At 44.7% G+C, this 144,179-nt stretch overlaps 6 protein-coding genes, 1 long non-coding RNA gene and 1 pseudogene across 26 annotated transcripts in view; 1 reads left to right on the forward strand and 7 right to left on the reverse strand.

Annotated features, from left to right (window-relative positions):
- Positions 1–15,629, reverse strand: part of robo2 (roundabout, axon guidance receptor, homolog 2 (Drosophila)) — a 262,803-nt gene extending 247,174 nt beyond the window's left edge. For all 11 annotated transcript variants that reach the window (XM_035534283.2, XM_035534279.2, XM_035534284.2 and 8 more), the window contains exon 1: positions 15,010–15,629. In XM_035534283.2, the coding sequence (XP_035390176.1) occupies positions 15,010–15,133 (124 nt within the window). In that variant the 5' untranslated portion in view covers positions 15,134–15,629. The remainder of the gene's footprint in view (positions 1–15,009) is intronic.
- A 19,764-nt stretch (positions 15,630–35,393) lies between these two features.
- Positions 35,394–67,944, reverse strand: LOC113586752 (uncharacterized). The gene is made up of 4 exons (XR_014117786.1): positions 67,822–67,944; positions 62,022–62,106; positions 36,433–36,491; positions 35,394–35,608 (listed from the first exon to the last, which is right to left on the reverse strand). It is a non-coding gene; the product is annotated as an uncharacterized LOC113586752 (long non-coding RNA).
- A 7,382-nt stretch (positions 67,945–75,326) lies between these two features.
- On the reverse strand, positions 75,327–82,690 carry si:dkey-24p1.6 (protein sel-1 homolog 3). Of its 2 annotated transcripts, XM_035534249.2 has the most exons (23): positions 82,162–82,690; positions 81,580–82,072; positions 81,363–81,489; positions 81,146–81,267; positions 80,941–81,056; positions 80,778–80,842; positions 80,552–80,684; positions 80,327–80,462; positions 80,093–80,236; positions 79,813–80,012; positions 79,524–79,703; positions 79,182–79,301; positions 78,941–79,081; positions 78,691–78,753; positions 78,283–78,456; positions 77,886–78,013; positions 77,699–77,782; positions 77,397–77,487; positions 77,141–77,228; positions 76,744–76,853; positions 76,368–76,495; positions 76,086–76,188; positions 75,327–75,807 (listed from the first exon to the last, which is right to left on the reverse strand). In XM_035534249.2, exons 1-23 carry the CDS (start codon positions 82,210–82,212, stop codon positions 75,646–75,648), a joined length of 3,159 nt encoding a protein of 1,052 aa, XP_035390142.1. In that variant the 5' UTR covers positions 82,213–82,690; the 3' UTR covers positions 75,327–75,645. The 2 variants fall into 2 exon arrangements, with proteins under 2 accessions (XP_035390142.1, XP_081555719.1); XM_081699593.1 differs by lacking the exon at positions 81,580–82,072 and having other exon boundaries at positions 82,162–82,617.
- Positions 82,691–83,042: 352 nt separating this feature from the next.
- stim1a (stromal interaction molecule 1a) lies at positions 83,043–114,732 on the reverse strand. 9 transcript variants are annotated; one of them, XM_027025109.3, is made up of 13 exons: positions 114,258–114,727; positions 112,968–113,108; positions 106,453–106,583; positions 101,525–101,639; positions 99,760–99,871; positions 99,290–99,405; positions 96,768–96,945; positions 90,124–90,301; positions 88,758–88,925; positions 88,518–88,618; positions 88,071–88,303; positions 86,275–86,647; positions 83,043–85,594 (listed from the first exon to the last, which is right to left on the reverse strand). In XM_027025109.3, exons 2-13 carry the CDS (start codon positions 113,086–113,088, stop codon positions 85,078–85,080), a joined length of 2,343 nt encoding a protein of 780 aa, XP_026880910.2. In that variant the 5' UTR covers positions 113,089–113,108; positions 114,258–114,727; the 3' UTR covers positions 83,043–85,077. The 9 variants fall into 9 exon arrangements, with proteins under 9 accessions (XP_026880910.2, XP_026880911.2, XP_026880913.2 ...); XM_027025110.3 differs by having other exon boundaries at positions 112,977–113,108; positions 114,258–114,726; XM_027025112.3 differs by having other exon boundaries at positions 86,584–86,647; positions 114,258–114,725.
- Positions 114,733–117,340: 2,608 nt separating this feature from the next.
- Positions 117,341–118,867, forward strand: rhoga (ras homolog family member Ga). The gene is made up of 2 exons (XM_027025114.3): positions 117,341–117,489; positions 118,007–118,867. The coding sequence occupies exon 2, from the start codon at positions 118,047–118,049 to the stop codon at positions 118,620–118,622; it is 576 nt and encodes a 191-aa protein (XP_026880915.2). The 5' UTR covers positions 117,341–117,489; positions 118,007–118,046; the 3' UTR covers positions 118,623–118,867.
- Positions 118,868–129,206: 10,339 nt separating this feature from the next.
- mrps23 (mitochondrial ribosomal protein S23) lies at positions 129,207–133,393 on the reverse strand. Its single transcript, XM_027025105.3, has 5 exons — positions 133,192–133,393; positions 132,734–132,913; positions 132,532–132,609; positions 130,105–130,228; positions 129,207–129,616 (listed from the first exon to the last, which is right to left on the reverse strand). The coding sequence occupies exons 1-5, from the start codon at positions 133,233–133,235 to the stop codon at positions 129,473–129,475; spliced, it is 570 nt and encodes a 189-aa protein (XP_026880906.2). The 5' UTR covers positions 133,236–133,393; the 3' UTR covers positions 129,207–129,472.
- A 480-nt stretch (positions 133,394–133,873) lies between these two features.
- Positions 133,874–141,057, reverse strand: LOC113586753 (nitric oxide synthase, inducible-like; annotated as a pseudogene).
- Positions 141,058–143,604: 2,547 nt separating this feature from the next.
- The window catches only part of LOC113569130 (LYR motif-containing protein 9), a 929-nt gene continuing 354 nt past the window's right edge, over positions 143,605–144,179 (reverse strand). The window contains exons 2-3 of the mRNA XM_035534076.2: positions 143,786–143,878; positions 143,605–143,700 (exon numbers count right to left, since the gene is read on the reverse strand). Of these exons, the coding sequence (XP_035389969.2) occupies positions 143,605–143,700; positions 143,786–143,878 (189 nt within the window). The remainder of the gene's footprint in view (positions 143,701–143,785; positions 143,879–144,179) is intronic.

Genomic DNA, 144,179 nt, shown 5'->3' on the forward strand with positions numbered 1-144,179 from the left:
GTGGCCAGCAATAGAAACAGAAAACACGAGGGTCCAATGATGTGTCTGAAGCCCCCCCCAGTTCAGCTTCCCTCACCCCAGACCGGCTGCGCTCTTTGAAGAATGATACCTTCAAACCTGCACATAAAATCCCCCAGAACAGTGGTTTGTTCTTTAATAAGAAAAGCACCCAACTGAAAGCAAGCCACACTGACCCTTGGTAGAGAAGGAAAATACTTTGAGTTTTTTCCTATCTGAAGCATGAGATAAACATAACACCACTTCCTCCCTCGCTCTCCCTCCCCCTCTCTCTCTCTCTCTCTCTCTCCCTCTCTCTCTCTCTCTCTCCCTCTCTCTCTCTCTCTCTCCCTCTCTCTCTCTCCCTCCCTCCCCCCCCCCCCCCTCTCTCTCTCTCTCTCTCTCTCTCTCTCTCTCTCACTCACTCCCACTGGGGGAAAAGCAGCAGTGTTAGATAAAACCGGCAGGCTGCTCTAATCTGGAGCCGCACTGTTTCTGCAGTGTGGGGTGACGCGTAGGGGCCCACTTTCGGGGCAAGCCCGATAAATCTGTCTGGGAGATGGAGATCAAGAGGCCGCGTGACGCAGAGTGCACAATAACACAGGCGCAGCAACATCATTCCCTAAAAAAAACAAAATCATATGAAAAACAAAACAAACAAACCAAAAAAACACTCCTCCTCTCCATCCCTACCACGTTCCCTGCCACAACAGTCTGCTTTAAACGCCTGCCCTTAGGGGGACAGTGGGGTGTTGTGGCGAGCACGTGCCAGCAGGGGGGGCCGTGTAAAGGCAAACACCAGGTTCGGCAGGAGATGAATAAGAACCTTTCTTCTCGCTGGCTTCGCTCAGCTTCTTTTCCGAGCAAACGCGCACGAACTGCTTTCCTTTGTCTGCCCACACGCAGGCATGCAAGGCTTAGATCTGAATTATTAATGATCAGGTAGCCTTTCCCACAGCTCTCTGCCGCTTCCACGGCTTTGGCGATGCTCCTTCCCTCCTCCGGTTCAGGAAGAATTGGGGGAGCACCAGTCAGCTTCCAGCTAGCTTTGAACTCAGTATGGAGCTCTTCATCTTTGCCTATCTTTATACATCCTAATGTTCATACGTGTGATGCCGGCTTGGTTCTGCCGAGCAGACCTCTTATTCACTGTAATTCAGAACTCATATTGGGGGAATCTTAAGAAGTTAGTACCCACTGCGGTGAAAATTAAGATGCCAGCATCAAAAGAGCCAGGTCTGGTACAGTTTTAACATGATCTGTGGTGTAATCTCTGAGTGGAAAATAATATCTATATCACAATTGGATCAATAGCCCTGCCAATAGATCTTAGAACTATATTAGATAATTATGGGATTTATATATCCCACTGAAGACATCTATGTCCCTGGATTGTGTCTATGGGATTATGACAGCAATTGTAAAAGGTTTTAAGGCACACGCCTTCCAAACTATGCCATATAATTAAAAATTTAGGGAAAGTCACTCTGACCTATTTTTTTTTTTCTGACCTACATAGTTTACTGTGTGTTTACAGCCTGGTCTGAGTCTCCAGTGGCATTTAACGTCTGCCAGCCTCTAACGTCTGTGCCTGATCTGAAATCAGCTAACCATCTTACTGCATAGTGCTGCCAGCACAGCTCTGTCGATAGTGAGCCGGAGAGTTCGCCGGCGATCAGTCCGTATTTCAGGAGACATTACATGGGAAGCTCAGTAGATGCGTTAATTGGTTGTTGCCTCGTTATAAATTCACTTTGATAACAGAGAGATTGTGTCTCCATTAATGAAGTGTCATTCGGTGCATTATTTAGGCAATCCCGGGAAGTGCCAAGGATTTTGGCCTCCTTTCAAAACATCCGGCAGAGTAATTGCCACGCAAACAGCACCATCAGGGTGTGCTGTTTTTGCACAACGCCAGTCAGCAGCCACTCGTGCTCGGCTGAGATTGAGGACACCCGTCAAAATGCAGCCGGCCCGCTTTTTCTCTGCGGACCCCCGCTTTATGCGGAGTGATGGGCTCCTTCAGCTTTTCATGGCCCCCGAGGGACATTTATTTGCCATGCAGAGTGTGTACAGCGTGCAGGTATAGCCAGGCTGCACCATCCGAGGAGCAGTCCGGTGCCCTCTGCCCCCTGCTTATCTGCAGCTACGGAAAACGGGCTACAGTGGAGCAGACTTAATGAGGAAAAAGCCGACACGCCGGGCACTGTAAGGCTTGCAGATGTATGTATCCTAATAGATGATAAATGGTACCTTTAATTACGTATGCATTTGGGGTCTACCGTATCGCATCTTTGAAATCCTTTCACAGTTTAAGTCTGCTCGGGCCACATGTTGCGATTAGGGTAACCTCGCCCCATCCTTTTACTCAAAAGCAACGTGAAAGCAGGGCAAAACTGAGCATAGACTGGAGTCGAAGCCCTTTCTCTCTGAGTTTAACGCTTAGATAAATCTTGATCATTCGAGAACGGCGAGTCATGTCTTAAATAGGCCGCTCTGAGAACGAATGAGAAGATCACGGCACGATCCGTTTTTGACACGTGCCAGTTTGCACTAGCTGAGGTGTCTGTGCAGTCACTGAAAATCGGGCTGTTTCGCGTGTTCTGTTCTGCCCTGCCAAAAGGTGTTTGCGCCGGCGGCCCTGCACATCCGCAGAAGCCCCGGCGCTTCCAGAAGGTGCTTGCAGAGCTGCGCTTTCTTATCGGAGAAACGACGACGCTGTAGCTGATAAATAAGATTTTATCTCGAGCTCGATGGAACAGAGGAAGGAAAGGTTCAGTCGTCATGCGTTATCTCCGTCATGTCGAGAAGCCGTGTCAGGGTGGGGTTGACACAGCAGACACACGTGTGTCTGCCTTCAGCTAGGAAGAAGAAAGAAAAAACACGTCATGACATGAGAAGGCACGCTGAAGATGTGTGACAGCACTTTTCATCTGCTTTCCGCTTTCATCAGCATGTCTGAATCAGAGATCTTGTTGTTCATGCCATAAAGGTCAGATTTTGCAGACAGATCAATCCAATATGTTGTATCAGAAAACTATTACTCGATAGGCAAACAAACATCTTACACACTGCCTGTTGAAGATTAAAAGCTCCTCTCATCCTCACAGTGATCACGCATGCAAGATATCTCCTCCTGCGTTTTTATAACCGAGCCAGTCACTTGCCTTTACATTCTGACAAAGTATTTCTGAGCATGTCTGTAGCTAATTCACTGCAGGATAAAACACAGAGGTGGAAAGACCGTTGTGGTTAATGGAACGCTGTTACTGGGAGAGAAGTCGACCTTGATCATTCCATACTGTATATCGCATATGTGATGGGATGACGTGGAATAACCTGCACTTTCCGAAAACAAGAAACTAAAGCTCCTTCCCAGCATCCGTGTTATGCAGATGCCACGGAGGGGTCTGGGATGTCTTCCTTGTCGGTGCCAGACAGAGCTGGGCAGTCGCTGGACCGAGACCCAGATCCATAACCGGGGCGGGCTTCCCACCTCCCGGCACTCCTGCCGACATCGGGCACCGTCTGTTTTAAAGCCCGGTGGTAGATTCAAAGTATCCATCGAAGAGCTACCTCTTTAACATCGGAGGGATTTGAATACACGCCGTGCGCCGTCTCTTGGGGGACTTTGCTCAGTATTTCACTAGTGTCGTGTACGGAAATGACCCACGAGGCGAAAGGCAAAGGCGAGGTCCAAAAGATCCAAAAGTACAGAGAAGAGCGTAATCAGTCCTATCTGATGTCGCCAGCTTTTAACAGCAAGGCCAGGGCTGCTCAAGGCTAGCTGCAATCCATTTTACGTGTCCAGTCTCATGTTTAAAGCCTGCCTGCTTCTCCATTATTCCACAGTGCCGGCCATTGTCGAGAGCCATGCCCTTGACCCGCTGACTGGAATGCGCCGCTGGGATTCAGTTGCAACCTTCCACCCACAATAACCAAATCGGTCTCTTTTTTTTTTTTTTTTTTTTCTGTCATCCGGTTCATCCACAATACAGCAATACTCTTTATTCTACTGATTTATGTCAGCTACAATAGCTGTGCTGCGATGGTAAAAGTGAACGAGTTCAATTCCTCCTGGATTTGCACAGAGGACAATAGGTGGAGAAGGGACCAAACAACAGGACGACCTTATAGCTCACAAAAGCCTGGCACCTTCAAGAGCCCAACAACATGGTTTCAGACCGGATCCAGTTTAACAACTGTGTGCAGAACAGGGGACAAACCATCAGGAGAAATAAGTCCTAGTGTGGGAGGGGTCTGTGGCACTTAAGGTGCTGTGAAGGTGAGGTGTCACAGGAACCCAGGGAGAGTGGCAGGTGATAAATACCCTTGCCACAACATAGCGCCCACTCCCCTTCACACACACACACACACACACACACACACACACACACGTGCGTGCACCTGTGCACTGAGATCCAGTGAAAGTTATCCTGATCTCAGAGCCTGTAACCCTCTGCCCCTCAAGGCTGCGCTACGCCCGGCCCCGAGATCCCTGTCCTCCATCCTTCCAGCCTCAGGATCCCTGTCCTCCATCCTTCCAGCCTCAGGATCCCTGTCCTCCATCCTTCCAGCCTCAGGATCCCTGTCCTCCATCCTTCCAGCCTCAGGATCCCTGTCCTCCATCCTTCCAGCCTCAGGATCCCTGTCCTCCATCCTTCTGCTGTATTAGTCCTTCACCTGTAATTACCACATGCACCAGCCACTCCACCGGTATCCACACCAATTAACCACCACGGAGGAAAAAATGCCTTGTTTGCCAAAAACAAATGTCTTCTCCGAGATGTTTTGAAGTGCATTTAACTATGTCCAGGAGTCCTGTGTTTTGCCACATTATTTATTTATTTCCTGTAGCACACAGAGGAAGTGCTGGCGAGCGAGACATCCATCACCCTGACAGCCAAAACAAATTACACAGCGAACAGAACTTTAATGCGTCACCCTGTCTAATGGTGTCAAGCCCAGCTGTGTCGGTGAACCCTGCCTCTCAGGTAGTTCCTCTAATGCTTGCTCGGAACTCACAAAGCAGAGGCGCTACGCGAACCTCTGGGGTGCCCGGTGTAAACAACGCACCGGAAAAGGGCTCCACACAACATGGCTATCCACAGACGGCGCTGGAGATGATAACATGTGGTGCAGAAATGTGTTTCTCAGTACAAGCTGTGCCCTGGGTCTCAGGCAGTACATCCTTATATGTAAAGGGGATATTTTTACCAGTTTCTACTATGTAGTTTCATATTGTTCATTTTGCATAGCTTTTTTGTAAAAACGTATATGTTTGCAATGCATTATTATGTAATTACTTGACAACAGTCATGTGACCAATTAAAATGACCAAAAAAGTCTATAACGCAAAGTCTGCCTACTGGGTTATTCAGTGAAAGAGTGTTCCTTTAACCTAGGTATCCTAGGTTTGGTCTGTAAGTATGATCTATACACACTCTGCGTCATGGCTCAGAGAGGGGGCTCATCTGTGGATGAATGGTGCAGTCTTCTTAAAAGCCAATAAAAGTGTAATTACATGCCTTGGGCCTTGGTGACAATGCATGGTGCAGGTGACAGCTATCGGGCGAGGGAGGCAGGACAGATTACCGTCGCCCCGCCACAGACTCCAGCTTCTGCCTCAGCGGGGTCACCTTGAGCATGGGTGCTACAATTTTACCAGTCATTAAACTCTTAATCCGGCCTCCGCATGTCATCCCTCAAAACCGACAAGGCTGTCGTCTGAGAGCCGCGGCATACGCTGACGCCCGACAGCCGATGAGAGGACTGCGGGTGCCCGGGGAGGCCGCAATTAGCCGCACCGCACATCCGGCACGGTGGGGCGACTTGGCTGAGCGAGCGATACCCTACTCTTCAGAAAAGATAATGCAATTAACTCAATTGGCGTGGCATTCTCAAGACTCAGGCTGAGCTCCTCATGCTCTGCGCCCAAAACCCCGCTGATTTCGTTCGATAGCAGCCGCGTGCTCTTCATATCCCATTTCTGGAATTTTCCGCAGTTTGCATATGTAGCTGTCCCTTACTTAATATTCGTCATGTATAATTTCCAGAGTGCCAGACCGGCCATATTTAGCGATTGATATTTTTGGGATGATATTTTTCAGGCCAGACAAAGCAAGTGTGATAAATTGGACAATAAACAATCTGATCCAATATGGGAGACATGCGCGGGAATCTAATGCTGCGGTGAATATGAGCTCAATGAGCACATGCAGGCTGCCGAGGCAGACGGCTGGAGATGGAGGAACACAGGAACGGTATTACTACAGTCACACTCCGCACTCCAACATCCAGCAGTCCAAGATCTGTGATCAGTTCTGCGGTTTCTTCTAAGCCAAGTTTCTTCTGTTCAAACTATACGAGGATGACAAAGCCCAACAGAAGTGGCTGATCTAAGGCATAGTATATTAGAGGTCGTTGGTATATTTTTATCGATGGAGAAAACAAAATCAGAGCCACAGGGAAAAGAGAATTGTGGACAGATGTGAACTGTATCCGATGTAAACATGGACTACTGTGGAAGTTAGTTCTAATGGCTTTAGCTTTTACAGGCCCATGACTAGCTTCCATTGTATCTCTGCAGGGTGACAACTGTTGTTCATCAGGCAAATATCACACACACACACACACACACACACACACACAGAGCGAGCCGGACTAGTCATATGGCACTTAGAGCTTGAGTTACGAATCATACAGTGACATAAGTAAATGCACACATCAGTTATGCAGTGTAAATAATATGGCACGGAATGGCATTCAGTACATAATACACTGAAGGAACTCTCTGTATTCTCAGATTTATGGCTCCTAATGACTGAACTTGTATATGAAATAACACTAAATAAAGTTGGGTGACGTGACAGAATGAGAGCGCTGTTCATATGATGAGTTCAGCTTCAGTAGAGATGGTCTAGAATAAAATCTTAAACTGCTCCGCTAAACTCCACTAAATAATGCACTGGATACAGCAAATGATAATTTGATATATTAAACATAAATGGTAGTAGAAGTTATCTTCCTCTATCATTGCCACTACTGACGGCCTCAAGTTAATTCAACATTACCGACTATTAGTGGATAAATTAGGGTCTTATGGGTTAATTAAGTGGGATAAGGACATTGTTAATAATGCAACAAAATCTCCAGGGCTGATAAGAACATCTAAAGATCACAATAGATAGATATTTTAAAAATACATATTCAGTAAAGGTCTTCTCTGGAAGTACCCACACAACTTTACTTTGTATTTATAGCATTTTACAGACATTTGGCACTATGTGTGCTTCATGGGAACTGACCCTATGACCTTGAGGTTACTAGCACCATGCACTGCCAGGTGAGCTACAGGGGCTAGCGTTTAGCGCTAGCACTGGAAATGCATGTATGCGGCACAGTGTTGCACATGTACGTGTTGCTGATGCAAGTGTCCCAACAGGTCTAATGAAGTATAACCGTGACAACTGTGCCCTTACATCGCGCTGCTACTCCCCCTCCCGGCTGTCACGCACCATTTAAAGTCATCCCCCTCCTGCTCTTTAGGCACTGGTTTAATTATGCAATAGTGAGGAACGTTCCTGATCTTTTCCTTCATTCGTCAGCTCATGCAGTGAGCCCGAGTTGAGATGAGCAATCCTCTTACCGGAAAGGTTCCGTATTGTGTTCTCAGCCTTGTAGCTCAGTACCAGCGTATCACATTTTCAGCTTATAAGCTTCTTTTGGAAGTCGAAACTTTCTCTGACTAAACAAGTCTGAGCGGAGTTCACAGAAGAGGTCGGGGTCTCCTGAATCGGCATCCAGGATCATGTCCTACTCCTTCTGCTGTCTGTTCTGCTCTCTCCTCTCCTGTCCACACAATGGATCTCACACGTTATAGCTTTTGTTTCATTATGTTTATGAATTATGTTTAACCACATATCAACCAATATGGTGTCTGAAAGCCTTTAATGTGTTAATAACTTCAGGTGTTTCATACCAAAGAGTGTTTAGAAACAGCAATAGGGGCATGTAGGTGGTATGCCAGAGTTAAAGGGAGCATCGCTATGATGCAGTATCCTGATATGGATTTTTCAGACCTCGGGGAAGAATTAGCTCCAAAGAAAGGGAAGGTTTGTCAGCCATTCGGAATTAGTTTGGATTCTGAGTTTCCACCCGTGGCCAGCAAACCATGCTGTGCAGGTTACGTCGACACACTGTGTAAGCTAAATGAAAACAACAACAATCTATTTCGCCACTCGAAAGCTTCACTTGAGTAGGTGGTGAAAACAGGAGGTGCAACAAGACGTCTTTTCTGGCCGAGAAGAGCAAGAAATGGAAAGACAAAAGAGAGAAAGGTTGAAACCGCACAGCAAACTAATGTTCATTTCCCCAAGTACTTGAGTTTCTATAAAACATTTAATTAATTTCATGATTGCTCAGTTCTACTTCAAATGTAAACACACACTGACACAGTAAACCAAAGCAAGATTTCTTTTGCATTGCACTCTATTTTGGCTTTATACATTAAGATTAATTTTGATTTATTACTTTTACAGGGCGCATAAATTGTCTGGGTTGATCCTTCCTTGCGTCCTCCACGGGGCTTCCTGGTTCCGTTTCTTCGGGCCTCGTTTGGTTTTCCCCTTCTGTCATTAGCTTCACCCATGTCCTGTTAGAATGTGTGTTTATGCCCCATGTTTTCCTTCTCGTTTGGCTGGTGTTTGCTAGTCCAAGCTTCTGTCTGCACTAAGCCTGCACTGTATATGCCTCGGTTGTATACGCTGACTGAGACTGTGTTTATTGCTCTAACGGGTGTCGTGTTGGCCCGTGTTCCGCGTTGCGCATTTCTGTTTAGTCTGCCCGTTTAATTCCCTGTTTTTTGTGTTTTACTGAATCTCTCCGTGTTGGTTCATTGACCTTGGACCGTTCTGCCGACCCTAATGTTGGATTGGCCCATAATAAATCTCTCTCTTTTTCAGCGTTTGCGGCCCGTCTCATAATTAAATAATCAGGCCTGATTTATCTTACTATTACTTTTTTTGGTGTGTCGTGTCGAATCGTTATCACCTGTATAGTGGAAAATACCACGATATGAAACATAGCTCATCCCGCCCCTACCAACGTCTGGCGCCAGTCCTATTCTCTGGTTGCTCAGCCCGTAGACTACGCGGGCAACTACTCCGCTCTCCATATTAGACGAGACAGAAACATGCACCGCTTTGAGGAGGCAACGGAGCCTCGCCAGCTGTGATAATGATGTATAATTTAATCCAAGCTTGCTTCTCTAGCCTCCGCAGACCTGGAGCCACTCCTCCCAGCGCACATGCATTATTCAAGCTAATGGCGACCCTGAAATAGAAAGAGAAAACAAGGTTCTTCTCTCTTAAATGTTTCATCGCTCAGAGCACGGCATAGGAGAGAGCTCGGAGCAGGGGCCGAGCGGAGAGCATTGGTTCTGATGGAAAGTGAAGGATGAGTGGCTTTGGTCCAGAGACTGGCAGCTACCCTGACGACAGCGAGGGGTGGGGCGAATGGATCTGATTGGATGTGACATCATTTCCTCGAGGGTTCCTTTGTGTGGTTACAGTCTGCATGGGCCAACGCGGTGTGGGCGATGTCCACTTGGAATGGCATGATGACAATATCGTTTCACCATAGCTTGGCCGTTGGATGACATTAGGGTTGATGCAAAAGGGTTTGTGTATTTGATCAGCGAGGTTTAGGAAGCCACCAGTAGGAAAATGAGCCAAAGATGTGAGAAAATAACCCTGCCCTGAGCACTCCACCCTGCCTCAGTGGAGTTCATGGGACAGTAAGTAAACATTCATGAATTCAAATGCTACAAAGTCAACAAGGATGAAGATGTTACAGGGTCATGGGGTGGGTTCCGTTCATGATCACATCTGTTGTTTAAGTTTACCATTGCAAAAGTTGCAAATGACATAATTGACAGATCTGAATGACCATGGCAGTAAAGAAAGGTTGTTTAACAGTGCATAAAATATGTGTAAAAAATATTACTCATTTCAAGTAATTATTCACTCATTTCTAACGGACAGTCCATGAAAAACATTGACTTTGCAGTCGCAGTATCACTTTGCTGTACTGTAATGCTGTCTAAGCAGTACCCAGCCCTTTAAGCATATCGTGTGTGTGTGTGTGTGTGTGTGTGCGTGTGCGCGCGTGCGTGTGCGTGCGTGTGTGTGTGCGTGCGTGCGTGCGTGTGTGTGTGTGTGTGTAAGAGAGAGCCACAGAGGTGTGTGTGTGTGTGTGTGTGTGTGCGTGTGTGTGTGTGTATGTGTGTGTGTGTGTGTGTGTGTGTGTGCGCGTGTGTGTGTGTGTGTGTGTGTGTGTGTGTGTGAGTGTGTGTGTGTATGTTCAAGTTCAAGTTTGGTTTATTCGTCACATACATAGTCATACACAGTATAACGCGCAGTGAAATGGTGGAGAGTGCTCTGTCCAAACTGAGGAAGAGAAACAGGGGTGCATAGAGAAAAATGTATATATGCAAGATAAATATATATACTCTATGTATGTACAAAATATATTAACAATGTATGTACAATATATGTATATTATGATTATATACACAATGTACAATGTATATGGTTGGGTATATATATACACAATCTACAGAATGTACAGATCCATTTTGTATAATAACATATCTACAGTTGTTGTGTAACAAGGTAATTGAGTATAAATCTATATATACAGATGTACAGATATAGAGTTATGTTACAGTTATGTGTGTGTGTATGTGTGTGTGTGTGTGCGTGTGTGCGTGTGTGCGTGTGTGCGTGCGTGTGTGTGTGCGTGTATGCGTGTGTGCGTGTGTGTGCGTGTGTGCGTGTGTGTGTGCGCGCGTGTGTCTGTGTGTGTGTGTTTGTGTGTGTAAGTGTGTGTGTGTGTGTGAGTGTGTGTGTGCATGTGTGTGCGTGTGCGCGTGTGTGTGTGTGTGTGTGTGTGTGTGTGTGTGTATGTGTGTGTGTGTGTGTGTGTGTGTGTGTAAGAGAGAGCCACAGGGGTGTGTGGGTGTTAATGGAGAGACTTGGGAGGCAGGGTCTTTGGTAGTAAAACCTATCTGATGTTATCCATCACACATTGCTGTCATATCAGCAGTATAGAATCCCCCATAAAACACTGTTATCGTTGGACGTACCTTCCTCAGCAATTAGATAGCAGCTTCATTAGTGTGAGTGTGACTGAAATGTGGCCATTAAGGCCATTGGGGATGGGGGGGGGGTGTTGGGCGTAGCTGTGGAGCCCGAGATACATCCAGCCACCAGCCGACAATATATCCACCACGATACAAAACGGCATTTTCCATCCCATTTTCTATCATCAGATCTTAAATAAACATGCACTCTCTCTCCCTCTCTCGCACATTCTTTTTTTACTAAGTGGCTGACACGCCAGATTTGAAAAGCTTTTGCGAATCAAATCTTTGGGTTTTAAAATTCCCTTCCAATTACCTGGGATGAGATAAGCTGTAAGCTGAGCACCCTCCGTGCATGTGTCAACACCACTTTTTAATCTGCCTTGCTCACCGCTCCGAAGACTCCGTTGGAATGTGGATCTTGCATGAGAGCTGGCAGCCTGCTAATCCATTTGAGTGATTGCACTTCCGGCCATAAGGTGTGTACGTATAAAAGTGTGTGCATACATGTTTGCCCGGAAAGGCAGCATTAAGGTAAACATTCATGAGCACACACCGTACTGTGCTGCCCAAAGTCCACCATGCAGCAAAGTCATCAGAGAGGACCGTCGGCTGGAGTTTTCCAACACGTCATGCACACAAATTCCATGCCCACAAATTCCACGTACGTGTAACAAACTTGGGGAAATAAAGGGACTCGGATAAGAAAAGTTGTTGCCACATATGTATTTGCCACCAGGCCCATGAGGGAGGGCCGTAGTGTCGTTGGCGTGCCGACAGAGAATGGGAGCGAATAATTAAATTTACCAATGTAGCCAAGAGCTCGTCGGGCATTCTGGATAGTGCGCCGTTCAAAGCAGCAAGCAAATGATTCTTCTCCCACTTGCTTTTAGTATCTCTTGTCGGCAGGCACATGACATTGAGGCTGGAGTGCAGCGGCGTTCCCAGGATCCCAGCCCTGCGGAAGCAGCCAGACGTGGGAAGCATGGATTACTTCTTGACTCGGTCTGCTCGGTAAATCTGGCCAACTGCACCTGGACCCCTCAGTGTGGCCTGGCATGTAGCGAAGACAGAGTGTCGCTCCTCTGCCATCCCTCCTCCCGGAGTGCACCCCGGCTGCTCCCCCGTCAGCCGGCTGGGCCGAAACTGCCAACCCCCCCCCCCAACCCCAACCCCCCCTGGGGAAAATGAAGCACCCAGGTCCTGCTTTCTCCCTCATCCTGCTTCCTCCACATATCACATCGCCAAGGCGTCAAGATACTGCCGCCCACTCAACGCAGTCAGAGCATTAAATTTGACTGCACATCTATGAAGTCATAATAAACCTTAATATTACCCACGTTCCTCTCCGCTGAGGGGGTGGCCTCATGGTTGCCCCTTCCCACCGTTTCCGTAAGAGGACCCTGATTGCAAAGTGGAACCAGGAGGAGAGGGGCGCGTGTTCGGGGGGAAGGCTCACGGAGATGGACGGTAACGGGCATCGGTAAGGCTGAGTGTGAAGGGAGCGATTTAAGAGAGTGATGTGAGGTGACTCCGGTTGCATCCGGCCCCCTCAGCTGGCCCATGAGAATACACCTCTATTAGCTGGAAGGATCGGACTGCACACCTCACCAGACTGCGCGAGTGTGTGTGCGTGTGAGGCAGAGAGAGACGTCCGATTCCGCTCGCCGACTCTATTCACAATCTGCTCTCGGAAAGTGAAGCACATTGTAATGGACATTATTAGAGATTTCCATATGAATCGCTTAAATGCAGCCATTATGTATGTGTAGATTACATAAATATGAGCAGTGGTGCAGACTACGGAAGAAGCCCAAAGCCTTTCCGTCAGGATTTCTTGGCTTGGACGTGGAAAAAAAAAACCTGCAGTTTTGAAACAGGAGACCCAGACACTATTGCAGTGCCAATTAAAGAGTTGAACAGTCTGGTCAACCCGACAGCAAAAACATGCAGTGATAAAATGTCTGTAATGAAACACCCCCCCACCCCCGCCCCAAATGTACAGCCATAATTGTAGAATCCATAAAGTATGGCTAAAAAGATTTTTTGATGCGTTACGTTTGATGCCGTATTAATTTAAATATGCAGGCTAAAATGGAGCATATTGCAGCAGTAAAAGAGATAATGAAGTCTATCACCAGACTAAACACACAATTACACACACACACGTGCATACACGGTAAAATTGAGCAACATTCCATTCCAGTAACAGCAGTATATCCATAAATGTGTATCCATTCTGGGCAGGTCTTATCATATCCGTGGGTGAAATTGCGCCTTTTCAAGTGTGCGATTGAGTTGTAATTCTGTGCGTTATGCCAGCGTTCCATGGTGTGACAGACAGGCTCACAGCTGAGCCAAACATGGCCTAATTGCTCTGTGGGGGGGGTCACTGACCTCCATTTCACCAGAAACCAAAGATTATAGGGGTTTGGCATATTTTCACTACCCTCCCAAAATATAGATTACAATGTTTTAATATACTAACGCGACATGGTGCCAGAATGTGTTTCCTCTCATCGAGAGAAATGGGCTAAAACAGCGGGAAATATTCCTGCGTCTTTCGCACGGCCGTGCATGGATACAGTCCAAGGTCATCTGCTATGCTTACAGAAAAGGCTGCGTGCATTACGGCTCTTCTGTTGTCTGACAACATTGTGTCACCATTGCACAAATATATGTAAAACTTAAGTAAAGGGGACAGGAAACGCAGTATCAAAAAACACATCACACATTCAGGTCATCAAAACACGGCTGAGCAGGGAAACAAGTGGAGATACTCTCAAACTGTCAGAGAACTAGCAGAACTTTTCAGTGTTCCCTGGAAACTCTACGGAAACGCAACGGAAAGCCAAACCTGCTCCTTCCTTTGCAAACTAAATCTGGGAGTAGGAGCAACCTGAGGCCTACAAGCCTGATGTGCAGGAGGCGGACCGCGGGACGGGTGAGTGAGGCGATGGTGGTGGGTGTCTCCTGTGGGGCCCGCGCCCCCAGGCCCCAGGCGGTGTGCTGCTGTGCCCGCCCCCAATCACCCTGAAGCGGGTGTGGAGATTAGAGCTCAGCTTAATCCGACAAAGGGGATTAGACAGCGCTTGGGAGGATGCAGACCCGCTCTTCTGTGGAAAGGTGGGGGGGGGGGCATAAATTAGTAAGAACTTTGCTGCAAGTGTGGTGAGCCTGGACTTTAACCCAAAACCGCGGTGCCGAGACGGGCGAGAGGGCCACTTTCGCAACAAGCAGTGTCACCCAAGACGTGCCCTCCACGTGTGCGGTTTTGCGGAGGATGGCAGAGACTTTGGCCCCGTCCTGCCTTCTTCTGAGGCGCCCCGTAACGTCCCGTGAGAAAGAGAGAGAGAGAGACAGAGACACAGAGAGAGCGAGAGAGAAGCTGAAGAGAAACTGAAGCAGCCCTTCGGCGCTTGTTCAGCTGAGTCGTGTCTGTGCACGGGACAGGACAGCAGAGATGATGGTACAGCCAGTAAAAATAGCAGCTCGTCTCAAATGCGCAAAAGCAGCGCGAGATGTCAACTTTTGGGATCTACAGTTTCTGGAGCACGGAGAGAAATAGCACCAAGTATTAGCCCCAGTTTAGATTTAGAGTTCTGGCAACAGGAAGTTAAACTACATACCAATAAACTACATACCAAGAGACAGTGGATGAGGAGCATTAATAATAACCCACAGCTCCTAATAGGTCAGAGGTCACTGTCCAAGTAGTGTCCTCCGCGACATGGTCTGGGAGACACGCATGAAGACAACAATATGGCAACTTTTAAACGCGCACAAGTTAGAGAACGCCGCTACGCAAGCAGAGATGAATCCAATCTCACGTGGACCCAGAGGAGGGAGTTGTTAAGGCTCTGACTTACCTCCCTTGTTCCATCTGCTCTTGTTCCGGCCCTGGAGTGAGGGCTGAGGGGTAGAAAGGAGAAGGAGCAGACACAGAGCTGGTGGGAGTGGAGACAGGAGTCCGAGACTGGTCCTGAGAGACATTTCCAGGAGTCTGGCGATGGGAAGGGGGGTTGCGGGTCCTTCACCTGTCCGCGGTCGTGCCTGGTGAGCGCGGCCGGCGCCGCACGCGGTCGGTCATCGGACACGCTCTCGAAGGAGCGTGTGCGCGCGCGCGCTTGGGCGCGTGAGCCTCTGTGCCGAGCTGCCGCGAGCTTCCCGGCTCTCCGTGGCGGAGTGTGCGGGCGAGTGAACGCTGCCTCTCAAAGCTTCCCCATCGCGAGCGGCACGGGCGCCGTCATCATCCGAGAGAGGGAGAGAGCGAGTGTGTGTGAGAGAGCGAGTGTGTGTGAGAGAGTGAGCCGCAGCATAAGGTACAGCACGGAGCAGCTTTCTCTGCCTACTTCCACGCGCGCGAACGCACACGCGCCCTCCTGCGATCCGACTCCGTGCACATGCGTGGCGTGCGCCGGCTGCCTGAAGCTGTCGCCCGTGCGGCTGCGGTCGTGGAGCCGTCCGCCGGCTCGCCGCTCTCCCGCTCTCTGTGGGAATTCGCTCGGTCCTTCCCTTCGCCTTCCGTCTGCCTGCTGCCTGAGTTTACTCTGACACTGAGGCGAGCGCGCGTGTGTGTGTGTGTGTGTGCGTGTGTGTGTGTGTGTGTGTGTGTGTGTGTGTGTGTGTTTGGGGTAGGCGGGGGGGCGTGTGTGGGGAAAGTAGAGTGACATGCACTTTGGGTCATGAGGGAGACGTGAGGGGAGAGGAGAGGAGAGGAGAGAAGAGAGAGAGGGGAGGAGAGGAGAGGAGAGGGGAGCAGAGGATGGTGTAGAAGTGCATAGCAGGCAGGGGCTACCAGTGCCAGTAATAGCACTAATCTTCACACTCTGATCTCTAATAGCCGCAGCAGCGGTGGCGCTTTTTAAAGGGCACCGGCACAGCAAGAGAAAAATCCCCGCAAAGCAGCCCAGCACAGCTCCCCACTGGCCAGCACAACGGGCAGACTGCTCTGTGCAGCCCAGCCCAGCCCAGGTCGCAAGGCAGCACAACAGCAGAGGACACAACAGTCAGGCTACCGAGCATCTGCCCACACCGGGGGTGGCGTTTGGGGGGCGGGAGCCCAGCACAGACCGAAGCAGCTTCCACTACGCCAGCTGCTCTCGGATCACCCCGGCATCCCCAGGGGTTGTGGGGGAAGAGGGGGCGTGAAATAGCCCCCAGCTCTTATGGACACAAACTTTGCAGCATACACTAGAAATGGCTGAACTGATGGTCACCGTACCAAGAGTTACGCTAATGTAATCTGTAAATTAGAAGTTGTGCTAATTTATCACTAGACCATATACGCATTCCACGGCAAAGATGCAGGAAAGCATAAACCCAGACAAACACAGTGTGCCTTGTGGCTGGAGTTATTTTCAGACCTAATAAACGATTCTCATAAATGAAATCATAATGAAATTATTTATTACATAAATGCACTCTGCGGTGAGCTCTTTGTTTTGAGGCGGGTCAGCGGTGATGTCCTTTGCGGTGTAAACCCGGTATGAGCGGCGCGCGAGCTCATCTCACACTCCTTAAACATTTCATTATCTTTTGGCCTCTCGTTCTTGCGAAGAGAACCGCTAATGTTTAGACACACCAGTGCTCCTGGGACAAGGCTGTAGGGTTGTTAACGCAGAGTACATAAAACAGATGCTTCACGGAGCCAAGTTGTACACACAGACACACACACACGCACACAGACACACACACACACGTGAGCACTGTGGCTTTAGTGTCCTAATTACAGCTTCTGAGGGAAGCCATGATTAAGTCCATAATTTTTTATACACGATGCAAAATTAATATTCTAAATCCACACATAAGCTCCGCGCGCAAGTGGTAGTGCAAGTCTCCTGCTGCCGCTGTTCTGTTGCCAAGGCCAAAATCTCATCCTCTTTAACACGTTACGCACCCAGCAAGCAAATACACACACACGCATGCACACACACACACACACACACACACACACACACACACACACGCACACACACTTTCTCTCTGATCCCTGATATCTCTACCTGTCTTGATGTAGTATGCCCATATAGTAATTAAAGTTTTGCAGAAAGGGAGGAGAGGTGTTTTTAAACACTACAGCAGCATCTGTCTCTAACGTCAACCTGTGTAGAATGCATGGAGAAATGCTGTCTAAGGTGCTAAATCTGACACAAGCATGCCATTTGAGAACTGGCCTTGATCAAGACAAACCGGGTTGTTGACTGGTTTTGCATACTGTGAGTTTTAGAATCGTCTGCACGAGGCCCTTTCGTCGGCCACACCCGTGCGTGCATCTCGTCTGTTTCCATTTTCACACCAGCAACACGACCCAAGGCCACGGCAGAGTTAGTGCGGTGCTTCCGCAGCAGGGCGGAGTAACAAGCTGCCTCGTGCTGAGACTCTGAGCAAACGGAGGAAGACAAACCCACACGGTGTCACAGCGAGCCGTCTAGCTGAGCGCAAGCGTCAGGAAGGTCGGCGGCAGTGGCGGTTAGAGAATTCCATGAGCGCTCACACAAGCCGCCGCGCTCCACCACAAACAGAGGAGGCGGAACGGCAACCCAGGATGAGGAGTACGGGAAAAATGTCGTGTCGACGTTATGGAGATGAACGGAGATGATGGAGATGTTACATTGTAGCGATTAAGACGGAGGCAAAAACCTGCACGGGCATCGCGGTGGCTGATGCCCGCGTTGTCTTAGCCTGGCAGGCCCAAGAGCCCATTTGCCTTCGAGACATACAGATGGATTTAGTACCCAAGCGCTTAGCTCTTTATTACAGTACCCACAGACCAGACAGGGAGGAGGTGCGGAGGGGTGGACGCAGGCTGTGCATGGAGCGATAGGCAGGCATGGGACTGTGCTCGAAGGCGAGACCCTGCCACAGCGCTCGTCTGCTGGGGAGGAAGATGGCGAAGGAGCCCTTGGACACGGGCTGTGGGGAGCCCGTTGGCTTATCGCCCCCAGACAAGGGCCCCGCGGATAAACGCGGGTCGAAACAGAGCCCAGGCAGGAGACAAACGGCGGAGGGGTGCCGGACAGTGATAAGCACAGGAAGCTCCGTGGGACAGAAATGGGAGAGTGAGGGAGAGAGGGAGGGAGGGAGAGAGGGAGGGAGAGAGGGGGGGGCCGAGAGAAAGAGATAGGAAGGGAGAGAGGGAGAAGGAGATAGAGAGAGAGGGAGAGAGGGAGAAAATAGAGCGATTTTAACCACTCTATCTTTGTACCTCTGTAAAATCTTACACATTGTCATTCACTAGGTGTAGCAGATTGTGCTGTAGGTTTGCGTAGGCCTGCGTGTCTATTTGTGCGAATGTGTGAGCGACAAAGAAGAAAAACACGGACACACAGATACGGGCAGAGACAGGCCCAGAGAGAGGACAGAGCGTTTCAATTCAAACCAAACAACGCGCCCCACGGCAACCAGCAGGCAGCAGGGGCCAATGGCAGCGGCTGAATGAGAATTACGCAAAAGTAGTGACACGCTAACAGGGAGAGAGATGGTCCTTCTCTTCGGTCGCTCAGCTAGGGCTCTCTGAAGTAAAGCTCTGGAAGATGTGTCATGAAATTAGCTTTATGCACATAGAGTGGCAGAGGGGAAAAAAATTTAAATCCCCAGATGGAAATCTGGCTGTTGTGTCCCAGGGTCCTCCGTCTGCAACTGCTAGACAAGATACTGGATAATTTGATCTCCTCCACCCCCTGCCTCCTTCGCAATCCTAATCCCAGGATTTCTTCCAGCCCCCTACCCTCACATCCCTTTTATGAGGCTGGCGTATGGTTGGGAAATCTGGATTGGGCCACACTGGGGTGTCTGTCTTCTTTTTTTGAATGGCTATAATGCAGCTCAGAATTCTGCTCTGGCATTGCTACCATCTGCTCCGTGATTAACATTCCGATTGGAATTCACCACAGTCGGGGCTTGCCGACTTCCGTCGCAGAAAAGAACAACTGCCACTGCTGAGCTAATATTAGCCTCTCGATGGTTTGGCTTGTGAATTTTAATTCGACAAACAGCGCATGAGGAGATATTGTATTAAAGCCTCTGGACTGGTCATGGTGGAGCTTTAAAAATAGTGCTGGCGTTCCTGGTGTTCCTGGTGTTCCAGGTCTCCCCGGTGTTTCAGGCTCTCCATTTCTAAGTGGAACCTGTCATGGTCTGCTGAAAAGTGCAGATAAACGGAGCGTTCCCGTGTAAACACAACTGCATTCTAGAAAACAAGGTTTTGTGCACAAACATTTCTAAACATATGGTGAAAGTGTTTGTTGGTCATTACTTACAATAAAATACTCATGTATTACTTACATAATAATAATACTTAATAATATATTTAGTACTTAATACTTAGTAGTACTTAAGTACAATGCTTTCTTTCATTTTTTTTAAAAATGATCACTGGGAACAACTCCTCCTCATGCTACCCTGTCAAACTATGATTCTTGTGTCTTATCATGTTATTGCGACAGGACCCAAAACTTTGAGATCCCACATTTTACATACCAGTCGTACACAGGATTTCTACAAACTAATGATTTCAACACATATCTATGACATCTTCAGCAGCACCATGCTGACCTGAGTGGAAACTCTCTCTGCGTGTCCGAAGAGATATTTTTCCCTTCTAAATTCTCACTTTCTTCAGCCAGAACTATAGGTATAGGTTAGCTTTTCAGAAATACTTAACCAATCAGGATTAAAACAGCTTCACAATGTATACAAAGTACTCAAATCGCCATCCATGCATGTTTTAAGCCAAACAACAGTCCAACAAGCAAATCACACTAAAGTCACACACAAAAGTTCCCCCCCCCCGAGGACACCAGTTTACATATTTTCATGCGTTTATTGTGTGACAGGGTCTATTGAGTCTAGAAGACTCCATTACTTTGACAGCCAGTTAATTAACATCTCAACCGAGAAGGCAGAACAAGTGTATCAAAGTGTATCTCAACCTCTCTCTCCTCTCTCTGTCCGTTTAAGAGGAAAAGCCCTCATCAAGACCCATCAGTGTGTTTAGGAGAGACGGATCACCCGCAATTCAATATGTCCCTTCACAAACAAGACTGGCACACCAATGTCTGACACCGGCTGAATGCTACCATCAGAGAGGCGCGCGCGTGCGTGCGTGCGTGTGAATATGTATGTTTGCTTGCATCAGTAGAGCTAACAGCTAGTGCTAGCAGGCATGTCACTTGGGCCGTGGAACCCAGCAGAGCAAAGGAATAGGTGCTGCAAGACACCACAAAGGGAGTTTAGTGCGACCGCGGCTTCACTCCTGAAGCCACATAAATAAGACATCAGAGTGCACAGTCACATATAAAATATGGATTATTGCCCTCACTGCAGTCAACATGTCAGAGCACAGAGCCTTCAGGAGAACACCACGTTATATTTACAACACATGGCAGAGTCTCTTACGCAGAGATACTTACATATTTATCAGTGTGACAGTATGTGCATTCCCTGGGACTCACCCCATGACCTGGATGTTACTAACACCACACACTACCTGCTCTTCCAGGTGAGTTACACGGCACATGCACATGGGTGTGTCATATTGATTAATGATAATTACTACTGTACTTTGCAATAAAAAAACACAACTGAAACTGACATTAACAAAAAAAAAAAAAACAATTTACAAATTTGCAATGAGGTTGTTGGAGTTTTAAAATGATGCATATTGTTATTAAAAAACAAAAAAGAAAACAATAAAATTCCCACTACGATTTTTCCACAATCGCATATCCTAAAGCACAGACATGTCTTAGTGGAAAGTGAGTGACAAACCGAGTGCGTCCTGTCTGAAGGGTTCACCCTAAACTGTCCCTCGCCTTCAACGTCCGCTGTGACCCTACAGCGAAGACAGAACACTTTGTGGACACTTCTGCATGCGTCCCTATGTTATATAATGCAAAATAACATAATGCAATATAACAGGGTCCAAATGTATGGGCCAGTGACAAACTATCATAAACTAACATAGTATTTTATTGTTTTTTACATAGAATTGTAATATGTTTTTTAGAGAAATTATTTTAATTGAGGTTAAGATATTTTGTTAGCAGCCTGAGAAGCCATAATGTGAAATTAAAATATATGAATATATGAATTTTCACACTTGCACAATTTTTTAAACTCTTTTGACACCAAATATTTAAGTGGCATCTCACGTAAGCCGTCCTCCTAACACGGAGATCACCGTTGTAATCTGATGTTGACTTGAACAGCTCAGTATGATCCTGAGCTGTTTCTACCTCATTCTTATTTATGCTGGTACTTTTAACTATGAAAGATTTGTACTGAAGAATGTTTCCCAGCTCTTATAACAAAGTCAAAGAATCGTTGCAAACAGTCAGCAGGCCGCACTGATCTCCTGAGAGCTCAAAAAAATTCTCTCAGGAATGAATTCACAGGTTTTGATTGAATGTTAGCATATTTGCATTATGCTGGTTCTTGCAGCATATATTTTCCCAATGTGTACTGGCAAATGAACAGTGATAACAATAATAATAATAATAATAATAATAATAATAATAATAATAATAATAATAATAATAATAATAAAACAACAACAACAACAGCAGCACATTAGAGGTCCTAAAAACATTCAATGACAATGTGCAAGGATTTGGACTGCATAAAACGCGTATTGCCATAGCTGTACACAGTATACAGTATATCCCTCCCACCTCCAAACCAAGCCCGCGCAGACTGACAGCAGCTTGCAGATACTCGGCCCTGCGACGCAGCATTACAGCGGCTCCTTTCCCATTCGGCAGCCGAACGCTTCCGCGATCGTGCCTGGGAAATGGTGATGGAAGTCAATACCGTGGTGCCTGTTAAAAGCACAATTACACTGGGAATAAATCCTTCTACAGTCCGGAGCGCGGTAGGTGCCGAAGCCATACGTGTTATGCGGAGCGGAGTGGAAGCCTCTGCGTGGCACGAGCGGTGGGGGAATAAGAATCAGGACAGGTTAGTGATGGTTGTCATAAAATACGGCAGGATCTTCTATTTACAACCGGTAATAAATCTGCCACCAGCGCGATTTATGACTCCGCTCGGGCCGCAGAGAGACCCGCTTTTTTGCCAAGGGCACGAGAATTCCTTCCGCTGTATGCAAGAGCCAGCTGGCAGGTGGAGGTTTTGTCTAATAGAGCATTGCGGAAAGGAGAAGTGGGCACTAAAACATGCAAGGCTGCGGTGGGGGGTAAACTGATACCACAGAGTCAACTCCGAGGGCTCTGCTCTGTCTCCATTACTCAGAGAGAGAGAAAGAGCGTGCGCGCTTGGGTTCCGGGGGCGTCCGGTAGCCTTAATTAGCACAGTCATTGACACAGAATCATGGATCATGGCAAGACCTTTAGTTTTTGCATGTACGCACTATAATTATACACGACATACCCTCTGACAAGAAAGGACAAACAAGTGCCACCTTTTTTCAAAATGTGCTGTTTATATTAGAAAAATTAATAAGGGCAAAAGACTTCCTTGTATATGTTGATGATGAGGTAAGGATCAGTTCTAAGCAACACAGAAGTGAATGAAAATACCCCACAAATATTTAAAGACAAGCTTTGTGTGTGTGTGTGTGTGTGTGTGTGTGTGTGTGTGTGTGTGTGTGTGTGTGTGTGCGCGCCCCTCCCTGCACTTAACTGGCAGAGAAGACGACTTATTAATCGGGTTGCCCTGTTAAGTAATGACAGCTAATGTGTCTTGAGTTATGGGGTAAATATCTCTTCCAGCCTGACCCAGCCTATGTCTCAGCTCCCGCTCTGTGAGTTATGCTATTGATCCCAGAGCTGTGATCTTGAGTTATGGCTCAGATTAAGCCGCCATGACAGAGCAGGCACTAGGCGAATGCCAAGGCACGAGACTTCTTGAAAGTTTGAGCCAGTCTGTCTGGCCTCGCTCCCGACTGAATGCCACGTGACAGGCACCTTATATCCTACGTACAGACATGCCTGTCTTACGATCCAACAGGACACGCGGATCTCATACCCCAACTTGTCTCAATCTGGTCTCAGAGAGGATCAAAGCATCTGTGGTATGTCTCAGAGGGGCAGCGGCAGGACCGGCCTGGGTCTCAATCCATGGTGGCATGGGTTGTCTCACAGGACTGACAAGAAGACATACAATTCAGCACACTTAGCCAGAAATATACTGTGATGAGATACCTATATTTATCCAACAGAGCACTGCATGTAATGCAGTGTTTGGCATTTTCCGCTAGTCCCCCAGAAAAGAAGATATTTCTGGGTATGAGCGAATGGAGAGGTTTCAGATTTGGAGCACAAGAAAAAAACTTTTTCATAAGTTGTTATAACTTTGCTTGTTAAGCAATGTGCTTCTGTAGTTTACCTGGCAAAGCAGATGCAAGCAAAATGATGTGTTCAGTTCCAAGGAAACACTTAAATATATAAGCTGCTCAACTTTGACTCTCCACTACTGCTCAGAAAATACACTTATGTGTTTCCCCATGTAGTGATAAACTTGAGTTTCAATTTTGTGTTTCACAACAAACTCATTTTCTTGAGTTTCGATGACCAACACATACGTTTCAGTTAAAAATATATATTTCTTTTACAGTGCATTAGCATCTGCCTCAGATATGTGTAACCCAGAAAGTTCCATTCATATAGCTGAACATATTTACACAAAATATTGCATTATTTAGAAACAGTTTAGAAATATTCAGTTGTTACTTAATAATCCATTTGTTGTAACCGTGGATAAACACTAAACCACAGCGTGCTCCCAATCACCTGTGGAGAAGAGTTTCTGGATTCCTTCTAGATGAGGTTAGGGGCCTGAATAATACAATGTCATTACATCACAGTATTTAAATGCCAAAGTGATTAAAACTTAATTTAAAGGAGCAATAAGTCATTTTTACAATGATTCTTCTTTGCATTATGAAACAAAAGTTATATTGAGACCTGGTGGCCTAGCTGTTTCAAATTCTGCTCTAATCTTTCTTTTTTGGAACCTTCATGTGGAAGACCTGTACTATAAAGCATAAACTGGCTCACTTCAGGACTACCGAGCAATTTGATCCTTCATCTCATGTCAGCTGCATTTTATTTAAAAAATAATAAATATCTGCTTTCATAAATAGTTTGCAACTTTTTGGTGGTAAAAATGACTTTCTCCTTTATTTAAGTCCTTTGTGTTTGTACGACCAATTGTCGGTCATTGACACTACGTTGTTATTGTACTTTTGTTATCGTTAGTGCACTTTTATGTTTGGGTTTATTTTCCAGTAGAGGGAGGCCACCGTATCCTGGGCTCGCGTGGTAACGCAGTGGTTAAGGTTCAGAAGGTTTCCAGTTCAAGCTCCACCATTACCAAGTCAGGGCCCCTGAGCAAGGCAACTGCTCAGGTATTCAGCCATAATTGTAAGCCGCTTTGGATAAAAGTGTCAGCTAAATGCTGTAAATGTGTCACTGTGGCCAGGATTGGGAGGCATGGTTTTCTGCTACGCTTTGGGTTTGTCCTGCTGCAATACTCCCCTTGTGTGCCCCTGCTATTTTGTGTTTCACCAGCCACTAGGTGTGCATTTTGATGTGTGCACCGGGTGTACCCAGCCTTCGTCACGTGATGGTGTCGTCCACGTGGGTTTTGTTTATGCTTTTCCTGTGTTGCACATGCTTGTCCGTTTCCGTTTGCCATCACACCCAACGCAGTGCGTCTTGCCTCACTGTCTCCATGTATCGCTGTCTTCATGCTGTCCCTAATTTATGCCCCTTTGTGTTTGTATGACTGACTGTCAGTCGCTGATGTCACGTTGGCTTCTTTTGCTATTGTTAGTGCACTTTTATCTTCAGTTCGGTTGTCGTTGGTTTCATTAAACGCATCGGTTGGAGGCTCATGTTCGCTTCCCGCCTTTGTTCCTGCGCGTCCTTCACCCGTGACACGTACGCCTTGCTATTACCGGGAACCTGCCACCATTCTTCAGCAAGATTTTTTTGCCCATGCCAACATGAAAACATCATGCAGTTGCTGAAGCTTTGTCAGCTGCACATCCGTGTTGTGAATCCGAGATCTGGTCGTATGTGAAAATCCCAGGAGATCAAAGAGCCCATCTAGCAGCAACAACTGTGCCACGTTCAAGGTCACTTAATTCACATCTCTTCCCCATTCTGTTGCTCGCTTTGAACCTCAGCACGTCGTCTTGACCATGTCTACATGCCAAAAATGAATGGAGTTGCTGCTATGTGGCTAATTAGATATTTGTGTTAACGAGCAGCAGGTGAGACTAATAAAGTGACAGGTGAGTGTATATATATATATCATACACACACACACACACATATATACATACATACACACTGCCTGGGCAAAAAAAAGGTCATACACTCAAATATTTCGTTGGATCGCCTTTAGCTTTGATTACGGCACACATTCGCTGTGGCATCGTTTCCACGAGCTTCTTCAATGTCACAACATTTATTTCTGTCCAGAGTTGCATTAATTCTCCCCCCCCAAGATCTTGATTAGAGATTTGGACTACTGTGCAAAGTCTTCTCCAGCACATCCCAAAGATTCTCAATGGGGTTCAGGTCTGGACTCTGTGCTATCCAATCCATGTGTGAAAATTATGGCTCATGCTCCCTGAACCACTCTTTCACAATTTGATCCCGATGAATCCTGGCATTGTCATCTTGGAATATGCCTGTGCCATCAGGGAAGAAAAAATCCATTGATGGAATAACCTGGTCGTTCAGTATATTCAGGTAGTCAGCTGATCTCATTCTTTGGGCACATAACGTTGCTGAGCCCAGACCTGACCAACTGCAGCAACCCCAGATCATAGCACGGCCCCCACAGGCTTGTACGGGAGGCACTAGGCATGATGGGTGCATCACTTCAGCCGCCTCTCTTCTTACCCTGATGCACCCATCACTCTGGAACAGGGTAAATCTGGACTCATCAGACCACATGACCTTCTTCCATTGCTCCAGACTCCAATCTTTATGCTCCCTAGCAAATTGAAGCCATTTTTGCCAGTTAGCCTCACTGAGAAGTGGTTTTCTTAAGTCTACACAGCTGTTTAGTCCCAATCCCTTGAGTTCCCTTCACATCGTATGTGTGGAAATGCTCTTACTTTCACTATTAAACATATCCCTGAGTTCTACTGTTGTTTTTCTAGGATTTGATTTCATCACACATTTAAGTAATCTCTGATCATGATCATTCAAGATTTTTTCTGACCACATTCCTTCCTCTAAGATGATGTCCTTCCACTTTTTAATAATGCTTTGGACAGTTCTTAACCTGATTTGAGTAGTTTCAGTAATCTCCAATCTCACCAATGATTTGACCCTTCTGAAACAGATTAACATCTTTTCCATGACCACAGGATGTGTCTTTCGACATGGATGTTTAACAAATGAGAAGCTACTCACTGCATCAGTTAGGGTGAAATAACTTGTTGCCATCTGAAACAATCACCCATGCAGTAATTATCCAATGGGAGGCTCTTACCTATTTGCTTAGTTAAATCCAGGTGGTGACCTTTTTTTGGCCAGGCAGTGTATATATACACACAACACACATTCACACAAACACACATTCACTAAATGGCCACTTTATTAGAGACGCTTGCCCTTTCACAATTTGAGCTTTCCTGTACGGACACTTGACCCAGAGTGTAGCATGAAATCATGTGAGCAGGTTTTCCATGGTTTTAGTGTGGACCCACATTAGAATGGGAAAATGTAGCGATCCAAGCCAGTCTGAATGAGGCACGGTCACAAGTGCTGGAAGAACCAGGGCCAGCATTTCAAAACCTGCCACTCTTGTGGGGTTGAGAGTGTCGAGGGTATATAGAGAACCTTGCGATCAAGGACGAACGTAAGGGGATCCTGTGGACATAAACAACCCGTTGATGAAAGGGGTTAGAGGAGGATGTGAGGAATTGTTCCGATGAACCCGTGGTGCACAGGCAAGCAAATTACAGCTGAAAACCACACAAACGCATAACTCATCATTCCTTAGCACAGATGGGCTCTAGCAGCAGACGACCAGTTTGAGGGCCATTTCTGTCTAAGGGAAACAGAAAGGCAAGACTCTAGTGGGCAAATGAGTGCAAAAATCAGAACGAGCAGCGGAAAACCATCAGCTGGTCATAGGAATGCTGAGTTCTATTGCACCACGCTGATGGAAGGTTCAGAATTTGGTGCAAGAAGCCAGAATCGATGATCCCTTCCTGTCTGGTGTCACCAGTTCAGGCTGTTCAGAGCATGAGTACCTCCATATAATTTGCGTCAACTCTGAGAAGCTACGCTGTCCGCACGGGCCAAGATTCCTACGGGATGCTTTCAACAGCCAGCGTAACCTATGCCACGACAGATTGCTGCAGTTCTGAAGGCCAATGGTATCCAATGTACTATTAGATGGGTGTCTCTAAAGTGGCCATTCAGTGTGTGTGTGTGTGTTTCTTATTTTTATCTTCAATTGGTGAGGCAATGCGTGATTAAGATCATATCTGTCTATGACATGCTCATGGCTGACCAGAAAATCACCAAGAAACAATTCAAAGTTAACAAAGGATTTGGTCACGTGCTTGTGACCGAGGCAGCTGCCCCATGGAGAACTGGACATTATCTAAGACTCCCTATGGAATCCATTAACATTTCACATGCTTGATTCATTCCTTTGACATTTAGTAAAACTGCAACACCCCAGAACAGTCCGAACACGTTCCAAATAGTACAATCCCCAGCACTTGTATAACCTGGGGTCACTTTAAGCTACCTCAGCTTGGGGTCAAACAAACACACCGATGACAGACTGTAGAATTAATACTGACCAACCATAGTTGTTGTTTTTTTTTTACTTTCTTTGGTTTAAGCGTATTTCTATTTGTAATTTCTGTTCTGAAGTTTTCCATTTTTTAAATTACATATTTTTCAATATTATATTTGATAATGAATGCAAATTATCATGTAATGTATTCATGTTGACTGATTAGTGTTACATGTTTTTATATTGTTTATTTACTGTATTTTACTACGTAAAACATATTACTACGTACTGCGTAAAACATGCCCTGTAAGGTTTGAGGTGAAGGAAGGTGGTATGTGAACTACTCTCTTAAGAAGAATTGCTCCTTCCCCCTTGGTCACACTGGCTGAACACGGCCACCACAGTGAGGTGTGCCACTGTAGTATGTGAACTATACCCCTCTCACTGGGCTTTTTGCTGCATAGCAATGGCCCTTTTCCCAAAAAGCAAATCAATTTTTATAGATATATAAAATAGCATTCACTGTGTGACAATCATAAAAGCAGATGCAAACAGAAGGCAGAGCCTGATAAGCCACTGATCATTTGTTACAGTTTTTTTTTTTTTTTGATTGCACACTTGCCGCTTTGCAATTTCAGACAGGCTAGAACCAAAATGACTGACCCTAACTACAAGGACTGGGACTACTGCATGGTATCTGGCTCCTGAAACAGTATTCAGCCCCCTAACAGGAACTATTTTTCTTCACATCACTACCCAAGATGCCGGATCATTGTAATCAGGGTTAAAGTCCACGGGCTCATAGCGAGCAATAATCCCACATGGGCCGGATACTCGTGCCACCACTCAGACACATGATTGTAGAGCCTGCTCAGGCAAACAGATCACGGTTCCTCTGGTGCCTGCACGAAGGCAGATGGAAACTTGGGAGAATGCATCGGGACTACTGATATTCCCAGACCTCAGGGCAAGTAGGGGAGCAGAGCACGCAGGACGTAAGGGAGAAAAAAAGTACCCGGTCCGGTCCGCACTAAACTTAAGGACACACCATCGCAACAAAGGGAATTGTTTCTGTGCAGCCGTCAGCGAGTCACAGGGTAATTGAAATGCGTTCCGCCGTAGCAAGAGGGAAGAATCACTGCGGCCTGTCGCACGTCCATTAGGAGCAGAGAGTTGGGCTTCCTCCTCCTCTTCTGGCTCGGAGAGGTTCACCTGAGCGCACCGTGCTAATTAAGGCCCACGTCTGCGCGCAAGGTCGCTGGTTCGTTAGACAAGCTCGCGCCACGCTCCGTCTCGCGCGCTCAATTAACGCCCGTGCCTAACGACTTCCTGCGCCCACCCCCTCGCCACTGTGTCTCTGCGGCAAGGGCAGGGAAAAAGCTTCATTACAAAAACGATTTCCAAACGAGTGTGTTGACGGCATATATCCACGTAGCACACTGCTAATGTTGTCGCAGTGTGGAGGACTGTATGGTTCCAGTATAACGAATCTGCTGGTTAGGGCAGTGTTATATATCTCAGTGCCACACATTAAAAATGACTTGATAAACTGCTTAGGAAACAATGTTTTCCACAAACAAAACACTTTGTTGAGGTGGTTAGGGAAATGCTAGATCTTTTTTTGGATTGTGGTGTGGTGTATCACTTCTAAACACAGATAAACAACAGGATTTAATGTAGCATTAAATGTAATCAATGAAATTCAACAAATGGCACTAATACCGTGCAACCTGATTAGTTGTGTTTTCTGGACGTGGGCCGTATTTTTTTTGTGCGTATCCTGCATTACCTGTGTGTATACATTTTGTCCTTGATTACAAATCTCAGTGGGATATTTGAACCATTGAAATCAAAGAAGTGTAAATATTACATGTTACTTTGAATGAAAGATCTAACAGAGGTACAGGACGTAACCGGAACGAACAGACCATTGACCTCAATAACATCATGAGTCTGGATGTGATGGCCAGCCTTAGGCCAGACCAGTCTAGACTGCAGAGAGAGAGAGAGAGAGAGAGAGAGAGAGAGAGAGAGAGAGAGAACAACTCCCAGGAAAAACAGCTCACTGCCTCTTCATTAGCATCTGCTATGTGTTAGGGCTTACGGAGAGCGGGAGAGAGGTGTCTGGGCAACTCTACGATGGCCCATCGTCTCCCCCGGCCCCTGGCAGACCCCCACAATTCACAGGGAGCGCTGAAGCTTCTCAGTCTTCCCCATCTGCCATCCACGAAGCCACTATCAGCCCCAGCGCTCGGGGGCCTGACACTTCAATAGCACTTTTGATCACAGCAAAATCGAATGGGCATAATGAGGCGGTCAATAGGTAATTTACAGCCCCATAGGCAGCTCGGAATATGGGCTCCTGCGGAATAGCAGGCTGAGAGAGGCACTCAGGCTGGAGTCAGATGCCCCTTAATGAAATATTTCTGCTCTCTCCGTCTTCCTCGCTCTCGGAAAATAGGATCGCTTTTCATGTTAGTCAGTGAAATGCCTCTTGGAGACTCCCTACTGATGGGACTCAATAATTCCGAGCTGGAAGCTTTCTCCCGGCTCCAGTCCGGCCCAGAAGCGGACCGACCACGCCAGGAGAGGCAAGGGCATGGCCTCGTGCAGTCGGGGGTTGGCGACGGACATGGATGGCGCCGGGTGACCCATTAACATCAGTGGCCACGCTTCCATCAGCCTGATGCTGCACTGCCCAGCAACAGCCGGCATGTCTGGGGAGGCGGTTCCGTGTACCAGGGGAAGGGAGCTGGTGTCAGCCTCAAAGGCAAGAGGCCTGGAAGGCTGTAGAAAGGCAAAGTCCCCATAGACTGGGGCAAACCATGAATACTCGTTTTATTCAGGCCAGAGTGTGTTTCATGTCCTTATACAACTCGGCACGTAAATGAGAAATTAGGGTTGCAGGGGTTAAAAAAACTGAGAGAAAAAGTTGGAAGAACAGGCAAATTCCTAAAAACAACAGCAAAAAACAAACAAACAAAAACACACACACACACACAAAGAAAACAGGCCACAGACCAGACTTGCCTCTTTAAATTTGTAGATTTGGTGCCATTGGAAATGGCAAGCACCAGAGTAAAGGATGTGATTGTGTGTGCGTGTGTGTGCGCACGTGTGTGTGTGCGCACCAGGCATCCCCTTTAGTTGGGTTCCACTGTACAGTACACTTCTGTTGGTATCATCCACAGCGGTCAATAATCGGTGCTGAAGTCTTACATTCTGACACACATTACCAATGCATTAAGATCCTATGCTGGAAATACTGCAGTGGGGAAAAACTGAAGCTCACACATTTGATAAAACACACATGTAAAGCCTGGAGCCAATGCCATATCACATGGCATTGATCAGCCATGATTGATTCCCCACTGGGAATTTAACATGGATCAATTTTGCATTAAAAATGCATGTTGTCAAGTCATAGCAAGCAGCAGGGCTGGAGAAACTCATTTATTAACCCAGATAATTGAACTATAAAAGTAAGTAACATGGAGCTATATGATAACAGGATGCGGCCTTGGGACAGGAGCTGCATAGGCTGTTAGCTAAACAGGAGAGGGAGAGAGAGAGAGAGAGAGAGAGAGAGAGAGAGGAAAAGAGGGTTAGGGAATAGAGAAGAACGAGGACAGCAGTTGAGTGAGAGAGAGACAATAAATTATGGTCCAGACACCCAGAATCCAGAGGACGTCGTCCAATGATAGCATTTTGATGAATTTGCAAATTATGAAGCACAGCACTTGTTTGCTTAAAAAGGATCGTCAGCAAGAAAGGGATGTCTAATCAATAGCACGTGAACTGCAAGGAAGAGGTCCGCACATAGTATATGAGTTTTATTTATGCTATACGGCACGTTTCATATGGATAAACAGCTTAAGTGTTTTGTTTTCATATTTGCATTTCCATCTAAATTAAGAACAGAAACCAAGAAGCTCACATGAAGGAAATTGATATTAAAAACATTCACTCAATCGTCTATCAAATTCTATTTAAAATCAGGGATCATTCAGTAATAATGGACACTTTGGACTAAAACAAATCTCAAGCAGAAATAAATCACACAGGCCCTCGTATCAGTGCTCACCCTCCACCAGAGATGCGCCAGCCCTGCGGAGAGCTCGCTGTCACTAACCGGGGCGTATCCTGACCTCTGACCTTCCTCTGCTCGGTCCATGGTGAGTCCCATGCAGGCCTGCTGTTGGTGCAGGGGCAGCTCCCACCATCACAGCCCGGTCTGACACACACTCACCAGGAGATTTACTGGGGGCCATTTGGATCTTAACAATGAGCAAGTGCTCAGGATGGACAGGCAGACGTCCACAGCGGGTCGCTCGGGGACGTCCGGCCCCTCGGGGGTCGAGCAACCGTTTTGAAGACCGGCGGTGGTTTCGGAGCCACGTTAATCACGACCGCACACCTCGTCAATCAGCAAAAGTGTCAGTGGCAACGACAGGAGCCTCGCTGCCCGGACCACTGCGTTTCCATTTCGGAAATGAGAGACCCTCCAAAGCAAAGACGGAAAAAAGCTGAGCCGAAGCTCAAAAGTTGCCAGTCAAGGGTTTTTGTTTCTTCTTCTTTGATTCTTGTACTGAGTTTGCAGGCAGCGTTTAAAGAGAATGATGCATCTTCTTCTCAAAGACAAGCTGAAAAGTGGCTTATTCGGTTTCAAGTGATGTGTGCTGTGAATATTGAATAAAAGAATGTGTTTCGTAGCCCAGGTCGCCTTGGAGCTGTGGGTTGTTTTAATATTTCATGTCCTTGAATTAGCATGAATATTTGCATTGTTGAAACATCTGAGCACCAAAAACAACAACTGCTTTTGAGAGTGGGTTGGGTTTTGCTGTATCAACCATTACATTGGCTAGAAAACACACACACACACACACACACACACACACACACACAATTTCTTTGTTTTATTTCATATGAAATTCTATGTTGCAATTTACCAGGCTTCCAAACATATCCACAATCACTTCAGGAATTCTTGTGGTCCACATGTCAGGACAAATGTCACTCTTCCCCATATTCAACCTGACATCCTATTAAAACCTTCAAAGGTCACCATTCCAACGAGGACGCCAGGTGTCTTTCACGACTGAACTGCTACATGTTGCTCTGGAGTTGATTTGTTAAGACTTTACAAGGACATCTAACATCTTAAACCCAGCTGGGAGGGCTGATTGCCCGTCAGTGTGTACATGACGAGTGAACATTACTTGTATGCTGGGCAGATTTCGAGACAGAAAGTTTAAAATATCAGAGCTATGGTGTTACATGTGTGAAAGTTACATTTTAAAAAAAAGTATTCGTTTAGAAAGCAACACATCACCCGACACAGATGATCGAATATTTCTAATACTTTTAGATGTCTCAGAGGAGCACATGTCACAGTCTCTTCCAGTGTGTTCTGTAAATTTATAAAAAAATTGAAACTATGAGGAATATCAATTTCAATGTCCTCAAGAGAGGAATTAAACCACTGTGAGTTTCTGATGGATCTGAGTTCTTGGCAGCGAATCACAGGCGTGTCTCTGACAGACTGTCATCGCAGCCTGATTCCTAAAGTAATAAGCCAACAGCAGGTGTCAACAAATATAAATTTAGCTTGTGTTCTATCAATCAAACTGAATTACTTTGAAACAAATCCCACCAAACTCTGTGGAAATGGGGCAGCGAGGTGAAGGACAGGCTAGCAGGACAGGAGGTGCTGCACAAACACAGCGCTTAATTCCGCCAAGGAGCTCGCCAGCCAGTTGATTTGAATATAATACCATGAGTGACCACTGCTGCCAGAGAGAGATAATGTTCAAGTGACCAGCGCCTCTCGCCAGTCCTGCGCTCTCTTCTCCGTACTTTGGTGTGCATTTCCGAGCGGCTCTCTCCTCCGCCGTCTCCGTAGCCGCCTAATCCTCTCCACACAGCTGTCCATGTAAGATTAACGGCCCCACACAACCCGGGTTTCATTCGAGCCTGCGTCATGGCTGGAAAATGTGGAAAACGTTTTTGTTGTTATTTTTTCCCTTCTTATGGCATGCACGCTGAAGCACAGACCTTTGTCACATACTTAGATATGTTTACGCTGGCTGCGTATTGGACAGAGAAAAAGACAAGATCAAGACAAGAGATCACTGGGATAGCGCAGCCGGTTTGGGAACGGGAAGCCTTGTTTTGATTTGCTGTTTTTATTCTGGGGCATCTGGGAGAAGCCCTCGCTCTGCTGGAACGGGCAGACGCCCCTGCGCCTCCATCTAGGCCCACAGATTACTGGGCAAACGTGGGTAGCCTGAGCGTGGACCTCTGCCATGGCGCCAGGTTATTGTCGGCACTGTACAGAGGGGCTTATTTCACGCCACTCTTCGAAGTGGAAGAGGAAGGGGAATGAGACGAAGAGTACACACCAAAACGAAGCGGATTAGCCGCAAATGAACCGCAGCAGCAACTTCCTCACCTGGGAAGCAGCCTCGAGGTTGGTTGTCCTTATTCCGAATGTCCTAAAGCTCTCTCTCTCTCTCATATATATATATATATATATATATATATATATATATATATATATATATATATATATATATATATATATATAAATATATAAAATGTATGTATGTATGTATGTATGTATGTGTATGTGTGTATGTGTCCAGGCAAAGGTTTGAAAGCATATATATATATATATATATATATATATATATATATATATATATATATATATATATATATATATATACACACACACACACACACATATACATAAATAGGGTCCATATTAAAGTACAATGTATCCACAAAAAAACGCATGACAACAGAACACATAAATCAAAAATATAGAATATGCAAAAAAGGTCTTATAACTGCAACTCTGCGGCATTTTCAACAGAACACCACACTGAGTTGCGTGTGTATATAGAAAGCAGTGGGAATCGTTGTCAGAGTGTGTCACTTTCAGCAGGGCAGGAGGGCGAGGGTGTAAGAGAAAGAAGAGTGGGTGTGAGGGGATATCTCATGATGACAGTGAGGAAGACAGAGAGAGAGAGAGAGAGAGAGAGAGAGAGAGAGAGAGAGAGAGGCAGAGAGAGAGAGAGGGAGAGAGAGAGAGAGAGGGAGAGAATTACTCTTGTTTACAGTTCGAACACTCTGACTGATTAATTGTGTTTACACTGACATTACCTATGCTGTTATGTGAACCTCTGTCCCTGAAATGAACAGTCATGATAAATGACAAGGTGGTATATTGTTTGTTCACATATCACCCCTCTACTACAACAATTAATCAAAACAGGTTCAGAAGAGGCAGGCCTGGCAAATTACTGTGACTTGGGGTCTGGTGAGAAAAAGAAAAACACACAGGCAGCGTACGAGCCTACTAATACAAATGACCAAATAAGGAAAGATTTAGCATACAGAAAACTGTTACACCGGGCTTGCTTTAATAAATTACATTAGATATTTGTAATGTGTCTAAATGTCTTGTAGTATGCACGTAATTCTTTTGAAGTCAATCTAACTACACTACCGCACCATAGCTGTGCTAGACACTCTAATTGCAGATAAGATGAAAATGTATACATTTTTAAAATATTTTTTTTATACATTTTGCCTTAAAAAGATGTTTTGGGGGACAATATGCATTAGGACAGTCGGAAATGGGGTGAGGTGAGAGATGGACGTTCGGAGAGAGCCGACTGCAGCGTTCTCGTCAGGAACAGGACGAATGTCACCAGGTGTCACAGCAGCCTGAAAGGAATGTCCAAAACGAACATTGTGTAGCGTTGTAAAGACAGGTGGGACCGGAGGTGATGCCATAGTGCAAAAAAAAACTCCAAAAAAACCCAGAAAGCTCCAAAACTATGGTGACGCCTGACACACTGAGCCTCTCACTGTGCCTTTAGTCGGTTAAGAACATTGAATTCCCAAGGAAAACAGGTCTGGGGGATTCTTGCCAACCAAAAAGGAACACCACACCTACTACTGCTTTTGGGTATAATTTTGGTCATGGATGCGAATCTCGAGAAAGCTTGCAGATGTAAAAAAAAAAAAAAAAAGAAAGAAATGTTGAATTTGACAGAGGCATGTGTAGCACAAGAACAAGAAAGAGAAATGAGGAGCGGGGGTAGGACCATGGACAGCGATGCACAAAACCAAGGCACCAGGACCAAGCAAAGCCAACAAACCCCGCAGCACAACACATCTGTGGCACAGCCGGCCGAGGAGAGACACCGCAAGCAATGAGCAAACACAGAAGCTATAATATCAACCACCCAAATAATTAACCCTGTGTATTATGAAAGAGTGACAGAGTAAAAGAGAGAGAGAGAGAGAGAGACTGTGTAATGGGGGAGCAGAGGAGACAGCCAACGCCTGCCAGGGCTCTTTTAGGCAGCGTTATGAAAGCCAGACTGACAGGTAGACCCAGGAGAATTGACCGTCCTGGATCCAGCTGTCAGTGGGAGAGCTCATCCAGCACCGGCTGAGCCAAACCACATGTCAAACAAAAGAGGAAGAGGAGGAGAAGAGGAAGGGCTGCCATATATCTGCACACTAATACAGTGAGACCTCACCAGATGCTTCTCTTTCCCGTCTTTCTCTCTCTTCTTTCGATACAGGTGTGTTTCCTGTACTGAATAGATAAAGACAAATGTGTTACTCCTGCACGAAATTAACTCTATGAATTTGTCCTTACATTAATAACAGCATACAACGCCAGTACTGTTATACCGTGGTAATATACGGAATAATATGTGCACAGTAGCGAGTAAGCATTATTACGCTGTGATTAACTTTGTAGTTACGCTGTAACAGTGGTGAAGCAGTGACATGTTACCAAACATTTTCTCCTTGTGGAAGAGTGTACAAACTTCACTACATGCCATCATGCATAATTACAGAAACCACGCAACCTTGGAAACCTATAACTTACAGCATAACCAACATGCTAACAGGTCAGGAAACATGTGCTCTGCACCCATGGGCCATTGGAGGGAATCAAAAACAGGCCAGTAGTATTTCACCAAATATAATTAAGTGGTTATAAAAGAGGAGAGAGAAAATGGATTTTCTTTGTCCCCTAAGAACAAGTTGGATAGAAAAAAATAGGGTGGGGGGGGGGGGTGTTTGCCTCTCTTTCGATTGATTGCAGAGGATATTGATTTGTTGCTAAGCCTTGTGAGTTTGTTTAAGATGGATCTACAGGATGTGAGGCAGACTATCCTGTAGCAAAAAGTAAACAGACTCAATAATAGAGGGCCGTGCCCCTTTATGGACGGCCAGGCCCAGACATGCCTCCAAACCTTTCGACGGGAAGTTCAAAAAACATTGCACACCAGCACAGGGAATGAACAAATATTCCACTGACAAATGAATTAAAACAAACAAAACTCTTGCTGTTGTTGGGTACCGTAATGGGTATAAGCAGATAACCAAGGTGGAGAAACACTTTATCGGTTGCTCTGTGCTCCTCGTGCTGTTTCTGGTTTTAATGACTGTGAAACTCTGAACAGACTAGACAAAAGAAGTGAGGGTTTCCTTGACTGACAGTTTCCCAAAAATTAGGTTTCACTCCACACCTCTCCAGTCTTTATGTCCCATCAGGATGTCTGGTATACCTGGCTGGATCATCGCGGTGGTTTGAGGGACATCACCACTGACGTCACCGCTCTAAAGACCAGGACTGTGACCGGAACACTCCGTCCCAGATATTTCTTCCTCAGTATGGATCTAGTGGATCAGGTGTCGCTGTCATCCTCTGGTGTCTCTTTATAATTCTGCTCCAGTCATCTGCTGGATGGGGGAGTCGAGTATGGCTTTGCTCACCTTCCCACGTGCCAACAGGACAGACCACTGTGTATGTTACAGCACAACCAGTACACAATACCCACAAATCCCCAGTTAATCTCGTCCAATCAAATGCACTTTGGTGCCTAAAAAGCCATTTTAAGCAGATGTATTCAGGAGGTGAGTGGAGTTTTAAAACGTTTCCAGTTACAGGAGGGGCTCTGTGAGTAATGGCAGTTAATTTTATTACTTAAAAAAAAAAAAGTTAAAAAAGAAACGTGTCAATTAGCATGCTGTGTAATTATGCGTGCCGTGTCGTTATAAGTCCTTAAAAGCGAAGGGGACACACGTCTTCTCAATGACCTTGAGCAGGACTTCACTACGACCTAAACACTACCTTAAGATGAGTGACTCAGACAAGAGCCTGCAATCAGGAGGGTAAGTAATGAACGGCCATCTTCACTCAACCCAAAACTGCAAAGGTGACAGTCACAAATCCTGCTGGAAGCAGAGGCTGTTATACAACCAAGGTGTCCAAAAAGTTGGACTACGTTTATAAGACATGGGAGAATTATAAGATTCCATCTCTGCGCATCATTTAGCACAATGGCGCAATTAGTGAGACTGCTTCAGCAGTGTAATGTCACTAAAATATTTATTTGTTTACCTCATAAACAACAACAAAAAACTAGTTAAACGGTGTGTGTTGAACCGCGAGCATGAGTGCAAACAGTTTTCAGGGTTTTGTTTGTTCTCTTTCCAAATGTATGGAGCAAAGCGAAAATCCTTAAGTTACTTAACTCAAAGAACCAAAGGAAGGGAACCAGAGGAAGGGAGTGTGTTAAGTGGATTCTCGACTATGATGTTTCCTGGTGCTGAGTGTTTGCATGTAGCCTGCATAAACTTGCAGGCTTGGGGTCTAAGAGAGACACGCATTCGGGACATAATTGAGATGGCAAGTCTATGAGCTCAGTTCATTTGATAGAATGATTTACAGAGATTTCTAGCAGTTGGCAGAGCTACACGACTTGTTTGAAGTTTCTCTCTTTTTTCTTTCAAAAATGACCAGGGGTAGGAGGATTGTGGACCGACTCTTTTTCTTGCTCCATCTCGGACTCTGTGCACGTGCACATTTGCTAAACTACCGTGGGAGCTTAAAGAATTACACAATATCGTGGCATTTGTAGCAAGTTTTCGAATGCTTTTCTCGGGAGCCCTTTGGGGACAGATCCGGAGGTTTGCTTGTACAATGAGTTATGGCTACTCAAATCTTCCTGATTTAATGAGATTTCGGCAAAAGATTGATATTAGCCATCAAACAGCAGCTGGAAGACACGGCCCCTTGGTCAATAAACCATCCCCCTGAAGGAAAGGCAGTTGGAGATGTAATTAGCTAATTAATGAGCAAATGAAAATCAAGAACCCCAACTCTCCTGTCCTCCACAACGGTGGGAGAGTTCGGAAACATCTCCGTTACCTGTAGCGCCAGGCAGGCAAAAGCAAGGAATTTTGACTAGATTTTGGCGTGGCTCGAGCAAATTTAGACATGAAAAGCAAAGCAGCGACAGTGTGACCCTCTCCACGGAGAGAGCGTTGTGTTGCCTGTCCTGGTCGTGCCTTAACTCTTTCAGGCCTTTATCTGTGACTGGCAGCTCGCTGCACACAAGCGTCAGGCCTAGAGATTGGAAGACTAAATTCTGATGGCCTCTCCAAGGCAGTGTGCGTGCGTGCGTGTGTGTGTGTGTGCGTGCGTGCATGTGTGTGTAGAGACAGAAATAGACAGGCAAGAGAGAGATAGAAAGGGAGTGTAGTCAAGCACAGCTCTGTCCGAACACCCAGATCCCAGATCGCTGGTATCAGAATGTTCCACGGTGCCCAGTGCTCTAAATATAACTACCTCCCCATGAAAGATTTCAGGAACAGATACACAACTTGAAGTTGAGACCGATACACATGCACGGCAGTGTCGAACCAGCTGGCTCGCCTCGCTGGACGTGGCCTCGGGTCCTGGCGTCACCCACTGAAGCGCAGCGCAGGAAAATTTAAATGCCAGAGGACCGTCCCGTCCAGCGGGCCATCGTGGAGAAGTATCGGTGGTACAGCTCACCCAGCACACAGACGGCGAGGTCGCAGAGCCGGTTTGCACTCAAGCAAACCCAGACTTCATCTGGGAGCAGCTGACAGGCCATCCTCGTGTGGGCGGGCTAGGAAGGGCGCGTTCAAGGAGAGAGAGCTGTTGTGCACCAGTAATGAGCAAAGAGGAGCATTGACACTGGGAAGCTCAGCTGTCTACACAGGAGAAGCAAAACTTCTGCATCTTCCATAGGACAAGGAAGCAAAGGGTTTGCTCAGCGTTCTAAAATGGCTTTCTGAAATTTTCCTGGAATTATGGTCCAAAGAAGTTCTCGCGCTGAAAGATGCCAGTTACCTGCCTAACAGACAGCGACCCAGAAAACTGGCTGGGTGGGGGTGGATGTTGTGGGGGGAGTCTCCGCCTCATCGGGTAGAAACTGGGGTGTGTGTTTTCAGACACTGAGACAGAAAACGAATCACCTTCCCTCCCACACAGGCAGACACAGACAGGCCTACAACGGAGCCACACGCAGATCAGACACAGAGTTCTCCTTCAGGCCAGCTGCGTCTCTGGCGGGCTTTGCCCGCGAGTTAACACGATCAGACTCCGCAAATGTATTTACGCTGGTGGGGTCTGCAATGGTGCCATCTGGCAAAGCCAAGGGAGTCGGACGGTAACCCGCTGCTAACTTATTAACTTATGCACCCATACTTAACCACCCACACACTCTCCCTCTCTCTCACACACACACACGGAGGTAAAAAGATCTGTATGACAGCAGGCTGGCAGGTTGGGATGGGGTGATTATTTCAGTAAATTTCTGCTAGGTGTGAGATGCATTCATTGGCCCTCCGGTTCACTTAGCAGTGAGCGAGGTTGCTTTTAGGCTGGTGTAGCTAAGGACTAGAGGCAAATCACGGAGGTAAACAATGCAAGGTGAATCTTTCACTGGAGCAAGGGGTAGATATTCAGTAATGACACCTATAACAGCTAATCAATATGAAAAACAAGGAAACCATGAAATAATCCTTTTGTCAGCCGGGAAAGCCCTGACCCCACCGCCACACACTCCACATCTGGCAGGGTCTGGAGCATCCACACACTGCATCGCTGCATGCTATGCTAATAGACTCATTTGTTTATTTGCAAACAAACCTGTGTAGACCATTTGTATCTACAACAGAATAGGCACCCCCCACCCCTCGTTTCTTCATAAGCAGTGATGGTAATTAAAGAGAAACCTCGCCTCGGGTCTGGCGTTCATTAGCGGGCACCGGCGGTGGCGTTTGTTGCGCTGTGAGAGTGCACCTCTGCCACTAATGACCCGTGGGGGCACGATGCCAGCCACGAGCGAGGACCGTTGTTTTGCGCAAAAGGATCTGCAGAATTGATGGCAAGAGGAGGAATTGGGATCAACGGTTACAGCGGTTACAACGGTTAATTTTTAAATTCATAACCCTGGCCGAACTGCTTTTTTCTTTGAGGGTTTTGATTTTGAGAGATTTTAGAACCCTCTGCTAAAATAATTTGGCATGATTGTCTTATGCCTTTGTCCTCTGAGTGACTCCTATAGTTCAGGTTAGGGTGAGTGGAAGATATCTACCAAAAACCTCAGACTACATCTTCTCCCACAAGCTTCTTCATGTAAAACAGAGAATGTGCGAAAGTGATCAGAGTTAACTTGATTAAATAAAGTTAATGGCTAAGTTAATGACCGAGTTAATGAATATGTGATTGCAGTTTTATGTGAATGAAAGAATGGGCTAACTTATCGTTATAAAATCGTCTGGAAAATGGTGACAGACTAGCAAGGGTGCTAAACAAGACTAGAGATCACCCAGTGATCAGCACGAATGACTTCACTGTCCTTGCTGAGAACAGTGCTGGTGGGCTATGGGAGGGCCATGCAGACCGAGTTACTCTTCAGACACCTTCCTGTGCCCTGACAGGAATGCTGAGACCAAGAGCCTGGGAGAGTCCCTGAAGGCCCCAAAGGAAACCAGACAGGTTCCAGCCACGGTTAAACCCAGGAGGTGAATTTTCTGCACTGGCGAGTGTTTCTACAGTGAGAAGACGTGTGTCCCCTCAGAGAAGACGTTTGTACTAAAACCTCTCTCAGATTCAAGATCTGGGCGCTACCTTCTGAGAGCCCTCCTTTACCCTCCATGGGATTTTACTGTACCTGCGAGAGAGCTGTATTCTTTCTCTCTGTTTCCGGGCCGAGCCCCACTGCGCTGAGCGGTGTCGGTGACATCACACAGGGCAGCGGACCAAGCAGGGGCCCAAACAACGTGCTACGACCCACTCCTATGAATCCCAGCTTCAAATTTCTGAATCAAATTTCTAAAGCCGGCATATCACATACGATTTAAGTGCTGGGATGAGTTATCAGTGCAAGGCAAGATCAATGCTGTTTCAGCTCCTACTGCACAAGTGCGGCTCCCGAGAAAAGCATCTAAGCGTCAGTGCGCATAAATAACGGTACATTTATCAGCCTGTGTGAGGCTTCCACAGCATGCGTCGGCTCTTTTAAGGGAGCAAAACGTATCGTCAGTGTCGAGTCTCGTACAGATGAGATGAGAGGAACAGACACATATCTCTGGTGTTATACAGCCCCTCGTAAGCACCCACCCCACAGCACTCCCCCAGCGTCAGTGAGAGACAGCAGGACAGAAGGCCGCTCTGTATCATGAGGCAAACTGTTAGGACTGACACCAACGTCAACTTGACATGCTGGCCTTCACGTGACCTGTACTGGTTAACCCCGTGTTCGCCAGGCCCAGCGCAACCCTAGCCCTTAGGTGTGGGTGTAGGTGTAGGTGTGTGTGTGTGTGTGTGTGTGTGTGTGTGTGTGTGTGTGTGTGTGTGTGTGTGTGTGTGTGTGTGTGTGTGTGTGTGTGTGTGTGTGTGTGTGTGTGTGTGTGTGTAAGCTCTTGCAATGTTGCTGTTTAAAAACAGTAGACAAACATTTAATTCATGCATGTCACTTAAGCAACAGAACACAAGACAGAGTTCCTATTGCTATGAATACCATCCCGGAGGTAATTTGGTCGCAGGTACAAGCTGAAGGCAAGTGTCGTCGATCACACTCGCTGTTTTGTTGTTTTTAGACAACAGGTTTACAAAAAAAGAAAGTAAAGAACAGAAGACCAAAATGTAGCATTATACAGCAGCAGTGGGACAGAATCTGCCTAACAGCACAGCAGGCTTCCGGTTTATGTAGCACTGCTAAGTAGAGTTAGCTTTAAATAAGCAGAGATAAAAGGTGGTGGGGGGGTCGATTAAGAATTAAAAGACAAAACCGAGTTTTTTGAAGTATTGTGTTATTTTATGTTGATCTGTCCACTTCACGCCACAGCAGACCACCTCAAAGCTTTCAAGGTAATGGATTTGATGTGCATTTATGCTCACACTGTCCAGGTCCAGTGGTACATTACAATGGCAAAAAACAACTAAGGGTGTGGCGCATAAAGCTAGATAGTTTTGGTGTGAAAAACCCGTGCTGTTATTCCGAATATCATGAACGATTATGAACAACGCTTCTCAACCAATCAGACAGAGGGCAGAATTAACTGTGTTATAATGGTGTGAATGCGCTCTACTGGGTGTTGTGTTCAACTCCAATTGTCTTGACTGAACTAATTCTAATCACCAACTTATCTTATTTTTTTCTTACAGCAGTATATATCCTAATCGTGAAATATTTTTAGGAAAAATCTTTTTTGAAGAAGAAGAAGAAAACATTAAAAACAAATGGACAAGGACTAGTCACATTGAGAAGAGGAAGAAAATTCAAACAGACAGGACAAGGTACCAGCGGCCCTCTGGTTACTGCCCTCGGTCACAGTGCCACTGAACCCTGAGGCACGATTTCCATCTAGTGGGAAAAAGAGAGGGGGGGGGGGGGGGGGGGACTCTCTTGGCTGCCTGGTGTACCACTTCAGCCACACAATCAATAGCCTCCCTGGTCACTGAGTGACAGCGCTATATCCATCGGCGTGAAGCTTAGCCTGCGGGGGCGGGGTTGTGCTCAGCCCTTGTATTACTCTCTTTCATGTGCTGGGCTAGGCCAGCGTCAGGCAGGGCTATTGATTATGTGTGAAAATGTGATCATTTTGTATTAACTCGCCCGCCAGCACCCTGTTCTGTCAGTAGGGCCTTGGAAATTAATGTGCCCGTATTGCGATTAAGAAAAATATGAACCCACGCTCATTTACCACCCCCACCCCACAACAAAGAGGTGGATGCCACTCACAGTAAGGTAATGGCTTTCTGAGGGGAACATGGTCCCAGAAATGAGATTATAGTCATTATTTAACAGCCCCCCACTTCCCAGTATTTATTATTGGCACTGACACCTTTTTAATGAAGCCTGGATTTTGGCATTTCAAATATCAATTTCACTCGATTACAAATTCCATTATTTAAAAGGCAGGAGCATGAATATGGCTGTCCTGCATTAAACCCTAGACGTTTCTGGGGCCGCATGTGCTGTCCTGTCAGTCAAACAAGAGATAAGTTGGCACGCGAGTCTTTAGCAAGGCAGAGAGCCTGATTCATAAAAAGGTTCGACTTTTATATGTTCAAACCCCATAAATACTAAGAGCTGAACTATATTCACACAGATCCACAGACACCAGATCTTAGTAGGCTGCGGACGCAGTGAAGTGCGGCCCTGGCAATACGATAGGCTGATTAGGGAGTTTAGAGCCGGAGGTGGGCGGAGCCTCGGCTGCCCATCACGCGGGAGTGTCAGTGCCAGGGCCGTAATTATAGCCTAGAGTCAGACAGCCGGCTGCACAAGGCCACTCATGCACCTCTCACACATAATCCTCTCCTCCGCAGTCGCAATAACGAACGCTGGCCCCAAAGGAAAACAACCTGTGGCACATTATTATGGGAGGGGAAATTCTCATACTGTTTTTCCCCCCAGAGTCAATTCACTTTTATGTAATAATGCAGTTTTTTTTAAAGAGGCTGGGTGAAGAGACCAGGCTAACAGGTGACACCAGGGCTAGTCTGGGATATTGTGTTCATTTTGCACGGAGGCAATGCTATGTGGAACTCATAAAAGGAGGGATTGAATAAATAACTGGGATGAATAATAAATGGACAGCAGCCAATATTTCTAATAATGGTATCATAAAAGATGCATTTGTGAAGGAAAAAAAAAAAGAAAAAGAACATTTCAGACAGAGGTAGCATCACATCTGAGGAGGTTGGGCTTAAATATGAACTGTTGGATATGATCTTAAAGCATTGCAATTATGGTTGTTTAAAGAACAATTAAGGTTTTGTCCTTTAGATCAAACTTTGCAATCAATAAAAAAATCTCTTTCTAGGACATCAGCAAACACTAAGGTCCAAAATATGAAATAGATGGGCACCAACAAATGATACCGCAAAGAGGTTAGTCTCATATGAGTGGTATATACAGATGTTGTGTGTGTGTGTGTGTGTGTGTGTGTGTGTGTGCGCGCGCGTGTGCGTGTGTGTGTGGCGGGGGGGGGGTCATACGTGAAATCCTTGACAGTCACAGAGTATAACACAAGAATGCCCACACAGGTCTTCTTCAAAGGGCCGCGGAGAGACGCTACCTGTTACATCACCACCGCGTGCACAGAAGTCAGGCCACGCCATTACTTTCACACGCACCCCCGTACGCCCGACAGAGACGCTCGCACCGTCAGCAACACATCAGCAGCCGGGACTGGCTTAACGACGGCAGGGGCCTGTCTGTTATCAGGTTACAGCGTGGGAGTCATTCATTACCAAGCAGAGAACTAATTACACACCTGCAGCAGCCATGGGGGAAAAAGAGCTGAACTGTAAACAGCAATGTGTGCATGTGCAGTTTACGGTTAGAAAGAAGACCACTGAGTGTCATGAAAACGTGAATCTGTATTTTATAGCAATGCAGACTACTGTGCAGAGATTATATCCCAACATATACTGTAAAGGAGATGACATCTGTACTTGTGACCCAGTCCAAATGTCACACACTCACACACACACACACACACTCTCTCACACTCACACACTCTCTTTCACACACACACACACACACACACACACACATTCTCTCACACTCACACACTCTCTCTCACACACACACACACACTCTCTCTCTCTCAAACACACACACACACACACACACACACACACACTCACTCTCTCATACTGTGTGTGTGTGTGTGTGAGAGAGAGAGAGAGAGAATTACAGTGAGTAAACTAAACTTTATCAATACAAGCAGTAAACACAGTATGGCCTTTTTTTCTAGACAACATTTATATTTGCCTGAACTAATAAACTGAATATATTACATTTTACTGCTTTCACATATACTGCTGTCAAATTTTTAAATTGGTCTGGAAAATGTTAACAATAGTTGAATAGTTAAAATTTCCACTGTGATCTTCAAGACAAAATAATAATAATATTTAGATAAATGCAGAGCAGACTTGTGTGCTGCATGTATGAAAGAGGTTGACATTTCAATCATGTCTAATATTTGAGTTCACCAGTAGTGGTTAGTATTTATTGAACATATATGATTAATGGTTCAGGTACAATTATCTATAATTGTCGTCAAAGCCAATAACTGTGAAAGAGAAACGGATCGCCTTGGACTAGAACACGCCGCACTTAATCAACATGCGTTTACATGCATCTGCAGAGAGGGTGCGGTGCACAACCTGCATTGCATTTTATCTTTCCAAAGTCAGATGTTTATGCAAAATGTTCAGAGCCGTCACGAAGCCAGCTCGCCTCCCTCCTGGAACCGCAGAAATGACGCGTGATGTAACAGCGATGTAACAGCAAGACTCTCGCGCACTCCCCGCGCGGGGCGGCGCCATCCCCGTCCTCGCGGTATTCACGAGTGCACTTGCGTAACGTGGCCGTCTCGCTCGCTCTTGGTATGAATTATTCCGCCGGTGTGCTGCTAAGTGGCTGGTTTTCCAAAGCCCTGAAGTACAGTGGAACTTAAAAATGTTTCAGTGCTAATTAAACGGCGTAATAACTGTTCCTTGGGTAAGGTCCCGGGTGGCAAATTTATGAAGGACAAATCCGGAGCTGTTATGGATTAAGTACAAAACATGTAGGAGAGGAACACTAAGCGGAATCAAGCTGTGCGTGTAAGATTTAGCGTTTTAAATTACTTCATTTAGCTAGCATTTGGCCATTTAGCATATTATCTGTTATTGCACAAGCAATAACAAAGCGGCACGCGTGAGGGTAAACAGGAAAATCGAGTGGCGCGTGAATGAGAACGCGCGCGCGGGTATGTGTGTGTGAGATCACCAGCGTGGGTTCTGCACACCATTCGGTTGAGCGGGTGCCTCAGCCTGCAGCGTCGCAAAGCCGCTTCCCGTCACGATGACTGAGTCATGGTGATCAGCCTCAGAGAGGGGTTTTATCCGCCAGCCCAACGCCCGTTTCTCCGGAGGGCTCACGGAGGGCACGACAGGGTGCGAGGGCGGGAGGGAGGGGGGGACACACCGCCCAAATCAAAGCAGGATGCCCGGAGTGCGTGCGGCAGAGGGGCCCGGTGCACGACCGTCTATCACGCCGGACGCAGACGCAGAAAACGGGCATCCCTGGCGGACACTGCAGACAGCCACCTAAACCGCAGACGAAGACTGGCGCGGAGCTGGAATTGTACTGCAGATAAACTTTTATTAGGGGCAGTAAAGCATGACGACCCAGACAAATCACAAAAGTTCTTTCGCAGAATTCACTTCACAATACGAGCAGCTCACTTCAGGGACTGTGAGGACGTGGATTAAAACCGATCTCTGGGGGTAAATGAGGTCACAGCATCAGGGTGCTATAGTATAAATACTTGTTTGTAGTCCTTTTCTTGGGATTTCAGAGCACTCGGTGAGGACGGAGTGAAAAACATGAAGCAGTCTGGGGATAAAGTGTTGCCAGATTATCCACAGTTGAGAGTCCCCTGCTAATTCAGTGAACTGGAGATAACAAAGGCAGGATTCCTACAGCCTGTGCACTAGTAGGCTAATGTGATATTGAGGCATCTGTCTCCCAGCTAACGGTCACAGGCGCATACATGCTTGACACTCACTCTTACTGCCTTTCAAAACAACCGCTGGCATTGTTTAGCTTTAAGCAGAACCGAACCACCCACGTGACGGTGCCCTGGTGACTCGGAACAGGGTTAATGGTGGCCAGGGTATGACATAGGTGGCAACCACACCCTGGTATGAGCAGAGCAGGCATGCGGGGGCGGCAGTGCTGCCTCATCAACAGTGATGAAGATGAAGGAGAGAGAGAGAGAGAGGGTAGGGAGAGGCAAGGAAAGAGGGAGTGAGTGAGAGAGACAGAGAGCTCGAGAGTGTGTGTGTGTGTGTGTGTGTGAGAATGCGTGACTAGACAGAGGCAGCCATAGAGGCGTTTGACTCCCTGCACCACTCAGGATGGATGTCTCCCATCATGCAGCTCAATCAGCCACCCAATGATTCATTTCACAGACACGTGGGTAATTATAGGAGCCGACTCCTCACCTCTGGACACTGCTGGGGAATGAGAATGGGAGCAAGGACCATGAGGAAGGAAGAGAGAAAGAATGGAGAGAATGAGAGTATGGAGGAGAGCAATATAGCCATGCGGACAGAAAGAAATGGCAATGGCGCACGCATGTGCAGATGCTGATGACAAGAATAACGATACAGTGACTAACGAACTCCCTGCATTAAAACGAAACCCCCAAAAAAGGTTTTGGGTTTTTTTTGTTTGTTTGTTTTTTGTTTTTTAATATCACAGTCAGATTGCCTCGTTGTTGCCATTAGTGTGACAGAAGGCTGCTTTCTAATCTTATCCACTTCATATGTTCTGTGAAAGATTGAAAAATGTAAAGTAATTGAGGGGAGAATGGGGAGGAAATTGGCTGCTGATGAGGAAGAGATGGAGAAACAGACAAAGGGAGAGAGAGAGAGAGAGAGAGAGAGAGAGAAGGCGGCGCGGAGGGTGGAGTCAGAGACGGGGGGCTGAGAGGCTGGGACACAGAGATAGCAGGGTCGAAGACTGTCGAAAGGTTTACAACTATTTCAAGCGTAAAAGCTCCCCCTGTTGGTCACGATCGTAATAGCGCACTTAACATTACAGGATAAAAAAAAGAAAACGCTTTCTTCGTAATGTCTTTATATATTCGCTGTACAAGTTGTGCATCAAATGCAAAAAAAAGGTTGAGAGTGTTAGCGGTCCCCGTCTCTCTCACGACCTCTCCGCAGCTCTATAGTTTAAATCCTTTTAATTAAAGGACAGAGTGTGAAGAATCATTTAATCACTCTGACAAGACCCTGAAATTTTCACGTCACGTCTTCGAGGTGACCACGAGAAACAGAAGCCGAGAGGATCGTTACTATTGATTATGATAACTGTGAAAAATGACTCTGCTTTTATAGCCAGAGGCGCTGACCCGCCCACCCGGCTGGCCCGTGCAAGCTGGAGGCCTGTAACGACTGACCATTGATTTCACTGCTGTTTCGCTGAAATATTCATGGAGGCGGGGGCGCTGGGCTGTTTGCGCGGGGGGAGGGTGTGTTCGTTAAGGATCAGGCTAATTCAGTGCTCCGGACTGTTTAGCCATTGACAGGGCAGCCATAGACGAAACAAGACAGCCATGAAGGCGCAGACACCGATTCAGTATCCCTACAGAGAGCCCCGCAGCTGCACAACGCTATACTTCCATTTTTGTGACATTCGCCAGGCCACAGCTCATGACAAGGTTGGCAGCGGCATTTTCCTGGTCCGGATTGGCTTGCCCAGGCTGTGTGCCGGATCGCTCCCACCTCACACGGCTGGGGCAGGACCTGCACGGCATATACTGTGCCGTATACATCCAGAGCGGCTCTCACAGTAATGGGTTTCAGCAGAGGCTTGTTCCATATGTGCAGCACAGTCCGCTGCGTTCGTGGCAATGCAACACAGCGCCTGCTCCGTGCGGGGCCATTTACGTAATGGCCGCGCGTATGGATAAGCTCGGCTGCTCTGAGCGCAGAGTATCTGGGGGGGTGATCGTGCAAGCCATGATTATGTGACCTTCTGTGTCTCTCCATCTGGGTGTTTGTAGTGGATGGCCGTCCCTCAGAAGCACTGAGCACAGCGTTCCAAGAGTGACATGAACAGGTGCAGTAGCCATTGTGACAGGTGGAATTTATCGGCTATACCCGAGCTACAAAACATATTCAATAATACACCAGGTAGACCAATCCATCCACACACACAAAAAGTGCAAACATTGATACTCTGACATGTCTGAGTAATTTACACACACAGGCAGAACAACTCTGCTGTTAGCGTACTGAGCTATAAGCAGGCTTTTTGTTAGTTGTTCCAATCCATTTTATTAGCATTTAAACTTTTCAGTTTGACAGCATCACAAATTAAACGCGTAACTATGCATCCTACTGCAGCACAGAACTGCAAAACTATAGAAAGTTTTCAGTTTCTAAAACACACTGTACGCAACTGAGCTCCATTTCACTCAGATCCACCATGACAAGGGTATAAATCATGATGCAACCCTACATCGATTCTCTGAGCCAACAATCCGATGACTTTTGATACCTCGAAATTTGGATCAAGGTGATTCGGTTCGATACTGGGGTTCATTTTAATGAACCCACAAATGCAAAAAAAATATAATTGAAACATTTTATTAGTAAATCTCAAATACAGTAGTCATAAGCAATAAACAACATCTCAGTAAATAAATACTGTGTACAATTAAGTAACACTGACCGTGAACTGAAGCATGGTAAACAGAGTAATAAGACTGCGAATCTCTACAGTAGTTAAACGTGTCTTCCAGTGATCTTTGAGAAGTTTTTCTTTAGGAAAGTTTTCTTCAGACAGGACACTGCGCATGGAATGATCAATGTCACTCGTGGTGCTAAAAACACACTCGGAAGGTACACCACTGCCGGTGTGTCTCGGCAAGGCCTGCCAGGAGAGAGAATACTGATGGATTTTCTACTGCTCCAACACCTTACCAGCTAGGTTCAAAGATGCAGACTGTCTGTACTTGACAATTTCTGCATGGGCTAGCTCTCTGGAGGTTTTCATCGTATGGCTATGGTTCACAGTGCAGGTGTCACAAAAACATGTCTTTGGCTTCTTGAAAGCAGGATCATATTCTGAAGTAACACAGAGAGGCTTAATTATGCAGGGCAAAATAACTTTTTTAATCAGGTGCACACAACAAAAACAAAACAATATACACAAGTTCTTCAGTGCTCTCAGTCTGGGACACATTAGGATCAGTACTACGAGTCTGGTCACAGGAGGAGTGAGGTGTTTTCTCACCATATACCACCGTCTCACACTGTAGACAAGCGCATACACAAACACTTGCAGCCATTTTAGCAAACGTGGAATTAGCAATGTATGTTTTTCACACTTTTAAATAGGCACTATAAATAGGCAAAAAAAAGATATCTTACCATCAGCTGTTCAGCCTTTTGAATGAGACACTGGACAATTTCTTCTCATTTGCCTTCACCCAGAAGAGGCGGCTTTTTGGGGTCAAATCCGGGGTCTGAGGCGGCCGCTTTCTGTAGGACCACCTGCACATCCACACACCGCAGTTCGGGTTTCATTGCCATAGTTTGCTTCATTTCTGTGATCCTCCGCAACTCTGAATTGACAAAATAATCTATCTTGAAGTGAGCCAATGACAGAGAGTGGACTGCTCTTCCTAACACAGAACGGCAATGCCAGCCTTCACTGGTCTGAGTAGCCCGACCGTTTCTTCAGCGGTAGTGACGTCATTTTCACTGCATGGGTGCACATCACTTGTACCGTTTCTTAGTTTTGCGTTCACTGCTTCAGTGTGTTCACTGTTTGCGCAAACATGTCGAGCCAATTACTACAGCAAGCTAAAACAGGATGTTTTAGCTCGTGTTTCGAAGTCCAAATAGCTTCTGCCTGTCCTTTAAATCTGCGGGAGCTACTGTGGCGTGTTGGAAAAGTCTCCGAAGCAGTGGAATTTGCCCCAAGAGCCATACTGCACCAGTACAGCTCAGGCCTTTTGGTGTCGCTGGGTTAATGGTATGCGTGAAGCATGTAGTGTGTGGATAAAATCACCTTTTACCTGGCAAAAGGAAAACGTCGTTGCCGTTATCGGTAACCGGAGCAGATTTTTGTCTCATATATTCCTCAGCTGCTCCCCTCAACACTGCCCCAATACTGACCCCGGTGCGCGTGTCGTTCCAAATATGCGTTTGAAGAATCTAATTCTTCCTCAGCCAGTCAGCGTCAATGACACAGCAGGTCATCGTTAGTCGCTCGGGAGCGACGTCTAGCCGTGTGGTGTAAGCTCCGCTCGGCTCATGTCCATTAGCTTGCATTTAACGTCACCCCGCGCATCGCTGTGCGGCTTTCACTGAAGCGTTGTGGAGAGGATGTAACGTTTTGGCACCGGTGTGTGCAGCAGTTCACAGAAAGCCTTCCTTTCCCACTACACTGCAGGGCCTCATATCCTTGCAAATTAAACAGGAACACGGCAGATGGAATGCTCATCGCTCTTCTGGAAGCGTGGGTCAGTGTTTGAGGAGAAAAGGTGGTCAATGACATGAGTGTGGGAGTATCACATATACATTCTTTGCAAAGCTCTTTTCTGTCTGTCCGTTTAGTTCCCTAAACCGAAACGTTACCACACATGATTTGTCACCTGCGGGAGAGTGTAAAACTTAATTTTCTTGCCTGTTGTGACAACTGTCAGATTTGCTGCTGCATCGTTAGACGCTGTAATGTGAACACAAGCAGGGCTTTGTTTGGCAGGCTGCAGCCAACTTACATTGTATGCTGCCACCTACAGAGTAGGAACATACATGGCTAGATCATGGATAAATCATGGATAAATCACAGATAAATCATGGATAAACGTCAGAACAGGTGGGAAAATAAACATGCAGGCATTGATGTTTATGCGGCACATCGATGACAACGGATCATTGGTTATTTGGTCGATGCACTGGTACAGATTGATGGCCATCACACGCCCCCCCGCCTGTCGGAGTCAAACATAGATTTCACACCCCAACCGAGTTTTTTGACAATGAATCTGCACACCGCATTCTGCTGTGTATAAACAATAGAGCGTGCACATCGCCTGCTGCAACACCCTCACCCACCCCCCACCGGCCTCAGGTCCGTACTAAGATGAGCTGTCAAGGGTTCTGTCTCTCAGCCTTGGGGCTGCCGATCGCTTGTGCCATCCCACGCCCATCAGCTGCACCCTTCTCCCCGCCCCCGGGCCCGTCACAGCGCCAACGAGTGGAGAGATTGATGAGGCAGTGGCGCGCGCAGACAGAGAAGATAAAAATGCAAGCTGCGGGGCTGTTACCACCAAAGGAAAGAAACAAACAACAAAAGAACAGGCTCTTCTGAGAGGACATTTCTCCTAGGTTACTGCACTCTGACATCACAGGTGCGCGCCGCATACTTTATGAAGCTCGGCGAGAGGTGTGGTGGAAAGAAACCTTTTTTTCTTTCTTTCATTTTTGTAATCTAATGAGTGTAATATTACTAGCACCTCCACAAGTAGGCTTGACTCTCGGTTGCAGACCCATCTTATGGAGAAAGACCCAGAAGAGCGACAATACGCTGAAACTGTTCCCAAAATTGACATGCATTTCCTTCCAAATGTATATGCATTAATCTCTCTGCTTCTGTTTTGTGCAAGCGTCAGCTTTTACTACAGTACATGCTGTTTTGGGGAATATCTGTGATTTTTCATAGTCAGAAATAAGGGAATCATGTATGGTTTAGCCCAAGTATCAAACAGGTCTGACAGGGTGCTGATGGATAGCACACCTCTGCAGGAGAAGAGATTTCATTTGCATGTTTCTGTTGTGCTCACACGCCCATGAATATTTGGCAGTGCCATTTTAATATTAGATTTACTCCAGGGATGCTGGTCACTCCGGGGATACTGGTCACTCCAGGCGTCAGTTTGACGCCGTTTCCAGAGGACGCAGATGCAGTTGCTCTGGAACTCCACTTTTCCAAAGATTAAAGCATTTTCAGCTTTAGAACCATAAAGGGGTCAGTCTTGGAGGATTTAACCGAAGTCCACTGAAGTCATTCAAAGAGCTGTGGGGGATTTAGTGACCCCACCTTCAACACTCAGCCTGCATTTAAAGCTGTTTATCGATGGGTTCGATAAGGCTCAACCTCTGTTAGCCCGGACCAGGAGTCTGAGCACATGCCTGGGAGTGAGGCTCAGGGTTGGGCCCGGCCGGGGGCAGCGGGCAGACAGGCGTGATGTACGGCCCGACGCCAGCAGCTCCTGCTGCCATTAATCTCAACAGGTGATCAGTGCGTAACGCGTGGGAGACAAAGATCCTCGCCAGCGTCACCCCGAACACGCCTCGGCTTCCTGCCAAGAGCGAGCAGGATGACTATTCTTGAGGAATACAAGAGCGGGTTCGGCTGATCTAAGATCAGACTTCTCACTTTTGTCGTCGGTCCTGTTTTTGTACTCGCAATGAGTTCTCGCACTGTATAGCAACTCGGCATACTGTGCGTGTGTTTTGCACGGGTGTTACAGGATAACCAGTGAGCAGTGAAGAATTGTGAATTCTTGAATTCAAAAGGTTAAACCTGCCAAAAAATAAAGACCAAATTTACAAGCTTCCAAACGTATTCGTAGTCTTCCGAGGCACAGCGCTGCGACACCATGGAATGCCAACTAGACGATGGCGAATGACACAAGTGTCTTAGCCCATAGGGGTCTCCATGGTGATCCGATCAGGGCCTCTGGGGACTGAAAGAGCCCCAGACAGAGTCTCACCCTAAAGGTGAAAGGTCACCGCTGCGCTTTCCTTGTGTAATTGTAACATTTCCCGAGGGCGGGTCATATCAGCGGCAGCATGTTCCATCACGCCTCTGCCCGTTTATTTGGTCGAGAAGACATGCGTGCCAATCAAAGCAGCTCCATTACATTTAACTGGCGCGTTTTAGGTCAAGAGAGCTTTTTTTTTTTTTTTACCCCGCAAGGGCAAAATTCTATTTAAAACTAATACCATTTCAAAATTTCAAATGGTAATCTCTCAGTATATTTCACCATGATTGGACCATCATAACACAATAAAACTAGGAAATTGTATGTCCAGGGGGGTTCCACATAGCCTGTGGTCTCTAAGGGACAATTGCCAAAATAATGTTCTTTCTCTGACAATAGCTTATATGAAATAGCCTCCATTAAAAAAAAAGAGGTACATATTAACTATTAAGTCACTTACTCTCTCAAGGTCATCAAGACCCGGCTCTCAACCAACAGCTATTCACATTTGTTGAGCATTATAGCCTTTCTTTTCATTTATATGGAAATAACGATCACTAGCGTTCCCAATGAAGGAGGAGGGGAAAAAGAATTTGCCATCCTCATGCAGGGCGGCCTGTGCAAGAGTTAATGGGGCTTGCACTCCAATGCACAGTTCCCCTGGGTACACATCCCCCACAATGCAGTGCAGCACTGCCCGAGTGCTACTGCGTTCATGAGCTGCCATAATGTTTCATGAGGCTCGCTACTGATGAGCATGAGCGGGTCTGCACGCTTGCATGGCTCAATGATGTCTCCGAAACTTAATGAAGGCAGACAAAAAATATCAGGGCTAAGTAGTCTCTTGTAAATATGCCCACAGGCTCAAGTGTGAGTGGGTTATGTTTCCTTCTGTGTAGTCCTTATGGGATTTTACTATCAGGGACAATGACCAATGCCCATAAACTGGTTGTGGTGCAGAGAGACTAGCCCTGTACCAACACCCATAAACAGGGAGTGATACAGAGAGACTAGCCCTGTACCAACACCCATAAACAGAGTGATACAGAGACACTAGCCCTGTACCAACACCCATAAACAGAGTGATACAGAGACACTAGCCCTGTACCAACACCCATAAACAGAGTGATACAGAGACACTAGCCCTGTACCAACACCCATAAACAGAGTGATACAGAGAGACTAGCCCTGTACCAACACCTATAAACAGGGAGTGATACAGAGACTACTTTTGCAGTCACTTGTAGGAACAGGACATGAGAGGGAAGGATGTTTTACGTTCTGCTATATCAAATGTAATACTGATAAAAAAAACTATGCACCTGGCAAGTGTATCATTTCTTAGACCAGAGTGATCCGGTGTAGTCTAGCACTTCGGCCTCCTTTCTAAGCAGGTGGAGCTGATTTTTTTTCCTGCAGCCAGCTGCTGTCTGCCCTTTAGTGCTTCTTCCTGTGTCCTGCACCTGCTCACGGTGGACAGATTATCTTTATCTTGGTTTGAGCCAGAGTCCCGATCTGTGCAGATCTGGTGATCACACTCAAATGCCAGGTAAAGGGAGAGTCCAGATCTCAGTTATCAGACTCAATCCCTGAAATCCCTCAATCTCTGAAAGAATTCAGAGTCAAATCCCAACAAACGAGTCCAAATCCTGTTTATCAGACTACTCCATCAATCCTGATTCAGTGAGATTAATGACAAAGGTTAATATGGCAGGATGTTCCAAGCAAAACAGTAAAGAGTGTTGTGCTACAATAAAGAGATATCTTCATAAGTAGTACTACCTTAGACTTTTTAAAACCCCTGATAATAATGCAAAATATACAAACTTACAGTGGAAGTCTGAAGATCTTCTGGAAATAAAGCGTTACAAAGAGGAAAAAATATATATATATATATATAATTTTTTTACATTTATTTATTAACCTACACCTGAATAGGTGGAAAGAAAATTAAAAATGAAGCTGCACAATATTCCAAACGTACGCCCTCATCTGAGAAACCCGGAGGTTCAGACATGTACGGCGGAGGAAATGGCACACTGGTCCTTCTGGATCATCTGACAGCGGCAAACTGATGAACTGCAAATAAGATTCTTAACTGCACTGATCCAAAGAAACGCCTCAGAGGTCACCTGCAGTAGGACAGTCACCCGAGACACGCAGCTCTGTGTGCCACAGGCCCAAAAACTAGGACGCTAATGACTGACAAGGTCAGTGACCCGGGGTGAACCCCCCTGAAAAGGAATTTCTCTTACCAAAGACTACAAACAACAGCCTCAGTCAAAAAACCTTGTCATTGTCCACACACCAAGATCATCACCCCTGGAAAATCATCTTCCCAGTTAATCCAAGTGTGATCTTGGATTATGATGGTCTTTTTTGTACATTTGTGTGGTTTTTTTCTGGTGCCTGTCCACCTGTTTTGTTTCAACCACCTGACACACACACAGTTTTGTTTTGGTTATCAATCCATCTATAATTATTGTTATTTTTATATTATTGTTTTTATTAGTTTTATAGATTTATTAAAATTGATCATATTTCGCTTTTTCAGTTTCAGAAATAAAACTGTTTTAACAATCCGCCACTAGAGGGCCTCAGAGATCTGAATTTTATTGACAATGTGAGCCTCGCTTGACAAAAACCCGAGTTTATAAAAATGTCATGCCTCAGTTCTATGCGGCATACTTTCAACATTTTGCTACTGTATTGATATTAAAGCTCGGTGACCTTGTACACTGCCACCGAGGTTTAATTTTTTTCATTCTTTTAGGTCTTGTGTTAGGGGTAGACATTACCACATTCTTGGCAGTTGGCAGCAGTTAGCACATTCTTGGCAGCTGCCATCGGTTGTCTATGTTCTCATTGGTCTCACATTGAGACTGTGACCTCAGGAAATTAAAAGGGGGTAAAATGATGGGATTTAAGGAGACACTTTCCTCATGAGCAGAAAGCTGGATGACATTCTGTTGCCAAGCGTCCGATAGTGGGCGAGACACACAGCCTATCAGAGTCACGTCGCTGACCACCTGCACTCTCCCGTAAGCTCTTAAAAACACTCATGTCTTCTTGGCCAAGTCGAGCTGTCTGTCCTGCCCTCAATATCTATCTGTAATTATAAAGACAAAGATGTACTACTAAAGCGCCTGGCACAGCTGGCACAGTGTAGCCTGGTAAACACCCTCCAAAATCACGTATGAACGATCACTAGCTGCCTTTACTCTGTAGTGAAGTCTCTGTGATTATGTGCATGGCCCCTGTAAATGATCCCTATAAAGTCAGCAACACGACAAAGCACGGTGTAGTTGTACACTGACGAACATAGAATATATAATGCCATAGACAGGGAACTATAAATGAGTTAGAGCAACGCATAACACTTGATCAGAGAAGACCTAATATAATTTACACGTTAACAGTGTAAAAACTGCAAAACTACAACAGGAATGTTGACATTGTTTGAAACTTTTAAACAACTTTTTTTTTTTATGTTTGGCGAGCTACATGGGATGTCATTGCACAGGGACGACGCACTAAATTAGCCAGCACAAGGTGGGTCCCTGCGGGGTCCTGTAAAACCAGCGCAAAGCTCCAGGCTGTCCCACTACACCACAAAGCTGGCCGGGTCAGGTCTCTGCGCGCAAGCCACTCCACTCTACTCCCACAGATGGCCACTTATCGGAAATCAGAAAATAACTCCCGTCAGCAGTGATTTAGTAAATATGACCCCTGACTTGCAGAGAAATGGAATAAAAAGGTCCATTTTATGATGACAAACGGTCTTTGTTTACCCGTTCCACCTTTCTATTGCGAGGGAGGGGGATATTTTTTTTTTTTTTAGCTGAAATGCATCGACTCTATAAAGCCATCAGTGCCCGAAAAACACATTGAAAAATGTCTTTCTCCAGCATTAATAACTCAAAAGCACTACACTTTACAAATTGACCTGTGGCACGCGTTAGATGCAGGCCGGCTGTATTTCACTGGTTTGTTTTCGATTGCCATTGCTCAGCAGTTTCTGCCCCTAATATCAATCAAGCCTTCCATTTATTTCAGAGAGAGCGCGGAAGGGCAGCTATCTAATGGACAACAGCGAGCAATTTCCATGATGAATCCAGAAAACCACGCGGAAGATGAGTTATAGAATGCCTGCCTTGGGATTTACTCTGCGGTACCTGTGCAGTCTGACATATTGTACAACTCTTCCCAAAAAACTAATTTATATGATGAATCTTTTTGCCATGGTGTATTGTTCTTTTCTTATAAAAAACAGGGTATTAGTGAACTCATTCTGGACCAGACATGAAAGCTCTTTAAATGTAATAAGATTTCTTTGTAATCACCAATATGGCATTAAAATGCCGGAGCATGAAAAACCATTCTAGTCAAAAATGATCATTAACTGTAAAGTGTGTTTGGAAAATTGCCAACCTAAAACAAAACAACACTACCAAAAAACAAACAAACAAAACCTAACAATAACAACAACAAAATAAAGATCCATCCCCAATTAGACCACATTTTCCTGTCTGTACCTCGGCAACCTGGCTAAAAGTATGTTTCCTGTCAGAACCATGAGAACAGCCATCTTACCTTAACGGTGTGCCAACCCCCAGGTGAAGACGTCAGAGGGACACCCAAAGGCAGATGAACAGATTGATGAGACCCACACAAAGTCCCAGCCACAACACTGCCCCCTGGTGTCCTTTATTAATGCGGCAGGCACCCAGGCCGCATGCAGACCCAGTTTTCACGTTACATTACATAAAATAGTGATGATTTTGTTGGACTATCCACTTATGCTTCGTGGTGGTTAATATTTCAATCACAATAAGCACAATATTGTGGATACAATACATACAGGTTTGCGCTGAAAATTTGCTTAAAGCATTAAATGACCTATCGCAATCATCCAGGTAAGAGTGGATACAGGTTATTCAGTTTATATATATATATATATATATATATATATATATATATATATATATATATATATATATATATATATATATAGCATCTGGCATATTAAGGAAATGTTAATGAGATAGAAACAGCTGTCCATACACCTCAGAGAGCAAGAAGGAGGGAGAGAGAGAGAGGGAGGGAGCGAGAGGGAGAGAGAGAGAGAGAGAGAGAGGGAGGGAGAGAGAGAGAGAGGCAGAGAGAGCGAGAGAAGGGGACAACACAGTGCAAAAGCGTAAGACTGAGTATGAGTGTGTGTGTGTGTGTGTGTGTGTGTGTGTTTCTCAGGGACCTGGGGAGTAAGTGCATCTGGAAGGACAGCTGTTTGCAGTGTAGCAGGGTGTACTGATCACACAGAGCTGAGATAAATCACAAGTTATGCAGCATTACGGACTCTGCAAGGGCTCGGGTGACAGTGCAGGTCGTAGCGGGTGGATATGAATCACTAAAGCAGCCACATACTAATACATTCATGCCCCACATAAAGGTATGCGAGAGCTCCACAACACTGATTTGTATGTAAATGAAAAAAAAAAAAAGATATGCAACCAAAAAGATGTTGCATTAAAATTGCTACAGTTTTAATATTTTTTATATTTGTGACTACAGAGCTGTTATGGGGGTAATTATGGTGTTACCCATAGTTCCTTGAGAAGCCCATTTCAATTTACACATCAAAGCATACTTAATAGGGGTGAACCACACTGCCAGATATCCCTCCTCGATCTACAACACATCAATCATTTTGTAAACATTACCTGCAAGATGTTCAAGGGTACGACTCAGGTTCCTGTGAGTAGTAAACTAATGCATGCAGTGCACTGTGAAGAATGAAATGCTTTGTTTTCCTACCCTGAGACAAAAGCACTTAGACCGTCCCTGCACACTCAGGAGTGCCTGCTACAGCTGCAACCCGAGTCCTCACCACCAAGGAGGCAGCGGGGTCGGAAACGAAGACTGATGTGTGGCAACGCAGTCACAGTGAACGCTGGAATCCAGCCGCAGCTGAACGGGGGTGGGGGGGGGCACTGTTGTGCCTGCCAGTGGATTGCTGATATCCCGAAAGGTCACGGGAACGAACAGGCAAGACTGGTTTGGCAGATCCTCCAGTATTACGGTGTGGTCTCTTCTTTTTTTTTGCCCCCATCAAAAACCATTTGTTTCCTCATTGCCTATTTCCAGTGTAATTTACCACCCTCATGAAAAGTGAAGTTTGGAAATAGCACAGTGGACACTTATGGCCTTGTGTCCTGCCACACTGGCCTGGGATCAGTAATAAATCTCCGCCTTCTGCAACCACACGGCAAAGGACTACAGTAGCCGCTGCTCATGTTAAAGTGGGTGTATTAGTCCCCGTTCATTTCTCCAGAACCAAGTTAGAATGGTAAAAGAGATAGGCATAATGTATCTTAATGTATTGTATTGTTTATTTGGGTAAGTAAAAAAAATAAAATAAAATAAATCAAACACTGTCTAAATAATGGAACTGAAAATGATTAAATTACTTTGCAGTTTTGTGATGAGCACAGCTCGTCTGCACACGGGTTGTGGTTTTAGTGGGTAATGTCGTCTGCCATCTTGGCCCTTTCTCATCTCTGTCCAGTAGATCTCTGTTTGGCACATGCCAGAGTTGGGCCACATTAATCAGCCAGCCTTGCATGCGTGCTGAATGTCAATGCTCTGCACCATCACTCTCCATCCGCTCGGCTCCAACCAGCAGGGCATTAACCTTCTGCATTCCTTATTCCCAAAGACTTGGCAATGAAAGGAAGGGTAGAACTTCTCAGATTGTTTTCTGCTTGGGCTGACTGAGTGAGTGTGGCTTGGTGTGTGTGTGTGTGTGTGGTGTGTGATTCCCGGCCCTGCTATAAATATGCCGCAGGGGGAGGAGGGAGTGAACAGTGAGGCTGACAGGAGAGGGCAACATGGCCTTGTCTCCCTGGGAGACGCCAGTTAAAACTGGACCCCCAAACCCATAGTTTCCTACTCCGCTTCAGAGGTGCATGAGTGGTGACCCATGTCAGATATGTGCAGGTGCTCAAGAATGTGTTCTCCTAATGTACCCCAGTACACTTATGAATACACAGGAATTCCTTACAGCTGTGGTCTCACATCATTTAGACACCCAAAGTCACTGAAGCATTTGAGTCAGTGATGGTCATTTATTTACACAGGCACATTATAGACGGAATTCAATGTGGCCTTAATAAACAATACACAATAAACAGAATACGAAATACAAATCACCATGGCCACTTACCATCATTTACCACAAACTGGTGGACACAAACTGGCATATAAAAAGCATATCCAACATTTAACATCCAACATCCAATGCAGGAGACCTGTGGGTTTCAAAACGTCAGGTTCTTTGAAAAAAGCACACGTGCAAAAACGGCAATAGTTTGCATGGTTGTGGAGCAAAGTCACACACAAACCACAAAACACTCAGACCCAGCTGACAGTGGCCAGCGATTCAGAAGCTTGTCCCCTCATAGAGACATATGGTAAGAGGAAAGAGCCAGACACATACCTTGGCCTTGGGCTTGTGAAAACGCAAGCAACAGAGTCCATGGGAGAAGGAGAAGCTGGCAGGGGGTCCATAGCACCATTGGACACTGAAAGTCAAATAAGAAGTTAACTGGCATTTTTAAATGGCAGGAACCGAAGAGAGAGAGCATAACATTTATAATAGCTGAACATAAACAGTGTGGTAAGGTGTTAACCTGAGAAAAGGCCTTCGAATAGTCCTGTAAGGTGCACCTGATGTCTTTACTGACTCACAGATCGTTATTATGTGGGGAAAACCCTCAGCTGTAACGCGTCTTTACTTCACGAGCACATCTGGGGGGCGAGTCCTGAATATGCGACTAAACCAAGCACGTGGGTTAATAGCTGACTATGCGATGCTTATTTTCCAACACAGAAACAGAAACACTTGTGGGGTTTTATTTTCGTAGTATTCGAAAATGATCAGATGCTGGCTGGGTTTCTCGAGCCAAAATCAAAAAGGTCCTAACTGGTGTGTAAACATCAGGTTCCTTGGGGCCAAGGGCACGCCCTCATGCAGCACGTGAGGTGTACGATGAGAATTATTTGAGGTGCAGAGTCCCACCTAGTTTGTATGCCACAGATGTACACTTTACGTCAGATCCTGTTAACTTTTGAAAAAGAAAGATGGTGTAAGTGAACATTGCTGATGTGGATGTAATGTAGATATCGAGTCATTGTTTTTTTACTGACAATTTTATTTTGTAGGTGTAGTTATAGTTTATAGCCCATCTGGTGCAGTGCACAATGTGTGACCTCCATCTCTTCATCGGCAGTCAGTTTCTCTGCACGGGCTGTTGTTGGCAGTGTTGGCAGCCTATTCTTGGACGGCGGACAACTCTCGACCCAGTAGTGACACTGACATATGTAAAATCTCTACACAGCAGCTCAGCTGTGCTCGGTATACTTAGCCAGCAGAACACCCACCGCCGCGCCGCTATCATGTCGGTATCACAGCTGTGTGTGATGTGCCGTTGTCCTGTGGTCCAGAACTAACCAGTGATGAACGGGGCAGAGGGTGGCTGACAAATTATGCACGGCAACAGATGGATTACAGTCTGTAATTGTACACCTATGAAATACACTCAGTAACTATAGTTGCAAGGAAGGCATTTCTTCTTCAAAAAAAATAATAATAATAATGGGCAGGCAGTGTTAAAAATGATGCAACTGTATTATTATCAGTCTTAATCAAAAATGAATGTAATGCTATACTATGTACAGCTAGGTCAGTCAGACAGAACATATTCAGCATGTGAAACAGCCAAGGTTGTTTTAATTCACTGAGTGTGCTGGCATTAAATATTAGCATTCATCTTGAGAGGCCCACTCTTTAAGCACAAAGCTTTTATGAACCAACAATTCATCAAAATTTAATATGTGCGTTCCGGCACGAAATTTATGTAGTTATCATTATGCTTAATGAAGTATTATTTCTCCATGATGTGAGCAAATAAAAAAATATCCAGCAGATATAAATTGCAGTTTGAGTGCAGATCTAGAATATTTGGCATCCTAGAGTTATTGCTGGATACAAGAAGAGATGGAGGCTTTGGCACATAATACATGAGACTTTGCTCAGTGATATGTCAACCAATCCATAGCGACTCCCCACGCGTTTTCTGTGCTCATCATCTCATAGTCATTGCTGTCTCGCCTCCTGCATTGCAATCGCAGTATTGCATGCAGACCTGACATTCATGCACCAGTTGTTTTTTGCTGCAGAACCTATTTATCTTTTCTGCTAATGCAAAGCACTGTCTAGTCTGTAAAGCAACCTTAACAGTTTCTCATTACAGTTGTCCAATATGTTCAAGTTCAGACCAGTAGCCATTGCAGATAACCTGGCCAGTTCACTAATTGCCTTCACTCACTCTGGCACTTCACAAGGATCCGTGCAGAGGTTTAAAAAAAAGAAAAAAGAAAATCAATACACTTCCATTTTACATCACACCCATTTATTACTCCATCAATACACTCTTGGCTGGAATTAAATACACAGGCATTCCCATAGGCGCCTAAATCATGTCATAATGCAGCAATGCTGAGATTGGAGAAAAAGTATGACTGGCAGGTAGTCTTAATGCACAAACAGCTATTAAAATTACGCAGCCATCTTAGGGAATTTTGAAGATCCTGTTTCAGAATCTTTTATAGTGGTTGTATAGTGGATGGATGGCTCCAAGTAAGTATTAGAAACCACCATCACCAAAGCATGTTGCATATTAATTCTTTCAAAAAGGTCTAAAAATGTATGTTTACATTTTAAACTGACATATTACTCATACAGATGTTATGAAGACTTTAAATGTGATAAACCTTGTACCTTTTGCTGCAAACAGAAAAGGTTTTGCTGCTCAGTTTGTGCTCCCAGTAAGGGTTATCAACAATCCTATAACCCTGATCAATGAGTCCATCAACATTCAGCCCCAGTCCAGAACAGATAGCCGTGGTCAGTGAGTTTGCTAAGAGGCGATTCTATTGCTGGCCCCAGGCCCAGTGCCAACAGATTGGAGTGGCACAGCTTTCCATAACCAGCTCTAGCATTGTTCATAGCTTCTCCCAGTTCTTCTGTCTGCCGCCCTCTGGATCCACGCGTACTGTGCCACTCAAACACCACAACTTGTTCGAGATCAGTGAATGCTGCTCTGTTCTGGTAACATCATTGCGCTGCTCTAAACACGGCCACTTTTGTGTTGACACTTGCGCTATGCAGAAACGGCATGCAGCTAGATGAGCGCTGTCCAGGGTCCTGAATCTTCAGTGGCTTTGATGCTATTGACGTGGAGAAGAGCCCAGACAGTCACGTGACTGTGTAAATATAATTGTGCAGGGGCTTTTGTCATAAAAAGGAAAATAAGCCAAAGATTCAACAAAAATGGTCTCAAGTTTGATTGGCTCCTGCCAAACCAACAAGCATTTGGATCTTTCTTTCCCCAGAGAGAGCCGTGGGGTGGTAATGTGTCACAAGCTAATCATGCCCTCGATTATAAAAGGTACCACATGGAGTGAACACTTGTTAATCAGTGCATGATTACATCCAAGTTTTAAAACGAGTTCATTTTCCTCTTGAATCTTGAGTCTGACATTATACACTTGGCATAAATGGAGACAGTCAATTAACAAGCAACACAGAATGTTACATTTCCATATTTCACAGAACAATTGGCTTAGACGATCAAATAATTGATTGTTGTGAATCCTTATATTTAGCATGCAGATTCCTAAGCTCCTTTATTAGAAAAAAAAAGTGCCCTGTAGCTGCTGATCAGCTGTTATGTGGTTTAGAAGGTATTTTAAACAGCCCCTATGTTCAAAACTGATTTGGGACATCTTTCCACAGTTTTGTGCCCAGACTAATGTCTGGAAGGAGACTGGCTTTGTAAAATGTATCTTATTGATTTATTCCTGTGTTTTGGATCATTGTGATGTAACATTACCTGACCCCTCTTCGACTGTAGATCAGCAACAGATGCCCTTACATTCTACAGTACTATAGAATATCCTGATAAAACCTGGGATCCAGTAGAATATCCCAAAACTTGGAATTTATTGGTCACTGGGTGACTGCAGGCTGTCTGGGTCCCGATGGAGCAGAGCAACCCTACTCTATCATATTTCCTCCATGTTGCATCACACCTGGGACGACATTTTGGTTTTGGTACACAGCGTTTCATGCAATATAATTCTAAACACAGCACCACCTACATTTACCAAGAAGTTCTACTTTTCATTCAACTGTCCCGAGAACACTCTTCCAGTGGTACTATGGAACATGCAAGTGTTTTATAAAGGGTTTTGTTTTGTGCATCTGGCAGCCTCCCCTAAGCTCTTCATTGTTCAGTGTTTGGCTTATCGTGGTCTCATCAACACGGACATTTAAGTGCACGGGATGCTTGCAGCTTGTTAACAGTCAGTCACCTTAGGGTTCTTGGCCACGTGCACGGATTCTTTGTGTGACGCATTCTCCTGGGGAGAGTGGCAGTGGTGCTGAATTTCTTCCATTAGTAAGCCATCTGTCTGACTAATGGAGGTCCAAGTGCTTCGTAACTCTTTCAAGTCTTATGTGCTTCAACTGCGTTTCTTTGGAGGTCTTTTGAAATCTCTTCTGATCAATCGTGATCCGTTTTCTTTCCATTTTTGTGTGTACTTTGCAGGGCAAGACAGGTCAGGTCAAACTAACACATGAAGGGATGAAAATACATTGGAACTGATTGGATATATTTGTTTGAGGTTGAGATTGTTTAAATTATTTTTTCAGTCAAGATATGACAAAGTAAAATGCTATACGTTTTGTTAATTTGAACTCATTAGAGTAGTTAATTAAGTGAACATCAAAATCATTCATACAGAAAAAACTGATAATTCCAAACATAAACCTCTCACAACCATGGTGCAATATTATTATTATTATTATTATTATTATTATTATTATTATTATTATAGGTGAAGTCACATGTTTGAGGAGTGCATGTGAGAATGACCCATTGGATAACACCCTCTGTCCCTGTCAATAGTACTAATATACTAAAGATGTCTGTTTAGAACTCAGCAGTTGGTGCTCTCCTTTGAGAATATCCCACTGTCCTGTGGTGGTGTGTGAACCGCAGTTTGAAAAGATGCAGTGACTGGTAAGTGATGGGTCATAGAGGAGACGTGTTAGTCCTTATGCTTTCAGGTTGGTAGCAATCAAGTGATAAGAGAAGTTCAGATAGCATGTGTGAATGGCTATAATAATACTAGCCTCTGTGGTTGGGAATCTGATACTTGGCTACAGTGACAGTGATAAGGGAGAAATTTATATTTGCAGTTGGTGATAAAAAGATTTTTAAAATCTTTAAAATGTTTCAATTGTACAAGTTCTCAAAGTTTGTTGTTGTGGGTTTTTTTGTTTGTTTGTTTTTTTGTTTGTTTTTTTGTTTTGCTGGAACATTGTATTTCTTTAGATGTGACATAAAATAACAACGTTATAATCACCAGTGACTAATGACCTCAAAGAAGACTAGAAGACTAGAACTTCAGAGGAACCTTATAGGAACCTTACTTGAAAAGCTGTGGTAATTGATGGTGTAATGAGTTACAAATTTTGGATAAAAAAAATGCTGTCATTTTTGGTTAAAAAAAAACAAAAACAAAAAAAAACGAATGTTTGCAGTATTGGTACATAATACAGTATAATTATTTTCAACTCAGTCTACACAAGTTTTGTTTAGAAACATTTTGCAAATCATAGAACTGTGTCATACAATGATGGAACTGTTGCAGACTGATTTTAGGAAATGTACAAAGTGTTGGAAAGAGAGTTTGACTCTTCATTTAATTACATTACCTTTCTTAATATAATTTGTCACATGCAACTTAGTACTTAAGGCAATACCATTATTTCTAACTTACAATAACAGTAACTAGTTGCCTTTAAAGCAGAAGCTAATGTAAGATCAATACCAAATGATTTCTATTTTGCGTTTTTAAAAATAAATTACCATTTAAAACACAAAACCAAAAAGAAGTACAATTTGTATTAATTATCCCTCATAGAGCACAGGGTTCACATAGTTTTATGTTTGTTTAATTTTATTTCCTCCACACTAAAAATCATGCATGTGAGAACATGCTATTTTAACCCGTCCACAGGAGAGAGCAAGTTCCCACCGTGACTCCCAGCACATGTACCAGCCATGTGACTCCACACACACACACACACACACACACATACATATATATATATATATATATATATATATATATATATATACACACACACACTCTCATATTTACCTTACCTTGATTAGTGGTCTTTCACACCACAGGCTGATAAGTGCTGTATTTCCTGCTCCCGGGCCAGACAAGCTCTCCAAGTAGACTGCGCACAGTTGGAATTCCTGCGCTCCCCTCTCACATGCACAACTGGCAGAGCAGTCTGCTTTCTCTACCCAGGCACAGCCTGACTACAACACGAGGGAGTGAGCAAAAGAGAGGGAGAGAGAGGGGAGAGAGAAAAAGAGAGAGAGAGGGAGAGAGAGAGAGAGAGAGAGAGAGAGAGAGAGAGAGAGAAGAAAAATAGCCTTGATAATGCAGATTGTCATAAGAGAGCTGTATTCCTGGTAATCCAATCCAAGTGAAGTAAAAGCCCCTGTCATTTCAACGGACTTAATGAGAGCAATTTGATTACGCAATTGCCCAGCTTCTGCCATGCTCATTGTTTCGCATTTTCACTCGTCCAACTCAAATTAACTTACATTTAATGTATTTAATGCCCGAACATTGCACTGCACTCTAAAACGCACACGGCTGAAATGAGAGTGGCCAATGTGTGCGGAAGACACTCGTCCTCATGGCAGTCCTGTGGTGCTGGCTCCAGTGCATATTAAAGTTGTTTTTCCTAGTACAGAAACAGAAAGTGCAGTGCATTAGAGAATAATAGACTATAATCATAATGTTCCTGTAGTCTAAGAGTCTGGTTTACTGGAGTACTCAGGACAAATAAAACTCTCGGAGCGAAAAATGGTTAGTTCAGACAGGAGCTGTGTTTCAGCTATGCTTCATGACACTGAAGCTGCACATGAAGTAAGGGCACTCTATAAACAGAATCTGTATGCATAACACCAATATAGAGAATATCCTGCTCCAGCCTGCTGTATCCCAAATGGAGTATCTGTGAGCTAATTAAGCATCAAGTCTGCAGTGTCCAGCTGAACACTAGGTCAGAACTACTCAAATCCGGGCCTTAAATCCAAAATTAGTCCAGAATGTTCTGGATTTTGTCATCACTAATGAAACTTGGTGGGTCACTGTCATTACAACTGACTGCTGGGTAAAAGGAAAGAGGAAATGTTTTTGTTTTGTTGAGGGGGGTTTTGGTGGTGGTATTATGTACAAGTGATCCGAATGATAATCCTGTTGGACATGGCAGTGTTTTATATCAGAAATAATTTGGTAGAATGGGTATAATTCATGTATGCAGTATGGTTTGTAACAGTGAGATAAAAGCCTTCATCTAAGCCATATTATGTACGTGGGACTGTACATACAAACTTTACATGGGACCGTAACAAATGGTGCACTAGATTTTTTTTATGAGAAACAAATTTTGGCTCGTCACTTATTTCAAGCAGATCACCAAGTATAATAGACACACTTTAAGACAGTAGTTAAGTAGCCAGGGCACCCAAAAGATTCCTACATCACATATATTCTTAGAGAACAGAGTTAAACAAATGTAATATATGGTATCAGAAAACCTACCAAAAAAATGCTTTATCACAGTCTTACACACAGCAGCTGGCCCACACAGGTCATGCTGGACTGCGACAGCTGAGCACCGAGGTACTGAAGCTGATAGGTTAGCATGTGATTAATGTATTTTCAAAAGAGCTTAACGGTGCAATAGAATGATTAACAATGATGTCTTGTTTAATGGAGGCAGATGTAGATTTACGAGGTAAAAGGAGATCCTGTAGAGGTTTAAGTAAACGCTGGTGCATTGGTCTGCCAGCAGGTGAAAGTTATATCATCCATTCAGAGTCAAAGCCTGTTCTCACACTTCTGATTCGACAGTGCCAACGCGAATAATTCAGTCGGCCTCTGTGACGCGCAGATGGACGTAAAAGGTCAAACTCTCCCTCTCCTGGGCGACATTCAGCCTCACCGTTTCCAGCGCAAGAGCATTAGTCTCCCATGACGAACTTCAGGCCTTTGAAGGCCTAACCTGAAACGTCACAGTAATACTTTCATTTACTATTTCATGCCACGTTCGGTCCTCTTTTTCAGGGAGAGTATACAGCTTTTCAGCTCCAAGCAGTTACACTAATACACTTGAATTTGTCAATAATTACATGTCACATGCGTACAGGACGTGCTCATGGATGGGGAGGAATATTTCTCTACACTCTGCTCTGATTATGAATTAGTTTCATTTCACCTCTCGTACCGTTACCTTCAGGGAGAATGGAGAGCCTATCCAATTGCCCTACCCCGAGGTGCCACGTAAATCAAAACATAACATAATTACACATAGTTAGGGGGACTGCTACAAGACCATTAAATCAATTCTCCACTAGGCTGTAGTTATTGCTAAAAAATTAGAATTCATGGGCCACATGCAAGACTCAGAAGTAACACAAGTAATAGTGATGCAGATATTGTGCCATTTATAATAGTTTCCCTTTGGCTCAGGAATGAGCTGCAATAGAGACTGTATACTAATCAGTGGCTGCATTAATGAGTGCAAATGTTCTAGGGGACAAACTATTTATCACCGGTGCGCAGCACATGCAGGCCACAATTGCCCGTAAAAGAGTGGAAATCAATAAATCTACCTGTTGATGGTTCTGGACACTGTACAGCCTATTTACTTCAATAACATTACGTTATGATGGACAGCTAAAGCATAATCGGCGCAGACATGTTACAGCAAGCACATGCTTTTGATATTATCAGCAGATTTATACAGCGGGCGGATCGTCCAGCCGTCAGGGCCTGATGAATGACCGCTCATTAGAATTGCAAAGGCCAAGTGGTGTGGCAGGGCTGCCTTCCAGAGGGAGTCCGACAAGGCCGCAAGTCGCCTTCCCTCCTAATTAATTCACGTACTTCTCAGACTGAGCCTGTAGCTAAAACATGCCAAAAGGTCAAGATCCATTGATTCTTATAACAAGGGACTAGTGCTTTTAGAGGGAATACTTTCCCTTGTGCGCATTTGCGTGTGCGACTTCAGAGCAATGGGCCTCGAATGATAAACTTCAGCTCCGCAGGTGAAGTGGAATTAAGGTTAAATAAGATCTTAGGTTCCAAAGTACTTATGTCAACATTGTGACTGGAAATTTGGATAAAAATAAAGTATTCTTGTTCTTTACATGGTATCCTCAGTTACCAATATTCCCTAATCCCCTGCAGGACATTTTTGTCTTAAAAATAATTTCATGGGCCCCATTCGCTTCTCTTGTTGATCATTTTACTAATTGGCTTTCCAATTTAAAACTTTTTGTAAAGTTTCGTCAACAGTAAAGATAAAAAAATAATAATAAAAATTAAAAATGTAAAAAACAAGAGACTGGTTGGGCAACTAACAACGTAGTGAATATAAATTAGGGAATTTTATCCTCCAGTTATATCTGCCAGTCTAGGTCTCTTCCCTACTGTTTGACATCGTCACATGCCTCAAAATATCTGAAGGAGAACACTAAGCACTGGACTCCATCATTCCACTATTTATATGTTGGGAGCTTGTGTTAACAGATACCAGCTGGAACTCCAGCATGAGCGTTCACCTTAGCTCTGGTTAGTCTGGTAGCTGATTGGCGACATTTTTTTGTCTTTCAAGGAGAACTTTGAACTTTCTCAAGTCAGCAACATTAGCAAATCTGGGTCAATGAGCCTCATACATATACTTACATTAATACAGTGCAGAATCCAAAAAGGTAATATTACACAAATGAGCTGAGACTTTACAGTCAACTCTTCAGGAACATGAGAAAAGAAAGATGCAGGAAGGAAAAGTGTCTTCACAAATTGTAATGATTGTAATGAGGTTTTAACATACCCAGGGCTGATCAAGCTCCTCCACAGGGAGCAGCGCTGTTATTAGTGTTAAGTTCTTAGCTGGTCTAACAGTGGAGCTCGTCAGACTAGGGAGAGAATATGCCAGCTGGTTCAGAATAACCACTCACTGTGCCAGTCACAGGTGTACGAGTTACACCTATTTATTTATTTATCTCGGTGGAAAACTGGGGTTGTTCATTTACTGATTCCACCAGACAGATCTATGGGATCTTTAATGACCATGTCCTTTTACTTCAGCTGCACACTTGAAAACATGTAAGGTGGCAAATTGGCTGCATGCAATAGCACAAGCATCATGGAGACACCCAAACCTGAAGGTGAACCAGTGTGATCAATGGCAAGACCTCGGCAACAATAAGAACCACATCCCACCAGAGCCGATCACAGCTATCCAGAAGAACGAAGCGGCCATGCTGGGAAACCTGATCCAGGGATGGCATTAAGGCAAAACGTTATCCAGCAGCTAGGTGACTGCATCCTATCCATGTGGACTAGTGAGGTGTTCTGTTCAGGTTTGTGAAGCCTTGTTAGTGGATGTGAACATTAATCAATTGTGGCTAGCGAGGCAACATTCGGACCTGACTCCTGAAAAATTGTGACGAGAGGCACTCGTGCTCCTTTTCTATGGCTATTTTTGATGCCTCCATCACTGCCCAACGCTACATGATTGGTCAGACCTGCGTGGGATCGGAACCATGCTCCCATGGAAAGCTTCGTTTCGTACGCCATTTTTTTCCTCCGGCTGTCAAGAGTTCTGGATCGTGCGTCGGCACGGCATGCTCGGGCGCTCACTCTGGCGTTAACATGAGGGGAAGCGTGGTTAGCTGTGCCTGCGTCTTGGTCACCTCCGAGTGCACCATGCCCCTGCACCTTCTGACTGCGAGAACCAGAGTTTGAGTGTCACTCTGTTGCTCGGAGTTTTCTCCGGTGAACTGAAAAAAGAGTGCTGGATAAACTGTTAGTCAAGCACAAGGCCTGACTCCAGAGCAGGACGCACTGGGAATGTGCTAGAAACGGAGCCGGAGCTGACAACTACTGGGAAGAGGTGACCAAGGTGCGACAGCTAGATGGAGAAAAATGTTGTCCACCAGTTACCCACAACTAAAACAGGCAGCCACTGTTCCGATTTAGGTTCTGATTACTCAAGGTGTTATAAAGGTTCGGCCTATTGAGTTGATTTTTGAAATCCTACACCTTCACTTTTTGGGAAAAACCCTTTAACCTACCATTTCAACCTACTTGAACCCTAAGGTGTTGACTGTAATGCTTACCAAAAAGTCTTTCTAGAGAGGAATATATCTACAAATGAGATTTAACAAGTACAACTGGTCATGTATTACATGATATTAATACACAAGAGAAACAACTGTCATGTTAAACTGGATCATCTTTCACAAATGCACCTTTTTTTTTCCACAACTTGCTAAAGGTTCCTCGCTGTTAGCATGCTGGAAAAAACAGACTACAGCATTTGATCGCTACTAGAGAGACTTAACACCACAAATAGCCTGACTGACAGCTGGCATCAGAGTTTGAGTGTTTTCTTTCACACCTCGAGTTTGTGACTCAGCCCGTCTGCCGGAGAGAGCTGTACTCCATTTGGTGTGGCTGCCTCTCGGCTGGAGGGGAAGAGGCAGCAGCCTGGAACCCGCTGGTGTCCTGTGGGATCTTACCGGAGCATTGCAGAGTTCAGGGTGAGCTCAGACGCCTCCCAGCGGCCACTCGGAGCTTCCGAACTGCTCTGCTGTAAAGCGTGGTTCTTTGGTTTTTATGACGGTGCAGCATAACTACTGCAGTAGGTGTGAGTTTGTGTAGTTTTGTTAATATTTTGCATCGTTTTGTAGCTGGTAAAAAAATTGTCACCAAACTGACTACTCCTTTTATTGCTGATTAAGATTCTGACAAAATATCCTACTGCAATCCATCCCAAGGCTAGTCTGCTTTTTCTGAAACACAAAGTTCCCGTGATACGGTTGCACCTACACTGGTGCAACCAGTGTACACCTCCTACATGGTGTTATCATTTACTTAGCCGAGTTGCTCCTCATGGAAATCTATGGAAATTATGTTCTTCTCACAGATCAAACATTCTCCAAGACTTTCTTCAATCCTGGTCTGCTGATGAGAGGCTTTGTTTTTGTTTGCTTGTTTGTTGTTTTATTAAATATTCTCATTCCTCGGGGTTCTGCTGGAGCACTATGATTAACACTTTCCAACATTTATGCATGTATACAAATCTTTTTATACAAACATCAACCAGTCAATGATCAAATATCCACCAGGACCCCAACAAAACCAAAAAAATGCACAACCACCAATGACATCAACGAATAATTTAAATGTTTGTATGTTTGCATGCTCCTAATGTGTAGTGATGTTTAAATCCCATAATATTTGGCCTTGTTTTAAATTAAGGGCTAATGCCGTAAGTGCAGACGCTTCGGGTCCTTACGTCAACAAGCACTTCAGTGGATTTTCAGCTTAATAGGATAGAGACTAATAAGGTTCTCTTTGCTTTACGTAGAGGCGTCTGCCAAAGGATAACTTGCTTCCCCTTCACAGAGGACAACTTCCACTCTGTGGTAAATGTCAAGGAGTTGTAGTATAAATTTCACAAGTCAAGGTTAATGAGGAGGGGTTTTCTCACACCTCTTCATTTGGTGCACCTCTCTGTGCCACGCCGAGAGGCTGGCAGAAGGCACAGAGCCACATCGGCAGCAGGCGATCGAGGCTTTAGTGTGCCATTACAGAGAAGCAGCTTGCAGGAAGTTTCAAAGAGGCCAAAGACAATAGTAGGTCATGTGTTTTACTGTCCATCTGCCCTTCACATCAGACTGCACTCTGTTGGGTAGTAAAATGGGAGGATGGAGGTCCATGAGAACCTGCGTCTCAGACAGCATTCCAGAGCACAGCTTGAGGGAAGCGCAGTTCCAAGCAACTACCACACAGGGGCGGTGAAAAGTAGTTTCAGTGTGGTCACAGTCACTCCTGCCATTACTGTCGATATGGGCTTGATTTCACAGATTTGTCAGGAATGGTGGGGGGGGGGGGGTGTATTTGGGGTGGGATAGCCACACAGAAATCCAATATTCCATGCTCTCTATCAACAATAACGATCACAGTCACAGTTGTGTCAGATCAAACAACTAGGAGCGAGAGCCTCATCACTTCACAAGCATCAGCCAGTGTCCTTGTGACGATCCAAACCACCCACACGAATGCAGATTAGGAACATGCTGTCCATGTTAAATCAGCAGCTCGGTGGGCTTTTAATTAGCTCCTAGTTGCACCTTGTGTTCTCTGTAGTGTGGTGTGACTAAGATCTAAGGCTGCCGTACACCTGCTGTTATGGTCTGCCGCTGCAGCTGTCTGGTATTCACTACAGCCACACACACACACACACACACACACACATTTGTCACTCTGGGCCACTTTGATGTAGGGACTGAATGGTATTAGAGCCTGAATCTCTGCAAGATATCAGGCGCTCAATATTACAAATATATAAAAAATATCTCCCCTAAATAACATCAATTTCAAGAAAATTACATCCTCTCTGGATTCACTTCTGCTCCTAAATGGTTTATAGCTGAACTATAATGTAATTTTCTGAATGTTTTGTGCAGCTGGGCAAGGGGTACGTGTCCAAAATAAAAGCAAATTAAACAAAGGTTATGGACCACTACAAAAGAAAGAAAGAAACAAACAAACAGAAAAAGACAACAACTTAGAACTGTGAACAGTCCACCTTTAGTGTGTTACATGTTACAAGTTAAACTATGTAGCCCTCCTCCATACGTGACCAAAACAGGTCTGGAAAAAACTGTGGGAAAATCAGCCTTCCAAAAATGTGATCAGGGCATATAGCTGATAACCATCACAGAAAGTCAAGCAACGATTTATGAAAAAGAAAACAAACAAACAATCATATACTGAGTGTATCTTTCAAGCCATGCTATTGTGCGTTCTCTCTTTGCGCCCTTTGGTGAGTTCATCACGAGCGTGCTCCCAAACCAGTGACTGGAGACCCCTCCTGAGAAGTCCGCTCAGGACACTTGCTGCTCCAGTGGACGCTCCGAGGGTCGGTCGGTTTCCGAGGGGGAGGCCGTCGACGTCTGGCGGCCCAAGGCAGACCTCTGGCGAAGGATGGCAGGCACGAGTTTGAAAAAGGAGACGGTAGCTATGACAACAGCCAAGGCACTCACGAGCTGCAGCAACATGGAGACAGAATGTAGTAAAAAGAATGAGTAAGAAAAAATGTAAAAAAAAACCCCAAAAAAAACAAACAAAAACGTGCAGAATCTAAATGCAAAATTTTAAATAGTGCAAAATTTAAAATACAGCATAGGTTCAGAAAAACCATAGACAAACAGGATCCATTCACTTCTAACATGTACATGTAACGAGCAGAGAGCACTTAATCAATCTGCTAACCACTTCCCTTAGTACATTCACAGGTGAGAGTAGGTGCAGCAGATGACCAGACCTTCACAGTGGCTGGTATATGCTCTTGTAGTGAGTGCCAGTGCCAGGCAAACAGAGCAAGGGTACAGGGTAGATGGGACTCATCACTGCTGGACTCTCGACACCTGAAAGGGGAATTAAATAAACAAACAAACAGACCAACACTCCAACAAAAACAAGCAGAGTACCAAACAGCATTTCAGCAGCAATGCTGAGTCACATATCCTACTACAAAATAAAAAAAATTAAAAAATAAAAAGAATGCACGTTACAATGTAATGGTGAGCGCTCGGCAGGAACACACCTGTGGTACAGGGTGGTCAGAAGTGTGTGCTTGTCTGAAAAATAATGCTGCAGTAAATTCAGATCAGACAGCAGCGTGGCAGACAGCCTCTGCCCCTGTTGAACGAGCACTCCCAGACTGTACCAGCCCTGTAGGAGGAACAGGGGGCGCCACAAGAAATCAGCTGAAGAGGATGTCACCATGGAGTCCGGTGGACTGAGCCGCTCCTGACATGAATACTTCAAGACGACATGCACCATGGCCACCGTCGTTGCGTTAAGGACGCCAACACGGTGGCCACGTCAGATCGACAAATCATATGTAGTTAGTGCCATTAAGGCCAAATATATGAACCTTTGAGTGTTTCAGCACATGTGAGTGTTCCAGTGTGTGATACCTGTGGGTCATTTTGGAGTGCTGCTCGTTTGTACATCTCGGCTGCATCAGAAAGGTCTCTTCTCGCTACAGTGAGCTGCTCATACAACAGGTCTCCCAATTTGACCAAAGCTTAGCAGGTCGGAAAACCATTTAAAAATAGTGCATCATAAATAATACCTCAGAATAAGAACGACCACAAGTAGTTATAAAAGTTACCTCACTTTTTAAAAGTTAAATGTGTTAAATTATGACTGTACTTTAAATGTTTGAATAAATTGTGTTAATGTGGGGGTGAAACCGTGTTTCCTGAATTACAGCCTATTTAGCTATGCATGTTGCGGTTTACCTGCACATTAGTGTACGTTTTATGTCCTTGCCTTGCACGGCAAAAGTGATTCAGAGCAAACATGAATTACCGTAAGGGGTAGGGTTCTGATCCTGAACGGATAGATTGTAATACTGCAGCATACACTGCGCCACAAACGTGCGATTCAAGGATCCGACCTGATGAGAGAAAAGGGTTGCAGAAAAAGTCGGATTTGATCCAAATCAAATAAAATGTTCCTTGCAAACACCGCAGACACTGAACAGTATAGCCAGTAATATTCACTTTTTTAGAATCATTAGGTCAGGTGAAACGTTTTAGGTAAGTGAGGAGAACGTGTGACTCACAGGGCTGTGTTCACACAAGAACGCTGCGTTAAATTGAGCTGCTTCAAATCCACACTCAGCAGACATAAGGTAATAAACTAGGGCCATGAACCTGTGTGTGTGTGTGTGTGTGTGTGTGTGTGTGTTTGAGAGAGAGAGAGAGAGAGAGAGAGAGAGAGAGAGAGAGAGAGAGAGAGAGAGAGACTTACAGTAAATCCAATAATTAAGGTTGCTATACAACAGCAAGTTAAATAAATATTATGAAGCACAAATCTAAGGAATAGCATCACATCTAAAGATATAACAAGGCAGAAAAATGTTACCAGTTCCCATTAAGATAGGCATTTAGGCCTTTCCTCAAGACTGAACCAAGATATCCATTATGCTCGGACGCCCATTTAACCCATCTGAAACCAGAATAGACTGACATCACCACACTGCAGAACTTCACCTTGCAGAAGGGCCATTTGCAGTAGTCATGCGGCTGTGCACCGCTGCCTTCCAACTTACAGAACAGCGTCCAAGGGGCGGCGTGGCACATGGCCGGGGATCCCATGGCTCCACACCTGAGCCAGCTCGATGCCCCCATTCAGGTGGCCTCTCTGGGCTGACTTTAGGAAGTATGTATATGCCTTCATCTGAAAACAGAGCAACGCAATAACAGTACTATCAAGACTGAAGAAGAAAATCAAATCTCTGAAATGATTCTCTTGCTTTGTATAAGTCACAGAACAAGAGTCCCTTTTCCAAATATATGCAAATCCTAGCGAGTTCCTTGAAATGCAGATGAGCAGCCAACGACACACCGAACCTCGCACTGAACACGAAATGTTTAACCACAACTGTGAGGAACTTAAACTTTAATTAGCATGTTTGAAATCGAACATTAATAAACGTGCAAGCAGACTTTGTCAGCTGCTTGTCCAGGATAGAGGCCTTGCAGGTGGAGGACTCCGAGATTCATGGCCGCGTCTGGATTCTCCAGGAGGTCAGCGTGTTCCCAGAGCTCGACGGCGCGCTGGTAGTCTTGCTCATACTGCTCGTAGTACCAGCCCAAGGCGGTGATGGCCGGAGCGAAGCCCTGTAGGTCACAGTTTATTTGGTTAACAGCTGACTCCGGAACGGCCAGCGTCTTTGTGTATAGTGACAGCTGAGAATTATGCATCATTTGGACAGAATGAGAAAACGAGCAATGTTTTACGATAACACACTGATGGGACTGGATAAGCAAAAACTAAGCTAACAGCTCAATTAATTCCCTGTGTCGTCAGGTAGCATTATCCAGTGGAAAAGTGCTCATTGTTTACGCTTGCACCTGTTCCATCGCTTTCTTCAGGAAGGTGACGGCTCTTGGTACATCTTGTGGAATTCCCTGGCCCTGTGTGTGTACAGACATATTTCAGCATGTGTGTAGACTCATTTTCCAGCGTTCTCAAAAATTCTGTCCACTCAGTCCTCTAACCTGTGTTAATACACTGGAAGAGGAACCACGACTGACCAAGAATTCTAACACTTAGCAGCACCACAGAGTGGCATTGACTGCGTAGTATCATACAGCTCCTCACCAGGAGCAGCACGATGGCATAGTCGTACATAGAGACAGGGTCCTGCAGTCTGACGGCACCCCTCTCGTAGTGCCTGATGGCAGTCGGGATGTCCGGAGAAACCCCCTGCTGACCCCAGAACAGCATCCGGCCTAGCGTCTGCTGCAGAGCCAAACGGGCACAAAAGACACAGGCGCACGCTTGAGGAAAAGGCCAAATCGCTAAATTCGTTTGGCCACCTCTAGGGGGCACCGTTCCTCACCTCGGCGTCCGCCACACCGCGGCGAGCCTGCAGTTTGAGCCAGTGAAAGATGTTGTCGTTCTCATTGGTCTGGGCTTTCAGAGTTTCCTCATCGTTCAGGTGTATTGACTCGACAAATGCCTACAACAGAGGAACAGGGAGAAACGCACAGCAAATTTCACAGAGGCTGCCTGTGGTCTAACTGTTTCAGGCAGTTTTAACTGAGCCTTCAGTTGGGTACAGAGCGGCAAGCGTGCTCCTGCAGTATTTGCTGCAGGCTTCAAGAATCAGGGTGGCGGTCCTGCCCTTAGGGACGAACGGCGTCTGAACCGAAACGCTGAACATCGACCTGTTCCCCAGCACCTGTTGTGAGGAGGGCTGCATTCGGTCTGCTGAGGTCTGCTTAGCGATGTTGGCGTAATAGGCGTAGGAGAGGTCAGGGTCGGGGGGCAGCACCGGGTCTCCCACATGGTGCAGGTGCCCGAGACGGAGCAGAGCCAGCCGCTGGTCCCTCTGGGCCGCCACCAAGGACAGCAGCCATGCCTGAAGTTCCCCACACACAAACAAATGGTGCATGGGACCCGAGCACTGGATCACAGCGTTTCCATAATACCACAAAGCTGAATTCAACTGAATGCTAGGTGTGTGTCACCTTATAGGGCTGCTTCTTAACACCGAGTCCGCTGCTATAAAGAACAGAGGCGAGATGGAGAGCTCGGTCATCCCCTAAGCATCCCGCCTGCAAGAGGGAGCTCAGGAGCCTGCCCACCACCTCCACACTCCCGTGCATGGTCAGCTTTCTCATCACTGCCGAGTACAGAACTCTGCCCACGGCTGCTGGATCCACGGAGCCTGAGAAGGGAACGGCACTGTGGTTTTAACCAATCTCTTCAAATGCAACTGTTTTGTGCATGCGTTGTTGTAGTCCTTACCATATTTGCTTAACAGTAGTTTGACCACCCGAGCTATCAAACATCTTTGGGAGTGGCTGAGTGGAATAAGGGTGTTATATGGGGTCCTCAAGGGTGTTGGACTGGCTCGCAGTGTTAGCTCTGTGTACACGTCCACGCAGCCCTCTACAAAGACACAGCAGTCGCCAAAACAAGGAAAGCAAACACACTGTAGGTGTGCAAGAAAACATATTTCGTGGACTAGGTACTACTTACCTTCCAGTCTCATCGCAATACTTGCATGTGAATAGTCTGCTATTTGGTGATTAAGTTTTGATTTAAACTCCCGACACGTCTGTAACCATCCTGACAAATTCACCATTCTTATTGGCTGGGGAAGATACAGCTCAGACTGCACGATAGAAAACTTTGCTTCAGGATTTGAATATAAGCGTTTATAACAAAAAGCATACTACTACATCAGACTGAGGTAAAGCTTACCATGTTAAGTGAGGGGATCTTTGTTCGGTAATACATAGTAGGACCATAAAACCCTTCAATGCCTTTAATAAATTTTCCTCCCCCTACCACAAAATAGCCATCTGTGTCATCCAGCTTCACAGCTATCTGAAACCTGTCCAAAGGAACCAGACGCTTTGAATGGAACACTGAGTGAAAGCGTGAGACGTGTTCTGACGTAAAGCAGAAATGTACTGCGAAACCTCACGTGTGTTCTGAAGAGAAAACGACTTCTTGTTTCTGTCCATCAGTGCATGCAGCTGCGATTGTGCCCTACAGCAGAAAGGAGTAAGGCCATGACTACAGAGAATATGTAACATGCTGGCGACGTGGGCCACCTTCTAGCTGTAAAATGTAGCTTATGTTCTGACCATTGTACCCCTCAGCTCTAAACTCAGCAGGCACCACAAGCCGAGAGGTAGCGGGGACGGAGAAAGAAATGCCACTGACTGGCCGTTCTTGCCCTGCAACTGCACATGGATGCGACCTGGAGAGAAAACAACAGAGTGAAACTGTGTGCAAAAACCATGACGTTGCATTTAACTGAAGTCCAGTGAAACATCTAGCCACGGTTACCTGAACTTGTAACGAACAAGGAAGGGGTGCTATAGTTTTCCTCAGAGTCTATGTGGTGTATGAGCCCGCAGAGAGCATCTCTGCACGGTTGGGCCAACAAGACCCAGACATTGAAGGCGCACCTGGGAAGGAACGCGACGCAGCATGACTTCTAGCTGTTGGTGCACCCTTTGCCACAGGAGGGCGCCACGGAGAAAAGAAACTCAGTGTGAATTACCATGGATGTGAAATCCCTTTGAGCCGTAGGTATTCCAGCGCTTCGTTTCTATACGATTGCAGACTTTTAGTGATGCCGAAGTGCTCTCCCGTCGACCCGTATAACGAGGACACTAGACTGGCTACTTCTAAAGAAATCAAAACCGTTTGTTAAAGACAACCAGTGCGTCAGTATCTAAATCTTTTGAGCAGAAAGAGAAACGAGCTTCATAACTTACCGTTTTCTGATGGACATTGTGATCTGTTTTTACCGACCTTCCAGCGCGTCTCTGCGTCCCAGCTGGGACACAGCAAATGTCGTTTAAAAGGACGACTGAGCGGACTAGGGACACTGAGTGCCGTCGCTGCGCTGGCGAAGGGAAACCGGCTCGGCTCGCCGGACGCGCTACCGCTGACCCAGGCGCGTAAAAGGCAACCGAGAACCCAGTCGGGGACGCGTATTCTCCAGTCCGGCTGGTACACAAGCCAGTCTGGGAACTGGAGCAAGACTAACCGGGTCCTTGGCGGCCCGGGGGAGCAGGGCCACCGTCTCTGAAACACCGCCGACGTGCTACCAGTATCGAAAGTTACCAGCACCTGCAAGTGGATCGCGCAACGGCCACTGCACGAATACCGGACTCGCAGTGGATAGGCCGAGTCTGGGCTCTCGGGAGGATTTAAAAACCTGATGGTACCCGAGGAGTGTTGGCCGGTGCCCTCCCGAGCGACCACCTGTAGGAGGAACAAAGAGGTTTACGCGCGCGCGCGCCCCCCACTTACGCACCGTTAACGTTAAACTTAAGTGAGTTAGGGGTACTTACGAAAATAGCGACTTGAAACAGCAAAGACCACATCCGTTGGAATTGTCTCATATTCAGTTGTCATTGGTGAATTATCAAAGCCTTGAAATAAAATATCTGACGTTAAGCGGCTTCTCGGTAAGTACGTAAACTTGAAATAATAATCTAAATTTGTTTTGGGCCAGTGCGCCGCTTTTTACGCATGCCCCATTAAACTGACGTACATCATTAGTAGCTCAGTGGAGTCGCTTAGCGTTAAACTTTAGTGTGTGCGGAACAAACATCCTGTTTCGTTCACAAGAGGAAAATCTTTGGCAAACAGAAAGTCTGCTCCACCCGCAAACGCAAACTCTGGCTGGGTAAACTGCGACAAATAAACGGAGACCGGTGTGTGCGCGTAGATTTGACAGCCATGAAAGTTGTGCGTGTGCGCCGGAGGGTACCCCTGAAAAATACTTTTAGCTACAGCAGCAGTGACAGGAGGCAGTTATGTCAGACACCTGATGTCTGATGTCAAGACATTCTGCTCAGTGACCTTGCTTGTCAATGTCGAGCTGCTGATTGTGCACTGCAGTGCAACAGTGTATACTGAGATGACTCACCCTGCTACCCTTTGCACATTCACCAATGAGGAAATTGCAACATTTTAAAAATGTTTTTTTAAACCATTTATTGCTTTCATGCAGAAGTGCCAAAAAATTCCAGACACAGACAAGTCTTGAACACTACAGATGATGCAAAATAATCCCCCCCCTTTCCTTCTGGAAGGTACATAATCATAAATAGAAGCTCAAAGGGAGACATCAGTAGTCCAAAACGCTCCGCTTCTCCCCTTCCCGAATCTGTGAACTGGTACTGCAGCAGGTAACATGCATCAACGCAACGAAGTGCAGTTTACTGAAATCTCTCTCTCTCACACACACACACACACACACACACACACACACACACACACACACACACACACACACACCCACATGAAAGTACATTTTACAGCGCCTTCGTGCAAAAGAGGCACTAATGATGCATCAATACAGGTGACCTACAGTGCATACCGGTTTGAGACTGATATATGTTTGTGATGCAATTATTTTTACACCTGTACCACCGCGGCACTGTTTTGGTTAGCCCAGGAATCAGGCAACCACAAGACAATAAGAGACACTGCAGGAAGAAATGCGTAGTGCCAACCCTCTCCAAGTCAAGGCATGGTAATTACTGTTGTCCTTTTTACTTAAAAAAAATAAAATAAAAGCAAAAAAAAAAACAAAAAAAAAAAAAACTACCTCTGATCTGAACACTGATCTCATCATTTCAGACAAATCAGCATCACAGAGGCCGAAACAGTCCCTGCTCACTCTGTAAAATGTAAATGCCTCTTCAATAACTGATTACCCACCAAGGACAAAAATGTTTTCCGTTTTGAATTCTGTTTCATGGCAAATACAGATTCTCTCCAGTCTGAGCTTAATGGAAAAGTAGGAAAGTTAAAATCTCACCATATAGATTCCTTTTGAGAAACTCCAGAATTTAAGCTTAAAGCCGTTACCAGTCTTCCTGAAGCTGCTTCCACAACTACAGACACCAATAGGGACCCCATAAAGATTCACACCTTCAGAGCGATTAGTGGAACCTTGAACATCTGAAAAGCTTTAGTTCAGGCCCACCACCTACCGATAGACATCTTAAATTCCATTCTAACAATACTCGCATCAATCATGTAAACTTGCACACGTTTTAAATTTAACGGTTGCTGGGTTTGAGCTTTTTGGACAGACTGACAGATTTACCACAGGTATCACAACATTTTAATTGACATTTTGAGAATTCTGTTGAATTTGGAGTACATCTTTGGTTTGGCACTTTTCATTATCAAAAGAATATTTGAGCTGGTATCCTATTCCATTACAAACGATCTTTAACAACTAGAGTTCTCGACAGCTGTTCTCTACAGCAACCGATGCCATAATCAAGTACAAGACACTTTTGGGAGCATATATTTATAATCTCCAAGGCATGTTTTTGGGATGCTGATTTGGTAGTTTTGAACTAATCTCATCGTTGGTGGTCACTGACAAATGAATACATCTTAGTCCAAGGCTGCGATGCGGAAACCCGGCCCTAAGAATTTGAAAGAACTACTTTATGGTTCGTTTTTCCCCACCAGCAAATCCATAGGCCGCATCCTGATCTAATGACTTGGAATGATCAAGACCATTTGTGAACCATCTGTGGTTCCTTCCACATCTCAGCAATCCTCGAAATCAGTGTGTACTCCTGATTTCTGCAAATCCAATTCAAAAGACATTCTGCAGTAGTGCAACAGATTCAAGGAGGGGTTTACAAGTGTGGTTGAGCCCTTTTCTACACCCCTTTTGCCACTGAACAACATCGTTCTCACAGTTGCTTTAAATTGTCCATCACTCAACATGAGCTTTTTGTTGTTTTTTTGTTTAACTTGAAGGATAAAAGAAGCATGAGCTGGCATAAATGAACACCTGATATTAAGCAACATGGGACAACTACCAAGCAAACATCAAAGAGCATTCAAAATTTCAGTCAAATGAAGGTAAAGACATGCAAACTGATGGATTTTACAAGAAAACAGCAAGAGTCCAGCCAGGGGGCTGCTCTGTCTCCTGCTGAAGAAACAGTCTGCATTCCCAATGATGCCCCCAGAGTGTAATCCTCTCCGAAAACCATAATAAATGAGGAGGGAAACAAAACAAAAACAAAACCCACGAGGACTGCTTCCAAAATTCTTTACAAAAAAGTACCTACAAAAACCTTGAAAAGGCATTTGTTTGTGCCATGACAATTTATGGACACCAAAACAAGGTTGGGTTGGGGGGGGGTTGAGATCAGAACATCCACTGCAAGAACGGAGCACAGATGGGGGCAGGACGAGCCTTGGCTGCTCTCAAGCAGGAAACCTCTCTACTTCTTCTGCTTCTTAAAGATCTTAAAGGTGTGTTTCTTGCGGCTGGCAGAGTCGGTGTCCTCGCCCGTGGAGGCGCTGTCCTCCTCTGGGCTCTTCTTTGACGAGAGCTGGGGGATACGGACGCCCACCTTGGCCCCCGCCGCCGCCGGCCCGGGCAGCCCCGTGGGTGATGGCGTCTCGGTCTCAGTGGAGTTGGGGCTTAGGGAGCGAGACGACTCCGACGCGGAGCCATGGATCTCGCTCATGCTTGCCGACTTCCCCATGCTGGGGATCTTCTTCATCAGGATGGGGCTGTCAGGAACGGCGTCGGGCGACGCCCCCTCATCGTGGAACCGGTTGCCCCCGTTGGGGGCGTGGCTGTAAATTGAGGCGGTCTCCTCGGAGCGGGAGTGGGGGCCCTGGAGGAGGGAGGAGGGCTTCAGCGGCAGGCCCTTGGAGCTGTAGGTGAGACGCAGCTGCTCGCTGGTCTGGGACACAGACAGGGAGGAGTCCGAATCGGAGAGATTCAGGTCCCTAAGGAGGCAACACGATTACTCACGTAACCTAGCAACTGCAAGATATCATGCCACTCATTCTGCAAAGGGTTATTCCTTAAGGTTAAGCGGTATAAGAAACTGTCCTCAAAAACTGAGGGACACAAAAATGACTGCAGAAAAAAAATAAACGTGCAACACCACAGTTTAATAAGACATATGGACGACAGAGAGCGCAAACAGTTAAACATTCAGAAAAACGGTCCAGTATGCATTAATATACTGCAAGACCACAGTGGTCAGTCAAGCTAAAGCAGGCATGCAAGGGACGATCAGCGTTGCAAAAAAAGTCATCAGGACCAAAGCGTGACCATTAAAATACCACACTGTTAGTTTAGCAAGCAGGGGGAAAGGAGTGTGGGAATGCAAGCATGTGTGCCCGCGTGTGTGTGTACGAGAGAGAGAGATTAGGAGGCGAGTGAAATGAAAAACGTTGATGCACAAGCTCCTTGGAATGGCAGCAAGGCACTGACTATCGGTTGCTGGCTCTCTGGGACTACAGAGAAACCGGTTTTGATAAAACACCGCAACTGCACAGCAGAAGTAGTGTAGAAGACGATCTACTAAAGGTGAAAGGTCATAATGTAGGAGTGGCATTATGAGACTGTAGTCCCACTCTCATGCTGGGTTAGACGATTTAGGCGGCAGACAGAGGGGTACCCATGGCTGCCACTGCGACGGTGCTGTCGCGGGGTAGCTTCACAGGGCACATCCGGAATCGGTTCCATTGGCTGGAAATAACACGAGTGAAACAAGGAGGAATGAGGCGCAGCGGAGGACGAGGAGGATGGTAGGGAGGAAGAAGAGGCGGCGCAGATGATGGAGGGGTGCGAGACCGCTGCGACGAGGGGCGGCAGGCCCAGCGGCTCAAAGTGCCTGGGGGAATGGCGTGTGTTGGACCTGGCCCACGAGAGGTACGAGCCACCCTCCCCCTGGTGGTCCACGGGAGCGCGGCAGCCCTCTACCAACCTCTGCGAGCCCGAGCCCAGCTGCGAGTCAGCGTGCCGTTGGCGCAGGGACATCATACTGGGAGCTGTGGACACAGAAGGGCAGGTGTCAGCACGGGACACAGCGGGCGTGTTTCGGCACAGCAGCACAGCCGGTGACGAGAGGCTGTGCAGACTTGAGAAGGAAGTTCAGGTGCTGTTAAGTGGGGTGGCAGGGATATAGTGGGAAGATCCGGAACTGTGGATTAAACCGTGGAATGAACTGGGAGCGCCAGCTCTCACCACACTCTCCTCACACTTCTCATTCCACATGGAGACCTGAACTGGGTTTGAATTTGAATCGAAAAGCTATACTTCACTGGCTCATCTAAGAATCACATTAACACACCGGTCCCTTGGACTGTCAGTCAGTCAAGCGCTGCATGTGCTCAGTTTAAGAGAAAAGCGTGGATTTCAAATAAGGGCAGCTGTATGCATGCATTTCTAGCTTTTAAATACAAAGCGTGCAATAGTGAGGAACTGATTTTAAATGCCAAGAACTTGACAAAATGTTGAAAAACAGCAAAGACAGCCCTTCAAGCATTTGAGTAACTAAGACCACCTGGAGAGAGACGGTTCAGCCATTTGACAGCAGTAGCCTGTAAGAGGAGGAGGAGTTGGTGTAGCGAGATGCAGTCCCTCCACGGCCGAGTCTGCACATGGTCTGAGCCAAAGGGGGTTAGACTGAGGAGAGGTGTTGGATGAGGGGTGAAAGGAGGCAGAGAGTGGGGCGTGGCAGTCTTCTGCTATGGCTGGCACTCGGTGCTCCACAAGACCAGCGCCTAGTCAGCGTGGCATAACTTAATACGGTCGCAATAACAGAACGACAAATTTGAGCCGTGAAGCGACACCAGACAACAGTCACTGAGGGAACAGGAAGACAAAAACACAGACAGCGAAACGGTTGGCCTTAACTCCGTTACTGTGAGAGACCAGCGAATGAAATTAAGATCGACAAAATTGTTTTTTGCGTTTGTGCTAGGCCCTGAATTTTCTACGCTGTAGCATCATTTTCATATTGCAGCAAACATGGATGCCATGTTCGTCCTCTCAGAAAGGCACAGGCTGATAAAAGCCTTTAGAGCGTTCACGTCAGTGGGATTGTTGTAATTCATCTAACCAGCTTTCAGATTCAACACAAAAAATACAACCATGCACCGTTCTGTTGCGATCATTCATGTATTTTTAAGTCATCTGCAGCAATGTGACGTGAGCATCACAAGGAAGCACAACAATCACCAACCCCACCCACTCCGCCGAACAGTTAGAACACAAGCAGCGGTCTCGCATCCATCCGCATCTCCTCCTGAAGAGCAGTCTGATAAACATGACAGCAACCAGACGAGACAGAGCAATCTACTCAGGACAGGGGGAGGGTTTTTTTGGATTGACTCAACAGCCCCTTGACGGTTCTGTGAGGTCCCTTTATAGGCTTGGCCCTGATCCCATCAGGGCCCGCCGAGTCCTTACATTGCAGAGGTCCAGGTGCCACGATGTCCTCATCCATGTCGTCCATGTCGTCGGACATGACAAAGTGCTGGGGTGTGGCGCGACCGCCCACGAAGCTGGGGTCCACGTTCAGCGCAGAGGCCAGGGAGGGCAGGCCCGGGTTATTCACAACGGTGAAGCCAGTCAGCACCTCGATCTGCTGCCATCGGTGGAGCCGCTCACGCAGAGCAGCCGTTACCTCCCCCAGAGCCTGCCTGGAAGGGGAAGTAGAAAGTTATTATAAACAACAAATGTTGAACAATAAAGGATGTGAACTAAAATAAAGAAAATGGAAGAGAGATATTGTACGCATCCACAGATGGGTTTAGCATCAAGTGTCACAGTGTGAAAGGTCTACCCAAAGCTTCTCTGTCAGTAAGCGCATTACATGGTGAAGAATGACATCAGCGGTGGCGAACAGGCACTCACTTAGCTGCCAGGATTTTATGATCTACATCATCCAGTGAGGAACTGTGTGCCACATGAAAGGTCCCAAACAGTGTGTTCCTCTTCTTTTTGATTTTCTCAGCCTGAGCAACATTGGAGCAAAGGTTCACTCTTTGTGCAGAAGGTTGGTGTGTATAATCAACCAGTGTTAGGAAAACGATCATTAAAATGAAGTCTGAACAGAGTGGTCCTCAGATTGTGGTAAGAGTTTAACACACTAACCCCCTCTTTGGCCACCAGCAGCTGTCTCTCTGCGTTCTGTTTCTTGATGTTGTAGTACTGCACCTCCACCTCGTGCGTGAGCTGCAGCCATTTCTGCAGGGCCTCCGGAGGGGACCAGCTACTGCGGGACTCCAGCTCCTTCTCAGCTTTCTTCAGGGCCATGCGCACCTGCAGGGGGCACCAGGGTCAGCTCAACACCGGCCACGCGCTCTCTGCGACGCCTGTCCAATCTGAGTTTGGCGATTACGCGGCTAAAATGAAACCTGATCCAGGTACCAACCTCTTAACACCAGTACAAACTACGGAAAGCACTGGCTATTTAATGAATTGGGGTGGAAGACTAGTGTCATTAGTGTCACACCTGTCTTTATAATGTGGTTTCCAAGCAACTAATGGAAACCTGGTGGCCCACGGCAGCAGCTCAGGCCACTCGGAACGCATCATGTCCAAATCAAGAGGCAAAACGCGCAAAAAAGGTCATGGGCCAGTAGTCAGCCAGTACTTTCTCTCGTTCGGTGCTTGCGAGACAGACACCTACACAAATAGCGGCCCTGACCTGTACCAGGTGTAGCAACCCCCACCTCATTTAACAGCTCTCCAGCTAAGCTCCGCGAGAACAAGGAGCCAGACCACCGAGCAGCGTTCCCTTCACGGTCGCAGGACACGGGGCGTCTCCCTGGCTCGTCAGACTACACTAATGTGCAACGACTATCAAAACCCTCTTCCTGTCTGTTCTCATCCTCAGTGCTCATGACAGCCCGCTTCACACTTCGTGACCCTTTATGTAAGTTGTAGAATGGGTAGTTGGGTTTTATGACTGTTTGAAGCACTGCGTGGAAGTAGGCCACAATGTGATAACACTGAAGATTAGTGGTTCGATTACGGGAAAAGACGTGACGATATGCCATCTTTGTGTTAATGTGCATGGGCAGGATTCTCAATACCATTGGTCTGCAAGTGGAGCCATCCAAGATACAGGGTTTTTATTTTATTTACATGTCACACCTCACTGAACAAATCGCATTAATGTAGTGCAGTACAAGGACCCGGGGCCCGGCCGCCCTGCAGCGTTTTCCCTGCTAACTTGAAACCGTGTAGGATAGTAGGGCCCAATGTCAGGAGTTAAAGCCCCAGTGCTACAGAATGTAGCTCAGACCTCTGGAAAGAAAAGAAAAAAAAAAAAAAAAAAAACACTTCTGAACTGTGAAGGGAAGTTGATGATGACGTGCTGGAGACAGCAGTGACAGGGCATCTGACTCCATCTGCAGAAAATGACTTCCTCTGCGTTTCCTGAGCATTACCCAAAACATTTCTGATCAGATGACATTTTGCAAGCCTGTGGCCGAGCCCTTGAGCGGAGCCTCACCTGCTCGAGCTCCTCCTCGGCGTACTTCTGCCGGCTGAGCTCGTTCTCCGTACCCTCGCGGAGCTCCCGGAGCCGCTGCGCCTCCTGCTTGGCCGAGTTGATCTCGTCCCGGAGCTTCTGCTCCAGGTTGACCTTCTCCACCTCCACCGTGCGGTGTTCCTCCTGGGCGATGCGTAGCCTGCGCCACACAACACAGCGGCTTTCAGATCTCCACGCCGACACGCGTGCCTGCAGAGCGACGTCTCCAAGACGACTTGCAGGACATCGGACACGTTTCGTATGGAAACCTTACTGGAAACATGGCAAGTTAACAGAGGCCATTATTCATTACAGCTGCACATGACCAAATCGTAAAACGAGAATACACAAATGTCACCGATAGATGTCATCAGCTTCAACTTTAGCATATTTATATGTTCAACCTCACACTTAATAGGAGAGGGTGTAAATTTTAATGTGATAATTTGACTTGGTTTGTAGTTAGATAATCAAAAAGTGTTACCAATCACAGATATCAGTAATGTCATGAAAAAAATAGCAAGAAAAATATAATAGCACCACCACCACCACCACCACCACCCATGGGCATCTGTTTACTAAAATAGCATTTCGGTTTTATCACCATCACCATGTGTGGTTTGTAAATGTCACCTAGATTTTGCAGACCTGGACCAGCCAAGTATAAATAGATGCACACCTCCAGTTCTGCTTTACTAAAGGTTTTCCCTCTGGAAAGCTAAATGCCATAAATGTAAATGGATTTATTTCCTTCCTGGCCTTTTATTGGTATATTAAAATTACACCTGTATGAATTAGGGCATGCGTATTCCAAGCATCATATACATGAGGGCAATTCAGGGTGTGCCCTTTGCAAAAGAAATGCAAATGAGGCAGTGAAATTTCTGCTCATTTGTATACAATTTTGAATATGAATAATTTAACTACACTATGAATAATATATATTGGGACCAAGTTTTAACACATTCACTCTGCAATAACACAGTTTAATGAGTTTCCCCTGCACCGAAAACGTAGGAAATGAGAAGACATCACAGAGCTCTACATACATTCACCACATCACTGGCTGTCTGGTAACAGGCTTAAAAGTGCAATAGTGCCAGAGCCTGCTGCCACGGAGCACGAGGTTAAAAACAGACGGCTGACTATGACCCCTAGACCCGAGGAGCTGCACGGCAAGAAGACTGTTCAAAACTTTCTGACGTCTCGGCGTGGAATGGAAGAGGCAGAGCATGACGGCACAAGCGTGTCCTAATATCGATACTGATATCTTTTTTTCCATTAAAAACCACAGTGGAGCTGTAGTTTAGTTGTTTGGGGACTGCTGCCTTGCTCACTCCAGAAATTTACACTATAGTTTGTGTATATTTTATTAGTGAGTGTAATTCCACATGAACTTAAGTGGTTTTTTTTAAACAGTTCTTGTGAATTTCAGAGGCAAATGGCCGTGCTACCCACTACAGAACAAATGCAGCTCAGGCACTAAGTGAGCAGAGAGAGAGAGACAGAGAGAGAGAGAGAGACAGAGAGAGAGAGAGAGACAGAGAGAGAGAGAGAGAGACAGAGAGAGAGAGAGAGAGACAGAGAGAGAGAGAGAGAGACAGAGAGAGAGAGAGACAGAGAGAGAGAGAGACAGAGAGAGAGAGAGAGACAGAGAGAGAGACTTCATTCGAGCTCTTCTTAAAATGGCAGAAATGTGATCTAATAATGTAAGATGGTTATTCTTTTCAGGGAAAAAAAAACATTTTTTAAAAAGGTGAAGTTAGTTTATTCTCCAGGTTCTTATTCAAAATATCAGCTCTACCTTAAAACTCAGCAGGCTAACCGAACACAGGTTTGAATACACTCTTAAAGCCAACTTTATTAGTTAAGTTTAAATTATTCTCTCCTCTCCAGCTCCGTCAGGTTTTTGCTGGTTTCTCCGGCCCTAAATTTTCTTGACTTCATGATAAAAGCGCAAATGACTATTTTTTAAATAAAGATAAACAAATCATCATTAGTTGCAAATTGGTGGCAGTGACCAGTGCTAAAACACGCTCATTAGAAGGTGGGTAGCCTGTTCCCCACACTGGGTTATCAAAATGATAATCACAGAAAACACGCATGTCAGTGCATGGATATTTACATTTCAACGTAATATTTTTCAATCGTTAAACTCGAGTGACGTATAAACTGAACACAGACTAGCCCAGCTGTTACCATGTGACCTGCTAAAACAATTCCGGCTGTTATCACATGCACCGCACTGCTGTGCTATTTTCAGGCTGGATTTGTGAGGGTATCGGATCGGTTTCCTTGAAAATTCCTTCAACGATATCCGATCCAGCATTTTTTGCTGATATCGGCCCGATTCCCACGTGATATCGGATCAGTGCCATCTTTATTAGATAATTAGTACAAGGTCGACAAAGCTCTGTTGCCTGGAATGTCATTATATATCCTAAACACACTTCAAGATCATAAAAAAGGCAGTTAATTGCACCTTGCCTCGAAGCGCTAGGAATCATTTGAATTAGTTTAATACAAATACCAATAGTTGCCCCAATCATCTAAAGAAAAGAGAGCTACATTTATTTTAACTTGATAGAACTGGACCGTGTGGCTCAAACGCCAAAATGCCCTCTCTCATATGATAAAGTGTAATTCAATGATTAAATTAAACTTCTGCTCGAGTCTGATGTATTAACAGATTTGCCATTCAGCAGCTTAAAGCATCTTCAGATCTCATTAGACTGACAAGACATTTGTTGCAATAATATCCTTGTTTGCTTTTATTTTACTCCCCCGCCTCATAGATTTGCTTTATTTCCAGCGATTTAGGTTATATAACCATCTGGCCAGCAGGGGTCAGTAAGAAACTCCTGCAACATCAAGTGTGACTAAGAGGAAGCAGCAGTGGTGGTAAAGGGCTTGTGTAAGACGATCCGTGGGGAGAGCCAAGAGGGAAAACCTTAAGTCCACCATCCTTCTAATATACCAGGTCATGACCTTTGCCCTTCACCAAAGCAAGGCATGCACATGTGCGTACACATGCCCGTGCGCACACACCCAACACCCCCCCCCCACCCCCCAACACACCATAAGCACACGTTTAAAGTTTCATGTTTAAGACAGCCTAAACCAACAATTAAACTGCTGAAATGATACTGTAGTCAAGCCAAAACAGCCTCTGGTTGTGTTGCTAAGCAATGGACAACTTCGATTTCATTTTAATGACTGCCTCACTGCAGCCCTGACGTTCTTCGGTTAAGAAAGCAGTTTCGAGTGTTTTCAACGTCATAATAAATGCTCACGAAAGCTGCCGCGTTTCAACCCTACTTGCGGACAGCTTCCACGTTCGCGGCCAGGCCTCGCCCGATCTGCATCACAGGGGTTACGGACGCACCCTGCACAGACAGCAAAGAGCACCAGCTGACCCAAACGGGTAAAGCAAACAGGAAAGCCAGGCAAGCCTGCTACAGGAGCTAGCAACGTCCCACACAGTGGGGGCTCTTTCTATGTTTCTAATAACGAGATACACCAAAAGTGTGCTTTTCATTCATTCGAGCTGTATATGAATATTTGAGCCATACAAATTAGTCTTGACCACCTTGTAAATGTATGTTTACAACAGTGTAGACATACTGAACATTGCTGGGATGATTAACAACCTGAAGTAGAATTGAGAGACTTCATAAATCAGAAACACGATTATTTTTAATAATGAACAACTGTGTATGCCTCGAGTTGAAAGCACTGCACATTATTACATTTTTTTTTAAAAATGTTAAACTGCAGTACAAATCCTATTCTTTTAGTCCAAGTCTCAGTCAAGCTAAGATTTTCAGCAGGATTCAGACCCATTTCAGTGTGAGACTGAAGACACTGAATGCGTCGGGGAAAACCACATTTCTAGAGCTACTCATTTCAGGAAGAAAATGCAGGCTTGGCCTGAAAAGCATTCCAGTGCCCCTATGGCTCTTGAGCAGATCGTTCTACTGAGGCATCTTAAAAAAAAAAAAAAAAAAAAAAAAAAAGGCGATACAGTCACCTTGAAACCTAAGGTTCTTGCACCTGCAGTACTGTCGATACCTGAGCAATAATGAGTCATTATGAGCATAGAATAAGAGAAAGATCATAGAGCGGCCAGTCAGTGGGCTCTGTTCCTCTGCACCCTCTCAGCCCCGCCGGTCCTCTGGGCTGCATTCCAACTAGGCTGGATTTTCTAAACGCATGCATTACCTAGCTGAACCACGGCAGCGTAGCTGCGTACGAGCAAGGGAGTGCCCGTTTTAGAGAGGAGTCATTCCTTTCGAGCCAGTTAAATAATTGTGTGAATAATCACCTGCTATCAGACTCAATCATGCGCTTAATGCCTGTGGGCAAAACCGTCCTCAAACTAAACATCGCTGTGGAGCTACAGATAACCAGTCACTGAGGCTAGCAACACACCTCATCCGGTTGTGTCATGCTGTCTGATCATTTCTTTTTTTTTCTCGTGTGTGTGTGTAAGGAGGGGGGCGGGGGGGAGGGGTTTCTTGTACAGATGGAAGTAATGGCCCGTGAGGAGGCACACAGTTTGTCTCAATCGTGAAATCCGGGAATATAAACGTACTACTCCACTTGTGTGTGGTGTGTGTGTGAGAGTGAGAGAGAGAGAGAGAGAGAGAGAGAGAGAGAGAGAGAGAGAGAGAGAGAGAGAGAGAGAGAGAGAGAGAGAGAGTGAGTGAGAGACTCGATGACGGTTGAAAGTGATTTCATCTGACGTGAGATCTTTCCACCTCTCGTAGCCAAGGCCATGTTCTGCATCATCATTGGAGGCAGGTTATGTGCACAGATTTCATTACAGACCTCGTGTGCATCCGAACTCTAGCTGCTATGGCAACAAATAAAGACGTTACAGAAACGGCCCCGTCGCGTGGACGATCAAAGAGCAGAGGGCATCTACTCTTCTAGCCCTCATCTTCCAAGGATCCTACTATGAGCCAGTGAACTGTGAGATCGTTGTCAGTGCAGTGGTTTGTCATTACAGGAACATACGTCTTTATACCTACACAGGAAATTGCACAACAGCACAAAACTGATGAAACTTTGGTAACCATGATATATAATTATCCAGGGGCTTAGCTGGTTGAGTCAGAGCTGGAATGATCCAAGCAGTACACCTGGGGTCTAGCTCAGAGCCAACACGAGATGCTAATTCATGAAAATCAAACAAAGTATATAACGACCAATTAGGTTAGGTTCAGAATGCCTAATGACCAAGCAGAAAATCAGCGGAAAGTCGCAACTTTACTTGATGGCACAAATACACTGCCAGATGTCACAGTCCCACACTAGCCCTTCCCCAGCCACTCCTTAGCTAGCCATTACTTCGTCGGGGGGTCTGAGGTCAGACCACGAAAGCAGCTTTAAACTACTGAGGGAAAGGACCTCAGGAACTTCTACCCACGAGTGCAAGACATTTCCTGCCTCGCATGCTCAAAATAGAACCTACAACCTTTCGGTCTTTAGTCATCGTTACCAAGGCCCCAGCTGCTGATCGTATCTCTGTCCTGCAGAGGCAGTTCTTAATGCAGTGTTGCCGCGGCTTCAGTTAGTGGCTGAAAGGCCAACTCACGAGTATATTTACGAGCTTGCGCTCCAGCATGAATCCAGCCGGGGTTAGTCAGCATAGCCAGCGAGTTCAGGTTGGCTAACTGCGGGGTTTGGGGCTAGCCAGCTCCCGTGCGGGCGAGCGATGGGGGCTTCGCGCAGGAGTGTAACTGAGTCGGTCTACGTGGCTCGCCCCGTGTCTGTCAAGGAACACCGGCAGCTCTGAATTCTGCTATTCAGCTGCAAAACGGAATGAGCCAAGGGCTGCAGTGTTGGAGCTGCGCCCACACACACACACACACACACACACACACACACACACACAAAGCCTTTCCATGCTTGTCTTGGCCTTGGTGTCTGTGCAGTGCTAAAGGCCACCATGTTTGGAAGGGATCTCAGAGAGGGTACTTCGTGGTCAAATGCAGAGGAAACAAAGCCCCAACATTAACACTTTCACTTGTCCTCATGCTAAACACAGAGCACATTGCTATGTGAACCATGTCAAGTTATCTGATGGTTTCCTAAAGATGGTTTCACCGTCATCCTTTCTGATCATGGAAGCAAATCCATTATTTAGGAGTTACAGAGAATTTCTGAGGCAACAGCTCGACTGATTGAGGCAGCGCGACAGTGTGGCGATGCACACTCATCACAAAATAAGTGCATGAGTGGAATAAATTAGGCTTTGTCCCCAAATCATTGCCATAGGGAGGCAATTACCAGAGAACGTGACAACACAGAGCTCAGTTCTGTCTGTGACAGCACATCGTCCTGTGAAGAAACGTTAACAGCCCTCAACAAAGTCTGTGCTGCAACTCCTGCAGTAATTCCATAGTGCTAGTTGTTTCCAGGTACCTTAAACCACATGATGACTGCATCTGTGAGTCCAACATGCCATCATATAATCCAACCCAGCAAAGATTTCTTCACTAAAATGCCAATTTAGACGGTTATCGGGTAAAAGGACACCCTCGATTACTCTTGCTATTGAATGACGGTTCGTGGTTTACAGGCTGGGGCCTAAAATTAGGAGAAGGAGAGGGAGATCTCACTTCTGCTGCAAGTCATGCAGGCTCTGCTCAGCCCTCTGCAGGCCCTCCAGGTCCTTCATCATCTTCTTCATGTGGTCTTTGGAGTAGCGGTTCTGGATGTACGCGAACCAGCAGCCACCCATGCCAATCACGATGGACACCACCAGCATGAAGTCCTTTAAATGGTTGTGACTGTTCACTGCAGGGGGGGGACAGGAAAAAAAATTATTAATTAAAAGGAGAGAGGTCATTCATTCATCGGCAGTGCAAAAATCTGGAAAAGCTACTAGACCACAGCAAAAACAACAACAAAATCCGAAGCCACCAAAGCAAAAACAAACAAGCTGCTTGTTTAGGGTTTGTTATTTGTTTGTAATCTAAATGTCCAACACGCCTCATCCTGTATCGAGTTGCATCATGCCAGATTCACACCATCCACGTGTGTGTGCCCACTGAGCCTGAGGCGCACAGCGAACGGGAGATTAGATAACCTGACGCTCCAATGCGGCGGCTGGCCACGACGCCTCCGAGGCTGCCTGTGGACACGTGCAGATTCCTGTCTGAACATCTTTTGTGCTGCCCGCAACATATGGCCGTCAGCGCTCATTACAAAATCCATTCACAGTCAGCGCCCTTCTTCAGCTGCCATTCACGCATGGAACCCTAGACGCGACTCCTGTCACTACCAGATGATCGTGCAGGGCCCAGCGTCGGCACAGCACGAGGGCCTGTTGAAATTGGTCAAGTGGGCGACATGCATGAACCATGGGGGTCCACAGGTGCATCTGCACAGGCAATGAAGGCAGGGGTCGGGTCACAGAAGGGGCCGTCAAACACACCGGGGCCGCCACAGCCGGCCCCTGCGCAAAGCACGGTTTGATATCTGCCGCGCTGCCTCCTTCTCTTCTCGTTTTCTCATCCGAGACACGGAGCTGGTGCCTTTAGCTTCCCGACTTCTCAGCGACAAAAGGAAACGTTTCTGGCATTGGTGCTTACTGAACGGCATTCGCAAACGTGTGTTTGAACGCATGCAGAATGGGTGTCTTGGCTGCAGACAGGATGTTAAAAAAAAAAAAGAAGTACATACAGCCCTCTATGTTTTGCAAGTACTTTTAAAGGCGTTCATCATAATCTTGTCAGTGTGTCACGTTGTCACTACAAGCTGAAATATAGGCGAGGCAAGTTTATTTATATAGCAACTTTCATACACGACGTCAATTCTACGTGCAATAGGGCACTGAGGAAAAGTATAAAGTGCGATAGAGAGACTGAGGAACTGCAGCTGAGCGGGGAAAAAAAAAAAAAAAAAAACACAAAAAAAAAAACACAAAAAACAAAAAAACACCTACCAAGGCCATGCACGGCTAAACTCTAAACCGCTTGGTTACGGTCAGCGATGCAGTCTTCTTCAGTGTGTTAAATATCCATCATGTTCGATAAAGTTACAAGCATTCTGGCAGTGTCAGTAGAGGCAGCGATGTAATGTGTTTACACAGTGGATTACTCAAAGGCTCTATTACTCTGCAGCTATGCGGTCTGTGCCCTCAAGCAGAGAAGCAGAGCGCTGCAGTGCGATTACGGGGCATCCAGAGAGACGGAGTCTTTGGGAAGCATCTTTGGGAAGTGGCTGGACACAAAAGGGAGAACCACAGGGACGAGAACCACTGGTGTGGGGAACAAAAACAAACAAACAAACAAATAAATAAATAAATAAATAAATAAAGATAAGCAAATGGCAATTGGTGGGATGCATCAGTATTGATCTTTGTTTTTAAAAAGTTGGGTAGGATTGACTGGGTAGGTATGGTGCACTGACTGGGCTGATTGGCTAGGCATGGAGTCTAGTTTGGCAGGTATAGATTCTGATTGGGTGAGTATGGCATCTAGCACATGGAAACATTCTACAATTCAGGGATGGCAGAACAAGAGGAACAACTTCAGAAGGGAGCACGGTGCCAACCAGCAACTCGTGCTCAGAATGCAGAGCAATCCTCCCCCAACACACATAACAACCCCCTCCACCCCGTCTGCCACTCCCTCCGCGCTCCCTGGAAAGGCATTGGGGCCACCAGGTGCTCCAGTGCCTACGTGGCACTGTGAATCTCACAGGGACCTCTGCACAGCATAGCCATGTATGTCCAAAATGGAGTCTCTGGGACCCCCGGGTGCATTGCTTTCCACTGGGAACGTACACCCCTGTCTAAAACATGATCCTACGTATATTACCTAAACACGGCCATAATGTCGATAGCCGCGCACCATGAGCCGCTCGCACAGGCAGTGGATAAACAAATGAGCTGTCAGACTACTTTGCATGGCTGGCGAGTCAATGAAGTCACACAGGGGTGGCCAGAAAACAGAGCGTCGTGCTCACAGGCAGACGCAGACGAGCTGCCGGCGGAGGTGACATTTTTGCACAGCTCCCTGTTGACGCCCCAGATGTGGAGATGTAATCGTAACAGGTTTCTCAAGTTAGGCGAAAGACTAACTGCTCGCGTGGCCCGGGCCTGCCTGCTGCTAGGGAGGGGTAACGGCTCACTCACTCATGGGAGCTCCAAACAGAACAGTGTCCAGCGCCTTCAGCTGCAGCTTCTGCGCATGACTGCGGTCCAGAATCTTCAGCACGGTCACCGTTAGCGTGCTGTTCTTCACAGCCAGGCTGGGGGGAGGGTGAAGGGCGGGTATGGAGAGATGCAGACAGATAAGATGAGGACTGCAGCACCGAGGAAACATCTGAGACAACGTACACCGTTAAAACCACCCATCTGACGTGTGGAAGAAACAGACCGTGTTCTTTATAAAGCACAGCACAGACACAGACACAGACACAGACAAAACAAAACCCACCTCAAATGGAAAAGCACGTTATATTTGTGAAAAGCCACAGTAAAACCTGAAGCATGAAAAACAGATCTTAAATGGACCTGCTCTGCATGCACCACTTTAAAAAACGGTGAATTCTGGTGGGTGGGCTGCTACATGAGCAGCAGGCATTAACAGGGTGTGGCTTTACCGGGGCATGGCCGTCCCATTCAAGTTCATCTTCCGGAAAGCCTCCACATACTGCGGTAGTTCCACGTAGGACTCCAGCCACTCCACCACCTCGTCTACTGTCCAGTTATACACTGCAGAGCAAACACACACCAGACTGTTTCAGGTAGGGCTACATAATCGGCTAACACCAAAATGCAAAAAATAATAAATAAATAAAAAGAATAATGCCACATTTACTGTCGGAAAATTGCTGTTTGGTAACTGAGTGGGATTAACCAAGCAAAAACAAAGGGAAAAGTAAACAAATCCATGCAGTCAGAGTATTCTAATGGATGTAGCATTAACAGTAGTAATTATCGTGACACTCAAAGCAAGAACTGTATCAACAAAGCCCACTGGGAATAGCTCTGTATATCTGCGCTTCTAGACATGATAATGTGTTTTCTTGCTCCATTAATGAATGGACTGAAATCCAACTGAGTAATGCATGGGGTCAAACTGTTCAGTGGATCAGGTCACATCAAAAAAGTGGATGCTTTCAGCTGAAAACGGCGACGCAAAAGAACCGACAAGCGAGAAACGCTTGATGAAGCCCAGTCATCGTTCTGAGCTGAGAGCGGGTGGGCAGACGTTCGGCTTTAAAAGGCTGGGGTGCTTAATCTGCTGGGAGACAGGGGTAGCACGGTCTCCTCTGCTCTGCCTACACAGCTCACCCAACCTTTGAAATGGAACTGCAATGCAGAGTAGTGAGGAGAAGGGGGGGGGGGGGGGGTTGGCACACAAGGAGAGAGAGAGAGCGCGCGCCCGAGAGAGAGAGAGAGCGCACATTGCAGGCCAGCCTTGCAGCCGGAGCCCTGGGGGGGTCTGCAGCCGGGCTTATCAGAAGGTAAATGGGCAGCTGCGGGTTGGATAATGCCACCACTCCAGACTCTTCTCGGCTCCTCCGCTACGCTCTCCTTATCTCCGGCCTAGCACCTGATAAACACCACGTCCCAGAGCAGCAAAGCACAGGAGCTCGCCACATACACAGCATTACTGAGTAACGTTATGTTTAAAAACAAACAGTTATATATTTATATAAGAGAGCAAACCAAGAATGAGTCAAAGTCCACAAGGGGCAGAGCAACAGCAGCAGCAAGATCAAACAGCTGCAGCACACACGCACACAGGCAGGAAGCAAAATATTCAAATCCATTCTTCACCTTAAAAGTAGGCCCAAAAAATGTCAAATGAATGTATTGAAAGAAGCCCAAGTCAGCCTAATCAGTGTGTTCCAGCTCAACGGGCAGCAACTCCTGAGTCAGTTCCATCCCTAAAGGTCAGCACTCATCACCTCAAACACTGAAGCACTCTGGCTTTTCCTCACACTGCAAAATGCTTTAAAGATTTTTTTTTTCTGCATCTCCCCCTCTTTACGTAAACAAGCATATCACAATTTCACTGGGTTCACCTTGCTTCTGCAGTCTTGAAAAATGACAGTTGGGCTTTTTAACAGCGCTAATTAACATTCACACTACGAGGTCTCATTTTGAAAGTTCCCCCGGTGTTTAAGGCTCTCAGCGGACCAACAACTCTTCAGAATTCTGACGGGTTATACCACACATGACGTAAGGGGCAGGACGTTCACTTGTCTCACAAAACTGGGTTGTGCCACGTCTTAAATGTTGGACAGTGTTACATGCTGAGACGGGATCTAATATGGAATATTTTTACAAATAATCCAAGGAAGCACATTTGGGAACTAGCAGAGAGAATTAAATAAATGCATTTAAAGGGAAGCCTACCTTTAGAGCTTTTCCATGAATGCCACAAGTCCTCCACGCTGATGAACTGGTCATCACCATGGAAACTGTTGTGCTTGGCTTTGGGGTCATGGTAGTTTAGGTCCTCCCTCAAAAACTGTGGGATGAAAGTCAGAATTTTATCACAGCCATAACTGTCAAGTCTCTCAGTCTGAAAACTGTACACAGTTTAGGATTTGAGATGCATCCAAGCCATCTGAAGGCTACCAAGAGAGTATTAAGGACTGATGTTTCGTACAGAATTTATTTAGTAAAGGAATAGTAAGGATTGCGCTGATTTCTAGATAAAATTATCCAAGTCTGCCTTATACCAACTCTCAGCCATTGGGGCATAAAAACAGTGAACGCTTTAGAGCCCCTGTCCTCCCTACAGGTGAAACAAAGTGCAAAACTAACAAGTGCCACATGGTCTTTAGGGTCACGTGCTGACCCAAGCGAAAAAGTTCTGACTGCTCTCCATGGCTTGGTTCGTACCAACTGCAGACCCGGAAACAGTTCCAACTCTCGCACCACCCTTCCTGTCGAAGGAGTCTCTCCCGAACAGCAAATGACCTCAAATGGCGCACGCACAGACAATCATCAGCTGGTTAGAAGGCGACGAGGAACTCTTGATGAGATAGGCCGACAGACAGAGAAGGTGGTGGCGTGTACATACTTTACATAATCCACGAGGGCGGCAGGGGGGTTACCACAGCTAACCAATCTATTTGCAATACCACCAAGGAAACTCATTTCATACCTCTGTCATGGAATTTGTGTACAATCTTTAGTGCAACCCCTTTCTTCTACTTCCTACTAGAATTTTTCTCTGGTCAATGAATGATCAAGGCGCGTCTGCGTCATCAGTCTAACTGTTCGCATTGTTTGAATTCTCTATTGACATGAGCTCTCGCTAGCGGCACATGAAGTCTCTGTGTCTGACGTTGGCGTACACATTTGCGCTGCTTTGTCCATTTGCCCTATGGCACATCCTCGCCCGCAGTAGGAATGACCCAGTTTCAGCGCAGTGCAAACGGCCCTGCACTACTGTTCGCGGCATGCACTGAGAAACTCCAGGCCTAGTGCTGTACTCTAAACCAGGAAGTGACCTATGACCAGGGTGTGTCTCCCCATGGGTCCTTGCTTGCTTCAGTCAATCAGCTCTTTTCAGCCTGGGAGTTCTTCTGAATGCTTCACACTTCTTTTTACAGAAATCCAAACGTGTTATGTCAGGTTAAACCTCATAAATCTTATTGCGACACGAACGTCAGCAGCCATAACCATCTAAATGCCAACCATGACAACGTAACAGTGCTTACTTGTTAAATCTGCGTGTGCTAGTGCTATAGTGTCACATGCTCCCCTGTGTATGAATGGTATTCAATTAAAAAAAGCCAATGACACTCAGAGAGAACAATTCTCCCCATGTTAACAAGTTTGTACCCTGAAAAGGGGTGCAACAAAATGAAATGTCAACTAAAAGCAACAACTGAATTAACTGCCAACTAACAATTGTCGATTAGTTGGTGACGTCATCGTATGCGTTTTTCTGCGGCACGCTCTGACATGGAGGCTTTACTGCTTTCTGGAGTGAACAGTGGTACAATGGCAACACTTTCAGGGCCACAAACCGCCTACGTGTGGGAACATTTCAGTTTTAACGGCCAAAAAAAAAAAAAAAGGTTGGGAACTGCAACATTTGCAAATCTGACCTTGCCTGGCATTGGGGGGAGGGGGATGACATCAGTTATACTGGAGCAGCTCATCTCTGTAAATTATCTTGCTAGTGTTAATGTTAAATACATTTTCTCTTGATCTGTGAATTGTTAATGGCACCAAACACAGTGGCACCTCCAGAAATTTTAGGGGTGACCATATGGGGCCACTGAAAGTCTTGGGGTGGCACGCCAAAACCAAAAGCCATGACTTCATTTTAGGAACTCTATGGACCCCCCCCCCCCCCCGCCCCCCAACAATCCCCTTTACTCCGCCCCTGGTTGACGCGCGATACAACGAGGGCGCCCCTGGTCAAAGTGTGATCGTGACGGCAGCTGCCTGCCTGCATTTGTCATTTCATATGAACTACTGCAAATATATACATTGCTGATTAAAATGAACAGTACCCAATGTAAAATATCACAGACATTATTCATATGAGAGTCCATTCTCCGAGGGGGAAGCCAGTGACTGTATAAGGGTAGCTGGGGCTCCCCCTCCTCCTGGTTGAACATGCTAGCATTCTCAGCTTCTGTACTCGGATGCACGATGGATAAAAGTAGTGCTTAAAATGTGCCATAAATTTACAAATCTTTACACTGTCCGTGGAAAATATGCTGCTTCCAAGTGAACCAGTTTCTGAACCGCGAACAATTCTACAGCTCCTGTCTTTGCACACGTGCTCAGTGTAGGTTACAACTGAATGAATTTGAATGATTTCGGTTTGTTTCGTCTCGTTCGAACTTGGTTTTGGGGAGAAAAACAAAAAAGTGACGAAAAACACATTTCAGTATCTACACAGGAGTCTAGAATGAGCAAAATATGGCTTGAAAGTAGATCTTGCAAACTGAAATTTAGAAGAGCAATATGTCTCTAAAACAATGCCTTTTTGTCAAATGCGGTCCGAAGAGAAATTATGCCACTGGCAGTGAATGCCCCTATAATGCAGAGGATGGAAAATGATTAGTGTGCACAGTAGAGGGGCAGAGTGCTGCCTGGAGAGTTCAGCAAGCAAGTAGTTAAAGAGCAAACTACTGAGCAGCACACGTGAACAGTGAGGGCTGACGCACCTGTACAGCTCCACAACCTCACAATCTCTCAAAAGAGGGCCAAAAGTGTTAACTTCCACGAAACTGCAAATATCAAACAAAAGGCATGTGAAAAGAATAAAAGGGGGGAATAAAAACTCTGCATTTCATTAAGAGCTTAACAGCCTGAGTAGCATGCTCATGCACTTACTGAGAGAAAACAAATAAAACCTGTTTTATCAGGAAAACAGGACAGCAAGAGAGTAAATGTATCCTAATGTCACTCTAGCACTTTCAAGCAGCCAAAAAGTTCAACAATATTTTTGTGTTCATATACACACATAATCTGTTAACACCAAGCATATTTGAATAAAAAAAATAAATAATAATAATTCTGAATGAGTCATCTGTTGCATTGTATGAACCATGACAGCAAGACCTTGCATTTCCCACAGCACCCCCTCATGTTCTCCGAGCTTTGACACGGATCAGCGGGTGCACTGTGGACGCAAACGCAGGAAGGAGGATCAGCTGCTTGACGCGAACCGCGCTGATCATGGCCGAGTTCCCGTCACCTGCAGGGAAGCTGGTCTTGGCTCTCGGGATCCGACAAGCCGTCTGGATTCTTCTAGAACTTTGAGCTTGCTGGCAGAAGCCAAGGGCAGGCCCCAGGAGACGCTACCATTTTCCTATGCACACATTAGCTGCGATGCTGGCTGCAGCAGAGCTGCACGCCCCCACAACATACTGCCCATATGACAAGGAGCCAGGATGGGCACTCGCTTTGGACGGGTGCTCTGTTCAGATGGGCCAGGGCACTGAGAGGAAACCCGCTTATTTCACACGGGCATAGGAGTTTAAGTTTTACATAAACAGACAGGCTCTGTGACTATTCACTACATAGGTCTTTAGTCGGGGTTGGGGCCTTATCTGCGTTTTCCTGACCTTCTCCACCCATTTCACACAAGGCTGCAATGAACTGAATGTTAAAATCAGTGAACTCAGAAGTTGGCCTGCATGACTGGCTGAAAGGTCAGTGGTTGGCATACCACCATTGAATTTAACAATTAAATATCAAAACAATACCAAAAGAAACTACTCAAGTCACAGATCTGAGTTACACATACCTGTATTAAAATTATCCTGCACAACAATGCGTCTGGAATTTCTGTTCCCAACTAACTCTGCTAGTTAACAAATGATGGTAGGCACACAACTAGCTGACACATCAGTGATTCAATCCTATTGTATTAATACCTAATCCATACTCTGAAAACTTTGAAAATAACTTTGCACATATCCATGTAATTGTCCTGGCAATAAAACAATGGCTTGTTCAAATCCATACTACTGCATAGACCCCATGTCCAGACCCCATGAGAACTGAGCGACACAGAGGGACGCCACCCTGCCCTGCTGATCAGGAGCGTGTTTCCCGCAGGGCTCTTGACCACAGCGGGTGTTCAGCAGTGCTGGTTTGCTGCTGCCTTTTCATGGCATTAAAAGTAGTAGCGGTTAACAACGACCTGCCGAGGGATCAGCCAGCCTGGCGTGGGAGGGGCTCAGGGCTGCACCGAGGCTGGGGGTGGGACTTGCACACTAGCTCTCAAAGGCTCTCCCCGGGCTTCTCGACGGCTAGCAGGGGAGCCACACTTTATGGCATTATCAGAGCTGAGCACAGCCTTTCTACAGAAATGCTCCCTGCATCTCACAGGCCAAAAGAGGAAGTGGACAGGAAAGTTGAGAAACATTATAAAGAGAACGACACCAGTTACAGTGAGGTTCTTGATAGCATAAAAATGGAACAAAAAAAAGACCACAAATTCCAGCCAAAGACTAACAGAAAAGTGGGGGGGGGGGGTTTCGAGCCTTAGCAGGTGGCTGGCAGCCCAGAGACGAGACAAGACAGTTAAAGAAATCACGAGTGGCCCAAACCTCATCATGGGCGATCAATCTCAACAGACACATCTAAGTAACAGAGGGTTACTGTGGTCAAAGCTGACAGGTGATGGTTTTAAAAGTATAAATGAACCTTACCAGTGGCAGGATGATCATAAATTTCAGTCTTTGGAGTTTTAAAGCTTAAGGCCATTGCTCCCAAAAATCATCAACACTGAGCCCAAAATTGCTTTAGGTTTAAGGTGACAGTGCTGCATTTTAGCAGACTCTCGTAGGTGACACACTGACCCCGTCCGTCTCCACCACGTCCACGTTGCCGTTGGCGTCGTCGTCCATCTGCTTGTGTATGCTGCGGATGGCCTCAAAGCTGAGGATGGCGTTCTCGTCCTGGCACAGGGGCTCATCAAGCCGGCACATCTCTGGAGGAGGGAAGCACAGTGGCCGTGAAACCTACAGCGGCCCTTCTCAATTACTCAGTTACACTCGACATTCACTGCTCCTCCGATTCAAGAAAACGGCCATCATCTTTTATTGCGTGTACAAGGACAATTGTGAACCATCAGGAAGGACAGGGAATAAAACAGCACCGCCTAATTAAGCATTATGGGCAGAGGCTGACACGTTACACCCTGCTGGCCAAACGACTGCAGCTTTGCCTCCGAACGACAACCTGAAGGGGAAGATTTGGTGCCAAGGAAGGATGTTTACACGTGGAGCGAGAGGTCCTGATGTTGCTTAAAAATTGTGTGGTTTGTGCAACAACACTCCTTGCAGTGCTACGGCAGCAGTTTGGTTCTCAGTCCCACAGAACAAGCGGTGAAGGTTACTAAACATAGGCTTGACTGTGGCATTAACTTAAACTAGTCAGCTACTATTTTTAGGCTGCAAATTCTGTACAGCTGTTTTGCCACCACTACACAATGCCAGTCTGATGTTTGGAGTAATGTTTCAAAGAGTGGTGTGATGCAAGCAGATTTGAGCATCCAAAACAACCTGTGTTGACAACACATGCCAGGTTGCAAAAATAAATAAAACCTCAAGGGAACCAAACCATGCGTAACAACGTCAACAAATGTGTCCCTGTGTATTCATAGCACAAATTAAATAAATGCTGAAGCTAAATAGTAGTCTTACCAATTCACATTGCCTGCCCATTTCAAGAAAGTCAAGTCCTCGAACATACTAACAATAATAATGACCACATTTTCATTTTGACATGCTCAAACTCAAGGTTTTCTTTAAAACCAACCAGCAATCCAAGACATACGGAGAACACCCCATAATCCCAATAAAAATGAACCCAACCCGATGGGGTGCAAGAACACAAGTCTGACCAGTTACGAGTAGATCTCCATCTACAGTGACTCTGTGGCTATGCCTCTACACTTGCCACTGTTACCAAACAGGCAGCACACAAACTGGGGGGAGAGCATAAATAGAAGCAGCTCTCCACCGAGGGTATGCAGCAACTCTGTGTGCAGGACCGTGACCCCTGGCCTCAGGGGCCCCTCACGCGTCCTGCAGTTATGCATGGGGTCTCAAAGATCAGGTCAAAAAAGGGGTACGGCTGGTAACTGACCCCCAAAACATATCATCCACTAGAGGTTATGAACAGCAGCGATACGTCACCAAAAACGGCATTTTGAAGTAGTAAGAATGAGTCACAAATGAAGGAGAATTCCTATAGATTAAACCTATTACCCGTTCAGTATAGTATTAAATAACATCTAACCACTGAAAAAATTAAGTCATAAAAAGGAACAACCTATACATGCCCAAATTAGGCAAGAATCCAAATTTGTTAAGCTAGGATTGGAACCAAACACTACGTGGCCATCTCTGCCTCTCAACCTTCTTCACACTAATCCATATGCTGTACATTTCATATCTCACTAAAGTGAAGATGTACTTTCTCCCTCATCAGAAAAGCAAGCTGTGACATGCCACAAACTATTTGTTCTTCATTATTTGTTTAAGACGTCTCTGCCCCCTTCCTGTCCTCCACCCACACAGTTCAGCACAGCCTCCCAGATCGCAGTATAAAGGACAGGACAAGGGGGTAGGAGGCGTGGTCTAACGTGAGTGATAGCTAGGCAGTTCCACAACGCTAGCGGCCAAGGCTTGCACCTAGCTTGTGATGGTGTGGTTTAGCAGTCAGGGCCCTGCTACTTCAGTTCAGTTCAGTTCAGTTCAGTATGCATTTGAAAACTACAAGGGACTCTGCTGTCCGGACAGCAAGTTGGAGTTCATTCCACCATCTTGGAGCCAGAACAGAAAATAGTCTCGATGCTTGTCTTCCATGAGACCTAAAGCATAGTGTTCCAAGCCGAGCCGTACTTGAGGTTTGAAGTACTCGAGGTACGGATCGGGTTTTGACCTTTCACATCGTGTATGGAGGGGCTGGTCCATTTTTGGGTGTGTAGGTAAGCATCAAGGTTTCAAACTTGATGCAGGCAGCTACTGGAAGCCAATGAAGGGAGAGCAGCAGTGGAGTAACATGTGAACTTCGGAAGATCGAAGACCAGTCGAGCTGCTGCATTCTGGACTAGTTGTAGAGGTCTGATGGCTCTTAGAAGATCAGCAAGTAGCGAGTTACAGTAGTCTAGCTTTGAGATCACAAGTGACTGCACAAGTACCCAAGAGGCTTCCTGCGAGAGAAAGGGATGAATTCTTCGTATATTACAAAGGAGAAATCTGCAAGACCGGGTTAGATTTGAAACATGAGTTGAGAATGACAACTGGTTGTCCAAAGTTATACCCAGGCTACAGGCAGCTCCATATACAATACTTCATCTATTCAGATGCTTTACCTGTGGCGTACTAAGCGTCTACACAAGACAGATTTATAAAAATAAGGAAATTTAAATACACAGTTCACCAAACACAGGAAGCAAATACTTATTACAAATATACAAATATTCTCAAACTAATTAAAATGTTTAGCTTTTTTCAGGCCACATCTTTACCTCAAAGGAAAAAAAAATAAAAAATTTTGAAAAGAAAAACAAAAAAAAAGGAAACAATATATTTCCTCATCACCAACAGGCCATGTCATACAATATGAGTGATTTCTGAACACGCAAATAATACACTTGTGGTGGAACAGGTTTACCATGACGGTCTGATATCCACTCTGTGCCGAGCTGCATTTCCAGCTTTGCGAGACTTGACCCAAATTTGCACAAATGAGAATGAACTACCCGTCAGTACAGGCCTAGCAATCAAGAGGAAGACAAAGGCAGGTGGGGAGAGGGTGCCTGGGACTCCTCTGCCCCTCAGGATACCTTACATCACTTGCTTTTATTGAACCCGTCAACACTGAAAGTAATATTACTTTTAGCAGTAGTAGTCCCATTTGTATAGCTGCTTTCTCAAGCCCGAGGATGCTTTACAGATAGAAATCAGCTTTTACAAAAACACACACACCGGTGGCAAGCAGCATCTGATTTGCACATACTGTACTTTGAGAAACCACAGCTCCCCAGGGCACTGAAATGAGTACAGTAGAAGGGGAGGAAGTTAAGACCAGGACAGGGCACCAACCATTAGTGTAGACACACACAGACACAGACACACACAGACACAGACACACACAGACACAGACACACACAGACACACACACACACAGACACACACACACACAGACACACACACACACAGACACACACACACACAGACACACACACACACACACACACACACACACACAGACACACACACACACAGACACACACACACACACACACACACACACACACACACACACACACACACAGACACACACACACAGACACACACACACAGACACACACACACAGACACACACACACACACACACACACACACACACACACACACACAGACACACAGACACACACACAGACACACAGACACACACACAGACACACACAGACACACACACACACAGACACACACAGACACACACACACACAGACACACACACACACAGACACACACACACACAGACACACACACAGACACACACACACAGACACACACACACAGACACACACACACAGACACACACACACACACACACACACAGACACACACACACACACACACAGACACACACACACACAGACACACACACACACAGACACACACACACAGACACACACACACACAGACACACACACACTTTTTTTCTCATTCCATGCAGGCACAAGGAGAACATAAAAGACTCCACCTAGATAGGGACTTTAAACCAAGAGCCTAATTCTGAGAGGCAAACGTGCTAACCACCAAGCCACCATACTGCCCAAATGATGATGATGATGATGACGATGATGTTAATTGTTGTTTCGTTAGTGAATCACCGTCCTCAGGAGTCACGATTGCAGCCGATTCAGTCCCCCTGCTCACTGCACTCCACATACACACTAGTGTGCTTTGTAAACGCTTTGACCAAAAAGGCCATGTCCAGCTCAGTCCACACACATCAGCTGTGTTTATGGACTCTGGACGAATAAGAGCCTGTCTGGCCGATTTGTGTGGCATCTCCCACAACTGCAACTCTGCACATTTCAAAGAGGGGAAATTTTCTTTTGCAGCATTAACAAAAACATGCATAGAAACAATGTTGTTCAAAATCACTATGAACTGCACATTTGGAACGTAACCTATAACTGTAAAACACTGCTTGCAAAGGAGTTTTGCAGAAATACATTATACTGTACAGTAATATGTAGACTAACTAATGTTATCAGTGACTGCAAATATGTGCATTTAATAACGCACACGCCACTAGGAAACTAATGTGAAACAAATTATACATACTGTCATGTTTCTATTGCTCCCTTTTTGATAAAAAGCAACTAATGATGTGGATTTTCTGATGCTTTCTTTCTGCTTTCCTTAGGTGCACTGCACCACTGAATGGGGGGGGGGGATAAATAAATAAAGTGTCTGTGTATCGTATTATCTCTGTAAAAACTCCTCCTTCCAGCAATTATAACTTCTCGCCAACAAAAAGTATGGGAACAATTTATCATCAATGGCACCGCCTTCGGTGTAATCCAAGCCATACTCTTTCGCTGGCCAAAGGCCATTCACCAGGCTCACGAAGGGGGCCACAACATTTTGGCTGACATTGCACATAACTTGACCCTCCATTATAAGCAGAGTTACCTCACTGTGCCAGCCCCTCACCACCACGCTGCACAGAACTGGGTGCGTCTTCACGACTGTTAACCTGTACGCACAAGCATTGTATCCACTGTTGCATCTACTTCTGCTGCTTTATTTAAATCAGGCTGATGTTCATTTTCACACAGTCAGTCATCCATCAGCCCAAATCATTCCCCGTGGTTAATGCACACACCACTAATAACCCTTAATAAAGTGTCCAAAACTTCAGGTGGCAGAAAAGACTTAGTCGCATGCCCACACACTTTGCTCTCAGGGCTTCCACTGCACACGTGTCACTCGTGAACCATGCCACAGTGATACAGGCACAGGGCAAACAGTTCAAACTGAAGAGATCACAGAGCATCACTCCTTTAAACAGGTGTGCACCAGGCAACTCTCCTTCCTTGAGAAGGCTATTCCAATGCATTCACAGTTTAACACGGCAGGCTAAGCTAATTTATATCATTTTAGTGTGTGGTCAAATGAGGAGGGCTGGACACAGCAAACTTCTAGTTAGATGCTGTAATGTTAGTGAATGTTTGGGCCTGTTCCAGCTCCATGAATGTCTGGTAGCACTCTTGACTCAAGACAAGGCTGCCAAAGGCTCTCAAGTCTTTAGGACCAACTTAGCTTTGGAGGTTCTTTTATGACAATCAAATACAGGTAGGAGCAAAGGAGAGGCCATCAAAAGATGTGATTTGTTTCATAAGGGATTGTCACATTTTGGTTATATTCAGAGGAGTTTTATTCTGTACATGATTAATACCAGATGCCATCAACATAACATTTGTCAGGTGTAATCACTTAAGACGCGTATAAACAAAATTCACATTATGAAAAAAAACAAAAACAAAAAAACACACATTTCACTAGCACTTCTGGCCACACTGCAAGTAGAACATGGTGGTTGGACCCAACAAAGTAACGAAGGGGAGCTTACAGTTTAGTGAGAAAGCCAATGCCAATCAAAAAGACACGAAGCTCATTACAGAAGTCGTAGCCATGAACAGCCCACCAGGAAAAGCCTGCAGCTAAAAAAGAACAGTTTAAAAACAGTGTGTGGTTTGTCAGTCGAAATTAAACAACCTCAGGTTGTCAAGCCAATAAACTCACATTTCAAACAAGAAAGGATGCAATCTGATCTAAGCAGAAAAACAATATTTTCTTACTCACTGTAGCCGAATTAAGTAGTTGTTAGATTTGTTTACTTAAATCGTACTTATTAAAGCCAGCCTTGTGAGGAATGGCAACTGTAAGAGCAGACTGCAGCACAGACGGAAATGTAGCCCTACTATGATGCTCCACTACCCTTTATCTGAAATACTGCCATGATCTCACTGAGGACAGTGCTTAATGGAGAATGCATACCTTGTCTATTCTCAGCATGGCTACATTTAGAGTCCAGGCAACTTAAAATAAGACCACAGCTATGGCATATGGACACCTAATGTGTAGGGTTTTAGACAACGTCCTGATTACCTAGAGGGTAGGACACTAATAGGAGCTGCAGCTACATTAGACTCAGGTTTAGGTTTACCCAAACCCAGTCGGACTAGCCCTGCAATGCAAGTTATGAGAAACGACAGGAATCTCGTGGATGTTGGAAAACAATATTAAGGTTTAATACCATTTCAAAATGACTTTGCACACACCTGGCTTACCATTGTCGACTTGTTGGTGCTCCATGCTGACTTGACCAACCTTGTCCATCTGACATTCTCCCAAGAAGCACAAGCACACCGTCCACAAAGCTGCCAAAGTGCAGTAATCCATAGCGAGACCGCTGAAAGAATCTAGAAAGCGAGGTCGAATTGAAATTAGTGTAAATACAACAGTTTGACGAAGGCGTCTCCTACACATGGGTTGGTTTAAAACACGTAATGCCTGAGAGACACGGCTGGTGGGCTTAACAAAAACACCTGCACCTCCTCCCAGATAAATGGAGGATCTCGAAAATCGAGAAGTAAACATTCCAAACACGGCATTCCTGACTATGGATTAGGCAAATCGCTGGTTTTAACGGATGAGTACAGACCACAGTTAGGCTCAATGGTTTTAACTGAAACATTAAGTTAAACTTAAGCAAAACTTTTTGTTGCGTCTAACATTTGGTGTGTGTGTACACGATTAAATTGCACACCTGCGTACATTTTGGGCAACGCTGCCCTTTTACCTTTCTCTCTAATGTTAAAACGATTGCGAATACTTCAAAGCCTTTAAACTCTGATATTCACCACAACCAGTGAAGTAATCTAATGAGAGCTGGCCGTTCAGTGTGTCAAACAGTCCCGTTAATAATTCAGCCAGCTAACGTTGTGTGCATTAGTGTTTGGTCAAGACACTCGACTGTGACCGTTATGATAACATTAGTTAGCTTGAGTCAGTCATTTTGTAAAATTAATCTTATCTTGGACGATATGATGGACAGCTCTGGGTAACCAGTTGTTAATTTGGCCGTTAGTTGGCTAGCTAGCTATATTCTTCCTGTTGCGAGACAACTAGGTTAGCTAACTAGCCAGGGTTGCTCAGTCATTCAATCCTACTAATAACTGCGTTTATAAAGGTAGACAGTTAACCCAGGTCAGTTAACCTAACTAATAACTGCGTTTATAAAAGGTAGACAGTTAACCCAGGTCAGTTAACTTAACTAATAACTGCGTTTATAAAGCTAGACAGACAGTTCACCTGAGTTAGTTAATTATTAAATGTATTTATAAAGCCACAGTTCACCTGAGTTAGTTAACTAATAACTGCATTTATAAAGCCAGACAGCTAACCCAGGTTAGTTAACTAGCGTTAGCTAGCTTAGCAAACTAACCCGTCATCTAGCAAGACAGTCGGCGGTTTTTCGTAACTTCGAAATAAGGTAACAGAAGATTGACATCTTTTACATGAATGCGTTATTAAAATGTAAAGCAACTACTGAGCTGGGCTTGCGTTACCTCGGGTCTGTTCCAGTGTCACTTTTGAGGCTCGTCTCGTTATGCTCTGTTCCAGCTCCCTGGACAATCCCGTCTGTACTCCATCGAGACAGCGAAATAGTTGACCGTTTTAACGCTTATTCGATTTAAAAAACAAACAAACAGAAAAACGCGATGGTGCTATTTCTTGGCTCGTGTCGGTATTCCCGACCCCCGACGGCTAGCTACCCGTCTCTTCCTCCGCACCCAACGTCAGCTGCAGGTCGGAGGCGAAGCGAGGAGGCCGTGTCCCCGTTAGCTTAACCCAGCTCAGGCGGCGGTGCAGTGGCTCAACCGTACACCAGCCGAGCCGGGGCTGCGTGGATGTCTGAAGCACCGCGCAAATGTGAGTAGACTCCTGTTTTTAAAAAAGCCACCCCGACACCACCGAGCTGTATGCCGCTTCCTCGGTACCTCGCCTCTTTTGAAAGACTGCAGAGAAGTAGTAATTGCAGTAGTCCATGTGCTGCCTACACCACCGCCTAGTGTGTAGGTGATAACATTACAGCAGGGTTTCGACCCAATGGGAATACTGGGTGCAACATTACATGAACCCTCCACATAACATCTGCTTGCAGATATTGACAGTGTATGAAGATGTTATGTGGACGGTTCATGTTAATGATGTTCCTCACGCCCTGGGTGACCCTGTATTGGGTTAAGTAGTTTATAAGATGAACGAATGAATGTTAATGGTGTTACTTCTGGAGCATGTACACTTACCCTCAATATTTTTATAAGCATCTGTTTTATTATAAGGAACACTTAGTAGTACAATTGAGGCTCACCTGATGCAGGGTGTTTGGGCATCCCCTGACCTTTCATTAATAGTCAGGTTCTAACTGCCTGGATGGTTTGGCATGGGAGCTCCATCTAAACCCAGCAGTGACACTGTTCATGTGAAAACTCTAGCAACACCAGTGTGCCCGACACACTCATAGCACAGCACAACAAACCATGTTACCACCATGTCTGTATCACTACTGCAATGTTGGTGAATTTACTACCTAAATAACAGCCGGTCAGCACCGATCTTGTGATCAGGATCTGAGTAGTGATGAATAGCAGCTAACAGGTTGTGTATGTCCTCTGTGGGAGTTAATACACTCTGGAATTGTACACCTATAAAATGCACCACTAAAACATGTACCTAATGAAGTGGCCAGTGTGTCTGTGCTAAAGTGCGTGGTAAGCAATGTTTATAAACAAGGCAGGTGGACATACACTTGAACTCTCTTGAGAAATAGTGGAGAGGAAAAAATTAACAATCACAAATTGTGAGAAATTGCTCTGTCATTTTCTCTCACACAATGTTGTGTAAAGGGGCTTTTTGTTTGTTTGTTTGTTTGTTTGTTTGTTTGTTTGTTTGTTTGTTTTTATTTCTTTCTGAATAATTCCCCCATGATTTCCAAGACGCTGAGCCAGCCTGCAATGAGTCATTTTTTGTTTTTTGACAGCCATGACATGCATGAAGCATTTTTCATATTCTTAGTGCTATAGTTATGATACTAGTTTTGTGAAACTTCTCATTTCTTTTAAAGAATCCAAAGGTGATCATAGCTTCCCTAAGCAATGTTCTCAGGTCTTGATTAGTGTAGCGAAAGAGTCCAACCCCTCCCTCCAGTCTCAGCCTTTACCCCAAAATGTCTTTTCAAAGCCCCTCCCTTAGCTTTCTATTTGTCCATGTTAAATTGCAAACTAACTGACAAGAAGGGTAGGACTGCCTTCTGATGAGGAAGTTTTCTAATTAGTTAATACAATAACATAATCTGATTCTGTTCAAATTTTTATTGGCCTATTACAAGCAGCATTGTCAGTGTGTCTTTCTGTTCCCTGAACATCCATGTAAGTGGTAGCTGTCGGGATATAAAGACAGCTTGGCGTAAGTGTTTTATTATTATTATTATTTACTTACATCACCTTTAACCTAGCATCGGTGACTCTAAAAATATGTTATGGGAAGTTAGGTTATCCCAGTGTAACTAGAGGAAGTAGTATAATATGACACATATGGCTTAGAAGCAGTCTGAATAACTGTTTTGCAGTTCTGTATTTAGACATAGTTGTTTGAATCTATGACTAAGGGTCAAGTCATGTGCTCATGAGCACAGTTCAATTGTCAGATATAAAAGTCACTACTGCGATTTTCTATGAAACCCCAAATAAAATGCAAATTATCTATTTTAGATATGTAAATAAAATATATGGTGGCAAATTATGCTAAATGGCTCATTTAATGTATATACAGCAGGTAGTCAGGTTCTCAACCTAATGTGAATTAAGGTTATTTCTGATGACATAAAACATTCTCAAAATGTGCCATATTTCGTTTATTTGCTTTTCTGTCTCTTTTGATGTAGTGATACACAATGGGACAGATGATGCCATGTTATACTACAATCTAAAGGGAAAATGCATAGTGATAATGCATAACAAAGCTTTAAAGAATCCTGTTTGATGACTACACATAATATAATGCTTGTCAGTCCTCTAGGTCTGTTACTAAATAGTCTGTTTCATTTATTGGCTGTTAACATAACGCGACATACTAACGTAACAAATATAGACAGCATTAGCATTGCTTCTTCATTTCTGTTGCCGTTCCTGTGTGTGTGTGTGTGTGTGTGTGTGTGTGTGTGTGTGTGAGCTTGATGTGTTACATGAGCAGGAGTGCATACTGACTGGTTAGCACGCAATGGTGGATAGTGAAAGAGTGAATACAGCATAACAAATTAACTGGTATAGAAAGGAACTGTTGGTGAAGAGTGATGACTGACCTCTTGAAGTGACAGTTTTCAGGTAATGGTTTTAAATGGTAGCAGACCAAACCTTAGTGTCCTTTACCAACACAAGGCACTTATGTTATTCTCACACTATAAATCTTGCAATATTCAGAAAACCCCTCAAACAACTTTTCAGAAAACATCCAGATGCCTAAATATCTGGTTTGTTAGCCTTTGTATTGGTTATGCAGTACTGTAATTTATCACACAGGCACAGAGGCATTCTTAGGAGTCTTGTTCTGAGACAGACCACTTCCTCACCCTTCTAAACCTGCACAACATTTCTGTTCAGAAAATGTAAGTGAATGCAGCTGACATGGCTGTTTGGTAGTGTGGGGGAGGAGACTGATTTAAATGTTGCATGTGATACACATGCACAGACGGGAGACTGTGCGACGCCGCTGCCCTCAGCTCCTGGATCGTCACTCTGGGTAGGTTTTTATCTCTGAAGCACTGTTTAGTATTGTTCGGTTTTGCATATGATATCAAAACTGAGATCAAACCAAAATTAGGTTCAAGGTTGGGAAAATTACTTTCGCAATGTATTTCATTACAGATTGCCAAGTATACTGTCATAGCGCAGTTAAATATGGCACAGTTGTGATTCTCATTACATTCTATAGTTGTCCATTTCGTTGGATTGACCATAAGATGAGAGTTGATAGGTGTCACTTTGTTTCCATCTACCTTGCTGTCAGTCACTTCTTGGCTATCGTGTGGTGTTCTTTTCTTTTGCTCGATAAAACCTGCAGTTGGACACTTCCTTCCATCTTTTCAATCAGCGCTTCATTATTTCTGTAATACATTTATCACATGTAATGTGCCCTTTTCTTTTAACAGTGTGCAAAAACCATCATTTCTGGTATAAATATATTCTGTTCCTCTTGAACTCTGGTATACGATGACAAACAAAGGCTGTAAATTGTTCTTGATTGGTCTGTCTTTTAGACTTGTTCAGAGCTCATAAGAGGGTGAACAAAGCTGGAACATGCAAAGCGTCAAGTGTGTGGTGGTAGGGGATGGCGCTGTGGGAAAGACCTGCCTTCTAATTTCTTATACCACAAATGCCTTCCCTAAAGAATACGTCCCTACAGTATTTGACAACTACAGTTCCCAGACCACAGTGGACTCCAAACCCATCAACCTTAACCTGTGGGACACTGCAGGCCAGGAGGCATATGACCGCCTTCGCACCATATCTTACCCCCAAACCAATGTCTTCATTATCTGCTTCTCCATCTCCAGTCCAACGTCTTATGAGAACGTCAAGCTGAAGTGGCACCCTGAGGTGTCCCAGCACTGCCCCAATGTGCCCATCCTCTTGGTGGGCACCAAGAAGGACCATAGAAAAGATCCGGAAATTTTGAACAAACTGAAGGAGCAGAACCTGGTTCCTGTCACCCAGCAGCAGGGAGAGGCCATGGCTCGGCAAATCAGAGCTGTCAAGTACCTCGAGTGCTCAGCTCTTGACCAGGATGGGGTGGCAGACATATTCGTGGAGGCGGTGCGGGCCCACCTGAACCCCAAACCCATGGCTCCAAAAAAATTTTGTCAACTTTTATGATGTTTATCAGAAATTGGAATTTTTTTATTTATTTCTCAGATAGAAGTGTTTGGGTTTTTGGGGGGTTTTTTTGTTTGTTTGTTTTGTTTGTTTTCTGTACCGGATGGCATGAGAATTCAAAGTTCTAAATGATCTTTTTTTCAGGACGCAGTGACTAAAGCTACTTTCCTTTCGCACTGCTTTATTTCTACCATTTCACTGCTGTACCACACCTTTTACATTTAGAATAAATACGAAAAAGGAAATTGCTTGTGGCTTCTCTATATAGGAAATGCATAAGCTGGTTTCCTTACCAAAGTCGGTCATGGTGAAGCAAGTGCATTTTGAAAACAGAAAGAGAGGTGTTTGCAAGGAGGCGTTCTGCTTTCACAGGCCTGTAGTGTAGTTAACACGCATGACATTTAAGCAAAGTTAATTCAACAACACTCAGTATATATTTGCTTTGCTAATTAATGAACCATATTTTGGGATACTGAGGGCTTGCTGAAATGGACAAGTATTGTGTTGTCAACATTTACCTGTTGTGCAGCATGGTTGTGTTGCAGCACACTAACGATTTTAAAACAACAGACTCTAACCTCAACTTCAAGGCAGTGGTCTATAAAGTCTATAAAGATAAAGTTAGATTACTTTTGAAGTAATACATTTGATTTATGTTACTCTGGAATTCATGATGGCAGGACTCAAGACTGCATTCGTTTGTTTTATTAAATTACAGAGGTCTGGAGAAGCTAATCAAAACAAAGGTTCAACTGTTAATCGCACTCTTAAACCAACTCACTTATTTTCAAATGAAACTTCACAAATTCAAAGCAGATTGAGTGGTTATACAATACCAACCACCTTTTGCTGTCATTACTACTTTATTGCAAAACACTGTTGGAAGATAAAATTATTCTTTTTCAAGCTGACATCAGTGTAAGGTTGCACTGTGCATGAAGTTTGGAAACACCTGCATTTTTCCTAGAAATGTGTTGTACAATCAGTTCTCATTTTTGATTCGCCTCAGTCTACTTGGAAAGTGAACCGAATGCTCTTGCCTGTCATGGAATTAGTATTGCAGTTCCAGTTACACTCATATACACCCCTTTTCTAATGCCAACACATATAGATGTAGGTATGGCTTCCAGAAAGACACAGTGAACACAATGAAGTGACTATCTAGACATTAAACATGGACTTTTGTTGGGAAGTCTTATAGGTTCTGTTAAAGTACTTCATTCCTGTCAGCTTTCAGTAAGTCCTAAAAGCAAAACCAGAAGCTGGAGTTTCCTGATCTGTTGCCATCTAGGTCAGAATTTGCTGCTGATCCACTCGTTTCTCTTCTCTTTTTTTCTCCGTTCATATTCTAACGTTTGTCCAGACACGCTGTCCGTCACGCTTTATGGCTTGGTCTTATGTCCCATTGCAGCATTACTTAATGATATCTCCTCATTCCTAGTACCCAACCGTCTTATACCCTCTACATGAATATCACTCCTCACTGTCAAAAAATAAATATATAAATGAAAGAATGTCTGTTTCATCACTACTGGGGTTACTATGAATATAAAAGGGTAAAGAATCTGCTGAGCTCTAAATATTGAATACTATAAGATGTAAATTACAATCACTGGCAATGCTTTGCATTACAACAATACTGTTACAGTGTAACTGTCACATTAGAGTGTAATATACTGAGTAACAATCAAAACAGACCATAAGTACATACAGAATAAGTACACATTTATAGTTACATAATTACTCACTATATTACACTAATTAATCATATGCACACACTGCAACAGACCTTCTGTGAGGTAAAGGGATACTATACTTACATGTTTGACTTAAATATCTTTTAATTTACAGCGTTGGAAATTACGCAACAAGAAAAGGAAATTACGCAACAAAAGAAATGTGTATATGCTGCCACCTAGTGGTTACAATTTTCAAGTAATTTTGCTGATATCTTTTGTGATACAAATCATTGACAAAAGGTTAATCCAGCAGACATAGGACGTTCACCTGAAATGATTTACTTTACATGCAGTAAATTGTTATAATAAAATTGTTCAAAAATAGAAGTACACGACTACTTTAACAACCATGAATCTCAGTTCAGGTTTAAGACGGTAATGTAACGTAAGCCCGAGTCCCGCACGGCGTGGAGCAGGACGCACAGACTCCCTCGACATTGTGACACATTTAATAGCGCAACATGTAACAGAAAACGGTGGGACTCAGACATAACATTAACAGAGAACATAAACACACTTAACCCTAACAACATCGATTGCAACATGAACACAGTCTAGACAAACATGGATACTAACATAAGCTTTGACTGGCAAACAATCAATGACCAACAGTGAGGGACGCACTGACAGGGTTTTAAATAGACTAACAATTAACCCCGTACAGGTGCGTGTCATCACGGGGGTGTGGCCACAAATAAGCGTGAACCCCCCCTTGCAGGTCGTACCACGTGACTGGGTGGGGGTGGGGGGGGGGGGGGCGGCGTCTCGTGACGGGTGATGGGACCAGAATTCCTTTTAACTTTCCTGTTGAGCTATAGGTGCTATCCATGGTCCTGACTGGTTGACCACATAATCCTGAGGTCTGAAAGAATGAAAATTAAATGTAACATTATGAAAATTGTATTTAAGAAAAAACTGGCTGTTCTTTCTATATTGCTAAATAATATTTAAGGCGAGCCAGACTTTCTATGTCATCGCGCTTGACTGCTCACCCACTGTAGCCTTCTAGTTAAATCCAAATTAATGATGTTTTTGTAGGGCCAATATGTTCAAATCTGGCATTTTTATTTAGGAGTTATGCCATGGTGCATAGGGCACTTCCTCCTCTGGACATGGCCTTCACCTCATAGCCACATGCACACACATTTCTTTGCCCAATTATATTTAGGCATTTGTCATTTTCCCCCCAGAAAAACACCATATCATCTAGCCTGCTTGAGGGTTGGGGGTTAGCACCACATCCGCCCACCCCTTTTAATGGAAGATTTAGCCAAACTCTTCTTTTTATGATCCCAGATGGGTAATTGCTCAGGAAATCCCTCTTCACTGCACTTCTAGATCAAGCTGTCTGACATTTAATGCAGACTTACACTTTGGGGATTGGCCTTTGAACCTCTAGTTCCTGCTGTTCTGCTGAGCCACAATACACAGCCTATAACTTTATCATGTTTGATAATCTCAAGAGAATGATCCCACCATGAAAAAGCATGGAAATAGAAAACATTTCAGGCAACAAGACATATGGGACTGCTTTTTTTAAACAGACACGGAGCCTCTGATGTCCAGACAGTTGTGGGCTGCAGCTTCCATTACTAAGTGCATTTCAGTGGGCTCAAATCTGAGAAAGCTGCAAGCTTTCAGGGCAGTGAACACAAATGTGCTGATGATCACAATTATTTCTGCCTTCTGTTTTGTTTCTACCCAGCCTTCCCTGGTGACACCCTCTTGAAGATCATTTATCACAGTCAAAGTCATAACTGTAGCGCTGAGTAAGAAAATGTCTGGTTGCTTTCCATATAATCCACTTTTGCATATCTCTCACTGTCCATGCATCTGTCTGTCTGTCTGTCTGTCTGTCTGTCTGTCTCCAGCAGATGGGGGAGCCCATGGTAAATAAACACAATTGCGCCTCAACAACTTGTTCAGTAACTACACAAGCACACTGTGGCCAGTGAAAAATCTTTAAAGTCACACTCCAGAGATAACACTCTCCCAGATAATCCACATGGCGATGAAGTTTCAGGCATTTCATAGCAAAACAAATGTTCCTTACAGTGACTTAAAATGTGCAGCTGGGCCCAAATAGTGTAATTTAATACAGAGGAATCTGCCATAAGGGTTGTGAGCTACACCTGGTGTAAACACAAGTACCCTGTATGTTATATGTTCCACTTTAGTGGTCCGATTAAAGCATTCTGTTAATACTTGACATGCTGCCTGTTCTCTGCACGACAATAGTTAATTATATATGGCACTGACTCTGACTCTATCAAGATGTCATGGTTTTCCCTTCAGCCCTGTGATTCCCATGTCATCCACACCATGTGGTTGTGTTTGTTTTGGTTGGTTTCTGTCTCCACCCTCTTTACGTGTTATGTTTTACCCAGCCCCATTATGCTTACCTGTTTCTAACCATTATTAAGTTATGTATTTCACAATGTTGTATACCTGTCTATGCTTAAGTTTCAAGTTTGGTTTATTTGCCATTTACATAGTCATACACGATATAACTTGCAGTGAAATGGTTTGAGAATGCTCTGTCCAAACTGAGGAAAGAAACAGGGGTGTATAAGGAAATATATATATATAATAATACAAAAATTATATAACAATGTATGTACAGTATATGTATAATATGTATATATACACAGTGTACATATGCATGTATGTGTATGTACACAATGTACAATTCCAGTTTACAAATTTACAGTCACGTGGTGGTGGTCCCCACAGTTTATCAGTTGTCCTGATTCAGGGCCTGAATGGCCTGTGGGAAGAAGCTCCTCTTCAGTCTCTCTATAGTGGCCTTCAGGGAGCGAAAGCGCTTCCCTGACCTCAACAGAGAGAAGAGCCTATTGTTGGGATGGGTGGGGTCCTTCACAATCCTCCTGGCCTTGGTCTGGCACTGCTTGTAATAGATGGTCTGCAGGTCAGGAAGTTCCGTATGAGTGATGCGCTCTGCTGAATGCACCACCCTCTGGAGTGCTTCTCTGTCCTGCTTGGTGCTGTTCTCAATCCAGACTGTGATGTTCCCCGTGAGGATGCTCTCGATAGTGCAGGTGTGGAAGTTCCGCAGTACCTTGGAGGGCAGTCTGAAGTCTCTTAGGCATCTGAGATGGTATAGAGATGCTGACGAGCCTTCTTTGCCAGGGAGTTGGTGTGGCAGGACCAGGACAGGTCCTGCAAGATGTGAACTCCAAGGTACCTGAAACTGTTTACTCTCTCCACCGTGGTTCCATTGATCCTCACAGGTTGGTAGTGCCACTCCTGCTTCTTGCTGCAATGCACAATCAGCTCCTTTGTCTTGCCTACGTTTAGGAGGAGATTATTTCCCTGGCAACCAGTTTTCCAGGTGTTTAATCTCCTGCAGGTAGGCCCTCTCATCGTTGTCCGAGATCAGGCCCATGACAACGGTATCGTCAGCAAATTTGACAATGATGGTGGAGCTGGAAGTGGCTCTGCAGTCATAGGTGTACAGTAAGTAGAGCAGGGGGCTTAGGACACAACCCTGAGGAGGTCCAGTGCTGAGGGTGAGGGTGGATGAGACACAGTTGCCCACCTGTACTGATTGTGGTCTGTCTGTTAGGAAGTTGGAGATCCAGTCGCACTGGATTGAGAATTATTCATCATACATGTGATTACTTCATGGTTATTCTAAGTGTTCTTTGTTTTTTCATTATATTGCTCAGTTACTAAGTTGTTCTACTGTCCTTTTGGCTGGTGGAATGTTCTTTTGATTAGTTTGATTACTAAACATCCACATTTGTGAATATGGCAGGTGTGGATTGACGCATATCTCACCTCAAACAAACAGAACTATGATGGACTCAGTAGCATTCATATACACTCAAAAAAAAAAGGCCAAACCCCAAATTGAACAATATTAAGCTTTTAATTTTATATCAAAACATTTAAATCCTTTTGTGATCGTATCTTTGTGTACTAGAAGACAATGCAAATAAATATTATTGCTTCCAGCTTATTCCCCCATCAGTTCACTGCAGCTATGAGCTGTGGTGAGCTACTTGTGGTGCACATCTCAGGAATACATTTTTTAGCTCTTACTAATTTTTTGACCAGGATTCATTATTATGCAGTGCTCCATGTATTTTATGTATCACGCTGCTCAGTTTACTTCTGAACCCCAGTGCATCCAATTTGTTTTATCCCTGCTTACTGCTGAGGCAGGTTCCTGGGGAACAGCTTTGTGGGATTGTCAAGATCCCTCCTTATGGGACCATACTCTGCTTCTGGAAGAGATCCAGGCACCCAGCTTATCGAACTCCATCAAGGGAGACGTTCCGTAGTGGATTCTGCTAGGGAGTTCCATACCATCACCGCAGGCAGTGGGTGGAGCGAGACTGCTTTGAGGACTGTATTTCGGACGGGTCTCCAGACAGATTTACAAGTCGAACTCGTTTGTGAGGGAGAGTCAACTAACCTTTCGGATTTCATTCAGCTGGCTATCACCATCGACAATTTGCATACCGAATGTATTCCTCTATGCATACCGATTCTTATTCTTTATTCTTATTGTCTCTCCTGGCTTTTGACCTCTGATTCCTACCCAGGCTATGACTCGTTCCTAGCCCCTTGGGTTATTTTGGCCTGCTGATTTATACTGTGGACATTACCCTCGTCTCTCCTCAGCCAAACTCCCCAGCGCTGACCACTACCTTTACCTATCCACCTCGCACTGATTCCTGCTAGTATCAATAATCTCTTGCACTTGGATCCTCACTTACCTGTGTCTTGGAATTCGTTACAGTATGGAAACGCTAGTGGAACACTAAGTCATCATTTTCTGATATTCTGCTTACCATTATTTTGTGATTTTGGTCAGAGTTCTCTCGTAATGGTATCAGAAGCTGGTATACAAGCTTCTGGTAGGTGCCCTAATAACTTCAGCTGGTTCAGCCTAGTTTCAGGCAGCATACATGCAGAATTGTCGGCACAGCAGGAAACTGCCAGTCATGTCCCTTTGCTTCCTCCAGGACAGTTATTTACTGGGAGTCCTTGTCTTGTCCGAGAAAATGAGTTTCCTTTCTTTCATCTTTCTGTGCTGTACATGGTTATTCTGGACATATCATGTTCCACTAAAGGTCTTCCAGATGTTGTTGGTAAATCCCCAGACAATCACACAGAGAACCTTGATTTGTCTGTTTATGGGCAGGGCCTGCTCTTTCCTTTTAGCATGGATGACCGTTTCACAAGCACCATGGACACCAGAGGAATGATCTGAGGGATGATGTGGGAGCTGTGGGACATGGTCTGTGGTGCGGTGTGAGAGGCACTGGGGATGGATGCAAAAGACGAGGGCCTCCTCTGATGTGGTCACCCCCCCCCCCCCACTCCAACATTCTGATCTCACTCCTCACCCCACTGCCGTTCTAATTGCACAGTGATTTCAGAGAGATTATGAATTATTTGTGCTTTTAAATATAATGCAATATGTAGTATTTTATGATAAAAATGTATTTGTATATAAAAATATATGCAAAGTTAATACTTTACATTGCATAGCTACTGTTATGTTGGACCCCACACCTCTACTACCCTAGTATCACATGCACCCTATGCCTCTACTCCTCTTGCAGTGGAGACCACTGTGTTCACTAGGAAGATGTCTCATGCTGTGTTCTACCCGGCCTGTCTGCCAGGATACCACTTGATGCCTCAATCAGTTCAAGAGATTAATAATAGACTTCAGTATAAGACATATGGCAGGTTTAAGGAGTATAGATGGTCACCCCACACTGCGTAAGGTGACCATCTATACTGTCCCAGCGTCTTATGGACACTATACCGCAATTCTCCTAATGTCTTATGGATCCTATACCTCTACTCCCCTACTGTCTTATGAACCCTATACCTCTTCTCTCCTAGTGTCTTATTGACACTATACTTCAACTTTCCTAGTGTATTATGGACCCTATACCTCTACTCCCCTAGTGTCTTATGGACCCTATACCTCTACTCCCCTAGTGTCTTATGGATCCTATGCCTCTACTCCCCTAGTGTCTTATGGATCCTATGCCTCTACTTCCTTAGTGTCTTATGGATCCTATGCCTCTACTCCCCTAGTGTCTTATGGATCCTATGCCTCTACTCCCCTAGTGTCTTATGGATCCTATACCTCTACTCCCCTAGTGTCTTATGGACCCTATACCTCTACTCCCCTAGTCTCTTATGGATCCTATACCTCTACTCCCCTAGTGTCTTATGGACCCTATACCTCTACTCCCCTAGTGTCTTATGAACCCTATACCTCTACTCCCCTAGTATTTTATGGATCCTATACCTCTACGCCCCTAGTGTCTTATGGACCCTATACCTCTACTCCCCTAGTGTCTTATGGATCCTATGCCTCTACTCCCATAGTGTTTTATGGACCCTATACCTCTACTCCCCTAGTGTCTTATGGATCCTATACCTCTACTCCCCTAGTGTGTTATGGACCCTATACCTCTACTCCCCTAGTGTTTTATGGATCCTATACCTCTACACCCCTAGTGTCTTATGGACCCTATACCTCTACTCCCCTAGTGTCTCATGGATCCTATGCCTCTACTCCCCTAGTGTCTTATGGATCCTATACCTCTACTCCCCTAGTGTCTTATGGACCCTATACCTCTACTCCCCTAGTCTCTTATGGATCCTATACCTCTACTCCCCTAGTGTCTTATGGACCCTATACCTCTACTCCCCTAGTGTCTTATGAACCCTATACCTCTACTCCCCTAGTATTTTATGGATCCTATACCTCTACGCCCCTAGTGTCTTATGGACCCTATACCTCTACTCCCCTAGTGTCTTATGGATCCTATGCCTCTACTCCCATAGTGTTTTATGGACCCTATACCTCTACTCCCCTAGTGTCTTATGGATCCTATACCTCTACTCCCCTAGTGTGTTATGGACCCTATACCTCTACTCCCCTAGTGTTTTATGGATCCTATACCTCTACACCCCTAGTGTCTTATGGACCCTATACCTCTACTCCCCTAGTGTCTCATGGATCCTATGCCTCTACTCCCGTAGTGTTTTATGGACCCTATACCTCTACTCCCCTAGTGTCTTATGGATCCTATACCTCTACTCCCCTAGTGTGTTATGGACCCTATACCTCTACTCCCCTAGTGTTTTATGGATCCTATACCTCTACACCCCTAGTGTCTTATGGACCCTATACCTCTACTCCCCTAGTGTCTCATGGATCCTATGCCTCTACTCCCCTAGTGTCTTATGGATCCTATACCTCTACTCTCCTAGTGTCTTATGGATCCTATACCTCTACTCTCCTAGTGTCTTATGGATCCTATACCTCTACTCCCCCAGTGTTTCATGGATCCTATACCTCTACTCCCCTAGTGTCTTATGGACCCTATACCTCTACTCTCCTAGTGTCTTATTGACACTATACTTCAACTTTCCTAGTGTATTATGGACCCTATACCTCTACTCCCCTAGTGTCTTATGGACCCTATACCTCTACTCTCCTAGTGTCTTATTGACACTATACTTCAACTTTCCTAGTGTATTATGGACCCTATACCTCTACTCCCCTAGTGTCTTATGGATCCTATGCCTCTACTCCCCTAGTGTCTTATGGATCCTATGCCTCTACTTCCTTAGTGTCTTATGGATCCTATGCCTCTACTCCCCTAGTGTCTTATGGATCCTATGCCTCTACTCCCCTAGTGTCTTATGGATCCTATACCTCTACTCCCCTAGTGTCTTATGCACCCTATACCTCTACTCCCCTAGTCTCTTATGGATCCTATACCTCTACTCCCCTAGTGTCTTATGGACCCTATACCTCTACTCCCCTAGTGTCTTATGGACCCTATACCTCTACTCCTCTAGTGTTTTATGGATCCTATACCTCTACGCCCCTAGTGTCTTATGGACCCTATACCTCTACTCCCCTAGTGTCTTATGGATCCTATGCCTCTACTCCCATAGTGTTTTATGGACCCTATACCTCTACTCCCCTAGTGTCTTATGGATCCTATACCTCTACTCCCCTAGTGTGTTATGGACCCTATACCTCTACTCCCCTAGTGTTTTATGGATCCTATACCTCTACGCCCCTAGTGTCTTATGGACCCTATACCTCTACTCCCCTAGTGTCTCATGGATCCTATGCCTCTACTCCCGTAGTGTTTTATGGACCCTATACCTCTACTCCCCTAGTGTCTTATGGATCCTATACCTCTACTCCCCTAGTGTCTTATGGATCCTATACCTCTACTCTCCTAGTGTCTTATGGATCCTATACCTCTACTCTCCTAGTGTCTTATGGATCCTATACCTCTACTCCCCCAGTGTTTCATGGATCCTATACCTCTACTCCCCTAGTGTCTTATGGATCCTATATCTCTACTCCCCTAGTGTCTTATTGACACTATACTTCAACTTTCCTAGTGTATTATGGACCCTATACCTCTACTCTTCTAGTGTCTTATAGATCTTATATCTCTACTCCCCTAATGTCGCAGTGATCCTGCACATCTTGTCCTCACTACATAATGCATTTATTTTCTGAATTTTACACAGGAGACATGTTATACTTAACTCTGATCTCTCAAGTTGTAGCAGTGATCCAGTATCATATAGTCACATTCTGAGAAAATAAACACCAACCCTGTACTTTGTCAGTGCTACTTTTACAATCGACATTGTGATCTACTGAAATGATCATTGACATTACAGATCAATTAACCTATCAATTTCAGATTTCATACCAATTCTCCATACTTGATTTTTAGTTTAACATGCAACACTCTGCTACAAACTACTATTACCACAGACTGAATTTTATGAAAACCACGACTCATCCATCTTAGTCTCTAATAATACTTTATTTTGCATATATAGTCCATGTCAAAAACATTTCATTGGATATTAAAAACTATTTTATTAGCACAATTTTTAACAATCCAACATGTGCCTCTGACACAAAGAACATTTTCAAACATTCACAAATTTAACTACCATTTTTGACTTCAGTCTTTTATGTAAATAATAAATGTCAGTGAGCACAGTATCTTTGATAAATTTTAATGATGTTTTGTGTTTGTCATGAAGAGAAGAATGGTCTTTTGTTAATTATGAGGCTGTCGACCTGTCATTGTTAACTGTCTGTTGATGTTCCTCTGAAGCAGAAGTCTCAATAGCTGTGTCTACCTGCTGCTCGGCCAACATGTCAGCCAGCTTCATACCAAACAAAGAACTGTGTGTCTTTGCTTCCACCTGGTGGTGAAGAGACAGACATGACAAGAAGAAACAAGGATTTTTACACATTATATGTTCTTGGCGACAACATGCTATTGTGTTGAGAACAACGACAGAATGTCGGTTGGACATCTCTAAGCTCAATAAAACCATAAAGTAGCAATTAGCTGGAGTGTACAATATACATCAGCACTGTGCCTACTTAATGTGGTAAACTAGCGGACAAAGTGAAAATCACAAATGCAAAGTCTTACAAATTAATATATAATAGACAGTACAGAGAGCACATTTTATTGTGCTGAATTTGAAATGGGTTAGAATGAAATGAAACTAAACGACAGAACATCAGCTTTAACTTGAAAGTATTTATATCTACATCAAATAAACAATCACTTTACATTTGTCTGAACATCCTTAAAGGGGAACACGTCACAGATTTGTATCCTTTTCTCACACGGCACTGAATGATGACAAGCTAAGAAGAATGCAGCAGACAATACACTCACAGCAAGGCCACCTTTCCTCCTGAGCATGACGCCCTCGGCGAAGAGTGCCTTGCCCGTTTCCTCCATCAGAAGCTCTGGCGCCACATCCCCCTTGCTCTCCAATGCACTGTACTTATCCACAAACCTGTATGAAGGTAGCATGCACAACAGTCACATTCTGCTGTCGCTGTTTAAAAAGTAGGTCATTGATATACACTCAAGCAAAGACGTGCTGTCTGCCAGCCACCAAGTGAAAATCTTTCACTTCTGTGCTGTGAGGGTGTCTGTTTTTATATGTCCTCTCCCCTCTCTACAGTTTTCCCTCTGGAGTCTGTCTCTCTCCAGAGGCTTCCCTGAGCGATTCAAGTCCTGCCTGTTTTCTGGTTTTGTTTGGGAAGTTTTGGTTTGCATTTTCCCCAGTGCATAAGGGGTTGCCATTTCTTCCCCGGGCGTGCTTTGTTCTCCCTTTTTTCCACGCTTGGCGTGGTGTTTAGTTTTTCTTTTTGTTTTACCTGACCCAAGCTCTAACTGTTCGGCACACGGGCCCACCATTGTTAGAGCGTGGTTGCTCACCCAGTAGGCTGTTGGTATCATCACCCAGCTGAGCTCGGTTTGAGACCACCTTACACTTCCCCAGCATGAGATCGTTCAAACTGTTCCCACATGTTACAACTCCACTTTGCACATGTCACAGAGGACCCTGGAAACACAGCTCCTCTGAATGTGTGTGCAGGAGAATAAAGGAAGTTTACATATCCAACTGCAGAGCAATGGAATATCATCTACAATCTGATTGACACATCAGGCCCTATCGAAAAAGGGACTCTTGAGATGAGCAACGCCCATGCCTTCGTCTCCTGCATCACCCCAAGCACTGTGGTGCTGAAGATGCTGCTTTAGGCGGAGGGCCCCGCTACTACGGGGATCGAATGAGGCAGAGCTTGGAGAAAATATTTTCCAAGATAGAGGAAACCAAATCTTTGGTGCTGGCAACCCTCCTGGATCCTTGATGCATGGGCCATGTCTTTGCAGCTTAGGACACACTGAACAAGGCAAAACAATGAGTAAAAGAGGAGCAAGCCATATCCTCAGAGTCTGAACAACAAGTCAATACAGGAAATCAAGGATTAGATCCTAAATGCATAAGGGGGGATGAATAGGAACCCTCTGGTCTTGTTGACAATGTACACACACACACACACACAATCCTGCTGAGGAAGAGAGGGAAGACATCTCTGACCACTGGCACGTGGTCACCCTCCTCTGTCCACAGAAAAAAAATAATTCAGTGAGGGTGAGAACAATTATAAGATGACAAAGTCTCAATGGAGAAAAATCAGAAACATTTTGCTTCCTACATTGTGACTTGCAGCTCTTGAACAATGACTAGAGACTGACTAACAACAAACATACGCCAACAGAATATTCAGTGAGGGTGTGGCTATTCATAGCAAATGATGAACAGGTTCAGTGGAGAAAAAGCAGAGAAATATGTTTCCGACATTGCAACATGCAGCTCTTAAACTGTGACAAGAAACTGTCTAACAACAAAAAGATGCTAACAATATTCAGTGAGGATGTGGCCATTCATAACAAGATGATAAACATTTCCTGCATAACAACTTGCTTCTCTTAGCAGGATCTCTAAGCAAAAAGAGACATGTAATTCTCTAACACTGCCTATTTATTTTGCATTTGTGCAAGCATGTACAATGCTGTTACCTGTTCACAAAAGCTGCTAAGTTCACTAAACCTTGTATTTTTATTCATAAAACAAATTAGTTGTTTTTGTATGTTTTATTTAAAATAAGTAGAATGCAGATCTAAACAAAGACAATGCACTTTTTTTTTCAAATATTTTTCTTTGTTCCAGTGAATAACACGGTGTTAAATAAGTATTCATTGGGATCAAAACCAAAGATGTGGCTGTGTGGCTCTGTGCACCAACATTGTTTATTTATGTGCATTAACACCATTTAGCTTTTATCCAAAGCGACTTACAATCATGGCTGAGTACAACTTGAGTAATTGAGGCTTAAGGGTCTTGCTCAAGGGCCCAACAGTGACAAATGTTCCTAACTGCAGTAGCAGCTTTTTTTCCCAATTCAACTCCCCCCCCTTTAGGTTCTTGATTGGAAATGTATTTAGTTAATTTTATTTAATTAAAACCAGACAATAACAGTCTTAAAAATTCATTTACGTTCAGCAGTTTTGTATCTCATCTATTATTTATTATTAACTTTTTGTATTTCATCAGGTGCAAAAACATTTGCCTACATATCAGCCATTGTCGCCATGCTCCTTAAACATTGGCCACTGTAAAACCCATATCTGTTGACCACCATTTGGAACCACAACACATTTCATAACCAGTACTTATTGATACCTTATCAAATGGGTACCATGAGGTCCAGAGAGAGCAGTGAAGATGTATTAATCGCATCATACCTCTGGCATGTCGACACAAACTTGGTATTTGTGAGATCAAACACTTTCGGTCCGCTTCCATACAGCTCAAAGAATTTCCTAAAATCAAGACCAAACAGAAGTTTATTTATTTATTTAACTGATGACTTGTCCCTATAAGGTTGTTATTTGACACATTTCTGACACATGTATGTGAAACCAAGCAAACCAAGATCGCTCTTACGCTCGTATTTCATCTTCCTTGTAAAGGATTTCTGGCACCGTGTCCTTGGCGTCCATCCTCACTATCCTCACCGGCCTCACGTACACCGGCTCTCTCAAGGGGGGGAAAGCGGCGTAAACGTCAAACCAAACGGGCTTCTCTGTCTGCTGGAGCACCCCGGACCGCATCAGATCTCGAACCCTTGGCAATGCCAAAAAAGGGAAGAAAAGGGACCAACACAACATCCTCAGATCTGACACAAATATACGCCATGTCACTTAAGCTCTTACCATGGCATGGTTTCTAGACGGTTAAATGCACCAGTAACGTAGCCAGCAGTTGCTCTGGCTATCGAAAACAAGAGCATTTTGAAAATAATTATTAATTATTACTTATTTACTACCGGACCAACTAACGTGTGTAAGCACAGTAGCTAAGCAACAAGCTAACGGCTAGGTTAAACACAAAGAGCCACGTACCGGGTAAAAACTGTGCCGAATTTCTCCAGCCGACTGCCAGCCATTGTGCGCCCACGGATTTATCGCAACTTCTGTTCCTTTAGTTTGTTCGTTCAACAACGTATTTGGCTAAATGAGACTGTAAATCTGTAACATGGTCACAAAACTCTGAAGACACAGTGAGTCCTCGGTTCAGCAGCTACTTCCTGTGGAACTACGGCAGCTCCTAACGGCCAAATGGTCCCGCGGCGTTTAAGATAAACACAAAAAGAGCGCCACACCATATTGATATATACATATTCATTTTTGTATTGAGTTACATACATTAACGCCTTAAAAATCAGATACAAAGCACAAGAATGCATAATTGCATAATAAGCACAATATTTGTTTTTGTTTTTCTAGGAATGGACTTAACAGAAACAGCAAAATGGTAAATGTATTTGTCCGTTTTGTGGAATATGTGTGTTACACACATATTCCACAATGTGTGTAACACACACACACACACACACACACACACACACACACACACACACACACACACACACACACACACCATGCATATATATGTTCAACATTATATTATCCTCATGTCTTCATGTTTTAAGAAGTAGCACAGTAAATAAAATAAAGACAACTGTATGCAAATATACATAATCAAATCACAAACCACAAAATATTTATTGGACTGATAACAGTTTTAGCTTCCAAAGATGTCTATATGGTACCTCTTCTCAGACTGTAGGGGGGAAAAAATGAATATCATTTTATTTTTAAGCAATTACAATTTCTTCAGTTCATCTAAACATAAAATTAGATACACCCAAATGACTGGTTTGCCCTATTATTATGAGTGATCACCTTTAGTTTTTGCAGATACTCTCCAGCCTCTGTGAAAGTTATGTTCAGTTCACTGGCCAGGATCTCCTGTATGGTGTGAGCAACATCCTGGGCCATATTCATTCCCCCACACACATACAGGTGTCCATGGCTCTGATGGAGGACCTGCATAACCTCCTTACTGAGCTGCTTCTTCAGAACATGCTGAACATAGACCTGCCAAAAAAGAGCAATGGTTAAGGGTAATTCTGCTTCAACATGTGAAAAATGCATAGCAGAGAATAGTTGGATTAAAAAATATAATAACTGTACATAAATGGCTTCAGTCCATGATGTGTGACACGCACATCTGCTTATCAATAACTGAATTACTATGAGTTTCAGAACAGGACATTCCTTCCATGGTAACATTCTTATAGTTTTGACTTTACATCTTCTGTACACACCCTCTTTAAAAGTGTTGACTCACAAGGATTAACCAAAAATATTTGCATTTGTCTTTAATGGCCTCAGCTGGAGGTGAGATGTGATTTTGGGAGCTGTAGTGATACTCTGCAGGGTGCCATTTGTTTTCATATCAGAAGTCTGATCTTTATACAGGTGATCTGTGTCTGGATCATGGCAGCCAAACACCAGCATCATTGGGCTCCACTTCAGACCTGCAGTGAAAGAGCAGGCTTGAGACAGCACAGCTAACACCTAATATATAATATATTGCATTTTACAATGATTATTTTTAAAAGAGAGGTTAATTTATCATGGTTCAGACCACAGACCACCTATGCAGGTGACCAGGTGTGAGTACCTGTCTGTGTAGGTGAGCAGGTGTGAGAATGTCTGTGTAGGTGAGCAGGTGTGAGTACCTGTCTGTGTAGGTGAGCAGGTGTGAGAATGTCTGTGTAGGTGAGCAGGTGTGAGTACCTGTCTGTGTAGGTGAGCAGGTGTGAGTACCTGTCTGTGTAGATGAGCAGGTGTGAGTACCTGTCTGTGTAGGTGAGCAGGTGTGAGTACCTGTCTGTGTAGGTGTGCAGGTGTGAGTACCTGTCTGTGTAGGTGTGCAGGTATGAGTACCTGTCTGTGTAGGTGAGCAGGTATGAGTACCTATTCTGTTGATATTAGACAGTGCAGAAAATCTGTCTGAGCTTATCACAGTCACCAGTTATGAACTCAACCTACCGATGCAAGTGCTAGCAAGCGTTGTTGGTCATTTTGCTCCTTGGTCATTTGCGAGAGCTTGCGCAGAAATCCTTGGGAAGGTGGCGTGTTGATATCCAAGAGGTAAGTAAGAGCCTGAGTCAGAGTGCATGCTGGGATATGCTCATCTGTCTGCCATACCGCACCCCCTGCAGGATACCCAACAGATCCATGATGGTATAATTGGATTTTCCATTAACTCCTAGATGATATTAAACCCAGATCAATATTTACCAAAGCTGAAGGCAGGGAGATTTTCAAGGCGGAGACTCTGATTGGTGTGCGGGGCATTCGTGACGTGCTTCAGAATGCCAGTCACCAACTCAGATGAGTTCTCTGGGAAAACACCCACATGATCCCCTGGAGCATAATTCAGAACCTGTTTCCCTCCAACTGTCTCCAGCTCAACCAGTATAGCAGAGTATCTGCAAGCAGGGATGGAAGAACAGGGTTAAGCAATGCAGAAAAAGTTCAGACTGGTATGGCATTTTTCAAAAGTAATATGCCCCCGGCAGTAATGAAGGCAATGACACCTCGACTAAGAGCTGTGTAGGTTCTTCCTCCACTTCAGTGTCAAAGGTAATACAGCCTTAGAGTGGAGTGCTGAGAGAGCTGTGAAAATACACAAGACACAAAATTTCTTTTCACTGCCATAGTTTACCTTGATTGTTTTCCATTAATATTGTATCACTGCTGTGATATGTAATATTTGTGATATATTGCTGTTATATGTGACAAGGTTTTTGGGGGTACCTGGGATGTGTTCAAAGACACTGCTATCAAACTGTACTCTGTGTCTCAGGGGATCCCAGTTCTCAGTTAGACTCTGATGCCCTGAGAGCTTACAATCAATGCCAAACTCCTTACACACATCCTACAAGAGCAAATTGAGAATATTTTCAGACAGAGACAAATGCAGTTGATGCTGAATGTGGTCTGGTTTCATTGCAGTTAAAGGTGACCTGGGCCTCACCAACCTTGAATGCTGACCATTCAGCTCATCTCCTTCTCCTGTGGAAGTCACACACTTGGCTCCCAACTCTGCCAACTTGGCATCCACAGTACGGGAAAAGGCACAGAAATGGGGATACATGCAAGAGCCCAAGCCGAAGACGCCGTACCTGTGTGGTGGAAAGTGATTAGTCATGCATCTTGTTCTAAAAATAGAATTTATTCTCTTGATATCTTTTTGTACTAACCTGATGCTAGTACTGAGGCTTTTCATACCCATGAGCTGCTTCTTGAAACTCTGACAAAGAAAATAAAAATTATGACTAATAAATTATAACCTATATTCCATATGTCCAACCTGCTTAGGACCCATAATTAAATCAATATCAATACTGTTGCAGAGAAGATACCTGTGCCTCACCACAAGCGTTTCAATGCATGAATGTCCTGTATGTTTATGCAAATGACAAATAAACTTGACTTGCCTTGACATGACTTAAATACCTGCTCTGCTCTGTAACAGGAAGTGACTAGCGCTGAGCTTGTGAGTGCATACCTCTCCATTGCCTGGACTGTCTCCATTACCAAAAGTGCTTGTTACCACCAGCAACAGATGCTCTTTCTCAAGCACAGCAAAATTGTAGTCCTCCATGCAGAGTAACTGTATCAGGAAACATAAATGAAATGCCATTTAATTTGCAAAATTATTGCATCGGGGCATTTGCAACAGTCTTCTTACCCTAGGGTTCAAGGCACAGCTGAGTACTGATTTGAGCTTCTTGGCAAAGGTCTGTGATTTTCCTGTTTCAGTAGCGTAGAGAATGGTGCAAGGCACTCTCTTCAACAAGGCTCTTTGCATGAGCATTTGGGAGAAAACAACAGCCCTGGAGAAGCAGAATTCCATTTGCTCAGCATGAACAGTCATGAAATGCTACACACAAGGGGAAAAAGAATTTAGCATCACGGTAAGCTGTGGAACACTACAATCCTGGCTTACTTTGCCAAGGCATCGAAGGTAATTTTTTTTTTTTTTTCGGTCCTTTTGTTTCATCTTTCCACACGTGTTAACCAAGCATCGCTCTGTAAACAACAGCAACAACAAACTAAGATAAGGAAAAAACACTTAATGTGTCCTATTATAAATCAGCAAAATAAGAGCACTTTCTAGTCCTTTGGTGCTCTACTGGATAAATCTTTCATCTGATACCTGGTAGTAAAAGAAAGGGGAGAGGATGTAGCTGATCATCTCTTGGTGGAACACAGGGGTAAGAGATCCAGACATGGGTGGCACCAGCCAGATCCAGTCAGCGGGGCAGCCCCCACGCAGACGCACTTCATTCTCCATGTGATGCATGAAAGACTCAGTGGCTGAGTGGTGGTCAATGATGGTCACCTTGTTTTTCTGCATCACAACACAAGGCAGCGTTCAAACACATTGGCAATTTGCACTGCTTTGTCTTTGTTTCGATCTGCTTGGATCCCATGTTTACCTTCCTCTGTTGTTTCTCTGTCCTCGTGCTCCTTTATTTACCCTGACATGTGCTTTGTGTGATGTTGCTGCTGATGTTTTTGTTCTGTGCCCCTCCTTTGCCCTGCCCTTAGCCATACCTCCCACCTATATCTGCTCTGTTACCACTGCCCCATGTGTCTCTAGTAAGTGTTCTGTGTGATATATATATATATATATATATATATATATATATATATATATATATATATATATATATATATATGTTTGCTTGTCTGCATTGTGTATTGATTGTTGATTGCTATTGTATTGTATATTTCTTGGCCTATGCTCTGCTTCATGTTCTGGTTTTGGTTTTTGTTCCCTGCTTTGCTTCTTATACCCCTTGGGTCCCAACCAAGGGGTCCCCTCGGGTCCCAATAAAACCACCACGTATTTATATCCTGCCTCATCCTCATCTGTCCAATTGTTACAGTGACCTTGTTTGGTTCACTGACTTGTAAATGCATGGAACTTGTACCTGGAAGCTATGAATGACAGCAATATTGATGGCAACTAGAGCCTCGTTCTTCCACAGTGAGGATAGCCTGTGGGTCTCCAAGCCCATACAACGACCAACTCGCTGTAGAAGAGAACAGGAAGTAAAAATTGATCATAAATTATTTATCATAACCCGCTGTACTGTGCCAAATGATATTTGGTAGTATAATTGAGTAGTATCATATGTTTCTTTGAGCTGTACTACACACTCCATAACAATAAAGTGTAATAAGGTCACCTCTACAATGTTGTAGCGCTGGGGATCACAGAAGTCCCTCACGCCGATCTCAGTGCTCATATACCAGCCATTGAAGGGGCACGCTGTGAACTCAAGACCACCAATCTCCAGCAGCATGTTGGCCACTGCAGGCAGGGCATACCATCTGAGGTTCAGCTCTTTGAACCACTCATAACTGGACAAAAAAAAAAAGTGAAAATGAACACATCAATTAGTAAAGAAGCACAAATATCAAAGATGTGTGTATTTAAAAAGGAAAGGTTCATTCATACTCATAGGTCAATGCATTTCTCCAAAATCTATTGTAATGTATGTTATTGGTCAACCTAGGGCAAATACAACAACTTATAAACTTTGATACCACAAGGATCCCATTGGTTCAGTTATAGCTAGTGATATTTCTCAGAAATGCTGGCTTGGAAGTACATTGACTGAAATAAAGGGTTGCCACACCTTATTATATTATTACTGAATTAAATAATGTGACAAAGAGGCATGTCTTATTAAGAACCATGGGCCTTGACACTCGACCACTTTAAGCATAAAAAGGTGGTTAATTTAAAGCTTCTTTATCAAAGTCTCTTCAGTTGCAATTGAATGAATTGTAATTGAAGTTTCACTAACAGAAAACGTCTGTAATTTTATTCTGTAAACACATTTGGACTTGTCAATCACAAAACCTCCTGGAGAATGGAGACACTGTTTCTCATGTACTGTCCTGTTCATGAAGCACATTCTGAAGGATGTTTATGAGGTAAGGAAGAAAAAAATGTATGCTTTTTTGTTATGTGATATTCAGAAATACAGCATGGTTGCACACCTGGTTTTGGTTGAGTAGTGGGGAACCACTGAAGAACAGTTCTCAGCAGAAGTTTCTCTTGCAATGAAAACCCCAAACAGAATGTACTGTGACAGAATGTGAAACTTTGGAAGGTTTTTACAAAACGCAGGTCACTCACCGAGGATGCTCCATTTGGACCTCCAGTACCAGCTCAGGGGGGATTTCAAACAGTTCAGGATCCTCGCCATTGGCCTCCAAAATCAGTGGCAGCACATCAAAGGAGCCATATTTTGGTGTCCATCCAAGCTGGGTACAAATCTGTGAGAATACAGAGATGTGACAGTCCAGCAGTGAAAACGAGCACATTGTTCATATTAAATGGTAAAAATACACGGGAAGAAATCACCTTCTGTCACAAAATTAATCAACAAAGCAATTAGCAGAGCAGTGACTTGTGGATACCTCTGTGAATTCCACATTAACAGGGTCCCCTATCACAGTGCCATCCTCCATTTGATAGCCAGCGTATCTTATGAGCTGACTATTCCAAATACGGAAATCGTGTTGGCCATCAGTTCTTTGAGGGAACACGGTAATGGTTGATCTGAAGCAAATACAAAATTTACAAATACAAATTTACACATGCAAATACAGATTGAAGTAAATGTAATTGGATAAGGAAGCTGGACAATAAAGCAACATATATTAGCCAAATTTCACATTTCATGAGCCCCAGACAAATCTTTATGAATTAGAGATACCATTTATTTAATGTACCTTATATTGCCACCATCTGTGGCAAATTTTATATGAGCACACAAGTACTCAAACATTTCCTTGGTGGTCCTGCATTTGCGTGCATCAAACAACTGTGGAGGAGGACATCTCATATGGGTATTCATGAGTAATTACAGACAGTTTGGTAGTGAGCATAGTCATGAGGTAAACAAACCTGTAAATTGGACCACTGAATCCGGCCAATGCACCTTGGTGCATTCCTCCATGCCTGCTTGGCCCCAAACGTGAGCTCTTCTGTGGTGAGCTGATAAGATCCTGTAGTTTCTACCTCCCGGGTAACTTCATCAACACGAGCCAAATGCTCTTCTTTTTTGGAGCTGTATTCAGAGATTACAAACGAGTTAGTCCTATGTTTATTATTATTAAACAAAGAACTACAGGCATATATTTACCGATGCATTGGTAAAATAAACGTCAGCTCTTCATTACTTTTTGAAAGATCTGTAGTACTGGTTGATGAAGCTGATCGCCTGAGTGAGAATGTTCGCGGCAGGCGAGGTGTCGCTTGGGAAGCGCGTTAACGCTTTCGGAACCATTAAGGAGCCCTTGCAAATTTTTGTTTCACAGGACCGACTCTGAAAAGACAAATAAGCAAAACTAGGAGTTCAAACTATGCAATTAACTGCAGACAACTAAGAATAACGATTAAAAATGTCATCAGTACATTTGAAAAGATGAAAAGATCAAATAAAATTTGTTTTATTTTCGCATGAAAGCTAGAAATGATAGTCCTATTACAAAGTGCAATATAAAGCTCCACCGACAAAAGAATGTCTATAGCGTTATATAAAAATAGAGATAATATAACTATGAAGAAACCTACCTTCACGGCTCTGTGGAAAAGTGAGTCTTTGTATTGCGAGCCATTCACGAAGTTCCGCACATGTACTGGAAACGGGCATCGATCAACAATATTCTCTGACAACTACGGAAAGGACGGGCTATTAAAAAAAACTTCAAGGCGCATTCATTTCTTTTCATTTTTAAATTTTTGTCTCTTTTTAAATTTGAAATCGTATTTACTTGCGCAGGAGGGTGCCCGTTAGAGTTATCTTGAAAGAGTTCCTTCCCCATGTTTTATTAACGGTCCTCTGCTAGAATTAACGTCCAGTTTTCTGTTATCCCAAATTCTGTTACCCCCCCCCCCCCCCCAAATAAAACCCAGAATTAAATAAATAGATTATTTATTACTTCCTTATTTAAGTAGGATAGTATACGAATATGTATAATACATAAGAAACCCGGAACGTAGAAAATCATCAGTATTTACCGTTTATTGCTCCTTCTGTTAGATGCCAGTTTAGTAGCAGCGTGACACATTACAGGTGTTTATAGGCTGCACCTGCAGGACGTCCTGGCCAACTATTTAGACGTCACTGCACTTTTCTTTTTTCTTTTTTTGAAAAAGCGAAGGTTCGAATTACGATTACGCAATGTTTATGAAAATACGCATATATGTGTGTTATACAGGTTAGGTTATATACGCATATATGTGTGTTATACAGGTTATATACGCATATATACGTGTTATACAGATTTCATACATTGTTTTAAAAAATCACAATATTAAAATCAATTACTCGTGCCTAGCAAATTAACAGGACACAAATGTGTTTGACTTCTTTATTTGTAGTCTTATTTAAAAACAACAACAACAACAACAACATACTTTAGACAAGAAAATAACATTCTGTCATCATTCAGTCATATCTGAACATAGTTTAAGGTCATTTCATAATAGAAACGAGGACATTGGAATGCAATTCATAATCATGTTCCAAAAAACCAATGAGCATTATACATGCCCACATTTCATGTTAAAGCACCACTGGCAACCAAAAAATAAAAAAAAAACAAAGAACAACAAACAAGCAAAAAATCTACACATCACACAGGCAAATATCCCAGGGCCAGATCCGTGCTTTGAGAGAACTCTTCCAGGTGGTAGACCTGTTAAAATAGTGAAACAAATAAGCCTGATGACTTTACAAGTATGGTCCAAAGAGGAATACTTCTATGTAAAAGAAGTATTTTTCTTTGGCAAATGCTTGATTTTCAGGTTACGTGTACGTTAAAAAAAATGTAACCTTCCATAGACTTTCCACATGGCAAAATTTCAGAAAATTCTTTCATTATAGTGATCTGGTAGTTGTGTTCAGCTGTGGGAGAAAGTGATAACATGCAGAAATGTGTCGCTAATCACAACATTCATGCCCCAAACTGTAAATGTATAAATCTATCCTAGGCAAATTTTAATGATACTGGTCATAAATCTTCAATCTGAGAAAGACCCTACAACTCCTTTTTAATCTTTAGGGTCAGGTCACACATCTGTCCTTCTCTCTCTGGGACAGCTGGAAACCCTTAGGCACACCCAAGTCACAATGCAGGGCAGCATTAACCAATGCCTCCAAGCCGGTGAATGAAATTGGTATCAGTTAGGTGGACAAGTTTGGTCTTGTTTTACAGCAAATTTGTGCCAAGACCTTTAATAAGGGGACAAGGTATCTCTGGTCACTGAATTTGAAAAGTGGTCATCCGTTATTGGTTAACTAGGTCTTATAACAATGTTATGTTTTAAACAGTTCAAATGATATAAAGTAGGGGTGGATTGTATTTGACCTGCACATCCTGCACCTTTAATGCTGTATTTATGTTATTTACAATAGAATCTGTATAGCTTCATTATAATAACACATTTTGTAAGTCTTCATGATCACTGTGTTACCATGAACCCACGTGAAGCTCAGCTTCATTGCATCATATGATGTAAATGCTTAAATGTTAACTAAGCAAAGAGAACAACTGTCTAAGAATAAGTTTTTTATATTGCCAACACCAACTGCTTGTAATGTATCCATTATCTGTGCAGGTTAATCCCTGAATTAGGCTAGCTCCACCACTGGGAGCCTTTGACAAAACATGTCATTTTAGTCATGTATATCATATGTATAATCTCAGAATTTATCATTCCCAACCTAGTTTGTAAATATAATTTGGAATCTTCTAAATAGATTAAGTTGTACAGATTGATGAAGTTAAACATTCGCTTGCAACTATTTTCATCCTTAGTTGTACGCATGTAGAGTAGCTGTAAGTAAATATAGCCAAAATCCCCACTGAAAATGCCAACCTGCAGGACATTCTTTTGTCATTTCCCCTGGACAAGATTTTATTTGTGACATTCTGCCCACCTATAAGCCTAAACTCATGTATGGAAAGAATGTTTTAAATTAGTCATGGATGCCTTTTGAATTGTGGGAACTAGTAGAAGTTGTAGACACTGAAACTTCACAGGCAAAGGGTCTGTTTATAGGTAAATGAATTTTGAACAAAGTACAGGTGGTTTTTTATGACACTTGTGCCATTGTGAATTTTGATTGGACAAATGACTTACAACAAACCACTGTTAAAGCTTCCAGTGACGTTTATGCCCGGGCTTCATCTCAGAACTGTTCTGTGTTGGAGCTGTTCTGCCCAGTTTCGTTGTGACCTGGAAATACTTAAAAGTTTTTATGGATTTATTTATTTTTGCATACTGCAACGAGAAATAGACAAATTAGAAGTCTAAGTCTATTCTAACAATTAATTCAATTGATACACAAGAATAAATAATTATGTCTACCTTATGTATACCCAGTCAGCATCAGAAATAGCCCTTCGGATGATCAGACGAATTCTGTCTGGATTGTTTTCATATGCATGGCTATGGTAACTCTTCACCAAATAATCCAGTTAGGAGGTCATTGGCCAGGCTGCACAAAAAGCATCTCCGCGCAGGTCTGCAGATAGATCACATCACCTGCCTCGCTGCATGCCAATAGTGCTCCTGAATGGGGGATGATGGTAGGAGCTTACAGCACCAGAGCAAGTAACGGTAGAGCTCAAACACTGTCTAAAAATAAGACATGCATGCATGGATAAAATAATAACAAAAGACTCAGGCAGCTTTGGGAGATACCGACTTTGGTTGGTGACATTTCACGTGTGGTGATCCTGCATTGAAAGGCAAGGTGCAAACGGACGAATCACCTCCTGTATTCGGCTAGTCCTTTGAGATTTTCAAACTAAGAGCCCCATTTATGCCTTTAACCTGAAAGAGAAAACAAAAACTAAATAATAAATCATGTTGCTGTTGTTATTGTTGTTGTTGTTGTTGATGATTATATTGTTTTTTGTAATAGTAACAGTAGTAG

The sequence above is a fragment of the Electrophorus electricus genome, chromosome 17 (assembly GCF_041902795.1).
Source record: "Electrophorus electricus isolate QZ-2024a chromosome 17, ASM4190279v1, whole genome shotgun sequence".
In the NCBI taxonomy this organism is placed as follows: Eukaryota; Metazoa; Chordata; class Actinopteri; order Gymnotiformes; family Gymnotidae; genus Electrophorus; species Electrophorus electricus.

Coding starts and splice junctions, on each gene's coding strand:
- si:dkey-24p1.6 (XM_035534249.2), bottom strand. CDS start 82,212: ATGAGACAATTCCAACGGATGTGGTCTTTGCTGTTTCAAGTCGCTATT. Junction 80,685..80,777: donor GTTTTCTCTTCAGAACACAC/GTGAGGTTTCGC, acceptor TCCTTTGGACAG/GTTTCAGATAGCTGTGAAGC. Junction 76,189..76,367: donor CTGACCACCCTGTACCACAG/GTGTGTTCCTGC, acceptor TTCCCCTTTCAG/GTGTCGAGAGTCCAGCAGTG.
- stim1a (XM_027025109.3), bottom strand. CDS start 113,088: ATGGATTACTGCACTTTGGCAGCTTTGTGGACGGTGTGCTTGTGCTTC. Junction 99,406..99,759: donor AATGGGACGGCCATGCCCCG/GTAAAGCCACAC, acceptor CCCTCCCCCCAG/CCTGGCTGTGAAGAACAGCA. Junction 85,595..86,274: donor CGTCGCAGTGGCAGCCATGG/GTACCCCTCTGT, acceptor TTGCCTCCTTAG/GGACCTGAATCTCTCCGATT.
- rhoga (XM_027025114.3), top strand. CDS start 118,047: ATGCAAAGCGTCAAGTGTGTGGTGGTAGGGGATGGCGCTGTGGGAAAG.
- mrps23 (XM_027025105.3), bottom strand. CDS start 133,235: ATGGCTGGCAGTCGGCTGGAGAAATTCGGCACAGTTTTTACCCG. Junction 130,229..132,531: donor TTTGTGTCGACATGCCAGAG/GTATGATGCGAT, acceptor ACCTTCATACAG/GTTTGTGGATAAGTACAGTG. Junction 129,617..130,104: donor GGAGGAAAGGTGGCCTTGCT/GTGAGTGTATTG, acceptor CTTCACCACCAG/GTGGAAGCAAAGACACACAG.